This window comes from Lagenorhynchus albirostris, chromosome 20 (assembly GCF_949774975.1).
Source record: "Lagenorhynchus albirostris chromosome 20, mLagAlb1.1, whole genome shotgun sequence".
Lineage (NCBI taxonomy): Eukaryota > Metazoa > Chordata > Mammalia > Artiodactyla > Delphinidae > Lagenorhynchus > Lagenorhynchus albirostris.
The window spans coordinates 37,945,392-38,083,213 of NC_083114.1; the positions used below are offsets into that span (position 1 = coordinate 37,945,392).

The window sequence follows — 137,822 nt, forward strand, 5'->3', positions numbered from 1 at the left end:
AGAGCCCCTGTCATGGAGAGGAGGTAGAGACCAAGTTCCCTTTCTAGGTTGTCGGGTTTTCCTTTTATTTCTTTAAAACGACAACAATATAGCGCGTGGATTTTTTCGTCTTTTTTGTGTGTTTGTTTTGTTTTTTGGTGTTTTGTTTGTTTGTTTTTACCCCCTCTCCACCCCTGTTAAAAATAATGCATGTTCATTGTTGGGCAGTTAGAAAATACGAAAAGAATAAAGATCTGTCTCCTAAAGCAAAGGAAACAAAAAGCAGAAATAAACAAATGTGACCTAATGTAAAAGCTTTTGCACAGCAAAGGAAACCATCCACAAAACGAAAAGAGGACCTACTGAATGGGAGAAAATATTTGTAAATGATATGACTGATAAGGGGTTAATATCCAAAATAGGTAAACGGCTCATACAACTCAATTCAAAAACAAACAAGTGGATTTAAAAATGGGCAGAAGACCTGAATAGACATTTTTCCGAAGAAGACACACAGATGGCCAACAGAAACATGACAGATGCTCAGCAACACTGATCATCAGGGAAAATGCAAATCAAAACCACAATGAGAGATCACCTCACACCTGTCAGAATGGCTGTCACCAAAAAGAACACAAATAAATGTTGGCGAGGATGTGGAGAAAAGGGAACCCTATAGGGTTGGTAAGAATGTAAATTGGTGCAGCCACTGTGGAAAACAGTATGCAGGTTACTCAAAAAGCTAAAAATAGAACTACCATATGATCCAGCAATTCCACTCCTGAGTATATCCAAAGAAAACAAAAACACTAATTCTAAAGGGTACATGCTCCCCAATGTTCATAGCAGCACAATTTACAATAACCAAGACATGGAAGCAACCTAAACGTCTATCAACAGACGAATGGATAAAGAAGATGTGGTATATTTATATACACAATCGAATACTCTTCAGCCGTAAAAAAGAATGAAATTCTGCCATTTGCAACAACATGGATGGACCTAGAGGGTATTATGCTTAGTGCAATAAGTCAGATAGAGAAAGACAAATACTGTATATTATCATTTATATGTAGAATCTAAAAAATAAAACAAATGAATGAATATAACAAAACAGAAATAGACTCACAGATAGAGGGAAACAACAAACGGTTACCAGTGGGGAGAGGGAATTGGAGAAGGGCAAGATAGGGGTAGGGAACTAAGAGGTACAAACTACTATGTATAAAGTAAATAAGTTACGAGGATATATTGTGAAGCACAGGGAATACAGTGAATTTTTTTTTCATTTTCTTCTAGAAGCTTTATAGTTTTAGTATGTATATTTAAGTATATTATCCATCTTATATTAACATTTGAGTATTACATAAAATAGGAGTTGATTTTTTATGTATGGACAGCCAATTATTTTAGCAATATGTGTGGAAAAGACTTGAAATGAAAATCAATTGCCTATGGAAGTGTTGATTTATTTCTGGACTTTCTATTCAGTCCATTTATCCATTTATCTATCTTTATTCCTGCCAAATTGCCTTCATTTTATTTTATTTTTTTATTGGAGTATAGTTGCTTTAGAACGAATATTTTATAATAACTATAAATGGAGTATAATCTTTAAAAATTGACTCACTATGTTGTACACCTGAAACTTATATCATATTGTAAATCAACTACACCTCAATTTTTTAAAGTCCTAAAAAAATTGTTAAAAAATATAGCCCATAATCCCATATCCCAGGGACTGTCTTCCACTCATTAGCATTTTCTTCCCTAATGTTGCATGATCACACCGTATACATTGATGGTTTTGTATCCTACATCAGGACTACATTCCCATGTCATAGTCTTCAAAAATATGATTTTAAAAGTATATACGTAATATTCCATGGAAGAATAGAAGGTTTAGATTTATAACCTTTAAAACATATCATAATAACACAGAAATGAAAATTCTTGAAGCTTTATCCACATCTGATTTTTTAGGCTAAATTACTAAACATGGAATTATTAAATCTAACGCAGCAGGTTTCAAGTCTGGTCGCACATTCTGCTGCTCTGAGAAGTTTTACAAAAGACCAGAGCCAGAGTGGTCCAGGTGGGGTCTGAGCCTCACTATTTTCAAAATGCTTCACATGCAGGCCAGGTTGACAACCGCTGATTTAAGGGTAGGAATATTTTATCTCAGTTTAGTTTTGTTCTGAAAGTAACATATACTCTAGAAAAATATTCAAACTAAAGGAAGGTATAAAAGTTATAAGACACAATAAGCATCCTGCCCCCACATTCCCTCCCACTGCCAGGGGCTCCTCTATTAGCTGTTTGGTGCTAGTGGCCCTGCCTTTTTCAGTGTGTGTGTATGTATATAAATGCATGTATATGTTCAAACACGGAGATATGTTTATGACGGGCAATGGCATATCAGGCAAATAATAGCAAAATAATACATACTCATTACAAAAACAAATCAAGAAATACAGGAGTATATACTCCCAAAGAAGAAGATTCTGTACGGCTGACAACTTGAGCCCGTATCATTGAAGCTGAACCACAATTCCAACCACTATTGGAACTGCCTTTCAAATACTGAGGGTTTTATGAGAAGAATGAAATGGCGAGGAGCCACAAATGTTCTGGCAAGAGCAGCAAAGAGCAAACTGCACTAGTTCAGGCAAAAGATAACACTCACTTGGCTAGTGCTATAGACTGAATGTATCCTCCCAAAATTCATATGTTGAAACCTAAGCCCTAATGTGACAGTATTAGGGGGTGGAGCCTTTGGGAGGTGATTAGGTCATGAGGGTGGAGCCCTCATCAATGGCATTCGTACCCTTATAAAAGAGACCCCAGAGAGTTCCCTCACCCCTTCGGCCATGTGAGGACTCAGAATACAGCCATTTATGAATGGGCCGTCACCGGACACCGAATCTGCCAGCGCTTTGAACTTGGACTTCCCAGCCTCTAGAACTGTGAGAAATGAATTTCTGTTCATAAGCCACCCAGTCTGTGGCATTCTGCTATGGCAGCGCAAACAGTCTGAGACAGTTAGGCTGCTGGCGCTGGTGCTGGAGAGCTCTCTAGTCCACCAGCCCCACCCACATCTTGCTTCCCTCACCACCCCTGGACCCCATGGTCACTGACTGAACCAGCCTTGCTATAGAACCTCCCTGCTTGTATCTCTCTTCCTTCCTGCTGGCCTCCAACCTTGGATCCTCCCACAGTCAGTTCCCACACATACGGCCGGCTTCTGGGGCATATTGCCCAGCTATGGATGGACGAAGACTGTCAGAGATACATGGCCTTTAATATGAGATCACGTCAAAGTTCTTGGGGGAATTCCCTGGCGGTCCAGTGGTTAGGACTCTGTTTTCTCACTGCCAAGGGCCCAGGTTCAATCCCTGGTCAGGGAACTAAGATCCCACAGGCTGTGCAGTGCAGCCAAAAATAATAATAATAATAAAAAGCAAAGTTCTCAGCAATAGTTCAGAGTCTATTTGCATTTGAGCAACTGCCTCACCTGTTCTCCTCTGACTTCCAGACTCTCCTAACCAAAACACACTCGCCCAAATATCTAACTTCTGACAAACTTGATAATAATTTTTATTTCTTCAATATTAATCAAATAATAATGGTTTTTCTTTCTCTCTAGTGGATTTTGGTCATTTGTATTCTGAGAAAATTGCTCATTTAATCCACATTTCCAAATATATTAGTATGTAGTTGTATGTGTTATTTTCATTAACCCAGTAACTGTTATCATATCCTCTTCTTTTTTAAAAAAACATTTATTTAGTTATTTATTCATTTGGCTGTGTCGGGTCTTATTTGTGGCACACGGGATCTTTTGCTGCGGCGCACAGGCTTCTCTCTCTAGTTGCGGTGCATGGACTCTAGCGCACGCAGGCTTAGTTGCCCCACGGCATGTGGGATTTTAGTTCCCCGACCAGGGATCCAACCCACGTCCTCTACATTGGAAGGCAGATTCTTAACCACTGGACCACCAGGTAAGTCCCTCACATGCCCTTCTTAATTCTCAAATTTATTTCTGTCTGAAGGCTAAGATTTAAAAGACTGATAATACAAAGTACTGGAAAGGAAATAGAACAGTAGACCTCTCTTACTTTGCTGGTGGGAATGTAAATTGGTACAACCACTAGGGAAACTGTCAATATTAACTAAAGCTAAAAATGCATATATATACTCTAGGACCAACAATTCCACTCCTAGCCATAGTCCCAACAGAAATGAATGCATGTGTTCCCTAAAAGACATGTATAAGAATGTTCCTAACATTAATTATTCATTATTACCAAAATGGTGGATAAATTCCAGATGTCCATCAAGAGGGAAATGGATAAATAAATTGTGGTATGCCTATACAGTGGAAAACAAAGCAATAGAGCAATGAAAAAAGAATATATCACTACTTACAATAACATGAATGAATATCACAGACATAATATTGAGCAAAGGAAGCCATAGTATGTACTGAATGACATCATTTATGGAAAGTTCTATGGTGTTAAAAACCAATTGGTGATGACCTTTACAGAGAGAGGATTGGCTGAGAGGGATTCCAATGAAAATGTTCTAAGTTCACCAAGCTATACATTTAAAATCTGTGCACTTGACTGTGTGTATAACTGTACCTCAATACAAAGTAAAAAAGAAAAAGGAAAGAGTACTTCTGTTTTGCAATATTTTCCCCAAATGTGAATTTCCTCTTCCGGGAACTGTTCATTTCCTTCTTGTTTCACATTTTATTAATGGATACCATTTGCTTATTTTTAAAAGTTTATTATTTCTAGGGACTTCCCTGGTGGTCCAGTGATTAAGAGTCCACCTTCCAGGGGCTTTCCTGGTGGTACAGTGGTTAAGAATATGCCTGCCAGTGCAGGGAACACGGGTTCGAGCCCTGGTCTGGAAGATCTCACATGCCATGGAGCAATTAAGCCCGCGAGCCACAACTACTGAGCCCAAGTGCCACAACTACTGAAGCCCATACGCCTGGAGCCCGTGCTCCAAAAGAGAAGCCACTACAATGAGAAGCCTGCGCACCGCAATGAAGAGTAGCCCCTGCTCACCACAACTAGAGAAAGCCCACGCACAGTGACGAAGACCCAACGCAGCCAAAAATAAATAAATAAATTTATTAAAAAAAAAATCTGCCTTCCAATGCAAGGGACGCGGGGTTGACCCCTGGTCAGGGAACTAAGATCCCACATGCCGCGGGGCAACTAAGCCTGCATGCTCTAGAGCCTGCGTGCCACAACTGGAGAGAAGCCCGTGTGCTGCAATGAAGAGCCTGCGTGACCCAATGCAGCCAAATAAATAAATATTTTTTTAAAATAAAAAATAAAATGTTAATATTTCTAGAGTGAGCATAATTGAATAACACACATGCTATATGCCCAGAATTGTCATGGCTGGATTTTCCTAAGGTTTTATAAATCATTACTTGAGGATTGCTGTGAACCTCCCCTCTAAATTTTAAAAATGCAAGTAGTAATTCTATTATATTAATTTTAATTGTGGTAAAATGCACATAACATAAAATTTACCATCTTACCGTTTTTAAGTGTACAGTTCAGTGGCATTAAGTACATTCACATTGTTGTGCAACCATCACTACCATCCATTCTGAGAACTTTTTTCATCTTCCCAAACTAAAACTCTATACTCATTGATTAATAACTCCCCATTCTCCCCTTCCCTCAGCTCTTGACGATCACCATTCTACTTTCTGTCTCTATGAATCTGACAGTTCTAAGTACCTTACGTAAGTGGAATCATACACTATTTGTCCTTTTTGACTGGCCCATTTCACTTAGCATAATGTCCTCAAAGTTTATCCATGTTGTAGCATGTGTCAGAAGTTCTTTCCTTTTTAGGACTGAATAATATTCCATTTTGTGTATACATCGCGTTTTGTTTATCCATTCATCCATGAGTGGATGTTTAATTTGCTCCCACCTTTTTGGCTATTGTGAATAATGCTGCTCTGAACAAGTGTGTACAAATGTCTCTCTGCAATCTTTTTTTTTTTTAATTTATTTATTTTTGGCTGCGTTGGGTCTTCGTTGTTGCATGCGGGCTTTCTCTAGTTGCAGCGAGCAGGGGCTACTCTTTGTTGGGGTATGCAGGCTTCTCATTGTGCTGACTTCTCTTGTTGTGGAGCACGGGCTCTAGTCGTGCGGGCTTCAGTAGTTGTGGCACGTGGGCTCAGTAGTTGTGGCTCACGGGCTTAGTTGCTCCGTGGCATGTGGGATCTTCCCAGACCTGGGCTCGAACCCATGTCCCCTGCATTGGCAGGTGGATTCTTAACCACTGCGCCACCAGAGAAGTTCCTCTCTGAGATCTTGCTTTCACCTCTTTTGAGTATATATCCAGAAGTGGAATTGCTGGATCATATGGCAATTCTATTTTTAATTTTTGAGGAACTGCCATACTGGTTTCCCATAGTGGCTGCACCATTTTATATTCCCACCAATATTTCACAAGAGTTCCACTTTCTCCACATCCTCCCCAGCACTTGCTATTTTTTGTTTTATTCTGTTTTGGTTATAATAACCATTTTAACGGGTGTGAGGTCAGCAAACAGTAATATTTTTGAATCGGGTTAAATTTTGCCCATTGTGATTTGACAGGATTTTGAAGAGGTCAGTTGCTGCCTGAAATATGATGTGAATGTTACACGGGGAAAAGCATGTTTTCAGGCACTAGAGAATCATATTGTCAACACTAAAAGAAAAGAAAAATATTTTCTTACATATTTTTATATATAAGAAAAATATCAGGTGGAAGAGATGGAAGCCTTAATCATCTTAACTCCAAGCCTGGACCCAGCACAAATTCTTTGGCTCCTGCCTTGGGCAAAATCCAGAACCAGAAGAGTCAACAGATTCAGAGCTGAGAACACTGATGACTTAGGATAGCATCGCAAAACCCCAAGGGGTGAGAGGAGAAGTTATTTTTGTCTCAGGAGAAGGGAAGGCAGCAGAACACTTGAGATGACCCTGATCTGTCCAGGGTGCTGACAACTCAAAAGCCATCCTGCCAAACACGTTGGAAAGATTTGATGCTAATTATGAAATTAACTCCAGTGGCTTTATGGCTTCCAGTCTCAAGGAGGGTCCAGAATCCTCCCTCCCCCCCAGCCCTGGAGAAAATTAAGTCAGAGACATCGTGTCCTGAACCAAATAGACTAGAATCCCAAGGAGCCTTGAAAAGAGTTACAAAGCTCAAAAAGAAGTACAACTAAATAATACCTTGTTTAAGAATATATGGGGCTTCCCTGGTGGCGCAGTGGTTGAGGACCCGCCTGCCAATGCAGGGGACACGGGTTCGAGCCCTGGTCCGGGAGGATCCCACATGCCGCGGAGCAACTAAGCCCGTGCGCCGCAACTACCGAGCCTGTGCTCTAGAGCCCGTGAGCCACAGATACTGAAGCCCGCGTGCCTAGAGCCTGTACTCCACAACCACAGGAGCCACCGCAATGAGAGGCCCGCACACGGCAACGAAGAGTAGCCCCCGCTCAGCAGCGAGGACCCAGCACAGCCAAAAATAAATAAATAAATAAATTTATTAAAAAAGAATATATGAACATTGGATCATAATTTTTAAACAAAAGAGTAATAAAGTCACAACTCAGGATAATGGTAAACTCCGGGGGAGACTAAGGCAGCTGGGTAGGGAAGGAGGACACAGATAGAGGCAAAGTTATTGGTATTGTTTTCGTTCTTAATTTGAGTGTTTGATTCATAGGCATTTATTTTAATATTACACTTTAAGTCCTAGGTATAGGCCACATGTATTTTTTTACATGAACCAAAAATACAATATAAAAGATAATGAAGATTAAGAATATTCCTTAAAAGAATCTTGAAAAAAAGTTAAGCCTAGGGATGTGTTTACCAGGTGCTGAAAGAACTGGGCCACCCAAAGAAATGAAAGCTTTTGTTTTTTTCATTTCTGACATTGTTTGTTACTACTGAAAATATTTAAATTGTTAATTTTACACTTTTATATTGAAAATGTCATTATATAAAATTATGCAATATATTATAGACTAGTTTAGAAATATTGCTTTGTCACTCTCCCATTTTATGAAACTTTTTGATCCAAATTGCTCCTTTGATATCATTATACTTGTTTTCACTACTGGGACTGTTTGAGCACTTCCATCCAAGCTACTTGAGGATAAACAATTTTTGCATCACGTATGATGGTGTCCCTGGAAATGTTATCCCAAGATACCCATTCACTATTCGTGATCTTCACAACAGAACCACCTATTATATACATTTTAAATTTCTATTATGAAAGCATTACAAAACACAATGACCCCCATATTCCCATCCTCCAGAATTAGCAATTATCATACTTTTCCCACACTTGCCTAATCTATTCTTTCTGTTATTATTGTTTTAAACTCTGGACCTCACATATTTTTCAATCCTATAAATTTTAGTATACATCTCTGATATATGGATATTTTCTTCAAAACTCCATCCATTATCATGTCTTTAAAAAATAATCATTTTTTTGGTGTCATCTAACATCTAGTCCATTTTCAAATTTTCCAAGTGTTCCAAGAATGTTTTTTTAGAGCTGGTTTGAATCTGGATTCAGTCAAGGTCTACACACTGCACTTCATGATGTCTCTTAAATCTCTTATTTTTTTAAAGTTAATTAATTAATTTATTTTTGGCTGCACTGGGTCTTTGTTGCTGTGCACGGGCTTTCTCTAGTGTCCCCTGCACTGGCAAATGGATTCTTAACCACTGTGCCACCAGGGAAGTCCCTTAAAGCTCTTTTCATCTAGAGTGTCCACCCTCTTCTCACCCTTCTTCTACTACGATGTTGTTGAAGAAACCAGGCCAGTTTCCTTGTAGAATATCCCATATTCCAGATTTCTCTGTGTCTTTGGGATGGCATTTAACTTGTTCCTTTATCCTCTGCATTTCCTGTGAACACGAAGTTAGTTCTAAAGGCTTGATTCGATTCAGGTTTAACTTTTCTCTTGGATAAGAACATTTCAGAGGTGGTGCTAAGTTCTTCACGTCACATGTCCCCAGAAAGCACATAATGTCAGAGTGTCCCATTCTTAGTGATGCCAATATTGATCAGTAGGTAACAACTTGAAGCCTCCACTGTAAAGTTGTTCATCAACCTTTCATTTATTCCATGATTTTAAAAATAACGCCAACCTCTTAACATATAGAAAAATACAAACATACAGAGAGGAGAAAATAATCACTCATGTTCCTACCTCCAAAGGCAATGATAAATTCTGCTTTTTAGATCATTTCCTTCCATGTAATGCATTCATTTTTCCTCGCTGTGGTCATATTAGTGTACATTTTTATAATGTATTTTTATAATACCACTAAAGTACTTACAGGTGTTATTAAAACTTTATGACCATCAGTTTAGTTGCAGCAATGCACTAATTGTTGGTTGTTACTAAAACTTCTGAGCCAGTGTAGGGTAGGGCTGGCAAGCAATGGGAAAGAAGCTTGATTTCCTCCAAGGTGAGTGGGGCTGGTGGTGACATGCAGAACTCTGCTGTGTCGGGGAGAAGATTCTCTGCCCCAGGTCCCTCAGGCTTAGAAGCTTTACTCCCTGCTTTCACGCACTCATAGAGAGAGGTGCCCTTTGATTTTGACATCCTAATCTTAAAGTCGTATTCCATATAATAAAAGCACAAACAAGGAGCAGATATTTATTGCAGCATTGGTTTTGATAGCAAAAACCTTACCATCCCACATGGGAACAAATGAATTAAAACCCAACAAAATAGAAATTAAAAAGCTACTTTTCAGATGCATATGAAATGTTTTTTGGGTAAAGACTACAGATTGAACACATATACATACTTTTTCTCTCTGCCAGATCACCCAGTAAATGTATAAACTAGGTAACTAATAAAATCAAATAACATCATTTTAGCAATATTTAATTTCAGTGTAATCATACAGTAAAATTCACCCTTTTTAAAGTTCCATTTTTTAAATTTTCTATGCATTTTAATTTTTTCTATGCATTTTAACAAATGCATATCCCCCCAAATTTCTCTTGTGCCTTTGTGTTGTCAACTCCTTCCCACACCCCACCCCCTACAACCACTGATCTGTTTTCTGTCCCTGTAGTTTTGCCTATTCCACATGTCATATAAACGGCGTAATAGAATATATAGCCTTTTGAATCCGGCTTCTTTCACTTACCATAAGGCATTTGAGATTCACATAGTTGGGTGTATCAACAGTTCATTTCTTTGTATTGCTGACTCGTTTTCCATCGTATGGATGTATCATAGTTTATTCATTCACCAGTTGAAGGACATTTGTACTATTTCCAGTTCTTGGCAATTATGAATAAAGCCACTATAAATATCCATGTACAGATTTTTGTGTGAACTTAAGTGTTCTTTTCACTTGGATAGATATAGAGGGGTGGAATCGCTGAGTCTTATGTTCAGTGTATGTTTAACTTTATAAAAAATTGTTAAGCGTATCTTTAACTTTATGAGAGACTGCAAACTGTTTCCCAAAGTGGCTGTACCATTTTGCATTCCCACTGGGAATGGATGAAATCTTTATTGGCTCCACATTCTCGACACCGCTTGTATTATTAGGGATTTTTAAATTTGTTTTTTTGTTGTTGTTTTGAGCTACTTTATTTTATTTTATTTTATTTATCTTTGGCTGCCACACGGTTTGCGGGATCTTAGTTCCCCATCTAGGGCCACAGCAGTGAAAGCGCCAAGTCCTAACCACTGGACCGCCAGGGAATTCCCTGTTTTGAGCTATTTTAATAGATGTGTAGAGTTATCTCATTGTGGTTTTAATTTGCATTTCTCTGAAGAGTAATGATCTTAGCATCTTTTCATGTGCTTGTCCTTTGCTGAAGCATCTGTTTGAATCTTTTGCCCCTTTATCATTGAATTGTTTTCTTATTATTGTATTTTTAGAATTCTTTATATATTCTATGTCCAAGTCCTTAATCAGGTAAGTATTTTGCAAATATTTTCTCCCAGCCTGTGGCTTGTCTTTTTATTGTCTTAACAGTATCATTTGAAGAGCATAAGTTCTTAATTTTTTTTATAAGTTCTTAATTTTGATGAAGTCCAATTTTATCAATTTTTCTCTGCTTTTGGTATAGTATTTAGCAGATTTTTGCCTAACCTAATGTCAAAAATATTTTCTTCTGTATTTTCTAGAAGTTTTATAGTTTTACATTGAGGTCTGTGATCTATTTTGAGCTATTTTTTTTTTTTTTTAGTAAATTCTCTTTTAGAGTGATTAAAAATAAGAAAAAATAAACTTATTGTTACTTTAATTTTTACCATTTTTACCACTCTTCATTTCTTTAGTGGAGTCTGCTTATCACATTCATGGGTTATTTTTAAAAGATATTTATAGACATTAAAAGAAAAACATAGCAATTGAGGTAGGAGACAGTATCAACAAAATTTTGGAAACTGGAAACAAATGGTCAGTGATAATACCATGCAGCTAGCAGTGGGAAAAGCCCAGTAACAACCCTGATTTCTATGTAATTCCCTAAAGGCTCTTGGTATAGAAGTTACCAGGTACTTCTGGAAGTGGGGGAGAAGGTAAGTTTGGAAAAAGAAAAAGGAGGATTGTTTAAAACCCTGTTTAAGAAACATGTACGTCCTCTAATTTTCTCCATACTCAACACAGATGAACAATTTCCCCTTCCAATTCCCCAAAGAAGAATGGAGGTTTATTATGTGGAGAGATTAAAATAAATAGTCTCTGTGCTGTGAGGTGCCAGATGTAGCTGAGGGTGGGACTACTATTCAGAAAACAGGAGGATAGGGCTTCCCTGGTGGCGCAGTGGCTAAGAATCCGCCTGTCAATGCAGGGGACGCGGGTTCGAGCCCTGGTCCGGGAAGATCCCACATGCCGTGGAGCAACTAAGCCCGTGCGCCACAGCTACTGAGCCTGCGCTCTAGAGCCCGCGAGCCACAACTCCTGAAGCCCGCGCGCCTAGAGCCAGTGCTCTGCAACTAGAGAAGCCACCGCGATGAGAAGCCCTTGCACCGCAACGAAGAGCAGCCCCCGCTCGCCACAACTAGAGAAAGCCCGCGCGCAGCAATGAAGACCCAACGCAGCCAAAAATAAATAAATAAAATTAAAAAAAAAAAAAGAAAACAGGAGGATAAGTGATGTTTACATGTTAAATTTTGAGACTCCCTTCCCGAACCTCTCCTTCCACTCAGCCCCCAGACACTGGCCACGAGGTTTAAACTCCATAGGCAAGGGGTCCAAGCGGCCTCAAAGAATCCTACCAGCTCATGAGGAAAGATGCAAAAGGGGTCCCCTAAAAAGGTCCAGACAGATCACTACATGAGCCTTCTGTAGATAAAGCTCAGCTACTCCATTAACTCAGCTCCTCCAATAAGTGCTTAGTGTCCCATCCTCAAACATAAACAGACAAAAGGGTCACCTGCTCTCTGAGAGCCTGGTGACAAGGCTTTCCCAGGTGATAGCCCATCACCTAAGTGTGGGTTGTGAGCAGAAGCTTTCAGAAGAGGTTTCTTTTCTGGGGGGTGGGAATCGAACCCGGGCCCATGGCAGTGAAAGCAGAGTCCTAACCACTGGACTGCCAGGGAATTCCCAGAAGAGATTTCTTCATAGAAGAAAAAACTGACAAATCTAAAATAGATTTACTTCAAAGCACACCATCTCAAAACTTCCAAATACCAGGGACTCAGAAAAGATCCTACAAGTTTCCTGAGAAAGAAAAAAAAGTATCATATGAAAAATAACCAGAAAGGCTTTGAACCCCAAGAGTAACACCGGAAGTTAGAAGACAGTGAACCACTACTTCTCTGAGGGAAAGTTAATTCTTAGAATTTTGAACCCACAAAAACTACCAATTTAATGTGAATTGAAACAAGAAATTCAAGATGTACAAATTCTGAAAATATGTGCCATGTACCCCTTCTCAGGAAGCTACTAAAGGATATACTCTACCAAAATGAGGATGGAAACCAAGAAAGAAAAGACGTGGAACACAGGCATCAGGAATGCAACCCAAGAGAGAAGCAAAAGGATGACGATGGAGAGTGGTCAGCTCAGATTGGAGCAGGAGGGAAGATTCTGCTCGGGAAAGATTCTTCCATAAGATGAAAGGATCAAATACTTGATGTGACTGAAAATATTGAGAAGCGATTTGGACAATTGGTAAAAGGTTTGGGGTTGGAGTAGTGATATATTCATAGAAAAATAGGCAAACAATTACTAAGTTTGGAGGGGAAAAAGTTGTTCAGAAAAGGAAAAGAACTTATAGTGCTCTGTAAGTTTCAGTTATGGATAGAGTTTGACATGGTCCCAGTGATGTGAACATGGATCTAGCCAATCAGGTTTCAGCCATATTTATGATATAATTATGCTGAGAATATGTGGGGAAGTGAGCATATATGAGACAGGGGTTGGAGATGAGGAAGATAAATCCTTATTTTCCATCCTGGGAAGTAAATAGATAATGTGTCAAAATTGAAAAACAACTAAGTAGCTATATAAACATTTTGAGCTAAAAGAGTTGAAGGGAGTTGCCTCCAAGGAACAAAGAATGGGAGATGTGAGATGCTAAAGCTTTTCGTAACAAGGCTTCCAGAACAATTTAGTTCTTAAACTACTGTATGATAAAAAGATAGAAAGAAAGCTAAATTATAAAATTAAAAAACTAGTAGGGTGTATATTTATTGACCAGGAAGGATTTCTATTACTTACTCTTGAATAAGAAAAGCACATTTCAGAGTAATGTGAATAATACAATCCAATGTTCTTTTTTCAATGAAAAGAAAAAAATAATCAATGTGTGTGTGTACATATTTACATATTTATATAAGCATAAAGAATGGGGTGGGACTTCCCTGATCCCCATGCCATGGAGCAACTAAGCCCATTAGCCACAACTACTGAGCCCATGTGCCACAACGACTGAAGCCTGCGTGCCTAGAGACTGTGCTCCGCAACAAGAGAAGCCACCACAATGAGAAGCCTGCACACTGCAAAGAAGAGTAGCCCCCACTCGCCGCAACTAGAGAAAGCCCACGAGCAGCAATGAAGACCCAAAGCAGTCATAAATAAATAAATAAATAAATAAATAAAAAGAATGGTGTGTAGGGATACACACTAACATCTAAACAGTAGTTGTGTCAGAGGGATGGAATAGGGTGGGGAGAGAGAGAAATTATTATCATGGTCTTTATGTGTTCTGCATTGTTTGAATTATGAGTATAAATTACTTCTGTAATAAAACAATTAAGAGTGGCCTTTTCTTTGCTCCTTGACAATGTGATTCTTTTTTTAAAAAAATTAATCAGTTTATTTTTGGCTGCATTGGGTCTTCATTGCTGCACGTGGGCTTTTCTCTAGTTGCAGAGAACAGGGGTTACTCTTTGTCGCGCTGAGCGGGCTTCTCATTGCGGTGGCTTCTCTTGTTGCAGAGCACGGGCTCTCTGTGCCTGGGCTTCAGTAGTTGTGGCTCACGGGGTCTAGAGCGCAGGCTCAATAGTTGTGGCGCACGGGCTTAGTTGCTCCGCGTGCCACAACTTCCCGGACCAGGGCTCAAACCCGTGTCCACTGCATTGGCAGTTGGATTCTTAACCACTGCGCCATCAGGGAAGTCCGACAATGTGATTCTAAATGCTACTAGTTCTCTAGATTCCTGAAAGAATAAACATGAGACCATTTAAGAAAAAAAATTGAAAAATAGATGTTAAAATTAAGTAATTTTCATCAGCTATTAAAATACTTTCTAAATTAATTAGGTTAAATGTGTTACTTATGAATCATCAAATGGATTATGAAAAATAACACAGAGCAGAGGAGACTGGAGCACATGTAAGAATTTAGCCTGTGCCAAAGGCAGCATCATAAATCAATGGGAAAGAAAGAAAAAAAGAGTTTGACAAATAGTACTATGACAGTTGATAAACCATTTGGTCAAAAATAAAGTCAGATTTTTACCAAACACCATACACTAAAATAAACTGCAAATATGTTGTTAATATAAAAATAAAATTAAAGTATTTATGTTTATATATCTGTTCTTAAAGAGGTTTAGACAAAGATTTGCTTCCTTTTGTTACAGGAGTGATGCATTCTTAATGCAGAATAAATTTAAAAACTACAAGCATGTAAAATAAAAGGTAAAAGTGACTCCTCCTCCTATCCCCACCTCCCAAACTCCACTTTCCAAGGTCATCAGTCTTGTCACTTTGCAGTAAATGTGTTCAGGTGGGTTCTTTTTTTGAAATTTTTGTTGAGATAATTGTAGGTTCACTTTACAGTTAGAAGAAATAATAGAGATATCACAGACATTTTGTCCAGTTTCCCCCACTGGTAACATTTTGCAAAACTATAATGTAATATTTCAACCAAGATAGTAATATTGATACCATCCATACAATTTATTCAGAATTCCTTAGTTTTACTTGTTCTCATTTGTGTGTGTGTATGTTTAGTTCTATACCATTTTATCACCTATGTAGGATTGTGTATCCACCAATACAGTCAAGATGCTGAACAGTTCCAATATCGCAACAATTCTCTCCTGTTGCCCTTCTATAATCACACCTCCTTCCCTTCCATACGTTCTCCCCACCATTCCTAACCCGTGGCAACCACCAATCTGACTGCCATTTCCAAATTTTTGTCAGTTTTTAAAATGTTATATAAGTGTAATAATACAGTATACAACCTTTTGAGAAATGCTCTCTTTTGCTCAGCATAATTCCCTGGAGATTCATCCAAGTCGTTGTCTGTGGCAATAGTTCATTCATTTATATTGCTGAGAATTTTTCTATGGTATGTATGTACCACAATTGGTTTAACCATTCATCTGTAGAAGGACATCTGAGCCGATTCCAGTATTTGGCTTATACTCCAGTTATTTGTGTTATAAACAAAGTTGCTATGAACATCCACATGTTTGTGTGAACACATATTTTCACTTCTCTGGGATAAATGCCCAGGAGTATAATCGTTGAGTCCTATGTCAGCTGCATCCTCCAGGTGTTTTTGCACGTGCAAACTACACAGGTATATGTTTTAACAGATGCATAGTCATTAATCACCACAGCAGTGTAAGCTTCATCGTTTCAAAAAATCCCCGTGCTGCCCCTCTGAGGCCAACTCTCCTTTCACTCCTGCCAACCCTTGCCAATCCCTGGTCCGTTCTCCATCACCTAGTCCAGTATGCTGGGTATCTGTTTAGCTTTCCCCACTCTCTTGGTTTTAGAGTATTCTCAACATCACTGGACTCTGAAATGTCAACACAACATATATGTGGGTTGATCATTTTAATTCTTCCTGCACTACACTCAGTGGGCTCTCTCAAACTGAAGATGCATAAGAAATGCTATCATATTTCTTTATTGCTCCCCCCACACCCTTCCCTCTATTCTCTTCTTAGAGAACTTCTATTAGATGGATGTGGAAACTCTACATATAACTTAAGCTTTTCACTCACACTTTCCATCACTTTCATTCTTTGCACTGTATTGTGGGAGATTCTTCAGCTCAGTATTCCAGTTAACTAATCAGCTGTATCCATACTGTTATTCAACCATTTTCTGAAGTTTTTTCCCCCTGACAATCAAACATTTAATTTCCAGAGCTTCTGGCTGTGTGTGTGTGTGTATGTTATCCTGCCTCCTGTTTTCAGTCATTCACTGTAGTACAACAAACTACCCCAGAACTAAGTGCCTTGAAACAGCTGTTTGCTCATGATTCTGTCCTCTTGGCAGGGCTCGACGGGCGATTCTTCTATTGGTCTTGCAGGTGGTCCATACAGCTGCATTCAGTCGGGATGGCCAGGCCTCTCTTTCTCTATGCAGTCTAACTGCCTTTTGTTCAGTCTCTCGACTTCATCTCTCCAGCAGGGTAGCTGGACTTCTTAAACGGTGGCTCAGGGCTGCCAAGAGCACAAACGGGGAACATGCCGGGACTTCTTAAGGTTTAAACCCAGAGCTGGTACACTTCTGCCATGGCACACTGATTAAAGCAGGTCCCAGGCCAGCCAGAGCCAACGGGAGTGGGGACTATCAAGGACACGCACAGCAGGAGGCGTGGTTCTCTGGGGACTGTGCATGTGACAGACTGCCAGCCATCCCTCTGGAGATCCTAATTGTACCTCTTCACACGTCTCATTTTTCTCAGTTAACTCTTAGGATGTTAGACACAGTGTGCCACCAGGAAGGATGAGCTGGGTGTTTGTCTTCTGGGTGTGAGGACGTCTTGATCCTGCCTTTCCAGTCACCGGGCCCACACTTGTTTTTACCATCTCTGCAAGCATCACTCATGCCCGCTGCCCAGCTAGAGTGACTAAAGGGAGGTTAGGCGCTGCCCACTGCTCCAGAGGCAGCATCTAACCACTTCGATTCTGGTTCCAGGGCCGTCCTCCACCTAACACATGGTGTGATTTTCTTCCTTAGGAAGGCTGACCTGGACTGATCTCCATACTGAAGAAATTCTTCAGCATTTCCAGTTTGCTCACACTATTTCCCCCTCCCATCTTTTCTGTCCTTTTGTGGGACTTGGTGTGAAATGGGGTGTAGAGGTGTGCTCTATCTTGCAATGCAAATCCACTGCACGGATTTGCCATAATTCAGGTAACCATGTTCCTCCGCAAAGTCAGGGCACTAGGTAGTCCTGGGATAACGTGTTGCTCAGTCCTGGATATCTGGCGCCTCCTCCCCCCTCCACCCAGAGCTGACAGACATGTTAAAGAGGATGGTGGTACTGAATACACTATGAACTCTGGGGGCCAAGCAAGTGGTAAGTGCAGCTTTGGGCAACACCAGACTAGAGATCTCATCAGCCTGGGCTGTCTTTGGCTGTGCTGCCCACCACACGTTGGGCTCCAGGTCCAATTCCCTCTGGTGGTCAGGCAGGTGTCCCAAACGCTGGCTCCACCAAGTGTACTCTACTGACAAAATACAATATCATCTGTATGTCTAATAACCTATATCTGACCCCCTTCTCCAATTAAGGAGCCTCGGGCTGTGAGGGGCTCCGGATCCACCCACCTCAGACACAGGAGACACTCCAGGCTAAAAGGGGCCAGAAAGTCCTGGAAGGGCAGCAAATCCCTGGCTGACAAAGATGAGGGTTAAGGGGGCAGAAGTGGGCACCTGCCCCAGGCCTCACCTTCACCTTCACCTGTGGCACCGACACGGGGTGGCCGGGCCGGCAGGTGGCCCGGGTGCGTGGGGACACCCAGCTTCGCAGGAGACCCGGGGGTAGAGCCGAGCCGCGCCGCCCAGCTCGGCCGCTCGGATGCAGCTGGCCCGGTGACCGCGGGGCGGAGCCAGAGGACCGGAGACGCCCGAGCGCGGGGCCCGGGCCGGACGGGAGGGAGCGGCGCGCCGCGTCCTCGGTCGCCTCTGCGCTTCCCCCGGGGCTGCGGGGCTCGGGGCGCCGGGGAGGCGCGGGGTCCGCGGGGGCGGCCGGAGTCTCCGTGCCCTCCCTCCGCGCGCACGAACGCCGGTCCCCTCGCCCAACACGCGCACCGGGCGCTGCGGGACCCGGGACCAAGCCCCCGCCTGCGGCACTCCCCCTGCAGAGAGGGCAGGCCCGGGAGCCCAGTCCTGGCGACCTTCTACCCCTCAGAATTAGTGACCTAGGGGCTGGGGAGGCTTCAGGATGACAACGAAAAGGCACCTCCTGTCCTGTGAATTAAAGGACTGAGGGTCAAGAGATGGTTGGATTAAGAGAAGGGGAGTTTGAAGGAAAAGGTGTGTGTGGAGTGGGGCGGAACAAGCCAACTCAGACATCGTTTGATGGAGAGGTTGGAGGGTCCATGGACCCTTTCCAGGCTTAAATGCTCTTTCCATTCATTTAATTAAATCACTGTTTGTTTGTTTTTTCTTGCAGATAAAATGATGCGAATCTATTTGAGAAAATTTGAAAATTTACAATAAAATTAAGAAAATTATAAATTGCTAATCTTATCACCAGAGGCAATCATTTATATAACCAAACTGTATTGACATTTGTATCCTGCTTTTAAAATTTAACTTTATATCAAGAGCATTTTCCCATATCATCAAGTAATTTATAAAAGTGTGATTTTTTAAAAATTATTTATTTATTTATGGCTATGTTGGGTCTTCGTTTCTGTGCGAGGGCTTTCTCTAGTTGCGGCGAGCAGGGGCCACTCTTCATCGCGGTGTGCGGGCCTCTCACTGTCGCGGCCTCTCTTGCTGCGGAGCACAAGCTCCAGATGCGCAGGCTCAGTAGTTGTGGCTCACGGGCCCAGTTGCTGTGCGGCATGTGGGATCCTCCCGGACCAGGGCTTGAACCCGCGTCCCCTGCATTGGCAGGTGGACTCCCAACCACTGTGCCACCAGGGAAGCCCTAAAAGTGTGATTTTTGACGTATCATATTTTATTGGAAGAGTAGATGACAACTTATTTAGCCTGTTCTTTACTGATGAAAGATTAGGTTGTTAGTTGCTAAATATTCTCTAAATCATGATGCAGCAAACATCCTTACACATGAATGTGCACCAACATATGCTTATTCTTTTAGGATAAGAACTAAGTATCATTGAGTGAAATATTATGAATACTTTTTCTCAAAGTTATTTTAATTCTAAAAGAAGTACTTGTAAAATGTATAAGCAATCCTAAAGGGTACAAAAGAGAACATTGAAGATCTACCCTCACTCTTTGTCTAACTCCCCAGAGGTGACGTTGTTCACATTTTTGTAGTAAACATTCAAGATTCTCCCACGTGCATTGAAAGGTAAACATACCCTAAGGTACATATTTGTATAGATAGGGACACAGCACATCACACAACCAAAAATCAAAATTTATTTGATTTTTTAAATAAAATAAATCATTGTAAGAAAAATATACATTCATTGTGTAAGCAATAACAATCAAACAAATTAGGGAAAAAAGAACATAATTGTTATGATAATGATGAACCCCCTCAAGTCCCTGATTAAATTCTAATTCCAGGTACATAAGATAGAACAGCTGAGCACTTAATTAAGAGCAGACTGAGCTGAAACGTGCAGTCACTTGCCTATTTGCCTGCCCTGACTGAGTGGGGCCCTGTCCTAGGGGGGATGTCAACTCTGCCCTTAGATCTCAAGAGCAGGAGGGAGCCTATCTCATGGGACCCACCACTGTCAACATGCAGTGTGAAAACATCTCTACAAGCACCATCATAGGCATCATCTAACAGTCCCTTTAGTAACAGATGGAAAAACGTTCCAGAAAGGGAAGGGACACTCTGGGGAGGGGCTCAGGTACCTTACATGACTTTTTTTTTTGTTTTTCATGACTTTTTGTTTTTTTTTTTTTTTTTTTTTTTTTTTTTGCGTTATGTGGGCCTCTCACTGTCGTGGCCTCTCTCGTTACGGAGCACAGGCTCCGGACATGCTGGTTCAGCGGCCATGGCTTATGGGCCTAGCCGCTCTGCGGCATGTGGGATCTTCCTGGACCAGGGCACGAACCCGTGTCCCCTGCATCGGCAGGTGGACTCTCAACCACTGCGCCACCAGGGAAGCCCATGACTTTTTGTTTTTAATTCTTGTAACAGCCTACATGGTGAACACTTGCCCCATTTTACGGAAGACAAAAGTAGAAATCAAGACACCTGACTCCCGGGCCAATGTTCTTCCTGCACCCAGGACTACTTCATCTTTCTGTATTGTTATCTGTCTCGCCTCTTCACCAGAATACAAGCCCTGGGGGACAGGGCCCTGCCATCCCGGAGGCCACAGACCATGCTGTCCCAGCTGTGATTCCAAGTGACAGAAGTCTTATTGAACCTCTACCCTGAGCCAGGCCCAGGCCAGGGCACCTGGAACATGGTGGATAAGAATCCTCAATTCCTAAAGGATTCCTGGCCTGAAGGGCAGATTAGAGCTGACACAGGGCATGAGGCCCCAGGGGGCAGTAATGCTGAGACTGTGCTAGGCCAGGCTCTCAATCTTTCAAAGGCCTGTGGAAGGCTGCTGTCCTGAATACAGTGGGGGAGGGAGTGAGGATGGGCATTCCTTACACACACACACACACACACACACAGCCGCATCCGAAGCATGTCAGAAGCCCAGACTTGCCTGTCTGAAAGGGGACCACCTGAACCGACACCTGAAGCACAGAGGACTGGGTGGCCCTGGCTGACCCGCGGGCATCTGCTCTCATCCCCAGTCCTTGACACAGATCCTGGAGAATGGTTCAGGTTTGGATAGCCTGGGGGTTCCCTTCACTGGTGACCCACTGGTGCAGCCTTTCCCCAGGCGCTGCTAACATGACCTCTCGCTCGAACTACTGAGTCATCTTGAGTGACCTGTAAGCTTTCTTTTTATCCACACATACCAAGCCCTGTGGTTTCTCTGTTTGCTAGTCGGTTCCCGGGATTTCCTCAGCTCTGAGGGTTAGCGTAGGTAGGAGCCTCTTACTGCATGAGGAGGATGGAGGAAGCCTTTGGGCTCTCAGACTCCTAGGACAGGGTGTGAGGAGAGCAGTTCAGCCCAACGGAGCCGCTGGGTTCAGGGGTGACCAATCTGAGCAGGGAAGACCCCTCAGCTTACTTGACCTGCAAGTCTTTGCTCCAGGTCCCACCAAAGAGGCCAGTCCTTCCCCGGGCCCTTTGGGGCCCCATCTTCCCAGAATCTCAGACGGTAGTGGCACTGGGATGATAGCTTCCACTCAGTCTGCACCAGCCAGCTCTGGGGTCTCCCCTCCAGCACCCCAGCTTCAGGGGTCTGAGGGCCTCTCCTCCAGACCCTCACAGGGAGTCGCCAGGCTTTTATCATGTGACCACGAAGCAGACCTGGGGACAGTGGGAGGCAGGGACAGGCACTCATCTTCCACGACTCTACTTTCTTTCCTAATGTTATTTGATCAGTTGTTGTGGTTTTACAATAAATGTGCACTTTTCTTAAAATGGTTTATTGTATTTTCAAAAGGGGGTGAAAGTGTTGTGTGATCTGCTGGTCCCCCATCGCATACAAATGTACACCTTTAATTCACAGGACCTGAGGCGCCTTTTCGTTGTCATCCTGCAGCCTCCTCAGCCCCTAGGTCACTAATTCTGAGGGGTAGAAGGTCGCCAGGACTGGGCTTCCGGGCCTGCCCTGTCTGCAGGGGGAGCGCCGCAGGCGGCGGCGCGGTCCCGGGTCCCGCAGCGGCCGGTGCGCCTGTTGGGCGAGGGGACCGGCGTTCGTGCGCGTGGAGGGAGGGCACGGAGACTCCGGCCGCCCCCGCGGACCCCGCGCTTCCCCGGCGCCCCGAGCCCCGCAGCCCCGGGGGAAGCGCAGAGGCGACCGAGGACGCTCGGGTGTCTCCGGTTCTCGGGTTCCACCCCGCGGTCACCGGGCCCTCTGCACCCGAGCGGCCGGGCTGGGCGGCGCGGCTCTACCCCCGGGTCTCCTGCGAAGCTGGGTGTCCCCACGCACCCGGGCCACCTGCCGGCCCGGCCACCCCGTGTCGGTGCCACAGGTGAAGGTGAAGGTGAGGCCTGGGGCAGGTGCCCACTTCTGCCCCCTTAACCCTCATCTTTGTCAGCCAGGGATTTGCTGCCCTTCTAGGACTTTCTGGCCCCTTTTAGCCTGGAGTGTCTCCTGTGTCTGAGGTGGGTGGATCCGGAGCCCCTCACAGCCCGAGCCTCCTTAACTGGGGAGGGAGATCAGTCAGCTAACAGACACAGGCATGCCGTGTTCTGTCCCAGGCACTGATGGTGAGGGGCCCACAGAGTTGAGGGACCCTGTCTTTTGAGGGAGATCTCAGGTCGCTATCTGCTCTGTTCCAGCTGCAACTAAGCTGTTAAGTAATTTTAGGAGCTGTTTTTGGCAGTTGGCAGGACCCCCATCCCTCCCAGTCTTCAAACTCGGATCCCATCTCCTCCAGGAGCCAGTCAGCAGCCCCATTGCCTGAGCTGAGCCCCATTGCCTTAAGGGTGAGGAAACTGAGACTGAGGGAGGTGACAACAGTCGATGACAGTGCCAAGCATAGAACCCAGGTCTCCTATAGAGCCCAGTGCTGTTTCCTCTGCCCCTGACTCCCTCTGTTGTGAAGCGGGGAGGGGAGTGGGAGTGATTCTGCCCTGTCTGGGTCCCAGAGCGCGGCATCCCCACAGAGCTGACTGCAGGAAGGTGGCCCTGGGCCTGGATTGTGGGGAGGAAGGGAAAGGTGGAGAGGGACAGTCTGTGGGACTTCCCTTCCCTACTCTCCAGCTTCTCTACCTTTTACTAGAGAGACCCAAGAGCAGTGGTGTCCCATGCTGGTCCTTGAGTTCTCTGCTGAATCAGGCGCTGGGTGTAATCTCCCCACTTCAAACGTCAGCATCTCAGTAGGGCCAGGCCAAGGAGAGTCTCCGGTCTCACCACCTCACTCCGTCTCCATTTCCGGCTGTCTCTGGAAGACCAGAGATGAGGTCCAGAGCTGGACTCACACGACCCAGCCCAGACTCTGGTCAGGCTCGGGTAGCTGGGGGAGTGGGAGTGGTGGGTGAGGGGTCTGTGATGGCATGAGGGTAAGAACCATTTTGAGAGCCTGATGGGTGAGGTTAGTGGAGGGATCTGACTCCCGGGGGTGCGGTGGGGATGGGGATGACGGAACTAGCAAATCTAGGCATGGAAGCACCTGACACTCCTTTACCAAGCATCCAGACCTCAGGGTAGCAGGTTCAGGGACAGTGCTGAAGGGTGAGGATAGCTGGGTCTCTGAGGAGTAAGAGGTGGTGTGTATTGGGGTGCACACAGCCTGAGTTTGGAGATGATTTTGTATGAGTCATTTATCATCCCTGGACAGCACCTTCATCCAATATGGCCCATGGAGGCAGTAAGTCCCCTAAGGCTCTACGTAACGAAGTGGGCTCTTTCGGGAAATTGGGTGCCCTCTTGTGGATACTTGAGGAAATTCACTATATCTTTTCCATTCTCCAAGGAGTTCCATGACCATTTCCGCCCCTGCGCTCACAGACAACTGAGGGGTCTCTTCATGAAGGATGAAAAGTGTTCTGGGATCCTATGATTGAATTTCAAAAACATGAAACCCTAGTATAGTCTAAACAAGCATCTACATGGCGCTTACTCTGTGCTTTACAAATATCAACTCGTGTGTCCCTCACAGCTACTCATGAGGTTAGGATTATTATTCCTATTCTACAGATGAGGCACTTGTGGCACGGAGAAATTAGGTGACTTGCCCAAGGTCACACAGCCACTCTGGATCCCAGACCCTCCACCACACTGCCTCTCAATGGTGTGAGAAGCCTCGTACAGCAACACAGGCACAGCAGGAGGATGTGTGCGCTGCAATGGAGAGAATCTCCCCAGACCCCTTCCTCACTCCCCCAAAGCTCACCCCACACCTCCCAAAGATAAATCTGCCAAGTGCCCTGCCACATGGACAGAGGGCCAGGAGATTCCCGAGAACCTCCCTTCTCTGACCTTGTTGGTTCTAGGAGATGGACAGTGAGAGAGGAGGCGGGGCTACTCAAAGCTCTGCAAAACTCAGGGAGAGTCAGAGCTCTCTAAGGCAATATGGTCCCATTGCTAACTGAACCAGAAGCCAGAGCAGACACAGGCCAGTCAGACGGCATCCACACTGCCCTCCCACTCTCCACCCTCTTGGCATGGAGGGGGTCCTGGGGAGGGATCACAAGACTCACCTTTCTTCTGAAACCTGAAACCTGGAGGTGTGTGGGGTCAGAACTCCCTTTCTACCATTTAACAGAGAAGGAAATGAAGCCTCTTCCTAAGACCTCCACTCACTCACCACATGTTAGTTGACAGTGTGCTGTGGGTGTTGGGAGATGGGGACACAGAGGTGGATAAATAGCAGCTCTCTGCCCTTACGGAACTCTGTCTAGCAGAGGAAGGACAGATGAGTAGACGACAATTGCAATTCAGTGCGATGGGTGGACAACAGAGGCGACTGCTGCAGAAAAGAGGGCTGGACTCTGCTTGGGGGTGGTGCGGGGAAGGTTTTGAAGGAGGTGCCGCTTGAGACTGGCCTTGGCCGGTGAATTGGGATTCATGGGCAGGGCAGAGCATTCCAGGCTGAGGCTCAGGCAAAGATGCAGCAGTCAGGAACAACAGGGCAAGTGCAGGACTGCTGGCATTTATCTGGCTGGCACAAAGGCTGCCTGGGAGGAGGACGGGAGACTGGCCGGGGAGTTGCGGTCAGATTGCAAAGGGCTCACTTGCCAGGCTGGGGAGTTCAGAATTGACACCATAAGTGCAGACAGGGATGGTATCAACCTCTCCAAAGAGCATAGATTAGGAGGCATCCTGCCAGGCTCAGAGGGAGCACATGGGAGAGAGAGGCACTGTAGCTGGTCCACTTGGTTTATTAATGCTTTCCTTAAACTTTTATGGAGTTCTCTATTAGTCAGAACTCTTTCAGTTCAAGTGGTAGAAACCCACTCAAACCACCTTAAACAAAAAGGGAATTTGTTGGTTCACAGGACTGGGGGTGGTACTGTGAGCGCCTAAAGGAGAGAAGGAAGGGCAACGGGAGCCACTAGAGCTCCACGCCTGTCCGCGTCTCGTCTCCATCACTGCTTGGCTCTGCTCTGCAGAGAGACTCCTTTACGTGGAGGGACGGTGGTCACCTAGAGCCCCATGCCTGTGTCATCTCATCTAGCACTCCCAACATGAAGAGGACCTCCTTCCTGTGTCTGCATATTAATCCCAAGGAACGGTCTCATTGGTCCTGTTCGGTCAGCGATACCCGTTGGTCTAATCATTGTTGCTGAGACTGTGATTAACCCAGGCTGGGTCACGTGTTTGCCTCTTTAGAGGAGGCAGAAGTGAGGGAGTACGCCAACTCACAGCTCCTCAGGACCACGTGGAGTGGAGGGGATTCCCCAAAGAAAAGGGGGTTCAGTTATGAGGAGGTATGTACAAAATGAACTGGACAGCACAGGGGAAAAAAAAAAGAGGAAGCTTCCACTTTTCTGTGCCAAACCCTCTACTAGATGCTGGGGATTCAGAGATAAGATCCCATCTCTCCCATCAAATAGCTCCAGTCCAGATGAGGGGTCGGATGGTTAGAAATTATCACGATGATGAGGAGATACAGGGACTCTCCAGACACCTTGGGAACCCAAGAGAGAGGCACCCAACCCAGACTGAGGCAGAAAGAAACCAGGAAACACATTCCCCCAAAAGTTGCCCCTCAACTGAGTTATGAATGATGAACAAGAACTAGCCAAGGGGGGCTTCCCTGGTGGCTCAGTGGTTAAGAATCTGCCTGCCAATGCAGGGGATACGGGTTCGATCCCTGGTCTGGGAAGATCCCACATGCCTCAGAGCCGCTAAGCCCACGTGCCCTAGAGCCTGTACTCTGCAACAAGAGACGCCACCGCAAAGAGAAGCCCGCGCACCGCAGCCAAAAATAATTTAGAAAAAAAAGAAGTAGCCAAGGGAAGAAAGGAAGAAGGAAGTTCAAGGAGAGGAAGCAACATACAGGGATGTAGACCACTCCAAAATCGCAGGTTCCTGGCATGCACAGAGGGGAAAGTTGCTGGCAGTTCCTCAAGAGAGGGACGCAGAGGAATTGCAAACCGGGGTGAGAGGAACGGAAGAGGTCAGAGCGGCAATGAGGGGTCTGGGGGCCCGTGAGTCTGTCAGGTGGAGAGACCAGTAGATGAGTGCGTTGTTTTGGATCTAGAGATTGAGAAAAAACTTAAGCTGTGGATATAAATTTGGGATTCATCCCAGTGGGTGGTAGCAAAAGCCACAGGAGGATGCTGTCACTCAGGGAGAGTGAGAGGAAAGATGAGAGCACCCACACGTGCTGAGTGGCTGGACAGAGAGGACACAAGAAGGAAGGAGTCTGAGAAAAGGACGAACAGGTCAGCAGCACACGGTGAGAACATGATTTGTGCTCTCAGGTCCCAAGGCCTCTGCAGATGTAATTCTCTCCCATTTGAAACTTTCTCGGAGAAAGATCAGATTACCTACAAAGGAATGAAAATCAGATTGTCATCAGACATCTCATCGGCAACCCCTGATTCAAGAAGGTAGAGCAAAACCTGCAAAGGGAAGAGGGAGTGGCGAGACTGCTAGTTGTCCCCAGCGTCTGCTCCCTCATTCTTCCTTTGTAGTAGAACCTTTGGTGTTTAGCTGTGCACAGAGCCACCCAGAATCAAGGTTGTATTTCCAGCCTCCCTTGGAGCTGTGTGGCCATGCAAGTTCCAGCTGTCCCTTCCCCTTTGCACCTTCCTCCCTCCATAATGCTGCCTGGAAAGCTAATAAGAGGCCATCATCTTGGACTGTGATAACAAGGACCACATCTTACGTGTGGCAGAAAACAGGGAGGAGCCTAGTCCCCTGCCATCTTTTACATGAAAAAAATAAAAATAGACCGCAACTTGTTTGAGACACCGCTGTTTTGGGTCTCTTATTTACAGCTAAACCTGATTCATATTGATATTTAGGGGAAATTATACCCAGCCAACATATCAATCAAGTATGAGAATAAAACGAAGTCATTTTTATATAGGCAGCAACCCAAAGAGAAGTCAAGAAAGAGACGTTTAAATGGATTATTTAAAGCCCTAAAAGTAAGTAATAGAAGGAGTAAATAAATAGGTGACTGGCAGGGATTAGGGAAAGACAGGAAATGGTGAAAGCAAGCTAAATTCATCACCTTTCATTGCAGGGAGTCAGGAGATACTGTTTAAACTTGATGCATTAGGTACAGAGATATTAGCGTATTTTCTGGCATCATGGAAGTACTATCAGGAAGGTTAGAAGGAGAAATGGTTGAAGATGATTACTTCAGGGGAATGGGCCTCAGAATTGATGGAGGAAGCCTTTAATTTTTCACTTTTACTATGTACACTTTAGATGTACATAGGAAAACCTCTGAAGGATACAGACCTAACTCTTAACAGTGTAAACCTCAGGGAGTAGGAACTCCCAGAGGAGGAGGCTCTGGAGACAGATTAGTGTTTCACTTCATAACCTTCTATATTATTTGGTGTTATAAAAGTGAGCACGGGCTTCCCTGGTGGCGCAGTGGTTGAGAGTCCGCCTGCCGATTCAGGGGACACGGGTTTGTGCCCCGTTCCAGGAGGATCCCACATTCCGCGGAGCAGCTGGGCCCGTGAGCCATGGCCGCTGAGCCTGCGCGTCGGAGCCTGTGCTCCGCAACGGGAGAGGCCACAGCAGTGACAGGCCCGCGTATCGCCAAAAAAAAAAAAAAGTGAGCACTTATTATTTTCATAAAAAACTTTTACTGTATATATTTTTTAAAGAATAAGGGGGAATAACAGACAGTGGTCTACAGTCTGGAAAATACCACAGGCAGAAGGACGGGATCTGCAATGTCTCACTTCCCTGGCAGTGAAATCAGGTTTCTCTTAGCAAGTCTGATAGCCTCCGATTTTGCCCACTGCCTGGATTTATCTCGTCCACTGTCGTCCGTGGCCAGACCTGAGAGGAGTTTAGAGAGTATTCCCCTCTCGGGAGGTGTCCTGCTCAAATGCGCCACTTCCCGCTGGCATAATTAGAGTTGGAATTATCTCAGGGCTGAACAATCAGAAGCCCCTGTTTGCAAGGCTTGTGATTTCTCTAGTGACACAACTCCCTTAAATCCTAGTTGGCTGTCTGCCATTGCAGTTCCTAGGGATGCCACATGCAAGTAAGCAATGCCAGAAATCTTGCCCAGTCAGGAAACTCGATTCTGAGCCCACTTCTTGTGGTTTGTCTCTTAGCAACAGGCTTGGGGTTCTGACTATCCTTCTAGGCCTTAGGTTAAGATTCTTCCTTGGTATGTATATGGGCATCTGGGGTTCACAGACCAGCATCCTTTCTGTGACTGAGACTGAATTTCTTTTGGGGAACCAACTTTCATCCTCTCATTCTCAGCCAATAGATTTAATCTGGGGTTGTTTTCTACCCCGAAGTCCAGGGATGTGCCAATCAGTACGTCCCCATCTCCCTCACCAAAATGATGGTTGAGGGATGGGCACATGATCTATGGCAGCCCAATCAGAATTAATTACAGGACTTTAGCTGAAAATGCGGGGACACGGACTTGTTCTTTCTTGATGATCTTGATCTCGAACAAGGAGCTGCTGTCAGCCATGAAGACTGTTGGGACGATAAGGGGAGTTATCCAACACTGAAGAAGCAGAATAAAAAGATGAAAAAAAAAAACTAGGTTATGATTACAATGGATTGTTTCCTCTGGCTCCTCTTAACTTTAGCATAGAAAATAAAATGCAGCTTTTGCAATTACAGGTAACTCACAATTGTCTCTCAGTGGTCTTAGATAATTGGTCTTAGATCATTGGTTAGATCTTTATTAACAAAGCTAATTATCCAACCTCCTCTCATGGTCCAGCTTAAAGGAAAGATTTTTGTTATCTCGTAGCACCATATGAAGACCACAAGTAGTACATCACCTTCAATATCTTATAAAAATATGTAATATTTTTCTATGAAACCTCCAATAATTCCACCAGCATTGGGCACATAGTCTGAGCCCTAAAGTACAACAGGAAATGGTTAGATGAGCTAATCCATTTCCATGAGGATAATAAACTTGGAAAGAATGTCTTTATTACTGCTTCCCATACCACTTGGCCAGGTCCACGTTTTAAATTCTGTGACACACAACGCCCCACTTCTCGTACCAGATCTTCTTGGTCAAGATTCTTTTAGCTGCAAATAAAGCAACCTCACTCAAAGTAATTTAAAGAAGAGGGGGCTTTTTGGCTCACGGGATGGGAAAGGCAGGGGTATATTGAAAATAGGGACAAAATACTGCTTGCGCACTCACTCTCACTTTCTCTCAGTTGTCTTGCTTTCATATTCTGTTTCAGCTTAATTGTCTTCCAAGTTAGGGTGGGTTTCTGTAAGCAAATTAGAGAACATTGGCCACCAGTGGCATCCAGCATTGTACCTGACAACTCCATGACCAGAAAAGAAACAAACCTCCTGCCTGTCAACAACAACCATAAAAAATCCCAGGAAGCGTTTTGATTGGTTTATCTTGGGTCATGTGTACACCTATCATCCAGGAGCTTAAGATGCTGTGATTGACTTGTACTGGATTATATATGTACTCCTGCAACAGTTACCAGAAGAAATGGGGAAGGGGATGCTTAGAAGAGAAAAAAAAGCCACTGAAAAAATTTATGAAAAGACTGAGTAAAATGTCCAGGTACAAGATAAATATATAGAAAACAATGACTCTATATACATTCACAATTACCAGTTATAAAGTGCTAGTTAGTAATATCCCATTTACAATTTAAAAAAACCCTGTAACTGTAAGAATAAATCTAACGAAAAGTGTTCAGGGAAACTATGGATCTTCAATAAAGAGCATAAAATACAGCATGAATGAAAATAAAGAGATTTTGATCTTAGATGGAACAACTTAATATTCTAATACAGTGGATACCCTCTCCTCTATAAATTTAATATAATCCCAGTCAAAATTCTAGTGGGATTTTTAAAAAGGGAATTTGAAGTGCTAATCCTAAAGTTAACCTGGAGGGACTTTCCTAGTGGTCCAGTGGTTAAGAATCCACCTTCCAATGCAGGGGACATGGATTTCATCCCTGGTCAGGGAACTAAGATCCCACATGCTGCAGGGCACCTAAGCCTGCGTGCCAGAATTAGAGAGTCCACGTGCCACAACTAGAGAGCCCACACGCCACAACTAGAGAGACTGTGTGCCTCAACTACTGAGCCTGCATGCCCTGGAACCTGTGTGCCACAACTAGGGGGAAGCCCCCGTGACACAACAAGAGATCCCGCATGCCACAACTAAGAACCAGTGCAGCCAGATAAATAAATAAATAAATAATTTTAAAAAATAAAAATAGGGCTTCCCTGGTGGCACAGTGGTTACGAATCTGCCTGCCAATGCAGGGGACATGGGTTCGAGCCCTGGTCTGGGAAGATCCCACATACCACGGAACAACTAAGCTCATGCGTCACAACTACTGAGCCTGTGCTCTAGAGCCCGCGAGCCACAACTACTGAGCCCACATGCCACAACTACTGAAGCTCAAGTGCCACAAGTACTGAAGCCCATGTGCCAAGAACCCATGCTCCACAACAAGAGAAGGCACCACAATGGGAAGCCCGTGCACCACAACGAAGAGTAGCCCCAACTTGCCACAACTAGAGAAAGCCTGCATGCAGCAACGAAGACCCAACACAGCCAAAAATAAAATAAATAAATAAATATTTTAAAATAAATAAAATAAATAAATAAAAATAAGGTTAACCTGGAAGTGGATGAGTATAACCAAGACAACTTTTTAAAAAGAAAAATAATGAAGGAGGTGTTGCTACCAAATGTCAAAACATAATATAAAACTACAGTAATTAAAAGTGTATTCTTAAAAAAAAAAAAAAGTGTATTCTTGGGCTTCCCTGGTGGCGCAGTAGTTAAGAATCCACCTGCCAATGCAGGAGACACGGGTTCGAGCCCTGGTCCAGGAAGATCCCACATGCTGCAGAGCAACTAACCCTGTGCGCCACAGCTACTGAACCTGTGCTCTAGAGCCTGTGAGCCACAACTACCGAGCCCGTGTGCCACAACTACTGAGCTTGCATGCCGCAGCTACTGAAGCCCGTCGCCTAGAGCCTGTGCTTTGCAACAAGAGAAGCCACCGCAGCAAGAAGCACGAGCACTGCAACGAAGAGTAGCCCCCGCTCGCTGCAACTAGAGAAAGCCCACACACAGCAACGAAGACCAAACACAGCCAAAACTAAATAAATTTATATATATATTTTTAAAAAGTGTATTCTTGGGGACAGTTCAGTTTCCAGGTAGATGGAGTAGACATACTTTCCCCTATTCCTATTGCTAAGTACAACTAAAAGCCCTGAATCTTTTACATAAGACAACAAGAAAACTCTGAAAGATGGAGAGAGGGAGGTGGACTGGCATAGGGAACTTGTGACCTGAAAAATGACACAGAGGTGAGTTCTGTGGGTTTTCTTTTTGTCCCATATATCCCAGACTGGGTCTTGGAGAAGCCAGCAATCTGGAAACACCAACAGGCAAACAAACAAACCCTATGAAAGTCTACTCTCTCTAGCTAAAGGATCAGGAAAAGGGCAACTTAGCAATATAGAAAAATTTTGAACAATAGCCACTTTACTACAGCCAAACACTACCAAAAAAAAAATCCCCAAAAAAACAAAACAAAAGAACAACAAAAAAACTGACCTAATCCCCATACATGCCAGCGAAGACCAAGTGGGAGTCAAGATCCATGCTTGCCAGGCTGTAAGGAGGCAACTGACCCTTCCTCCCACAAACCCACTCAAGTGGTGTCAAGGAAAGGCTGAATAAGGAGTCAGGACTTTCATCACCACTGCGGGCAGTCTCCTCTCTGCAGTGTCCATAGAGATGAAGAATCTGGACTTCCACCTCCACTTGGCAGTAAGGAGGGGTGCCAACACTTTCATTGCCTGATCAGTGTCAGATGAAGTCAGCTAAAACAGGAGGTTTAAATAAGATCCAGAGTATTATAACACAATACTTGAAATGTACAGATTTCAGTAAAAAGTCACTTGTCATATCAAGAGCCAGAAGTTCTCAAACTGAATGAAAAAAGAAAATATATGCCAACACACATGACAGGTACGTTAACACTACGTGACAATGATGGCAAGGCAGCCATGATTTTTAAAATGCTTCAATAAAAACGCTTGAAACAAATTAAAAAAAAAAGGAAGCCTCATCAAAGAAATAGAGCTTCAGCAAAGAAACAGAAGACTTATAGAAGAACCAATAGAATGTTAAAATTGAGAAATGTAATAACAGAAATTTAAAAACTCAGTGGATGAGTTCAATTAGCAAAATGGAAGGGATAGAGGGAAAAAATCAGTGAACTAGAGGAATGAAAATTAGAAATTACCCAACTGTACAGCAGAGAGAAAACAAAAATGAACAGAGCCTCAGGGACTTCCTTAGTGTCTCAGTGGGTAAGACTCTGCGCTCCCAGTGCAGGGGGCCCAGGTTCGATCCCTGGTCAGGGAACTAGATCCCACATGCATGCCACAACTACGCATTCATATGCTGCAACTAAGGAACCCGCTTGCCGCAACTAAGACCCAGCACAACCAAATAAATAAATACATAAATTAATAAATATTAAAAAGTGAACAGAGGCTCAGGGACTAGTAAGACTATAACAAAATATCTCTAACACTCCTGTCATCAGAGTCTCAAAGAAAGGAGAAAGAAGGCAGGGTTAAAAAAGTACTCAAGGAAATGATGACGGGATTTCCCTGGTGGCACAGTGGTTAAGAATCCACCTGACAATGCAGGGGACACGGGTTCGAGCCCTGGTCCAAGAAGATCCCACATGCCACGGAGCAACTAAGCCTATGCGCCACAACTACTGAGCCTGCGCTCTAGAGCCCACGACCCACAACTACTGAGCCTGCATGCCACAACTACTGAAGCTCATGTGCCTAGAGCCCATGCTCTGCAACAAGAGAAGCCACTGCAATGAGAAGCCCGCTCACTGCAATGAAGTGTAGCCCCCACTCACCGCAACTAGAGAAAGCCTGTACACAGCAATGACGACCCAATGCAGCCCAAAATAAAAACAAACAAACAAATAAATAAATATTTTAAAAAAGAGCAATCAGATCCAGAAGGTGAGATACTCCTCTGCAGAGCAGCAGAGCAGCTGATCTGGCTTCTTAGAAAGTCAACAGCATGAAAGAAAAGGTGGGGGACTGTTCCATATTAAAATATGTTTAAGAGGAATAACAACCAAATGAAAGCTGTGGCCTTTGGGGGCTGTACAGACAAATCAATAGTGAATATATTTGGGGGACAGTTTTGTAAATGTGAATAAGGACTTAGCATGGGAACATATTAGGAACTGTTGATTTTTGTCAGTGTGATAATGGCGTTGCTGTTATGTAAGAACGTGTCCTTATTTTTTTAAATATTTATTTATTTATTTTGGCTGCACTGGGTCTTCATTGCGGCACGTGGGATCCTAGGCTGCGGCACGCAGACTTCTTGAGTTGAGGCAGGCAAGCGGGATCCCCAATCAGGGATCGAACCCAGGCCCCCTGCATTGGGAGCGCAGAGTCTTACCCACTGGACAACCAGGAAGTCCTGTAAGTGTCCTTATTTTTAAGAGATGCAGACTGAAATATCTGGAGATGAAATACCATAATGTTCATAATTTTAAATACATCTGGAAAGAAAAGATGAAACAATGTGGAAAAATATCAACAGTTGTTAAATCTGAGGCGTTTTTTGTATGTTTGAAATTTTTCATAAAATGTTTCAAACGAAGAAAGCTGTCACTGAATATAGCATCCAAGAACCCCCCTGGCCCTGGTGATGTTCAAGGGCCACCTTGGAGAATGCCCTCGATCCCTGCCAACCTGCTGTCAGTCCCAAAGGCTTGATTCCCATCTAGATGAATCTCACTGTCTTCTTTCTTTTGAAAAGGCAACCTGCTGTGCCTCTAAAGTCACAGCATCCATCAGAAATGTGTGCCCACTGCTGTTGCACTGACCTGCAGCGCTAGGTTTCTCTGGCTAATATTGAACATGAGAAGCAGGCAAGCCTTGGATATGACCCTCCACTTCAGCCTATGCTTGGGGTCCTCACCACCAAGCTGAAAGCTCTCACTCGCCTTTACTTCCATGATCAGGAATCGGCTATGAGCTAAGCTTCACAAGCTTTTGCTGCTCATGTGGAACCCATAGCTCAGTACTTCAGCAAGACCTAGGAAAGGGGGGGGTCTACCTTCTGAGGGATCAGAAAATAATTTCCACAGAGGTAAAATGAGGCTGTGGTCTCTGTTCCCTCATCCTAACCCACCCCCACACTTTTTCACCTTGTTTCCTAACCCTCTGATATTACTTTGGGATAAGCTGGGTACATATCCTCCCACTATTGGGACAGAATGTGAAACATCTTTTTCAACCTCTTACTCACAATGATAAAGATTTGCTGATTATGGCCAGGAAGGGATGCCTTAATCAATGTTCTCTTAGTAGTCTCAGACTCCTCCTCCAAACTAAAGGGAAATTGTTGTTAGCACAGGGATGTGGCTCAGAGGACAAAGAGATGAATTTCAATAGGACCTTAAGAGGAACTGGAACAAGGAAGTGCTTCTCACTGTCACTCTTGCTCTGGCTATCACTCACTCCCTCCTCTCTCATACTCTATTCCTATATCTCTTTGCACATCTTCTTCTGCTCCGGGATCCGCAAACTGCATTGTTTGTTTTCATATACTTGGCTGCCTTGTTGAACCACAGTTTGCACAATCTAAACTCAAGCAATACCCCAAAGTAACTAATAACTCTCAACCCCAATTCCTTCATGCATCAATACGTCTTCCAACCAGCTATGATGGGGTATGAGGCAGGGCAGAGTCACACTACATAAGCGTGGCCTTCAAGGGTCTTACCCCTGGAGGGAAGGGGGTGTCGTTAGAGTTTGCATGAAGGAGGAGTATGGTCCTAAGACACATATCTATTATTTTCCCCAAAACTGCTATTGTTCAATTATTCATTTAACTGATTTGTAGCTAATAATCCCAATTTGTAAGCTGCCTCACTCAACTCTCTTGCCATTTCAAGATCCAAAAGAAAATTCCAGGGAACTATTCAGCATGCTCAAGTAAGTAAAAGAAATCTATTAGGAAAGAATAGTTATCCAAGGATAAGTAGGCCAGGATGAAGGAGAGATAGATGGGATAAGACAAAATTAAAAAGGAAACTAAAATACAATATCAGAATTTAAACTCTCAGTGAAGCTCTAAAGAGCACAATTGAACTGTGGGAAAAATGAATCAGTGGGGCTTCCCTGGTGGCGCAGTGGTTGAGAGTCCGCCTACCGATGCAGGGGACACGGGTTCGTGCCCCGGTCCAGGAAGATCCCACATGCCGCGGAGCGGCTGTGCCCGTGAGCCATGGCTGCTGAGCCTGCGCATCTGGAGCCTGTGCTCCGCAATGGGAGAGGCCACAACAGTAAGAGGCCCGCGTACCACAAAAAAAAAAAAAAAAAAAAAGAAATCTTGTCATTTCTGACAACATGTATGGATCTAGAGGGTATTATGCAAAGTGAAATAAGTCAGACAGAGAAAGGCAAATACTGAATTATCTCACTCATATGTGGAAACTAAAAAACAAAACAAACAAAATAAAGCAAAGCAAAAACAGACTCAGATACAGAGAAAAAGCAGGTCGTTGCCAGAAGGGAGGAGGGTAGGGAGAAGAGAAACTCAGTGAAGGGGGTTAAGAGGTACAAATCTCCAATTATATAATAGACAAGTCATGGAGATGTAATATATGGCACAGGAATATGGTCAATAATATTGTAATAACTTTGGGGACAGACGATTACTAGATTTATTGTGGTGATCATTTCATAATGTATGCAAATGTTAAATCATTATGTAGTACACCTGAAACTAACATAATATTGTACAGCAACTGTATTTCAATTAAAATTGTATATTGGTTACAAAAATGATAATATAAGAATTTTCTTAATTATTTTTTATTTTTGGCTGTGTTGGGTCTTCGTTGCTGCATGCGGGCTTTCTCCAGTTGCTGCGAGCCGAGGATACTCTTCATTGCAGTGTGCGGGCTTCTCACTGCAGTGGCCTCTCTTGCTGCAGAGCACAGGCTCTAGGCGTGCGGGATTCAGTAGTTGTGGCACATGGGCTCAGTAGTTGTGGCTCGTGGGCTTTAGAGCACAGGTTCAGCACAGTTCACAGGCTTAGTTGCTCTGTGGCATGTGGGATCTTCCCGGACCAGGGCTCGAACCCATGTCCCCTGAATTGGAAGGTGGATTCTTAACCTCTGCACCACCAGGGAAGCCCAAGAAATTTCTTAATGTATAGAACCACAGAAGCAACAGAGGTAAAGGAAGCAGACAATAAACTTCAACAAATTTTTGGAATATAGAAAACAGATGAAGGAATAGTATCTGATTAAGCAGGATGGAGCAACAAACTAAAATGTAGCCACATCTGAAATGCCTGCAAACAGGATCAACAATAAGTGAACTGATTTACCAACCAATAACCCCTAAGAGGCTCACGACTTGGGAGTATCAGGCACAGTGGCAATTAAGGCATGGTACTGAAAATTGGTGGATGGGCTAAAAGACTGAAATCATGGGTATCAAGATGTCTACCACCACCTAAAAGAGCAGAGTGTTATTCTCTGAAGAAAGGGAGAACAGACATGGGACTTGGGGATACCAAAGTCAGTGGCTGAGAAGAGTGAGGCAAAGCTGAAAGCAGAAAATTTAATTGAAAGTTTATAAAAGAAAAAATGGGACCCCCCAATTTCTCTTCTTATATTCTACTCCTAGAATGCTGTCTACCAGGGAAAATTTGAAAGTCTCCTTAGGAGAACTGAATAGTATCTTAGGAGAAAAGACCTCTATACACTCCTCTCAGGTTTCATTGTGAGTTTCCCAACCTAATATACCAGCTCCCAGTGATGTGGCAGTAAATGTTTAACAACCAACAATTTGGGAGGAAGTGTATCCTTGCTTGTAGCATTTGCTGATTTCCCTGGTGTAAATATTCCCACGGACAATTTCAAGCTACAAACACGATGCCACTGAATGCAGAGTTGGGATATATGTGCCCATTCACCTTCTGCAAGCTGGTGTCAGCCAGCTCCAGCACATCATCGCCAGGTCCTCAACCTGACCATCCTTTGATATCACTTTGAAATGAAGCCCACTGGTTGATTAACCCCTCACCCGTGAACACACAAGAGCTTTTATGTAAGCTTTAGTGCCTTGTTCTTTTTTAAATTATTATTTTTATAGTGGTTTGTTCTCAAACATGAACAGTCAAGGATTACTAAATATTTGAGCAAAGCCTCCAGTATGAAAAAGAGTCTAAAATAAACAAGCAGGAAAAAGGAACTTTGAAAAAACAGATATATTGCAAGAAGCAAAATAAAAACTCCCTCTTCCAATTAATATATTTAGAGATATGAGAAGGTATTTCATCCATAAAAGAGGCACAGGGTGCTATAAAAACATTTGGAGGACAAGAAAGAGTTTGTAGAATTAAAAACAAGTTAGGAGAAATTTTACAGTCCATAACAGAAGCAGATGATAAAGACTAGAAACTCTCTTAAAGAGACTTCCCTGGCGGTTAAGACTCCATGTTCCCAATGCAGGGGGCCTGGGTTTGATTCCTGCTCAGGGAACTAGATCCCACATGCTGCAGCTAAGAGCCTGCATGCTGCAACTAAAAGATACCACATGCTATAACTGAAAGATCCCACATGCTGCAACTAAGATCCGGCACAGCCAAATAAATAAATAAATAATTTTTAAAAAGAACCTTAAAAGAAGAAAGAAACTCTTTTAAAATAATAAAAAGAAAAAGGATTAAAGTTAGGAAATAGGACTTCCCTGGTGGCGCAGTGGTTAAGAATCCGCCTGCCAACGCAGGGGACACAGATTCGAGCCCTGGTCCGGGAAGATCCCACATGCCTCGGAGCAACTCAGCCCGTGTGCCACAACTACTGAGCCTGCGCTCTAGAGCCCACGAGCCACAACTACTGAAACCCACGTGCCACAACTACTGAGGCCCACACGCCTAGAGCCTGTGCTCTGCAACAAGAGAAGCCACTGCAATGAGAGGCCCTCGCACTGCAACGAAGAGTAGCCCCCGCTCGCCGCAACTAGAGAAAGCCTGCACGCAGCAACGAAGACCCAACGCAGCCAAAAATAAATATAATAAATAAATAAATTTATTTTAAAAAATTGTTTTTAAAAGTTAGGAAATAAAGTTAGAGAATGACCTTGGACATCTACCACATGATTAAAAGAAGTTGAGAAATAAACAAAAAAGAATGGATAAAAGGAAAACTTTCTAAGACTAAAGAACATAGTCTCTGAATTGGTAGGTCTCATTGAGTGCCCCAGAATAATAAATAGACAAAAAAAAAAAAAGGCTTCCAACCAATGCATATAATCTAGAATGTTCAAAACACTGGGGATAAAGAGAGGATCCAAAAACCTAACACAAAGGATCATGAATCAAAATGGCATCAGACTTCTTAAGAGCAATACTGAAAACTAAAATACAATGGAAAAATACCTTGGAAATTTCAAGAGAAAATTATTCCGAACTGAGGCTTTTATACCCAGTCAAGCCATCAATCAGATGCCCAAGTGAAATAAAGACATTTTCAGACATGTTGAAAACTTAGTTTTACCTTCTGTGCACCATAAAACTCCTTCAGAAAAAAAAAAAAAAGTCCTTCAGTAAAATAAGAGAATAAACAAAGAAACAGAAAGATGTGATCCAGGAAACAGGAGATCCAACACAAGAGAGACATGAAAGTAATCCCCAGGCTGATGGTGAAGGAAAGATCCCAGGACAATGGCTAGGAAGCACATGCCACTCTTCCATTCAGAGAGGAAATAATTTCTCCTCCCCTTGTATATGGTTTGGCTTTGACCAATAGAATGTAGTGGGAGTGATGCTGTCCCAGTCCCAGGCCTGGCCGTTAGCGGTCTGGAAGCTTCTGTCTCACTCTTTTGAAGCCCTTAGCCAAGAAATCAAACTTTAGTGCTGGAAAAAAAGTCCAGCCACTACTTGGTGTTCCACATCTTTTGAATCAGAGGCAGCATCTGTGGAAGAAATTTTCCCCAAGTTAGTCTTATCGGACTTGTATGGGTTAAAAGTCAAACATGGCCTTACAGAAACTATCAAATGTGCAAGAAGGCAAACCCACTATGAGTGAGGACCAGAAGAAACAACATGTTTAGACAATACCCCTACCACCACCCCCACAAAGACAGCAGACGTTGGAAATGTCAAATACAAAATACAGAATGGTTGCATCTAGAATGTTTACAGAAACAAAGAATGCAAGTATAAGGGAAAACATACAATAAGAAATCATCAGGATTGTACAAATTGGAAAAAATAGAACTTATAAAAATGCAAAGCATAACCTTGAAATAAAACTTATTGGAGATATAAAATACTTATGAAAACTGTTTTGTAAACTGTGGAAAAAACCCTCAATGGATGGGCTAATCAATCAGCCTATTCGATACAGTTGAAAGTAGAATTTAACTAAAACATATATCCCAGGAATTTATCCAGAATGCAGCAAAGAAAGGCAAGGGGGAAAATATAATAGAGAGTTGTGAGACATGAATAATAATAGAATAACAATTTCTTACATCCATCTGATTGGAGTCCCAAAGGGTGAAATTAAAGAGAATGGAAAGAAGCAATATTTAAAAAAATAATTAACTAATATAATATTATAAATAACTATATTCAATTAAAAAAATAAAAGATAATTGACTGAGAATTTTCAGAACTGATGAAAACCATGAATACACAGATCCAGGAAGCACAGAATATCCCAAAATGAGCAAGAAAAATCAATTCATACCTTGTCACATCATAGTGAGTCTGTTGGACATCAAATATAAATAGAAGATCTGGAAAGCAGAAAGAAAAAGACAGAGGACCTACAAGAATGGCAATCAGGGTAGCAGCAGATTTCACAAACAACAACAGAAGCCAGTGGAATAACTTCTATAAAATGATAAGAAAAAAATTACTAAGCATTTAGAATTGTCTTCTCAGCAAATGTTATTCATTAATGAGGGAAAAAAAATAATATTTATAAGAAATAACACATGTGGAGTTTACAAAGAGATCCTCTCTAAAAGAACATATAAAGGATTTAGTTCAAGAAGTAGGAAAATGGGGACTTCCCTGGTGGTCCAGTGGTTAAGAATCTGCCTTCCAATGCAAGGACGCGGGCTCGATCCCTGGTCGGGGAACTAAGATCCCACATGCCACACGGCAACTAAGCCCGCTCACTCTAGAGCCCGTGCACTGCAGCTAGAGAGAAGCCAGCGTGCTGCAAAAGATTCCACATGCTGCAACTAAGACCCGATGCAGCCAAATAATAAAATAAAATAAAATACAAAATTTTAAAAAGAAATAGGAAAATGATCCCAGAAAAAAGTAGAAATGGAAAAAGGAAAAGTGAACAAAACGAATAGTAACAAAAGTAAGCCCAGGGCTTCCCTGGTGGCGCAGTGGTTGAGAGTCCGCCTGCCGATGCAGGGGACACGGGTTCATGCCCCGGTCCGGGAAGATCCCACATGCCGCGGAGCGGCTGGGCCCGTGAGCCATGGCCGCTGAGCCTGCACGTCCGGAGCCTGTGCTCCGCAACGGGAGACGCCACAACAGTGAGAGGCCCGTGTACCGCAAAAAAAAAAAAAAAAAAAAAAAGTAAGCCCAAACAAGTTCTGTCTCAGTAAAATAATACAGGAGTCTAATCTGTGGGATTAAAAAAAAAAAAACTAAAAAACCAGAGCTGAAATGTTCAAAATCAGTAAGTTGGGGGAAAGCAATAGTGAGTCAGGAGGGGTTAGAGCAGAGCTAAAGTGATCTAAAATTGTTCTACTGACCGGAATGGAGGGCAAAATATCATTCAACATTACAACGTTGTTAGGTTAAATGTGCATATAAACTGTATAGAGATACCACTAAAATAAGAGAAATAGGTTACAGAAATACCAAACCAGCATAAGGGGGAAAGTGGAATAAATGGGGGAAAATCATCCCTCCAAGGGCAAGAAACTAGCACTTGAAGTTCCGGCCCGTACAATACGATAAGAAGAAGGAAGAAGAAATTAGATGGAATCTTAAAAAAGGGGTACAAATGAACTTATTTACAAAACAAGCAGAGTCACAGATGTAGAAAACAAACTTTTGGTTACAGGGGATAAGGGTAGGAGAGGGATAAATTGGGAGATTGGGATTGACATATACATATTACTATATATAAAATTGATAACTAATAAGAACCTACTGCATAGCACAGGGAACTCTACTCAATACTCTGTAATGGGCTATATGGGAAAAGAATCTAAAAAAAGAGTGGATATATGTATATGTGTAACTGATTCACTTTGCTGTACATCTGAAACTAACACAACATTGTAAATCAACTATATTCCAATAAAAATTTAAAAAATAAAAAAGAGGAAATTAGAAGCATAATGATTCAAAAGGAGGAAATAAAACTCTCGTTATTTGAAATAACCTGATTGGCCATAGAGAAAGTAATGAATTTATAGCAAACCACTGAAAAATAGTAAGAGAATTTAGCAAGGTGGCTGGATCTTATGATTAGCATACAAAACTAATTGTAATTCTATATACTAGTAACAATTAGGAAATATATATTTTTAAAAGATACCTTTTATAGAGAAAAAAACTTAATACCTGGGCTTCCCTGGTGGCGCAGTGGTTGAGGGTCCGCCTGCCGATGCAGGGGACACGGGTTCGAGCCCTGGTCCAGGAAGACCCCACATGCCGTGGAGCAACTAAGCCTGTGCACCACAGCTACTGAGCCTGCACTCTAGAGCCCGCGAGCCACAACTACTGGGCCCGTGTGCCACAGCTACTGAAGCCCGAGTGCCTAGAGCCTGTGCTCCACAACAAGAGAAGCCATGACAATGAGAAGCCTGCGCACCCCAACAAAGAGTAGCCCCTGCTCACCGCAACTAGAGAAAGCCCACGTGCAGCAACAAAGACCCAACACAGCCAAAAATAAATAAATTAAATAAATTAAAAAACAATTTTTTTAAAGAAGAGTATTGTAATTACTCACAACAGTTCCCAAGAAAGGAAATAGGCTCAGTTTAATATCATTAACTCCAAGGAGTGACAGCCAAGGGGTGGGGCATGGGGAGGATTAATCTACATTCACAGAGTGAAATATGGCTGAACTCCTCTTGTCATTTTAAGAAGATGAGCTTCCAAATCCAAAGAGGATGCAACCAAATATGTATGTCTCCTTACCTTTTCCTTCTTCTGACTAGATGGTGATGAAAATTACCTCTGGGCAGAGGCCAGTAAAAGAGGGAATGTGAACTGTGAGACATTAGTGAAGTTTTCCAGGCTCTAAAAAGAATTGGAAGAACACCTATACAGCCTATAATGATGTTCCCACATTAGAATGGGGTATACTCTGGACTGGGGTGAGGCAAACATAGTAACTCCAACCTCTTAATGTTTCTCATAAGCTCCTTTTTTAAACTTAGAGTGCTCTTTCAGGAAATATCTCTTATCGTGAAGGAAGATTTGACTTCGGCCATTGTCCTCATTCACTTGAGATTCTTGGGGGTTTTGATGGTTTGGTGGGTTATTATTATTATTAACTTCTGTTAATGAAAATTCAATAGGTTTTATTAAGAAAAAGAATTTTCAGTATGATTCCAATATTATAAAAATGTTTCTGTCTCTCCAATCCATCTAAAGTTAATGGTAATTATTGACGGGTGGTAAGATTTAGGATAATTTATTGTTGTCTTTACAGTTTTCAGTTCTTTAAAAGAAGCATGTATCATTTTACAGATGCAATTCAGTATGTGTATAAGGAGAGAGAAAAACAGCGAGAGAATAATAATAATGACAATGATGATAGTTTACACTCTGAGTGCTTACTGTTTATCTGGCACTGTTCTAAACCCTTTACATGTACTAGGGTAAAATATATGAACTTGCCAATATTTGGCTGTTTTTGACCTACAAAAACAGCAATTTCATGTAGTCCTATTTACATTTACTCCTTTAATCCTTGAACAACCCTAAGATGAAGATGGAGGATCCAAAGCTGCTAGAAATGCAAAGAGAAATCAAGTGTCATTCTTCTCCTCAGACCCACCCGCCCCGATCCAGCCCCCATCCTCTGGTCTTGCCCTCACAGCCTGCTCTACAGGTCAGGGTATCCCAAGACACCTTAAGAAGTGGCATCAGCCATTAACCTGAGCACCAAAGGCAGGACACGCAGCATTGCTCTAACTCAGTTTATCCCCTGAATGAAGTCACCTCTGGTTTCTAGGAGGTACATGGTCTTCGGAACTTCAAGTTCTGTTCTAGAGCAGAGAGAACAGCTTTGGTGCACTTGCAGTTCCCGGTAGAGTCCCCGCCCATGTCCCCCACCCAGGCACTAAAGTAGGACACACTTGACAGTTTCGTGTTTATTTTCAGAAAGTGATGAAGACAAAAGCAATATATCCGGACACCACTCTCTGTACAATAAATAGCCTCCCCCGTTCCCAAAAAATAAAAAAGAAAAATGCACCCTCACCCCCACCCAAGACCTTGCTTCTTGAGTTGTGCTCAATCCCCCCCCCTTTCCAGCCCCTTCCTTGGGACCCCACTGCCTCTAAGAGGGTGCGGCCCAAGCCAGCTGCCCAGGGTCATTGGGTCCTCTCCCCTGACTGTGGCTGGCTGGCTGTTATAAAATTCATGTGTCTTTATTTCCAGATCAGGGATTAACACACACACACAAATGTTGAAAGTTATTCTGCAGAGGAAGAGATCTTAGTTTCCAGTCTGGCTGTCCCACCTGATCCTGACCCCCTACTCCCACCCCTACACCCCGCAGAAGGGAGGAAGCTCCTTTGTGTCCCAGACCTTCCATTGTCTGTTTTCTGTTCTCCACCTGGGAACCCACAACCAGAAGCAGCACCAGGTTAATGAGTGTAGTTGGGACAGAGGAAGGGGCAGAGAACACTCCTCGCAGGTTTCATTGTGGGCCAGGAGGCAGCAAGTGAACCCCAGAATCCTTCTTGGACCCCCTCTTCCTCAACCAGCTACAGAAGGAGATGGGACAGAGGGAGCTGGGGACGGCTCAGTCCTGGGTCTGTGGGCTACGTTAGTTGGTGTCACCAACCTGATGACACTCTTTCTGCTCCTTTCACCATGTCAACTGCTCAATTGGGAAAATAGTTATAAAACTGGCCTTCGGTTTCCTTATCAAAAGGAGAAGGGGCCCCCGCAGGGGAGGAGCTATCGCCACTAGAAGGATAGGGGGACACACGCCTCCTCTTAGAGTCTCCTTCACCCAGTCCTGAGTCGCTGGACTCTGGCCGGATGGGCGTGATCTCAGTCCACAAGGACGGGGAGCCCTGGTCTTCCGGCCCCCGCCCCTCTGAGGCTCCAGGGCCAGGTTCCATGGGCAGAGTTCGCGTGGAGCGGAACCAGCTGGTTGGGCCCATCTTGGGAGGGTACTGGGGGGTCACAGGCCAGCCAGCTCCAGGCGCCAGGACCTCCTGGCTTCGATAGTAGGACATAGCGGACCCAGAGGCGGAGGGCAGGAATGAAGGCTTCATGCTGACAGCTCGAAACTCGGCCTCGTAGCTGTGGTCCCGAGGGGCCCCCAGCCAGTAAGGCTGGGGAACCACATCCTTGGCCTGGCTGGGAAGGTTGGGGTAGAAACAGCTGGGAACGGGATACTGGTTGGGGAGCAGAGGAGAGTAGTGGTCTCCCCCAAGCAACTGACAGTTGGGTCCAGGTGGGGAGAGGACACTGGTGTCAACAGATGCATACATGCTAAAAAAAAAACAGGAAGCAAAAGACAGGGGTCACGAACGGAACCGGTCACTTAGGAGCCTGCCTGTCTCACGTCCCTCCCCAGACCCTCTTTCCTGACTTGCCTGCCACCCTCCAGTACCCAGCCCACACTTCCCCACCGAAGAGGCAGAGAGGGGACGTGCTGAGCACTCGTCTGGTCTCAGAGGGACAAGAGGAGGCCTCTGCAAACATGAGATGAACCCAGTGGCACTTACGACTCAAAGTTCTCCCGGAATCCTTTGGCAAAAGGGTTATTATCAATTTTCAGCTGAGTAATCTAGAGAGAAGTGAAACAGAGTCACCTGAGTCCTGAGTCTGAGGCCGGGGAACTTCCAAAATCGCTCCCAGGAAGACTGGGGGCTCCACTCTCCCCCTCGTCGTCCCCCCGCCCTGCCACAGGCTCAGCCCACCCTCGCCCAGGGAGCCCTCACCTCGGCGTTCTGGTAGGCGGTCACGGCGATGAACTGGGTTTCTTGGAAAGTAAAGATGTGTGTGTTGGAAGCGCCGCAGGCCGCCTCTGGCTCTCCATCACTGACCTCAACGATGTGCAGCCGGGGCTGGTACTTATGGAGGGACTGGAGCACGATCATCTGAGAGAGGGTAGGACGGCTGTGAGGGTGGGAAGAGGCAGTTCAAAGGAACCTTCTCCCAGCCCCACCTATGGCCAGCCCTACGGCCAAGCTAGAAAGGACCCTGAGGTCATCGTGCCCATTCCTCTGCCCTGCCACCACATAACTTCTCCCAGGCTTCCAACCCCAGTCCCTGGCCTCTTCAGGGCACTAATTCTATTCTCTTGCCCCTTTACCTATCCCCAGATGTCCACTGTGACCAAGGTATTAGCATAAACAGGGCTTTTCAGGGATAAGGGCACTTTTAATAGAATTGCTCAACTCAAAGAAACTTTGCATCCGTTCCCGGGGACCACCGGTACCAACTCTATACCCAATATGGTACACGAGTGATGGTAGCCCAGGATTCAGTGAAGAAACCCCCTGGCTGGTTTGGTCCGTGTTGGCCCAAATGTGACGCCTGTCTGCCCTGAGATTCAGCTTCCTCCCAAGGTGGGTGGAAAAGAACCAGAGTCAGAGAGGGAGAACAGTCGCTCTTCCAGAACAGAAGCAGCCTGCAGGACCCGCTGCGACCTCGGGGACAGGGAGGGGTGCGGGGCTATCCCATGGGGAGGAGTCCCACCTGGGTCACATTGTTGGAGGCCCCTTTGTTGTTCGTGAGCTTTAGTTTCCCAAATGAAACTTCCTGGCGCATCCAGTGGGCTCCAGTGTTGGGAGAATCTGGGTGGACGTACAGGCGGTTCCCTGTGGACAGTTAATCTCTTTGGCATGCAGCCCTTGGGACCAGACCCCTGGTGACGTGGGGCTTCTTTGCCTGTTCTGAGGGGAATGGCAAGAAGGATGCAGGGGGAGGACAGACGGGGCAGGACAGGGGGAGCTGTGGGCAGAGGACTGAGCCGAAGGCAGGCTAGAGCAAAGTAGAAGAGATGACAAACAGAACGGAAGTGAGAAGTGGGAGGGGATGGGGTTGGGTGGAGTGGGGTGGGGTGGGATGGGATGGGAGGGATGGAACAGAGAATGAAATCCTAGGAGTCGGGGCCAGGGGCTTGGGGGTTCCTCTTGGATCCACCAGGGGGCGCCCAGTATTAGACAAAAAGCATGCCCCCCAGTTCCCAAGGAGGCGCGTACCTGGCATGTTGCCCCCAGCCTTTCCACACGGCACCCACTTGCCGCTCTGATACCGCCAGTGATGCTGGTCCACCAAGACCACGTCCACAAATATCCGGTAATGGCTGGTGGGCTCCAGCCCAGCCACAGTAAATGAGAGGAATGGGAACATCCGCCTGGGGAGAACAGAGAGACCCATCAATACCCATCAGCCCCCAGCCCCCGGACAGCCGTGCCCTGCGCAAAGGCTGTCCGTCGCTGGTGTGCTGGAGCCGGCTCCCAGCCCTCACCAGAGCCAGCTGGAGAAGTCCAGGAAGTCTGCCAGCCAGTTGTTAAACAGCCACGATTAAAAATTAAATCACATAAATTTACAATTAAATATATTACATTACAAGCCAAGGTAATAAATACTCAAAAAAAATCACTTCTCAGTTCTTTTTACTACAGTTTACTATTATCTCTGCTCTTGAGATTGTTTACATCTATTGTACCTGTCCGGTGGAGATACCAGGTTATGTGCACTACCACACGTGTCTTCCCAACTCCGCATTCAGGGATATCACATGGGCAGCTTACGAGCAGCCATTATCAGGGTATTTACCACGGAAATCAGCAAACACTATGAATCGGGACTTTTAAAAATGTTTTTCTTTCAGAGGGTCAGTTGCTAGACATTAGCTGCAAGCCTTAGCGTGCTCCCTAGAGGGGGAGCAAAGCCACAAGCCAGCCCCACACAAGCAGTTCCTAGTAGGTCCTCATCTCTCAGTTCCCTGAACCCTGGTCTGGCCTTAGTCTGTCATCCATCCTCTCCATCATGGCTCTCACGGTGCTAACATGCACCTAGCTCCAGAGCACCCATCCACAGGCTCTCCCTGCCCCATCCTCCTGGGCCTGATGTCTGTAGCACAGCCTGCTCCAGGGTCTTCAGAGAAGTAACTGAAGTTCTAGCTGGAGCTTCCCATCCACCTGGAAGAGGGACTCTATTGAGCACCGTCCTCATGTTCAAAGTCCTGGTTCCCAGGAAAAGTGGAGGAAGTTGGATTTGGGATGCTGTGCTATTGTGCTGAGCAATAGATTCAGAGGAAGAAGCACTACCATACCACAATCATCTCCACCACCTCCACCATCACCACCACCACTAAAACCATCACCATTACTACAACCAACACCACGGCCATTACTGCCATCACTACAACCAACACCTCCACCATCACTACCCCCCCAACCACCACAACCACCACTCTCCCCATCACCACCATCACTACCCCCACCCCCTCCACCACCACTACAACCACCACCAGGCTATCACCACCACCACTACAACCAACACCTCCACCATCACTACCTGCTCACCACCACTACAACCACCACCAGCCCATCACCACCATCACTACAACCAGCACCTCCACCATCACTATCCCCACCACCACCACCACCACTACAACCACCACCAGCCCATCACCACCACCACTACAACCACCACCAGCCCATCACCACCACCACTACAACAAACACCTCCACCATCACCACCACCACTACAACAAACACCTCCACCATCACCACCACCACTACAACCAACACCTCCACCATCACCACCACCACTACAGCCAACACCTCCACCATCACTACCCCCTCACCACCACTACAACCACCACCAGCCCATCACCACCATCACTACAACCAGCACATCTATGGCTTAGTCTTTCTCTTCTAACCCAAGCAGGAAGAGCAGAGTTTCTAAGCTGGCAGAGTCAAATCCTCATCAGAATTACTTTTCATTCCCACACACTTCTCCCTTCCCCTACAAGAAGCCCTGCAGGTTGGGAAGAAAGGCACTGGTTCATGAGTGAGGAAACCTGGGGGAGGGAGAGTTCTAGGGGCCTAGGAGCACTTTTTTTTTTTTTTTTCGGTACGCGGGCCTCTCACTGTTGTGGCCTCTCCCGTTGTGGAGCACAGGCTCCGGACGCGCAGGCTCAGCGGCCATGGCTCACGGGCCCAGCCGCTCCGCGGCATGTGGGATCTTCCCGGACCAGGGCATGAACCCGTGTCCCCTGCATCAGCAGGCGGACTCTCAACCACTGCACCACCAGGGAAGCCCCCTTAGGAGCACTTTGGGGTGGATTCTAGTCCCCAGAGGGTCCCAGATCAACATCGCTAATAACCTTGGAAAGATCTCCCGGGAGGGTACTGTCACATTCCTGTCTTCCCCAGACTCTCCTGGGCTGAGAAAAAGAGACTTAGTGGCCCTATGGCCTTGGATAAGTTAATTCCCAAGCCAAACCTCACTTTCTTCACCCGTAAATGGAGATAATAACTCCTGTCCATCTTTCCTCTGAGAGCTGTTAAGGAGTTTGAAGGATGTGAAACTCAGCTCACCGTCTCTCCCATCCCACCTCCATCCCACCTTCTCCCAGGCCCAGAACTATCAAAGCCCTCTGGCCTGGCTGAAGAGCCCCCAAGCAAGAGTCCAGAGTTCCGGTCTGAGGCCCTCGGTCCCAGGAGCTCGGTATGCCAGTCAACTGCAGGAGTCAAAGGTTAGGGATGAGACTGAGCAATCTAGGGTGCGAGAATACTTTCAACCCGTTTCTACCACCAGCTCATTCTACAACAGTGGTCAGGTCATTCATGTGTCCTATATTGTAACCAGTTCCTATCTAAACATGTAGTAATAGAGAGAAGGGAACATATTAATTCAAGTGCCACTGCTTATGCAGCAGCCAGTTCACTGAACCAGTCCTTTGAGATATAAAATGTTATTTCCAATTTATACTTGAAGAAAATGACGCTCAGAGAGGTTTGGCGATGGCTCCACGGCGGGAGAGCAGAAATGGGGTCTCCTGATGGCAGAGCGCATGCTACCGTCTCCATCACCCCATCCTGCTTATCGCTGGTAGAGCGAAAGGCAGGAGACACAGGAAGACTGTGGGGAAGAGGGAGAGGAGAAGGGAGGTCTCAACTTCACCCTAAAAGTCTAGAATCACCACCAGCTGGGATCCCAAAATAGCCTCTGATTTACACGACACTTTGCTGGGAAGGAACCAGGAGTGAAGATGGGTCTGGTGCCAAACTGAGCCCCTAGGAAAGACCGCTCACCACTCACTCAGCCCTCAGAGGACAGGGTTCAAGACCCCAAGTTCCTCTGCTGCTTCTAAGGACCATCCAGAAATGATTCACAAAGTCCTCATATCCCGTCCCCATCCTGTACGCCTCTGACAGTGCTCCAACTCACCATCGTTAAGTACAAATTAAAACACGGTTTTTATCAGTCATGTTGGCAAAATGTTTCAAAATTGACAATAGCTAACGCTGATGAACCTGTGGGATAATGGGTCCTCTCGGCCACTATTGGTGGGGGTGTAAATCGGCACCACCTTTGAGGAGGGTATTCTGACAATGCCTTGTACCGATCCAAACGCAAAAAGTGCTCAGGCGTCAAGGGATCGCCTCTTCCCACCAACCCCGGACCCACTGAATAGATAGACAGCCACCAGCAAACGGCGGAAGAGAAAGCAAAGCCATTTTCACCTGCTCCAGAAGAAATAAAGCCAGTCAGCCCAAATTAAAGCAGGCTTAAAGCTAAAATAAAATAAAATAAAAAATCTAAAAAGTTCTTGGAGTTGGAAGGTAGAGAAGAGAAAACCAAAAGGGCTGAGGCCGGTGATCGAGGATGGTACGGGACTGAAATTGATTTATCAAGCCCTAATTTCGCACACACATACACAAATGCAAACTGAGCTGCTTAACAACAGAGTCATCTTAATTATAATAATCAACTAATTACACCCAGAAAAGTGGGGATTGCCGGCAATTACTGCACACCCACACACCCACACGCGAGACAGCCGCCTCTCTCTTCCTCTACTGAGAAAGTCTACCGTCGACTATCATACACCGGCCGACTTGGGCGCAGCACACAGACTGCCTCCCAGAAACGACACGAGGCCGGGCAACATGAGGGGGTCTATCAGGCCATGAACCTCCACAAACACACAAACTTGAACTCTCAGCCTTCCAGCTGGCCAGTCCATCTTCTTGTCCTCCGTTTCCCCTCCCAGCCCCATCTGAGCTGCCTGGATCAGTCTCTGGGCCCTGGAATCACCCCCTGCTCCCCAACCCATTCTTGCCCATGGAGGAGGGCATCACTGTGTGCACACTGAGGAATGGGTCTAGGGTGGGTGGAAGAGGGAGGATCTGGGAGGGAGTGAGTCAGCCCAAGGCGAAAGGCTACGGGGCTGTGGGTGGGCCTGGGCTGAAAGGATTTTTCAAAAAGGAAGAAAGCCGTGGGTGATGTGGTGGTGACTGGTGGGTCACTGGAAACCATGGAAGGACAGGCCAGCCCACCAAAGCAGGAGGACAGAATGGGAGCTGTTCTCTGAGCCCAAGTCTTCCTTTTCAGAAGCCAGTAGCAGAAGGAAATGGCCGCCGACTTCCCAGATCACTGGAGCCCAAGCTCACAGTCAGGGGTGCTGAATCGGGGGCGGTGTGTCCTCCGTCCTCTCCACCCCGCCATGGGGCCCCCAAGGCCTGATCCAAGAGGAGGCCTCAGAGGAAGTGGTGAGGGGCCGCCGCCCGCTTCCAACAGCCCCACAGCCCGCAGTGTCCGAAGCAGTCCATTAGGATGGATTGAAAGTGTGAGGATTGTAAAACATGCGTGTGTGCGCACACACAAAACAATCAGGGAAATCTGACGATATTTACGAGTTTCTTTTCAGGTTTGCTAATGGCATTGTGTTTATTTTTAAAAAGCCATTTTTAGAGGTGCACGGAGAACTACTTAAGGATAAAGTCATACAGTGTCTAGGATTTACTTACTAATTACTTACACTATCGCTAATATAGTTTCAGACCACAAGTTAAGTGAGCGAGGATAAAGCAGAAACAAGATTGGACCAGTACTGGCAACTATTGAAGCTGGATAACGGGTAGATGGAGATCCGTTACATGTTTCTCTTCACTTTTGTATATATTGGAATTTTTCATAATAAAGGAAATTAAGTGTGTGGATCTAAAAGAGAGACAACAAAACTTGTCCAGAGAGGATTATTCAGCAGGAAAATAAAGGAAAGAAGGAGGCTGTAGGCGTAAAGGAGGCAACCAGTACAGAAAGACGCATCCGCCTAAGACCCCCAGCTAGCCCTTCACCCCCAGAGCCCTGAGGTTCTGCTGAAGTTCCATCTACCTCATCCCTCAAGACTGGAGGGGCTGGGGCCTGGCTGCAAGGCTGTGGGGAGACCCCCACCAGGCCCCAGGGTGGGAAGGCTTCCTGACCACTCAACAGAGTTCAGGCCTGAGCCTGACTTCAGGTCTGCTGTGTAACCCAGTGAAAGCCACCAGCTCCCCTGGGCCTCAGTGCCCTCAGCTGTAAATGGGGAGGCCGCTTGGCCTACCTAGCACACAGTGAAATAATGGAAGTGAAAGCACTCTGAATGCATCAAGGCCTTCGGACAGTGTGGGTGGCTGTTTTTACTCCTGGTCGTGGGGCACCAGAGAAAGAAACCCAGGTACATAACTTCTGCATGCTGGTGCCAGGTCTGCTAGCGATGAGTGTGCTGTGTAACCTCAGAAAAGTCTCTTACTGTCTCTGGGTCCATTTCCCTCTCTGTCCAGGGAGAAGATGGGACAGGATCTTCTGGGTCTCCTCCAATTCAGACACGATAGCCTAGAAGCCTAGGCTATATGCCTGGGTGCACCCAGACAGGGACTAGGGCTGGGGGAGCAGAGAGCAATTATCAGAAGGCCTAGAAGATGAAGGCCGTGCCGTGAAAGAAAATGCCAACTTTCTCGGGTTCATCCCCGAGAAAGAGGAACAGTTCAGCAACTTGAAGCCAGTTGTGGTTGGTGGACAGGTCCCTCAGTCCCAAGCCACCCCATAGAAATCATCCATCCAGCAATGCCCAGATTGAATGCCAACCCTCAGGCCCAGCATGGCCTCTCCCTTCTCCCTCCCCAAGCCCAACCCTTGGTATCTGCTCTTCAACACCTCCCAGGTCCACTGATGACATAGCTCCTCCACACAGAGGCCCTCGCTGGTCCCCTGCCCATATGGGCCCCCACCGGGAAGGGTGGGTGCACACTCACACACCAGACACAGGCAGGGCCCACTCAGAGTGTTGCTTACTAAACAAATACCACACAAGTTGCAAGTTTCTCTTTCTTTCCCCTAGTAGGAGACTCTCTCCGGAAGCAGCACCCTTGGCCCCAAACCCTACCCCGCATGCACAGAGCTCAGGGGACCCTGAACCATGGAACCATGGGTTCCCCAGGATGGACTGGTGAGTATCTGGATAAGGGTGGGGCAGGCTTTCAGGGACAAGCCTTGAAGAGTACAGGGTGTGGGACTGGCTGCCAGCTGGGACCCATGGGTTAGCTTCACCTGCTCAGGCCCATGGACATCTGTGCCCTCGGGAAGGGGACTGTGTCTGGAAGGAATCTATGCCCCCTCCCACTTTACCACCCCCCCCCTCCCAACACATGCGCACACCAGACATATGATCTCAAAGTACTACCGGAAAGGAAACTTGGCGACCACTTCTCCATGTCACCAAATCCCAGTTTTACCACACACACACCCCCTCCCCCAGAGTTGACCTGTACACAACAGCAGCAAGGGGGCTGGGAGAGGTGGGCACAAGGTGCCCGGGAGATGAGGGCTGGATTGCTGTCCACCCCACTGTAAGACTCTGCCCTCCGCTCCGTTTCCCCGCACACGGGGGCTAAGAGGCGCCCTGCTCTGTCAGACCCACAGCACACACTCCCCCCGCGCCTCCCACCAGGCAGGGACCGCACCCCAATGCTGGGTGAAACCATAGGCACCCTCCCCCTAAACCAGGACGACGGCTCACGGCGCCCCTCTCCTCCATCTCCCTTTCGAGTTGTGCCTGTTGGTCCTGAGAGTAAACAACCCCCAGAACTTTCCTGTCCGAAACTCAACTCCTCTTTCCTCCCAAAGCCTGAGCCAAAACTGTGAGGGACACAGAGACACTAGCAAAGTCTAGACAGAAAAAAAAGAAAGAAAAGCGCGTCCCTGTCCGGGCCGGCGGGACCGAGGAGGCTCCCACAGCTCGGCGCTCCCGGCGCGCGCCTCACTTACCGCCCCTGCTTGGTGATGATCATCTCCGTCTGGTGCTGATTAAACTTGGACCACAACAGGTGGTTGTTGAGCGCGACTCTCAGCTTCCCAGATACCTCCAGCCCCGCCGGCAGCGCACAGTCCTCGCGCGGGCCCGGGTAGAGTGTGGCGCGCGGGTCCGGGGCGGTGTAGGCATCCCCCGGCTGGTAGCCCTCGGCGCCCGGCGTCGGCGGGAAGGGCTCGCCCGCCCCGGGGAAGCCGGTGGCCTGGTGTCGGGGCGGGTAGGCGTAGGCTCCGAGGAAGCGGCCCGGCGGGGCAGGCACCAGGGCGCCCCCGGCGTAGGGCGCCCCCAGGCTGGCGCCCACGCGACGGTCGGCCGCGTCCTGCGCGCCCGGCTCCGGGTAGAAGTAGCGGTTCTGCGAGTCGGCGCCTGGCGCCCGGCCCTCGTCGCTCGCCGGCATCGGGTCGGTGCCCGTCAGCATGTCTCGGCAGCTTGGCTCCAAGATGCCCATCCGGGGCGGGCTGGCACCTTCCCGCGGCCGTCGAGGACCGGCCCTTCTCTGCGCGGGGGCGGGCGCGGGGGGTCGGCTGGGCGGAGGCTGGCGGGGGTGGGGCGGGGGCGGGGGCCCCACCGGAGCCCGGGTTCGGACGCCTGGGTCCTGCGCCCGCGTTTGGCGGGCGCGCGGCAGCTCCCGGGCTCCGTCTTCAGCGGGCCGCTGTCACTAGCTTCGCGGCGCCTTTGCTGTGGCTTTATGAAGCTCTCTGGGCCTCCCACCCCCACCCCCACCCCCACACCTCGGCCCCGCCCCGCCTCACCCCGCCCCTCGTGGCTAATACTCGGCAAATTCTACGCGGTTGGTGAGGACTGCAGGGCCCCCAACCGTGTAGACCAGCGAGTCCCCGCGCGCTTTGTAGTTCGCATACTTTGCCTTCTGAGAGAGTCAACCCCTCCACCTGAAATGCAGACTGTTTCTCTTCTCTGGACCCTCTGGAAATTCCACCCATTCTTGAAGGCTCAGCTCAAAGGCCCCCTCCTACGGGAAGCCTTCGGTGATGGCCCAGATGGGCTTACTCGCAGGCTCCGAGCCGCTTCGCCCGTGGGCACGTGACGGATGTTCACTGATGCTCACTCTGTGCCCAGGCTCCGTGCTGAGTGGCCTTGTGTGAAGTGTTTGCATTCTTTCTCTTTGCCAGAGACCCAAGTGGACTGTGTCCAATGCATCTTGTTCCTTCAGCCCCAGGGCAGACCTGGGACCTGGTGGGCAGCAAGAAGAGTTCCTTCAAACGAATTGCATCGCAACAGCTGAGGGTTTGCAGGGTCCTGGGCTGGTCCAGGCCCACAAAAGCTCCACCACCGGGGCCTGGCAGCCATGCGCACTGGAAGTAGCACTGGGCTGCCAGTGCTCAGGGTCCCAGCACTGGCTCTTCCCCTCACTCAGGTATATGTGACCTGGGCAAGTCACTTCCCTTGCCTGAAAGTCAGCCTCAAGTGCCTCCAGTCCCCTAGGCTAGAGAAAACAAACTGATGTACTTTTCAGAGGGGCTATGAGCCTTACATGAGAGGGCACACCTGGGCAGCACTTCCCAGTCTATTGTTATACCTGGATGGAAAAGCCAGATTGAACAGATTCAGATTTGAACAGATTCAGAGCCGGCTGACAGGAAGGAAAACCACCACATGTTCTGAAGGGCCGCCTTGGTGATAGGACTACGGGAGCTTTTCTTTCTCTATTTTCCTTTTCTGCTGACTAATGTAGTTATATTCCTTCTATCATGAAAACAATCCTTTTCCCCCCAGGTTGAAAATATCATCATTGGGAGTTTTCCTGTGTATAAAGATAAAACATACTCATGTAGAAAATTTCAGCAGTAGAAAAAAGTAAAAATAGGACTGTATAAATCATGCCAAATTCTACCCCCCAGAGGCAAACAGGATTAAGATTTCGGTGAACACCCTTCCAGACATCACTCCTTGCACACACCCCCTCTGTCTTTTGCACATGCGCACACACACACACCATATATATATGTGTGCGTGTATATATATATATATATATATATAATTTTGTATAAACACCACACGTGCTGCTTTGTAATATATTTTTTTCACTCAACAAGATGTCGTGGAATTTTTTGCATGTCAATATATAGATAAATCTTTACATTTGTAAGAGTGTTTTGAGAAATACTTTAACATTTTCACCATGTTAAAAGTTAACCTCTTCTCTCCCCCCTTTCACCCCAGCCCTCCTCAATTCTCCCCTGGGGGCTGGCCCCATCTCTGCATCCTTGCCACAGTCCAACAGGGCTTCACCCTTAGGGGCCCATGGGGACTCTCTGCTCCCACCTAGAGCTGAACCGAGAGGCAGGTTGGCAGGTGAAGGCAAAGCTGGGCACCCCAGGAGGCGGGCACGACCCAGGGAGGGAGGAGAGAGAATCAGTGCATCCCCTGAGCACGGAGGCCAGCACACAACAGCACCAGAGCCGGGGACTGGCCTCCTCCTGGCCCTTTACCTGCCATTCCCCATTCTTACGGAAGGGGGATGTTTCTGCCTGCTCTTGCAACCGGGCAGCATTGCTTGAAAGAGAGGGTAACCTTGGGACCCTTGGCTACTTTTGGGGAAACGTGAAAGATTTTAGTAAGTCTTCCCTGAATGACTGATTTCCCCAGGAGACATGAGACTGTTGAATGCTGACATCTCTTTTGGGAGACATTTTCGCTAAGTGCTTGGCTCTGGAGGGCCGAGCGGAGCCTTGTTCCTCCCTCTATCTCCCCACTCCTCTTCTCCATGCTAATCCTCACGTCAAGGGATCCATCCCCCTACCTCTGAAGAGAAGGACCTGAGCTCCTACCCAGCTTTTGGGGCAGGAGGGATTATGAATCTTGGAATCAGGTGGACCTGGGGACTTGTCCCTGGGGGAAGAGGGTGGCTGGGGGCAGTCTTTCGTAACTTGATGGGCTGTTAGAGGGTCTTACAGCCTGGCTCATCAACCCCAGATTCCTCACCCACTCCCTCCAATTCCTTCCACCCAAAAAAGAGAGGACTTGTGAAAAGCGGGGGCTGAGTGGCCCTGGTGTCACCAGTGCCAGCCCTGCCCCTCTGCCAGCTTGGGTGAGAAGAAGAACTCTGGCAGTGACACCTCCTCCTCCTGTTGCCACCTCACCCTCTTCCCAGGCCCCAGGGCTGGAGAGGTGGGGAAGGTGGAGAAGGCTGTGACGAGGCCCCCTGGGATCCCCTCACTTCCCATCACTGCCCTTCCCCCCTACCTCATGGATCGACCCACTGAGCATCGAGAAAGCTGGCCCTGGTGAGGCAGAAGCAAAGATACGCAAGCTGTGTGTCCAGGATGGGAGAGACACCGATTTCAGCAGACCTCAAATATTACGAGACAGGCTGGATGGTAAATATGGGAAGACGAACGACTTACCAAACTCTCACATCCCATTCGTAGCAGAACCAGAGCTGCAATCCCGGTCTCTTGACTCCTGATCCAGCACTCTTCCCACAACAGTGTTTGCCTTCCCATTTTGAGGGAGAACAATCGTAATAAATGAAAAGTCATATGATCACATCAGAAAAGGTTTGGAAAACAGAAAAGAAAATTGCCCCCCTCCACCAGCCTGGACAGCGATTTTCTTCACCCTGTTGTCCTCTGCCTGTATCAAAGGCTTCTTTTCAAGCCATTTCTTATCAAGACTCAAATTGAGCTTGGCTCACCTGATGCCACACAGCACCTGCCACACCTGTGGGTCGCAGATGGTGCCAGGAAGCTGTTACAATGTGGATTCCTGGGATGGGCCTCTAGAGATTCTGATTCCCAGGCCTATGGCGGGTTCCCCCAGAATCTGTATGTTGAAGGACTCCAGGTGATTCTGGGCCCCACAGAGTCCATGTATCCCACTCTCAGGCCCCCTCCCACTTTGCTATTTCACCTCCAAGTTATGTCCCAGCCTGGGAGCCTGTGCCCTGACCCTGCTTGCTGTGTGCTCCTCGGCGCCTGGAAGACTGTGTAATGGCTGAGGACGGCCGCTACAGGCATTGAGAAGATTTTCTTATTGAAGCTCCAGGATCAGTCAATTCCTCACCCCAGAATCTAACAGTCACCTGGGTCCTCTCCTTAAAATGTGTGGGTGCTGAGCCCTCTTGGGACCCGGAAGGCTCTTTTTTTTAAAACGTATTTATTGGAGTATAATTGCTTTACAATGTTGTGTTAGTTTCTGATGTATAACAAAGTGAATCAGCTATATGTATACATATATCCCCATATCCATTCCCTCCCGCCCTCCCTATCCCACCCCTCTAGGTGGTCACAAAGCAATGAGCTGATCTCCCCGTGCTATGCAGCTGCTTCCCATTAGCTACTTATTTCAATCTTGAGAAAGAAAAATGGAGTTGGAGGAATCAGTCTCCCTGACTTCAGACTATACTACAAAGCTACAGTAATCAAGACAGTACGGTACTGGAAGGCTCTTGAATGGGCTTATACTGTAAGATGCAGGGAGGACTGAGCGGCCCGTGGAGGAGTTGGGGAGGGGTGGCTATTTGTGGAGACCCAGCACATAAAGACACCAGGGCCAAGGATTTCTGCCCTTCACCCTGCTGGGCACAGCCTGAGAGGCTGTGAGAGGGTAGATGAGTGAAGCGGTGGTGGCGTGTTGGGGATGAAGCAGGACAGGAAAGAGAGAGCACAGTGCGAGGGGCCTGGGCTGAGTTTCTGAATGATTCAGAGATGGAGAGGGACAGGCACCACGAAGTCAGAAACCCAGAGTGTGGCTCAGTGAGAAAATCTCAGGCCAGGAAAAGGGGGATGCAAGAAAGAAGAAAAGAGGGAGATGGGCCAGGGAGAGGTGGAGACACCTGTGGGGACTGGAGGCTGGGTCAGAGGGAAATGGGGTAACAAGCTTGGAACCCCAATTCCAACTGTCTGTGTGGCCTGTTCAAGTATCTTCACAGCTCTGGTTTCCTTGACAGTAAATGGTGCTAACAGACATTCTGCCAGGACAAGCCAGGTCTCAAGTGAGGTGTAAGGTAGTGTAAAGGCTGAGGGGGTCTGCCCCAAGGCAGGAACAGAGCAGAGGCACAGGCTATGCTGAGGTGCCTCCTCTTCCCCTCCTCCAAGCTGCCTGTGGCTTCCCCTTCCTCCCTCTGGCATCCATGTTCCCCACAAAGGGTCCTTCAAATCCAGACTCCAGACTCCACTAAGGGCCTCGGGCCCAAAGAGAACCTCTCTGTTTGTACGACCCCATCTCAGAAAGGACAGCCTTCCCCTCCTGACGCCCATACACCATTCCTGGGGCCTGGGATAGGCCAGACCCTGGGGACTCTGGGATCACAGAGATAAATTAGGCTCAGCCTCTGCGCTCAAAGAGCTCCTAGGGGGTCAGAGTTCTCCCCTCAGGGCACTTGTCCTTCAGATGCAGACTTGAAACACAGCAGCCTGTGCACCTACAACGAATGACACCCACGTGTACATAAGAGCCCACACACATGCGCGCGCGCGCGCACACACACACACACACACACACGGCCCACAGAGCGATGCTAGACAAATCCCTGTGATCCAGTTCTTGCAGCCACACCCCTTCTCTTGTCCCACGTGCAGCCTCCCTGAGCTCCTTGGGCATCTGCTCTGCTCACCCACACCCGCCCTGAACCCCCTCCGGTTCTGGGCCCAGACTGCCTGTCCTTCAGAGAGCGAGGCCGGAACCATTGGCTTAACAGCCAGAGAGGGCAGAAGGGGAGTGACAAGCACCTGTAGAAGCCCCTCCCCCCATGACAGCTGGAGGAGTTCCAAGTCCCCGGCACCCAGCACCAGGTGTTCAGTGTGGCCTCATCCCAAGGTCAAGGGCTCCGGGTTCTCACCCCCAGGCTGGTTCCCCTTCCCCACCCCCTACACCCTTCAAGGCTGGGCAGCCTTACCCTTTGGCTCCAGGCCATGCCTGGCTCCTGCATTTCAGTCCTCCCTCCATGGGCATCCTATCTCAATCAGCTTTTCTCTCTTTCTCTAACCACGGTCACCCCAGCCTCAGCTCTTCACACTAGACCCCCACCCCCCACCCCCCAAAACACACACACAGACACACACACACACACACACACACACACACACGTGCGCAGAGCACCCCACCCCCACTGTGTTCCCGGGCTAGGGTCCCTGCCCCCTCCTGAAGGGACCTTAAGATGTTGGGTACTTGAGCAACCTGTAGTCTTGGGGGTATGCCAGGCTATGGGTGGGCAAGCCTGAGCTCCAGGGAGGCCGAGGAGAGACTGTGTCCCTCCCCTTCCTGGGGAATCTCAGCAGACAGGCCCTTAATCTCAGGCAGGAAGCAGGGTCCGGTTACCAGGAGTGGGGGTGGGGGGAATACCCAGGGCTTTGGGTAAAGGGAGCGGGGGGTAGGGGGCAGGGAGGAAAAGAAGAGCTGAGTAGTGGGATGCAGGCCAAGGGTTGACCCCTCCACAGGCAGGCTCCTCTCTTCTCCCCATCCTGTGCTCTTGGAGACTGCACAACCCCCTGGCACAGTCAGGCTCCGCCAGGCCAGGCCACCATGGAAGGCCATTCCCCGGGGCCTCTGGGCACAGGGCAGCCAAACAGCCCCTGCCTGGTTCCCTCGCTCTCCAAGGCCCTCGCCTGGCTTCCTGTGAGCTGTATGTATCCGTTTGCCTCGTGACTCTGCCGGTCTCTTAGGGCTCTGAGTCTGTGTTTCTCTGCTGTGTTTGTCTGATTCTGTGTCTCTCAGGGTCCCCGGTGCTTCTGCCTGCCTGGCTGTGAGTATTCTTACACCCACCTCTATCTCTGGGATCTGTAAAATCTTAGCGCGCTTGTCCCGAGTGTAGGTTCCGTGTCAACCTCTCTGTGTCTGTCCATCTGCTTCTCTCTGGGGCTGAGTCTGCAAACGTCTCCATGTCTCTGTCGGTGCCTTGAGCTCTCTCTGGGTCTCAGTGTGCCTGCTGCATGTCTGTCTGTCTGCCTGTCTGTCTGGGACTGGGCCCCCATCTGTGAGTCTGCTCTGGGCCTGTCTCTGGCCTGAGGCCCTTTGGCTTGTGCATCTGGTTAACACTGTGGGGTGGGGACTAGATGGGGCAAACTTATGGAGTGGACCAGGGATGGACCAAAGAGGAAGGGACAAAGGGGACACAGGCGGTAGTGGGGGGGAGGAGATGAAGGGACAAATCCCATTCCTAAACGTTGCCTGAAGCAAGCTGGATAGCCCCAGAAAACCAGGATGAAGCTCTTCCAGGCCAGTGGGCAAGGGAGAGAGGGACATGGCAGGGAACACTTCTGGTCAGGGTCAAGGGTAGAGTTGCACAGAAACTGAAACAGACATCAAATGGGGAGGACCCAGAAGCAAATGGAAATACAGAAAGGGAGCTCTGGGTTCTGACCCTGGCTCCACCACTAGCCCCCCATGACCTTGGGCTAGGGGCTTTCCCTCACTGTGCCTCAGTTTTCCGCTCTGTAAAATGAAACAGTCAGTAGAGACCATCCTCTTGAATTCTGTGAGAGAGCCAAGGGGGCAGCAGACTTCCCTAAACCCAGGGCAGGAGACTGGTTGCCCTCTTCTGTCCCTTGAGAGGTATCCCAAGGTCCCTTCCAGTACCAACATCCTCTGTGTCTGTGATTCAGCTCCCAGCCGGCTTAGAGGGAAGAATGGGGGTTAGATAGCAGGAAGGACTTCCTGCCACACAGCAGGAGGAGGGTGAGGAGGCCCCAGATTCTCCTCCCAGCGGTCCTGGGGCACCTCCATTGGGGCTGGGGGTGTAGGCTCAGCAGCTGGGGAATTAGCCATCGCTCTCAGGCCCTGGGGGAGGGGCCGGCTGGACTGAGAAACCAACGCAAAGTGACAGGGGCAGTTTTGACACGCGGTGAAGCTGACGGGCCCAGGGGGCCAGGGCTTAGGTTTGGTGGGGGGGTGGGGATCCCATCAGATGATTAAAAAGTAGGTCAGAGGGAAGAAGCCGCAGCCGGCATGGGGTCCGTGGTGAGAACGCCATGTAGCTTCCCCAGGGCTGTGGGCCAAGATGGGGTGGGGGAGCTGTGCTAGGAGTGGGGACAGCGAGGCTGCAGGCCCAGAAGCTGGCCCTCTGTCTCCCTCATCCCTATCTCATGGGGCACTTTGGAATTCTACCTGCAGTCCCCCTTCTGGCCTTCCTGCTGTGCCATCTCCTCCTCAAGGGCAGGAAGATGCAGCTCTTCCTCTGTCCAGTCCTACCCCACCCACAATATACATACAAATCCTGTTCCAGAAACACCGGGACTACTGCCCGCCATGGAAACCCTTCTTACCTTCCACCTCAGGTCCCCCTGCTGCGAAGGCAGCTTGCCGACTTATCCTACATTTCTTGCCCGTCTGAACAAATTCACCTACCACTGTGTCCTCTTTGTCATCTTGCCAGCTCTGCATCCTGCTTGGGGTCCACTTTGGCCCTCCAGATCGTACTCAGGGCTTCCTTTTCCCTCCTTCCCTCCTTTTCCTCCCTCTCAACTCCATGAAAGGTAACAGTGGCCTGGGAATGGCATAAGGCAGAGAGCAAGGCGGAGTGACGTAGGAGACCCAGGAGCCTGGGGCAGGTTGGTCTCCTGGCACTTCATAGGTGGAGGCTAAGTGATCGCATCCGGATTGTACAGAACTCTGAGACACCTGGTAGTGTTCCCTCCGTTTAAGCAGTTTAGAGCCACCTCCCACCTCATCCACTTAAGGCTAAGAAGTTGTCTTCCCTCAGCCCTTCATACTACAGCTCAATCTCATTTCCTTTTCTGAGATCCCCCAAACCTATGGAGAGATTAACACCCCCAACTTGGGAGTGGAATGGAGGCCCAGGCCCTATACGCTGTGCTCCATTCCTCATGAATCCCAGGCACAGGCAGAAATCAGGCAGACAAGCAGCGTCTGGGCAGAGGGACAGAGCAGGCATTAGCAGTGCCATCTCCTGCTGAGTGGACACCTGGGTCCCAGCCACTGCAACGGAGGGCACCCAAGGCCAGGTAGGCGTGGAAATAGATTGGTTCGGTCTGACCTTGAGTTTAACCCCACTTACCATACCAGACACAGATCCGCTCTGACACACAAGTCTGAGATTTCCCTGGGAGCCTGTTGTCTGCTGCCCACCCCCATCAGTTACCCAGGAAGTGTCACAAGGCGACCTGCCAACCTCTTTCCACCAGAGCCACGGGCAGCTGGCAGCCCCTGGACCCTCATCTCCAGCCACAGGGGTCGTGAAGCTGGTGTGGCTGCCCATAGCCTCCCCACCTCATGCCTGCCTCTGTTTCTTTCCAATCACTGGCACCAGAACCTGACATGTTCTGTGGATTGGGGAGGGATGGCTATGGTTAGGCAAGTTCTTAGCAACTGGACCAGTGGCTGGGGATTGGGATACTGGGCCCAGGGTCTTCGCATTTCACAGATACACACATATGCACACTGACCTGGAATCACCACCCAAGGCTCAGGGCCCCAGGAGTGGGCTGTGTACCAGGGTTCTCAGGCTCCCACTACCGTGGACGTATTGCTGAGTTCAGTTTGTACTTTGTCTCATCCCTTGACTCCCAGTGAGTTTGGAAATTGGAAAAACCTGAGTTCTTCCTGGTGATCCTGCTGCTGCTTAAGGGCACAGAGGATGAGAAAAGAGAACACTCCCAGGCAATTCATACCCTTGATTTCATTAGGCTCCACAAGGCCGCAGGTCAGTGGGGCGGGGACCACTGTACCCGTTTTGCAGAGAAGGAAACTGAGGTATAGAGAAGTTAAGTACCTTGTCAAGCTGGTGACCCTGTACTGAACCCTTATGCTTGCACTGTGCCCTTCCCATGACCCTACCTGTAAAGAGGATACTATCCGTTCTTCATTTTACAGATGAGGAAACTGAATAAATAAAGCTCAGAGGGTGGCTTTATTTCCCCAGGCTCTCAGTTATTTTTATCCCCTATCCCTGTCTGCTCACTAAGTATCCTACCCACCCCAGTTCCGGCTCAGAGCCCTTCCCCTCCCCCTGGAGAAAGGCAAGACCTTAAGGCCTCCCCAGGTCACCCCTGGTGTGTGTCCCCTGTACTTTGGGAAGTCATTCCTAGTGTCCTTTTCTGTCTGACGACCCTGCAGAATTGAGCTCCATTACTCAGCAAAACCCATCCCACTTATGGGGCAAAACGCCGGGGTTGGGGGGGGAGCGGTGGCGGGGGAAGCAGGACTGAGGAACTAAAAGGGGCAGGGACTGGCTCAGACGCACAGCCCAGGCTGCACTGGGCATGGCGGCAGTGGAGGAAAACAGGTCCAGACAGAAGAACCCAGGAGTGCAGGAGTCCTGTTTCCAGGTGTAGGGGTGGGGGCAGAGGCATTCCTCACTTTTTTGAACTCCCCACCCCTGAAAACTGGGCCCACTGCCACACATCGGAGCGGTTTGGTGTTTCTGTGTGAGTGGGGAGGGGCTCGGCAGCTCTCAGAAATAGGAGGAGGACGCCACTGGGCATGCTCCCTGCCAGGCAGTGTTGCCTCCCTCTCTCTGCGCACTTCAAGGTTCATCACACCTTCGGCTCTGCCCTTCTGCTAACAGAACCTGCACTCGCTCCCCATCTTGCTTCTCACCTTGGGACCTGTGAGCCAGTGGCCAAGAGGGAACCAGCAGAGCCGGGGCCAGCTGCCCCACCCCTCTCCATGCCAACCCAACTGCCTGTGATTCTGGGGACCCCTGTATGCCCCTGCTGCAGCCTCAGTAGCTCTGGGACAGCAAGTGGGGCTTAAGAGCTCCTGTTCTTGTCTGGGAGGTAGGAAGGGGCTTTCTCTGACAGCTTATGTGGGGAAATCAAGGGCCCCATCCTCTGGCCCGAGACTCTTCTCAAGACTTAAACTCCCTGAAACATACCATCCTTCCTTAACAAACCCAGGGAAGACTTCCAAAAAGATCATCTGAGACACAGTCCTTTCCTTGCCTGGATTGTAAGTTCTTCCTCGAGCCTAACTGTGATCCCCTGCAGAGGGGTGGAAGGGGGCAGAGATGAATCGCAGTTTCTTATAAACCTGGTGGCTTCTTGTTCCCCGACGACAATACAGCGGACGAGCTCTGTGGTTCTGGCTCTGAGTCAGGCCCCGTCGCCCGGGCGTCCCCAGTGCCACCTTGCTCCGCCCCGCCTCAGACTGGAAAATCAGGCTCATGCCTCTGCCCGAGTCAGTGCTTCCCCTGCTTCCCCTCACGATCTCGCTTTCCCCTAAAGGGAGGTATTTCCTCGAAGCTGGGAAAAGTCAAGGGGGCAGAGACCTGGCCAATTACCGGGAGGCGGATAGTGGGCATGGGGCATGGGATGGGGGTGGGGCTACCCCGCCTTCCTGCCCCTCCCCTCCCCTCATTCAGCCCAGCTCCCCAGTCCTGCCCTTCTAGCTAATGTGTGCGCGAGTGCAGGAGCATTGTGTGTGTGTGTGTGTGTGTGTGTGTGTGTGCTTAACACACACGTACGGTTGGTATTAGGGGTGAGCCCCCTAACCCCCAAAGGTGAAAGTGGGGTGGAGGAGGGGAGATGTCATGCCTTTGGTGTGTCTATGAGTGTCACAGGTTTTCTCCCCACATACGTTATTCATATGTTCCTTGTGCATATGTATTCTCCATCCCTCCTGGAATGCTCCGTGTGTGCCCTACTGCTTGCAGCCTGCGGTATTCAACAGAGTCCCTCCCTCTCCTTAAGTGAGAAGCCCCGCCTTGGGCCTCCCCAAAGTTTGGGGAATTCAGGGATCAGTGAGGAGGTAGGCCCATCCCTTCACAGAAAAATGACCCTTCTTCCTCCAACCAGGGGACTCCCAACCCTCAGCTGGTCGGGGCAGGTCACAGATAGGTCAGGTAGACCCTCAACCTTCCCACCTGGTCAAAGGCTCAAAGAGATGTGAACCCCATGAACCCCACTCCCGGACCCTGGATGAGAGCAGGCGAGTGTGGGGAAATTGAATCCCGGGGAGGGGGCAGTTAGAAAAGCCTGAGTCGGCAATCTAGAACTCACGTGCGCCCACCCGCAGCCTGGGGGCGGGGCGGGGAGAACGAGGGAGTGAAACAGGAAGAGAGATGGAGAGACAGAGAACGAAAGCTGGAGAGAGAAACTGAGACGATGGACAGAAAGAGATCAGAGTCAGAAAGAGATTGAAGGGCAGAACTGGGAAGGGAGGGGGCCACTGGGAGCAGAACTGCGGCGGGCGGCGAGGGTGGGGGGGCGGGGGGCGCGGGCAGCAGGGGTCAAGGGAAGGGTTGCCTTTCCCCTTTCTTCACCAGCATCACAGATGCACAAGCGGTCAGCGCTGAGAGAATGCAAGTCTCTCAGGTCAAGAAGGGGAAATCGAGGCTTAGTGATAGAGTCACTTAAAAGGGAAAACCGAGCCAGGGAGAACCCACCCTCCTGCCTCCCAGACCGAGCTCGTTTTCAAAGCCCAGACGGGTTCGGAGGATCAGGCAGCCGGAGGATCAGGCTCAGCTGACACTTCCCACATTTTCTGTGGTGGGGCTTGGGGGTGGCAAGGGGGAAGGAGATTGGTCTTGACGTGTATTTGTATGGCAAGCGCACTTCCTCCTTTGAGATGTTACAGATCAATAAAAATAGCAAAACTTTCTAAAGGATGCTCTTACTCCACTTTACATAACATGACATTGAGAGGAGGGGATGCAGCCTTCTCCCTTGGCGCTGGCTACACTGATGCACAGGAAGGAGGAGATAGGAAAAGGGGCCAAGAGTGTTTCAATATCCAGAAGAAAGAAAGCAAGTGTCTCTTTCACCCATGCCACCTCCATCCCAAACTCAGGATCACCTCGATTGTCTCTTCCTGACTCTGGGAAGGATGGAGAGTTAGGCCCTGTCAAACCCCAGACTATCAAACTCTAGGTGACACTGACCGGGGGCTGGGCGTTCACAGTGCAGCCTGGCTTCTCCCATTTGCAGCACCCTGCCTGAAAGACCACCAGCACAATTTGGCCCAGAGAGGGGAGGGGACTGTCTCCAGGTCACGCAGCAATCTGGGAGGGAGGTGCCCGCTGAGGACACTGACCCCAGGCCCAGGCACCAGCTGGGCTGCCAAGCTGATACCCAGGCCCTGCCCGCGGGACCCACCATGCCCAGTCACGCCCTCTGCAGCAGCTCGGCTCCTGGCTCCCTTGAGGACTGGAATTGGAAGAGGCAGATTGAAAGGAGACTCGTTGGAGACCTAAGTGTCCTCATCCTTTCCCCCTCCCTCTCCAAGCTGTTGGGTGAGGTAGCCCAGGAATAATGTTACCCTCCACCTTGGTGACCTCCCAAACCCTTGGGCCCACAGACATGCTGCAATACAGTGCCTGCAGCCTTGCCATCTGGGAGCTCAGATTCCAGCAAAAGCCTCCAAAAGAAACCACTTTTCCATGTCTGCCTCTGATTCCTCTGAAAATTTGGGGGGCTAATAGGAGGGGCTTCCAACCCCCTTAGTCATCCTAGGAAGCCAAGCTGAAGAGCAGTGACTGATATTCACCCAACCACAAGCCAATTTTGTGGTTTCAGTTGTTTTCAGAAGGAGCAGCAATGCAGCAGCAGGAGGCTGTGGGCAGAGGAGTGGGCTGCCTCCTGGACCCCAGCCCCTGCCCGGGGCACTGATGGGGCAGAGTGAGGGCACTCAACTCTGCCCTGGCACGACTCAGCCCAAGCTCAGGAAGGCCCGGAACTGCCCCCACCTCACAGATTCACAGGGAAGAGTTTGTAACAACCAAGAACACCGCTCTCCCCCATCCTCTCCATGTCCCCCCAGCAACTTGACTGGTTAGGTTGGCTGCTTCCTGGATCCAGGGTGAACACTTTTCTTTTCCTTCCTTTTGGTTTCATTTTTTCCTTCCTTTCTTTCATTCCCTTTCCTTTTCCTTCCTTTCATTCTCTCTCCTTTCTTTTTCTTTCTTTCTTTCTTTTTTCCTCCCTTCCGTCCTTCTTCTCTTCCTTCTTCCCTCCCTCTCTCCTCTCTCTCCCTCCCCTCCCCTTTTCCTCTAATATGTGTGTGTGGCAGGAATAATTCAGGAGCCACAGCGAAGAGAACAGAGGCTGCTGGAAGGTCCTCCAGATGAAAGCGGGCCGTCAGGCCCCAGATCCAGACGCCCAGGCCTAGCCTCCAGCTCCTTCGGCTACGGCACTCACTGCCCCCAGTCCCCAAACCACATCTGTTCACTTCCCTCGTGAGCTGAGAAGGGATCTGGATTAGCGATAAGGGAGTCGGTTTTAGAAGAATCTCAGAAATATAGAATGCCAAAAGGTCAGCGCCGAGAGGGAAATTAAAACAACCCAGTCCAGTCCCTTCCCCTTTTTTTCTAATTGAGGAGCAGAATCTCTGAGACGTGATGCAACATTCTCAGAGCTTGGGTAGGACGAGAGGTCCTCACTCTCAGAACAGGCTCTGAGCACCTCCCGTCACTGCCCTACAAGGTGCAAATTTCTCCCCTTCTCAGCTTTTCATGTTGACCAGACTTCAGGTCCTAATGATCAGGGAGAAGAATCAGGAAACGAGGGGTGGGCCAGGCACAAGGGGGCAGATACAGAGCATCAGCAGCTGGGCACAGAGAGGTTTTGCATTTTTCTGAGAACATGCGGCATCTCCTTGTCCTCCTCCTCCTGGAAGCCTGCCTGAAGTAGCTTTGGGTCTGTCACCCTCCATACCTGGGACAGGAAGTGGGGTCTGGACAGGAGCGGGGTGTGTGGGGTGGAGAAGCTAGGGAAGGGGAGGCACCCCCATGGGGAAAAAGCTGCCTTAATGAGTCACTGCTGCCCAGGGGCAGCCCTCCTGGGGGCTGCCCGTCTGCGGTTAAGGTTTATCATGTGATTTCTACAAAGGATAGTGGAGTGGTGGGCTAGAGCTGGCTTACACCAGCTCGCAAGAGCTGACTATGTGTGTCTCTTCCCAATGCTCAGTGCTATCCTAGTGGCAGCTCAAATTGGAGAGCCCGTTGTTGAACATTTACCAGCACACCACTGGATAACGGGGTCAACTTCAAAGCCAGGAGCACATGCACGTGGGACTTCACGCATGTGTTGGTGTGCACTGTTCCTGGGGTCCACGTGGGGTCATGTGCGAATGAATGGCAGTGTGTGCCCATGTCCCTGAGGCACCTGGGACATACTGTGTGGCACTCTGCTCCTGGTTGTTTGAGACTGTGCGTGTGGGCCATGCGTGTTGGGAGGAGTGTGTCTCTGCAGGTGGGTGTCACTGGGAGCCTGGTAAGCGAGGAAGGTGTGTGTGTGTGTGTGTGTGTGTGTGTGTGTGTGTGTATACACACAACCGGGACTTTGGAAGGATGTGTGTGTGCTTTGTGCATCTGGGGCTATGTGTGACAGGATGAGTCTGGAGGACCACCGTGGGGAAAAGACCCACATGTGCTCACTGTGGGGGACTAGGGCCACGCCTGAGACCCGAGACACACAAATCCCTGAGCTCGGAGACCCCCGTGCCAAGTCCTGTTCAGTCCCTCCTCTGTCCTCAGGCTTAACCACCTGTCAGTCCAGGAGGGAGTGGGATGCCAGGGCAGGCAAGGGGCCCTCTGATCCCCCAGGTAAGTTCCTGTGTGTGCTGGGCCCACCATAAAGGTCAGCACCAGGGGGCACTGTCCTCTTCCCTGCCCCTCACCCATGCCTCTCTGGGTGACCTATCTCCTTCACACCATCCCATCCACAGATTGCTTTTGCTGTTGGGGGCTGGGGAATGGGAGAGTTCAGCTCCTGCAACACCCACAAGGCCATGGGCCCCAGGAAGGGGGAGGGATGTGATCATCATTCAATTGGCCCCATCCCCTTACTCACCGTGGGCTGAAAGCCTGGACTGGGCATCCTTCTGGAGCAGGGGGCCCTGGACGGAATAACACGGGCTCCTGCATTCCCCCTGCCCCTCTGCTGATCACCCCCCCAGCTCCTCTACCACAGGGAATTTGGCTCCAGTGCCCCCATTTCCCCTGCCAAGAAGTCCTGCAGGCCTCTTGCTCCAGGCACAGGGGAAGGAGCCCGTTCACTGTGGCTGCTTTCCCCTCCTCTCCTTCCCTCCCTGGTCTATAAGGGCCAGAAGAAGAAAAGCATGACGCTAGGACAGTGGGAAAGGCAATGAGGTGAGACAGGCTTTCTCACCTGTGGTCTTCTAACTCAGATCCCTCACCCATGTCTGGGGTGGGGACATATGTCTTCTGACACCGGCACCCACTCTCATCCTTCCTCCCTGGACCCTTCCGACCCCCGCTGCCTGCACTGGGTCATTCCGCTCATCTGTCTGCCTCTGGCCTGCACTGCCTCAATGGCAGCCCAAACGCCCAGCCTTAGAGAGAGGGAGGGATTCACTGTGGAAAATATGCAGGGAACCAGATCCCTCGGTTCATCTGGGAAATGTGTCCCAGCGTCTTCACAGGAAGTTCTGCCTAAAGTCTAACCTAACATTCCTTCTACTGCAGCCGTGCCCAGCACCTTCTTCCCATCTCAGCCAACCTTTGCTCCTTCAGATGAAGCTGAGCTCTCAGGCAGTGAACAGCCAAGCTCCAAAAACGAAAACAAAAGTCTCCCCTCGTCCCCAGCGCTCTCTACACACTCTGCCCGCCCCCTGCCCCAGCTACCACAGAAACCCGCAGGGCATTGGAGCCTTCATCCCAAAATGAGTCAGGGCCCCTCAGAAGGGTTGAGCTGGGGCACAGGAATTTCCCTTCATGCCAAGCAAGGCTCTACTTCACACTGACCTCTGTCCAGCCTCCTTGGCCCAAAGGGGCAAGATGGGCTTCCACCCGGAGGGGTTGGACCTCCTGTGGGTGAACCCAGCTGGCCCTGGAAGCAGCCTCTGCCCTGGTCTCTTTTAACACCAAATTCCCTCCCTGTTTGATGCCAGAGGGGGATCCATGCTGAGTGCCTAAGTATGGAGCTGGGGACAAGAAGTGCTCAGGCCCCCCAAGCCGTACTGGGTGCCTGTCTCACCCTGTGCCCCATGGTACCCTCCACCTTTTCATTCCAAGGCAGTCATGGAAATAGAAGCTTCTCCCTAGGTCTGAGGACCCAGGGGACCCTCAGGCGGGTGCCAAGAAGCCAGTTGCAAATCTCCAAGCTCTTTCTCCTCCTGCGCTCAAGAGAGCAAGATTTTCCCAATGAGGAGGGAAGTGCTGGGCGGGGGCGGGGTCTCAGGGCCAGTGAAGATGGCTGACCGGGGAGAGTGGAAGCAGAGGGGGGGGTCCCGCTGACCCTGTGGAAGCTGCCATACTCCCCCCACCCTGCCCCCTGCACTGCATATATTCTCTCCCTCCAAAATAGCATCTCTGGAGGGGAGTGGGGGAAGTTCTCAGCTCATCCTTCGCTCCTCCCCACAGCGTGTTCACAGCTCTCTCGGCTGTCTCTCACGACCTGGTTTCCCTGCCAGGTCCTTCTGCTCTGCCTCCACCCTCACCGTTGGCTCGTCCGGGTCCCAGGACCCTCCGGCAGAGGGTCCCATCTCCCTCTCCTCAGCCCATCACACTCGCCGCCTCCCGCCTCCAAGCCTTGGCTGCCACATCATTCCCTGCCCTCTTTGGGATAGAAGTAAATTCAGTGCATATAAATCGAGCACCAAATGTGTTGCTGGGGGTCGGTGCGGTAGTCCCTGGGGCAGAGGAAACATACGTCAGAATGGAACAGTCCTGGTCCTTTTCTCCAAGGATCTTACAGGGCAGAGACCTGACATCTAGCAATACCTCCGATGGACAGAGTCCTCTTCCAGTGGAGCTGGGAGTCCCCTCTCCCTCCCACCCCGCAGCCCTAGGGCCGGGGTCTCACACTGGACCCTGGTCCACCTCGCACCATTTCTAGAATCTACTCATAAGCTCCCCAGCTATTGTTTGGATTATTTCTCATGCAGAATGTTCTCTTGAGCAGCTCCCAGGTTGGCAGGGGCTGTTTGGGCCCTGCCCTGGGAAATGCCTAGTCTGAAGGGGGAGGCAGGAGGGTCTGGAGAGAACAACTCCCCAGCTGGGCAGAGCTGGGGTCAGCGAAGGTGTGAGGGGGGCTCCAAGGAGAGGGTTCCCAGAGGAAGGAAGGGTGGGTGGAATAGGCTCCCAGGAAGGAAAGGGGCAGGGCTGGGGGTTCTGGGGCCAAGGGAAGTGGGAGGCTGGGATGGGGTGTCTGGAGCAGCAGTAGGTGCATTTCCCTAACCAGGGGCCGGCTGTGGGGCTGCCCTCTTGCCCTCAGCACCGGGAGCTTGGAGGCAAGGAAAGAGAACCTCAGAGGCCCCCTCAGGGAATCACCTCCCCCTTTGTTATTTCGGGCTCCATTTTCTTGGTCCAGAAGGGTGTCAGCGGTAATGCAAATTAGGTGTTGGAGGTGCTGCCTACACCCATCCTGTCCCCCCTCCCAGCCTCTGCCCTCCCTCCCTGCAGGCCCGCACACACACAGCAGACTGGAACATCTGCGAGGCGCGCCTGGTGCCTTTGCCCTTGGCTGAGATGGCATGGAGGGTGGGCGACACTGCGGGTTCTCGGGGGGTCTCTGTCTCTGCCATGAGGACAGGGCAGCCACAAAGAGGGCCTTCGGCGATGCCCAGGCCTTCCCCCACCGCATCTCCCTTCTGCCCTCAGCCCTGCCAGGCCCCCCTGGGTCGTGAACATCTGCATAGACCATCAATGCCTCAAACCAGAGCCTCCCCTCCAGGCTGCCGATGGGAGGGACACAGCCTGGAGCCTTCTCCACAGCACCCCCTCCATCAGGTCCTCTTCAGATGTCAGTTAGATTTCAAAAGGCACTTAGGCCACTGCGGGGTACAGCTCCGAGTGGCAGGAATGTCTCTGGAGTGTGTCAACATAGAGAAATCAGAGGAAGGGCAGGAATGGGAGCAGGTGCTGCAGGATCTCACACCACTTCCCCCCATGTGTGGTCTCTGCCCAGACTCCTGGTTCCACCCCTTCCCAGGTAGGACTCCCTTGACCTGGACGGTTCATCCTTGTGTCTAACCTCCATTCTTCCTGCAAGTAGCCAAAGTGGCTCTGTTCGTGCCCTTGCTAAGGAAGAAATGTGACTGGGGGCGCAGTCCTGCTCCCCCGGCCCTATAAAGATATCACCGACTGAAACCCCACCCTCCCTGATCTTCATTAGTCCTAATCAGCGGGGTGTGGTGTTTCTCATTAACACGGCTGACTCACCCACACACCCTCCCGTTTGCTAGCTGTCAGCTTCCCACCCCTCCACTCCCCCCAGCGCGTGCGCGCACGCGCGCACACACACACACACACACACACACACACACACACACACACACACACACACACACACACACACACCACCACCACCACCATCACCATCACCACTACAGTTTCTGAAAGGAGCTCTTGCTCTCCTCAGCTGATTGCCTGGCACAGCCTCTACGGGGACCCAGGAGAGGGGCAGGGGTCGCCACGGCCTGGTAGCTCTGGCTGTGAAATCAGAGATGAGGCAGGGAGGCCTGAGGGGTAGCTGGTGGTTGAAGGAGAGACAGAGGGCAGTGGGGCCGGAGCTGGGATGTTGGGTGTTGGCCTTTCACCGGGCACTCGGGGATGAGCTCATGGACAGCTTGGTGTCTGTGAATCCCCCCACACCGCCAGCCGTCCAGCTCTGGGTCTGTGCTGATGACAGTGAATGGGTTCTTGGGTGTCTCCTCCAGCCTTAGCAGGATCTTCCCCCCACTTTGCTCCTGCGCAAGTTCTCCCGCCCTCCTCACCCTTCCAGGAGCTTAGAGATCCAGACCCCTCTGCCCCACGCTCTCTCAGGCCCTGGTGTTCCTGAATCACTCCCACAGAGTCCTTCCATCTGATCACAGCCCTGGTTGGGAAGAGGAGGATGAGTGTTGGCTGGGCTCCCCAGCCCCTCCTCCAGCCCCCCCACCCTGATGTCTTCTCTTCTGGGCAGGCATTAAGTTAAAGGCTGTGGTTCTGGAGGACCTGGGCTGCGGAAACACTAGCTTTTTCTCCCTTCCTCCCCTTCCCTCCCAGCTCCACCCAGCTTCCCACCTTACACCTGAGCCCTTTCCCGGGTCCCCAGAAATCAAGGAGACAAGCTGCCAGAATCTGCACCCTATGTTGCCATGCTCCCCTCACCCTGGTGACAGGGGAAATGTCCAGGTTGCAGGATACCTGGGTGCCCTCCCCCCTCAAACGCGCTCAAGGACCAGATGTGGTTACTCAGATCACGCCCCCTCCTGTAGCTCACTCCCAGGTCATCCTTTGCACTTTTTATCTATGGCTAGGATTTCTCTTGGCTTTGTGTCTCTTTACCATCCCTAATTTACTAATGCCCTTCTAGCAAATGCTTCCAGAGAGCCAAACAAACCCAGACCCAGAAACCTGGGTGCTACCTTCCTCCATGGGAATTCACGGAGGTGGGAAAAAACCAGGGGAACCCATGTGCCAGAGGTCCTGGAAGCTTCTTTCCCAGAGCTTGTGAGAAACCATGTCCCATAGGGATGTCTGTTCTCACCTTCCCTGGCACTCAGGACTCAGCTGCAGATGGAATCCAGGTTGGATAAACTTTTAGAGGCCAGCTATAGTTGCCAACTGCAACAGAAGAGCAGGGGAGACTGGGATATCTCCCCATGGGGGTCTGCACCTTGGCACTAAATGGAAAGGGATGTTAGCTGTGGGTCTGGAGCTGAGCCTTGGGCCTTCAATGAGCAACTGCCCCTGCCTTTTGTTTTTAAGTGAATCCTTGGCCAAAAGGGTCACGTGGAAATGAAAGGCAACCAGTGTTGATGAATAAGTAACTCAGGCCCTTTCTGCAGGCAAGAGGGCACAGCCCCAGCTGGGGCAGAAGTCATGGGTTCACGACCTGGCTCTGACCTCCCAGGCTATGGGACTTTTCAAGGCAGCTGCTGAGCCTGGAGCCCAGCCCCTCCCTGCTCTCTGACCCATAAGGACATAGATCCAAATGTTCCCTCCTCTTTGAGGCGCCAGTCTGGTTCACGGCACAAGAAATCATTTGATGAAAAAATCCTGCTACTGATAAATGAATCCCCAGGCTACAGAACCTCTACCTGCCAGACCTGCTGGAAGGGAAAATTCATGAGTCCCTGACATCTGCTCAGGGCTGGCCACAAAGACACCCTCTGCTGCTCCCTACCTGTTCCAAATAAAGTCCACGTCACAGGTCACCTGTAGCCACTCACATGCCTGCATCTCCAGAATCACCTTGGAACATGGGTGCCCCGTGCATCCCCTACTTGCCCAATGCCCATCCTCCCATGGTTGTGGTTACCTGAGACAGTTTCCAAGACCTTCCGCTACAAGGGTTTCCTCCCCACCACAGCCACAGAGGGAACAGATCAAGCGCAGATGGAACAGGTAAGTTTTATTTGGACTTCCAACTTGTTCAGAGAGCTCGGGGCCCCACTCCCCTCTCCAGTCCCCCTTCCCCATTCCCCCTCCCTAGGGGGACACTCAAGGTACAAGGCCATGTGTCTCTGGAGTCCTCAGCCCCTTCCCTGCCCCACACACCCCCTCACTCCCCTGCACTGAGGAGGGGGGGAGGGATGTGAGGAGGTGGGGGACCTGGAAGAGTTGGATCAGAAAGGTACATGCACTGACAGTGGCGTCCACTGCCCGCACCGGGCTGGGACCCGGGAGGGGCTTGCAGTGGAGGGGGGCGGACTCATCGTGGGGCGGCAGGCTCTTGCCACAGCAAGCTCCACACCTCAGCCCTGGGGACCCCCTGGCCTCCTGCTTACCCGTCCTTCTGAGGGTTCGACTCTGAGGTAGATTTCACAGAGGGAATGTGGGGCTCTGGGGTGTAGGAAGGGGGTTAGCTCTTTTGAAGTTGATCTCCACAGCACCCTGGGCCTATCCTCAGGTTCTGGATTGGGAGGCGGGGCTGATGACACCCACCCAGCTAACAGAGGCTGAGTCACACCCGGGCTCCAGGGCACCTGTGGTGTCGGGGCTTGAGTGGGGTCAGGGCGGAGGGAAGCATCTGCCTTAACAATCTGTGCCTCGGTGCTGGGGGCTCCAGGAGGAGGGCATAGGCCTGGGAGGCTGGTACAGATAGTTCCCTAGCCTGACGGTCATGGCGCCTCAGGGCAGCCTCTTTAGGCTGGATGCTCCCAGTCCTCCAGGGTCCTCCCTCTCCTCTCCAGGGTGGGCAGAGGGGGAGAACAGGGTTGGCCTGCAGGGAACGGCGAGTCCCGACCTGGCCATGGGATGGAGGAACTGGCGTCAGTGTGCAGGGGAGGCTCTGAGACCCCACAGGGAGGCATTCCCTGGACAGAGCACAGCCTGAGAAAGACGGACATCTGGGGAGGTGCTAGGGGAGCTCCTGGAGTCTTTTGATACCCTCCCCTCCCCCAGGCCCAAGCACTAGACACCTTCTTGGATCCAACCGTTTGAAAACAGAAAGGCAGAGGGAGAGGCTGGGTGGGATATGCCCCTTCCCACCCCAGCCCTGATCCCCACCTCCCCAGCAGAAGCCAGGGAGCTGGGGAGAGCCTCAGCTGACCTGGGAAAAGCCAGGGCTGAGTGGTGCCTGGACCAGGGAAGATGGTGCACACGTTGACTCGATAGCTAGTGGAGGTATCTGGGGGTCGCAAGGGGCAGGGGCCCCCTACGAGATTCATGCAGCATTCAAAGTGAGTGAGAGTTTGGGGGTGATGGGAGAAGGTGAAGAAACAGCCAGTGGGTGGGGGAGGCACCCTAGATCTTGCTGTTCTCCAGGTGAGAGTCAATGTGTTTGATGAGGGCATCATCGGGGTACCCGACAGGGAAACCCAGTTGGCAGAGGGGGCAGCTGCGGATATCAGAGCCCACTGTCTCCATCAGCAGCTGTGGGGAGAGAAGGGAGTCATTTATGGTCCACAATCCTCCCTCATGGTCCCCACATCCCAACCTGCCCTTCCCTGGGACCTGAGGCAGGGATGGCTGCAGCATGCAGAAGGCATCTGGGCACCCCTTCTCCTGTACCACCCCCTTCCTCCCCCTCCCTGGCCACCTTCTACCAGTTCATCACCCACTGCCCCGACCCCCGGGCATAGTGTCCCCAGGAGGTGTGAATGGGGAGATGGGTATGCTCAGCCCCCCCAAGGCATCTGCGGTAATGAGGGAAGCCAAGACCCAGATATGCCCTCAGACTGACTAAGACACAGCTCTCAGATAACTCAAAGCAGTGGATAATCCTAAACAATGTACAACCCCAAAATAATTTTCTGTCTGGCTTTGGAATATATTTTGGTCCTTTCAGGTGGCAAGAGTTGGCTCTGACATCCAGGAAACTCATTATTTCAGTGAAACGATACAGCCGTGAGATAGGGCTGTCTTCTAGGACAGACAGAAAGGGGCAGGGGCTCTGAGGCCTGATGGACAGAACTGGATGAGCAGGCCTGTCCCTGTCCGGAACCAAGACCCATGGCATCAGCATAGCCTCCGTCACCAAGTAACAGCAGATGTTTACTACTGAGCCAGGCACTGTGCAAGAGTGCTTTGGGCTCACTGCCTCCCTCTTAAGAACTCTCTAATGGAATTAGATAATAAATCATTGACCTCATTTTTGCAGATGAGAAAACTGAAGGCCAAGAAGATAAGTAACTTGCCGGAGGTCCCAAAGCTACTAAGTGGTGGAATCCAGAATCAAAGCCAGGACTGTCACTCTAAAGACCCGGGCCTTTAACCGTGAAACTGAACAAGTTTTAATGGTGCGGGCCCCAATTCATGCCAACAAAAGGCCACTGGAGAGAGAGGGGTTGCTGCGCCCCGGCAAGGGGGCGGTAACAAAGGAAGGGAGCCCCGCCCATCAATCAGGCGTGAAGCGGGCGGCGGGCCCCCACCCCGCGGCCCCCCACCCCCCGCCGGGTCTGAGGCACGTGCCCGCGCACGTGCCCACTCACGTTGATGGACGGCCAGGACTGCGCGTGCTCGGCGTGGGTGTAGGCGGTGGCGGCGGGCGACTCCGGGATGGGGAAGCCAGCGCAGAACGAGGCGCAGCGGATGGCGCCAGCCTCCGGGCTGGGCGGGCTGGGCGGGCTGGCGGGCACGGCCCACTCCTCCTCCTCCGACGGCTGCTTCTCGAAGCGCAGGCGGATGCCCTCGAAGGCGCGCCGTGGGCTGAGGGGCCGGCCGGGGCCGTAGAGCTCGCTGCCGTAGGCCCGCGGCTTGGGCAGCGTGGCCGCCTCGGCCTGCAGCCAGGGCGGGGAGGCGCCCGCGTAGCCCGCGCCCTCCGCCATCTCCGAGTAGCTGCGCCGGCCCTGGAAGCCGGCCTTCACGTGGTGGCTGGGCGGCTTGGCGTAGGCTCGCTCGGCCAGTGTCCTCTCCCCGGGCGGCGGGGGTGGTGGGGGCCGGGGCTGCGGGGCCGGGCAGGCGGGAGGCCCTGGGGAGCGGCACTGCGGGCTGGGGGACTGGCATGGCGGCGGCACCGGCGAGCGGCGCTGCGGGACGGGCGACGGGCAGGAGGGCGAGGCCGGCGAGCGGCGCTGCTGGGGCGAAGGGCAGGGGGGCCCGGGAGAGCGGCGCTGGGGGACGGGGGACTGGCACGGGGGGCAAGGGGGCGCCGCTCGGGCCGGCGGGGAGTGCGAGGGACACTGGGGGGCCGGGGAGTGGCGCTGCGACAGCGGCGAGTGCCTCTGGCCTAGAAGAGAAGGGGGACAGTGGTGGGGAGAGAAGACGTCAGAACTGGGGAAACAGGGCCTTGCCGGCGACCAGTGCCCACCCACTCTCCGAACGGGAGTGGAAAAGGCCTGGGCACGGGGGAAGGAAGTGAAGGGTGGTCCCCGGACGCAGGACGGTGGCCATAGCTATCCCCTCCTTCCGGGTCCAGCTCCAGGCCTCCCCTGCCCCATCTCACCGCCACTCCGAGCCTGCTCCTGCAGCAGAGTCCTCAGGATCCTCCCCTGCAGGGAACTCAACTCCCGAAGCCGGCCCAGCTCCTCTGTCAGCTCCGTGTAAGCCAGCGCCAAATTCACCCTGAAGGACACCCAGTCACCCAGGTCAAGGCTTGACCCCAGCCTGCCCTGACCCTGAGGTCAGAGGGCAGGGAGTGCGGGAGAGGAGAAGGGAAATGGGTTCACTGCCACAGCTGTGGAGAACTGTCTCTGCCCCAGCATCTGGCCCTCCCCTCCCAGGCCCTCTAGCCCCGCTGCAGAAATTCTCTTGGGCTTTGAGGGCCACCTCAAACGGAACTTCTTCCAGGGAGCCCTCCCCCTCCCCCGAGCCTTACCTTGGTTTAGGGCAGTGGTTCCCAGACTATGGGCTGGGGATAGAGAGCTCAGTGATTTCAAGGGATCCCTGAGATTGTGTATTCACTGAGCCTTGTCTGTGGCCTGAACACATCTCATACGGGTATGTGTGAATGTTTTTCTAATCTGTGCAGAAGCTGTGGTGACAAATAAAACACAGATTCATCAAAAAGCTGCACTGAATTTATAGTAGGTTTTGTCCCTGTGAATTTTCTCAAAGAGCTCATGGTAATAGTTTAAGTGCAATCTGTGTATTGGGGGCAGGGGCTGCCTGAGGAGTCCTCACCTTTGAAAGATCAGGGATCACTGCTGCACAGCCTATGAGAGCCCCATTCCATAAGTGAAGACATGGCCTTCTAGCTTGGCAGAGGTGCCAGCTGATAAACTTGAACCCAAGTCTGCCTATTTCCAGGTCCACTGCTCTTGCTTCCACCTCAAAGCTGCCTCTGAGCTCGATTCAGCCTTGCAACTCCCAGGATCATCAGGGAACCCTTTACATGGAGCTGTTGTGCACTGAACACCTCCAGGGGGCGCCACTCACATTAAGCACCTAACAAAAGTTGCCTTGTTCTGGAACTTCACTGGGAGTTCCTCAAAGTTGGGGTCTATATCACTGTATTCGTATTCCCAGCATCTTGTCCAGGGTCTGGTACCCAGGAGCTGTTCAGTAAGTGAATATTGAATTGAGCCTCTCTATCCATTTTTCTCTCTTCCCTTTTCTTCCTCGCACTTCATGCTCAGGCCTCCTGGGCACCCACCCTCATGGAGCTGGAACAGACTTAGCAAAGACTTCAACCACTTCCTTTTCTCTTCCTTTCTCTTTGGGTCCCTGTGACCCAGAATCACTGAAGGTTATCATTCTCAACACTGCCCCTCCCCTCTCTCCCACCCCAGCCTGCACACCTCCAGGGAGCCTGTCTTGATGTCACATGAGGCTCTGCCATGGCCTTGGGTCACTGCTTTCATCTCTGATCTGGGGTTGGACCAATCCTGGGAAGCAGGGGATTTTGTTTCCTCAGATCTTGCCTCCTCAATCCAGAAGGGACTCTGGAACTTTGTGGAAGTTGGAGCTGGAGGGAAGTGGCAGGCAGAGGCTTGGCCAGTCCAGAGGGATTTCCTTACAGGGGAGGCCCTATTGCCCCAGTAGCTGAAGGGCCCTGGGCAGCAAGGAGAGGAGGGTGGAGGCAGTTCTCCAGACCCTGAGGGCCCTGTCCTCATCCCATGGTAATGGACGTGTGAGAGAGGATGTACGTGAATGGGAGGGAATGAAGGGAGGTGTGAGACCACTGTGATGGGTGTGAGGAACAGGGTGAGAGAGTGTGTGTGTGTGACCCCGGAGAAAAGGAGGGGAAGTCATGAGGTTAGGGCTTCAGAGGGCAGGAAAAGCCGAGGTGCAGAGGGTAGATGATGACTGAACTCCCTCGCTCTCTACTCACTGGCGGGCTCTCTCGCGCCAATCCTGGGGCAGAGCTGGGTGGAAGGGGGAGCCCCTCCCACAACAAAGCTATTTTTAACCCATTTGGACCAAAGCCAAATTCTTGCAAACAGGCTGGGATTCTGGGGGACAAGCCCACTTCTAAAGGCGGGAGAGTGCCCTCTACCAGTCTGATGGTGGACAGGGATGGACAGGAGCAGAGAGGAGGGAGTCCTTTTGGGAGCCCTGGCCAAGGTGCTGCAGCCTCTATCCCACCACATCTCAGCCGTCGTGTGTCCTATGTTCCCCCACGCTCTTCTTCAGCATGGGTCTGTGGGGAGAAATGGCATTGCCTTCATCAGACTGGGAGGCCAGTCTGTGTCCCACATTAAATTGGGGACTTCCCAGCAGGAGGCTCCCCTCTTCAAACCGAGGGAATCTGAGGGCAGGAGCTGCGTCTCCCCCGCTCAGACTGGGGGCTTTTGGAGGACTGTGCTAGCCCCTCAGTGGTGGGGGCAGGAGGGAGCCCTGGGCAGGGCACTGATGGAACATCCTCTCTGACCGAGCAACCACAGTTTCTCTCCCTGTCCGCCTTCACTGCTGTATCTCAGGTGACAGATACAGGCTGTCGCCTTCACACCCTGCCTTAGCGATCTCACCTGCCACACTCAGTTGCCAAGCTCCATCTCTCCCCGCTTGCCTTCTTCCCCATATCAGGAGCTACCCCAGTTTCCACCGCCCAGCTCCTGGCACCCTCCTCGCAGCAAAACAGGGCAAGAGGAAATGGAACGGAGAAGGCCCTGGCCCAAAATGCCCAGCCCCTCTTCCAGCTCTGACCCTGTGTCCTCCTGGAGCTCCAGGCAGCCCTTGCAACGACCTCTGAGACCCCGGGCAAGGTGGGGGGACCTGACCTCCTGATGCCCCATGGCCCCGTGGGACCTCCCCCTTCATTGGGCGTCTCTCTCTCTTCCCACCTCAAGATGCTCAGGCCCAGGCTGCTAAATGCTCTAACAACCCGAATGACTCCCATTAGAAAACACTGCCAATTCAGTGGAAAAAAATCTCACTTCACAACACAACCAAGAGTCGCACACGTGCACCTGAATACACATTCCACTTCCTGGCTTCCTGGCCCACACCTGAGTGCTATTTTCCACCATCACAGCTGTCTGGGAAGGATGGGTCAGGTGAACGGCAGCAGATGGCTGCATTTGGGTGCTTCTTCATTGCTTAAATTATGGGGGAAAATCCTGTCTGAGTCTCTCAGAACTTGGGAAGGACTCAGGGAGAAAAGAGTCATAAATAATCTGTATGAGCCCTTATGGGCCAGGCATTGTGCTAAGAATTTAATCTTCACAACAACCCTACAGTGTGACCACTCTTATTATCTCCATCTGAACAGATGAGAAAACTAAAGCTTACAGAGGTTAAGTCACTTGACCAAAGCCATAAAGCCCAGTAATAGTGGAGTTGCTGGAATGGGAGCTCCCGTCTCCTGGACTCCAAAGTCGAGGCTACTGACCACTAAGCTATCTACTGCCTTCCAAAAGGATCAGGGAACGGGGGAAAGGAGAGGTGGGAAGGCAGCAGAGGGAAAGATGAGGAGGAGGAGGAAGAGGCTGGGGACCTGCAAAGTGGCCTGGGAGCCCTGAGCATCACCAGCCCTGCCCTGGGAGGGGAGAGGAAGGCGCTAGACACGTGTGGAAGTGGAAGGACAGAGTTTATATTAAGAGGCCGGGTCAAGGTCACAGAGCAGTGGTGGCACAGAGCAGGGATGCAAACAGGCTCTTGGCACCTCGGCCTGCTGCGCTGGCACCACAGTGCAAACGGCAGCGTTGGCAGGAAAGAGGGCTCCCACCACTGCAAACCTTTCCACCCTTTGTTGACTTATCCTTTCATTCATTCTTTCCACGAATAATTGAGGGGGCTCAAAAATTCATCTGGAAACAATCATCTTCACTGTTATTGACAAAGCAACTGAGATGAGAAAGGTTAGAGACCTAAGCGTCTGCCTCTGTAAAAGGCCTCTTTCTGCCCCAAACCAGCTGGGAGACACGTCTGAGTGCAGTGTCTTCCCCAGGGAGGTTCACTTGGGTGCCCTGTGCTGCGCTGCAGCCTCTGTGAGGATGCGGATTTGGATGCAGACGCAGATGCGGCAGGGTCGAAATTCAGACCAGCACTGGGTCATGGGATTAGAACTAGGGATGGATGGGCTCAAGGTCAGGATTAAGGCTGGGGTCGGGGTCAGATTAGTTCATTTTCAGTCAGGATTGTAGATGGAGCTGGGGGCAGGATGAGGGATAGGGTTACAGGGAGGGATGGGATCAGTATTAGGGATACGACCGGGGTAAGGATCAGAGCTGGTCATGTGGTCAGAATCCCTGGCTGACAGAATCAGCAGGAAAACAGAAATCCAGCATCCTCACCCCCTCCATCCTTGCCCATAGCTGCCCCCTGCTGCCCCCAGCCACCTCACCCCCGCGGGGGAATTGAGGGACCCAACTTTCCACCACCCACAGGCACACCCAGCATTAGTCTTCCCACCCGGCCCGACCCTCAGGGAGGGGACCACAGGCACCGGGCCGTGGAGGGACTTGAGGTTGTGGGCCGGGGGAGGAGGAAGTCGCATGCAACAACCCAGCGCTCCACCACTTCCTTTCAGGCGCCTTGAGCCCCTTCACTCTCCTCGGCCAGCTATGACTTGCGGTCCACAGAGCCCAGCTCTTCATGGCAGCCCCTGCCATGCTTCCAGCTCAGCCAGATGTTCTCTGTGTCTAGAAAGCCTCCTCAGATACAACCAAACCGAGAGGCTCACAGCAGGGCTAGGAACCAGGGTCCCCATTTCAGTTGGGGGGGCCCACACATCCCAGTTTGCCCAGGGCTGTCCTGGTTCACAGGAGTCACCTGGCATAATTATTAATAGGGCCCCCTTTCACTTTTAAAAATGATCAGGTTTAGTCAACAAATCATCTGGCTGCCCCTCATATAAGGGCCTCCTACTTGGATAAGAATGTGAACCAGAAAAACACCACAAGGTACCGTCACCCCATCTGCTCAGGACCTGTTTGGAATTTGCACTTAACTTCTCTGATTACTTCTTTGTAACCTTGGTTTGCTCAGCTGTAAAAAGGGACAATACTGTCACATTTTGGTGAGAGACAAATGAGATTTTGTAGGTAAACTGCCTCGCAGAGTGTCTGCTGTGGATGAAGACTCAGGGAAGCACCTAGGAGACGGGTGGAGAAAGGGGGAAACCAGTTTTGATCCTTTTCTAGAGATACCAGCTCAGTGAGTTTGGTTTGAATGAGGGGAGGACGTGGAGTTCCCCATCGAGGGAGAGAGCGTGGGTAAGAGCTGCTCTCTGCCTCCCTGGCAGGGAAAGGGTCAGAGACAGTTCAAAGCCCACCAACCCCTCAGACCACAATTAGGTGGGCGTGGTGGGCCCCTACTTCAGAACCCCTCCCCACCCTTGGGGAGCCCCGAGGCTGCAAGTGCTCAGGGCTTAATTCCTGTGGGCCGGGTACCCAGGCTGAAGGAAATTTGAAAGAAAGGAAGTAGGGAGGGTGAGAAGCATGAAGGGGGAGGCCCTGGGCCCGCTGGTTCTGGGGCATGAGACTAAGCTCAGGGTACACGGGGGTCTCCGACTTCCGTCCTGACTCCCCCCCACAACTCTGCCCTTGACCTCCGTGCAGAGTTTCCATCCTCTCTCTCCGAGTTCACACTTCTCCCCCACCACTAACCGCAGCCCACGCAGAGGCTTGTGGGTGGAGAGAGGGGTGGGGGGTGGGCGGAAAAGCGCCCAGGCTACAACACTGAGCCCCCCACGTTGGGGAGAAAGGCCTCTAGTCCCCCCCATCACTCATACTGAATCCCCATCTTCTCACAGGGTGCTCCCCTCATGGATGAACCCCCTCCCTCACTGGCCCTCATTCCCCTGACGGAGCCCCCTCAAGGAGCCCCCTCTCCACAATCTCCCTTCCACCCTCAGCGCTGGCCACACCCTCGGGAAGGCCGCACTCAGGACCTGTGACCCCGAGTGGGGCCCAGAGGGAAGGAGGCCGTGGGTTCTGCACCTCTCACTTGGCTGGGACCCTCCTGGGGTCCTCAGCTCCCTGCACATCCTCAGGAGCAGGTGGTCTCCACTCCTACCTCCTCCTTCATTATTGCCTTTGGCCCGCGAGTCACCCTCAGTGGCTCTTCCTCTGGGGCAATTTGTCCCCCTGGGCACCGACCACCAGATGCTGGGCTGACTGAACAGCAGGGAAATCTTGACCGGAGGTCAGACCTGGAGGGTGGCAGTCCGGTCTGGGCACCCATTTTCAGAGGAACATTGATGACCTGGACCTGTGAGCCAGGGGCTGGGATGGGAGGGACTGGAAGCCTTGTGGCTGGGGCTGCGTCCCAGGACTGCCCCCTCAGCACCTGGGGGACTCACTGAGGGGAATTAATAGAGGCGGTGGCAGTACAAGTGAGGGCGTGTGAACAGCCAGGACTCCCACGGTGAAACTGGCCACCTGGAGGCATCCACACGGAGACGGGGGAGCACCTCTCGGGGGTACACAGGGTTCCCACAGAGGACTCGGCTGGACTCAGGAAGCTCTGTGGCTCCCTCTTTAGCCTTCACACCTCCATCTGGATAACCCACCCCTGCAATCCTCTCCCAGGAAGGTCCACATATAAAATTCCCACTAGCCTGGAGGCTCAGGCAGAAGTAGAAAGAAAAGGAGGGGCTGGTGGGGGGAAAGGAACTAGAGTAGATGACTGAGGCCTCCTCAGGTGGGAGGACGGGGAGGGAGCACTCGGGAAGCGGCTTATTACCAAAAGGAGCTGAGTTTATAAGAAAATAAAACTACCGGGGGAGTGAGGACTTCCTCTGAGAATTAACTCTTGCCAAGCTGAGGCTATCCAGAGATGCTTGGCCTGAAAGGAAGTGTGAAGCTGGGCAGGCAGGGCCCAGCCGGCTCTACGGGTAGACGTCCAGGAGGCCCTGATGCAGAGCTCAAGCCATGGAGGCCTAGGGGAGGAGCTGGAGGTCACCTCAGGTAGGAGCAGCCCCGGAGCAGAGCCCAGCTCCCTCTGGCCAAAGGGACAGGGTCGGGGCGGGTGGGGGTGCCTTGGGGTGCGAAGGAAAAGCGGCTGTCCGGGCCAGAATTAGTGGCATAGACGATATGACCTCCAAAAGCATCTGCGGGAGGGGTTCTCTTCTACTCACTCGCTCACGTGGCCCCTTGGGACCCACCCCCCCTTCTCTGCCTCCCCCACATCACCTTCTGCCACTTCTCCCAGCAACGACGGACCTCTGAGGCCATGAGGGAAACCTGGGGCCAGATTAGGTGAAGTGGACAAAGCTAAGCCACTCGGCATCCCAAGAGGGGTCCCTGAGATTCGAAACCTGGCTGTTCGGACTCCAGCCAAAAAAAATCCTCTCTCTGGGTTCAACCAATTGAGGGAGGCTTCACTGCTGGTCTTCTAAGAGGGAGTTGGATTCAGTGAGCCATAAAGGGCCCCACGGTGTGACTTTAGGGGCAAGCTATGATTCTAGAACGTGTGTGTGTGTGTGTGTGTGTGTGTGTGTGTGTGTGTGTGTGTGTGTGTGTGTGTGTGTGTGTGTGTGTGTGTGTGCGCTTTCCGGGTCTGGGTACACAGGCTAGGATGGACCCTGAGCCCCAGCCACAAGCTAGGGTGGACCCTCTCTGCAGAGGCCTCTAACAGCTGAGGGGTCCCGCCCATCAGTCCCACACACTGGGTTCTCACTCCCCAGCTATCACAGCCCCACCCAGGCCCTCACCCCAGGGTGCAGAGGGAGGCGAGAGGTACCCCCAACCGGCCAGAAGCCAGGAGGAAGGTGAGGAGGGAGCCTGCTGGGAGGAGGACCGGGGGTCCTGGGGCTGGGTGTGTGGTGTGGTGGAGGGTTAGCTCCTGCCCTTGCTGGGCCTCAGTCTTCCCCTCTGATGAAAGTAGGGAGTCTGTGCCACACGTCTCATCTTAGGGGAGAAGGCTTAGGCGGAAGGAGGTTTGTGCTCTATTTCTCAGAAAGTGGGAGAGGACGAGTTCGGGTGCGGATGTGAAAGGCACCAGGCTCACTGCTGCCAGGCTGCGCTCACCCTCTCCCTGGCTGCCCAATGCTGCCCCGGAGGCCCCGCTACTAGGCTTCACCCTGACATAGCTCCCTCCCCACTTACTGCTGCCTCTCTTTAATGGCAGGATCCCCAAGGGACACCCCAGCATAATACGTTCTAATTCCCTGCATGCTGCTGTATGAACTCAAGGAAGTCCATCCTCTCCTAAGCCTCAGCTTTCTCTCTCCTGAGATAGGAGACGAGGCACCACAAACCCTAAAAGAGACCATCTCCTTCCTCCTTGTCAGGGAGGAGAGGGTTAACCCAAGCGGCTGGGCCTTGTTACTGGGATAGAAAATGGGCTCCAGAGAGGCCCCCAAACTCACCAGGGGACACTGAACATAGCAGCAAAGCTTCTGAGAAAGTCTCTCTCAACACCTGACACCTCAAGAAGACACAGGCCTGGGTGCCAGAGGAAAGCAAAGGGTACCTCCCAACACCTCCAGAAGCTCGCCTTCTTCCTGTGAAGGGCGCAGAGCCACACAAGCAACCCGACAGCGTGGAAGAGAGGTCCCCCAAACAATGTGCAGGGGGAGGAGAGAATCAAAGGGGGAACCTGGAAAATGCCATCCCCGGGGGTGCAGAGGTTAAGAGGAGGAGGATTACAGGAGACTTACTGATCATCCCCAACTCTTTTCACCCACGCCATGTCACGCTCTGACTGGTTGGAGGCCAGATCCTAAGGGAAAGATCGAGCAGTCAGACCCCAACCTCACCTTGCCTGAACTTCCCTTCTTTACCATTCCCAGGGCTGGTCTGTACTCAGTGAGGAAGTCCCAGATCTCTAAAGTCGTTTCCAGCAGCCCCCAGACCTTCCAGGAGCTCTGCAGGTGCCAGAGCAGGGACCCCAGGTCAGCGCCCCCCCCTCCGTTTTACCTGGGCCCGGGTCTCCTGCAGCTGCTTCAGCTCCCCCTGCAGCCGCTCACACTCAGCCTGGAGCTGCTCCTCCCGAAGCTGAGCCCCCCGGGCCTCTCCCTGGGCAGCCTCCAGAGCCTCTTCTAGCTGCCGCCGCTCCAGCTCGCTCATACTCGGCGTGGGGCCTGGCCAGCCTGCCGGTAGAGGAAAGGACAATGTCAGGCTGGAACCAGCTGCTGGACACCCTCCACCCACTCCCAGATCAATACAAAGTGAAACAGGTGAGAACTGCAGCGTGAAGGATCCAAGAGAGACATCCAGAGGGTAGATATCCCAGGAATGAGAGAGAGACCTCTACTGAGGGCAGAGGGGAACAGTGGGCTGAGCTGCTTTTTCTAATCTTTCTGGTGGCCAGGGGAGAAGTAAGACGGGCTCTGGAACGGTTTCCCCAGCCAGACTCAAGTCTGAAAGCATCCTCAGGGGCCTCTCCTAATCACAACGGAAGACAGGCGGAGGGGACTCTGGGTGGGGCCGCCCTCTGCTGGCACGTACAGGAATTGCATGGGAGAGCCTGGGAATGAAGGAGTTGGGGGGGATGCCAGTGGGAGAAACTGGGGTAATAGTTGATGAGGTGAGGGGACAGTTGGTAAGGAGGGATGAGGTGATTATGGGAGAAGTTTAAGACATTGTAACGGGGTGCTGACTATCAGTCTGAAACACTGGAGGTGTCCAATAGTGTTGAAATGGGGGGCTGGCTTGGGAACTTCAGAGTATGGAAATCAGGGGTGGCTGAGATCTCACCGTGACTCAAGCCAGATCCGCCTCTTAGTGCCAAGTAGTGCAGGTCCAGATCAGCACAGGGCGGGGCAGGGGCAGGTGGGGGGCTCAGGCTGGGGAAGGCTGCATCCCGGAGGCCTTGTTGCTGCCGCAGCTGCTGCTCCAAACCACAGATCTGCCGCAGGTGGGTCTCCACCAGGGCCCGCTATGGGGGGGAAACAAAGGGGTGAGGATCTGCATCAGGTCAGGGCACACCTGTGGGCCGCCCAAACCCAGAACTTCTCCATGTCTGGGTATCCATCACCCCCCTAAACTGAGCAGAGACCCCAGGTCACATATCCCAACTCCACTCTCCAAGTGGCCATGAGTCTCCTCTCCCAGCAACTGCAATGCAGATGTTTCTGGCTACTGCCCCTTGCAAGGTCAGAGTTAATGCCTCTTCCTTGTCACTAACATGCAGACACACTTATAAGAACACTCAGCCTCCTGTCCAGACACCACCACACCCTCAGGAGCATAATAATTTCCATTTTCATATGTCACTTAACCACTCTGGGCTTCACCTACCTCACCTATAACACGGAGCTAACCACACCTACCTCTTAAGTAAGTTTGTTACGAGGATTAGAATGAGTAAATATATCTAAAGAGATAAGAACGATGCCTGGCACAGTTAAGTGTCATTAAGTGTTTGTGATTGTTAAGTCAAAGCATTTTTTACACAAATGCCCAACAGCTCAGCAACGTTGTTATTATTTGCCCCACTTTTCACAGGCAGGACAGAGGCTAAGTGACTTGACCCAGCTCACAGCTAGGAGTCAGCAAGAGACCATGCCTCCTGATTCCAACACCTGCCCACCTGCTCACACGCATGGCTATACCCTGACTCAGAATCACACACAGGTCAAGGCCCATCCCAGCAGCCACGAACACTTTCAGTCACCTCTGCCCTCACCCACACAGCCTTCCAGCTCAGTGCTATAGGTGCAGGGTCAACACAGCGTGAGCACCAAACATACACACAGATTCACAGTGTTCTACAGGGCTACTCACAGTCACCTCCTGTCACTGCATGGCCAGGATGTACACAGAGTCACTCACAACCTGTATGATACACATAACCCCACTCACCAGGCCAAACGGGCACTCACTCACGGACAGACACGAACACGGTGGGGTGCATTCCACAAGCACACAGCCAAGGTCACACCCTCAAGCACCCAGGCTCCCTGGACCTCACCATCTCCCCCAGCTCCGTCTCCAGGTCACTCTTCTCCACGCAGAGCTTCTCGTAAGCCTGGATCATCTCCCCGAGCTGTTCTTCCTGCTCCTTATTCTTCTGCAACTGGACGGGGCCCGGAGGGGGTGGAGTGCAGCCAGAGTCAGGCCCATCTTGACTTGGGGGCAGAGCAGCACCCTGTGCCTCCCACCCCCACTCCCAGCACCCAGTGGAGGGGTAGGAGGAGCTGCAGCTGGTTCTAGGGAGGACCATGGCCATCTCTGATCAAGGAGATGGAAGGTCAGAGGCTGGGGAGGTTATCAGAAATGGACTGGAGCAAAGAGCTCAGGGAGGGCTCACCTCGTGCTGGAACTGGTTGAGCCGTTGCTGCAGGCTGACTTTCTCCACCTCCAGCAGGGAGCCATCCTTGATTTCATACAAAGAGAAGCCGTGCTCCTCTCCAAAGTCATTGATCAGTGGGTACTGCGGGTGGGGCAGGCCCTCAGAAGAGCTTCAGCCTTGCTGTGTCCCCATCCCACAACCTGCGTCAGAATCCTCGCCTCTCCCTCCCCACTCCAGTGGGATCTGTACATCCTGATTCCCATGGCCCTGTAGGCGTCTCCCACCAACCAGATCTTTTTTAGATCCAAGGTCCAGCATTCCAAAGTGGATCCCTCCTGATCCTTTCCTGATTGGTGCTGGGGTCTCCAGAGTTCCCATCCGCCCAGAGCAGCCACATCCCTCGTGAGGGATCCTCAAGTTCGCAAGCGTCTGTACCCTGACCCCTCTTTTGGATCCCTGGAATCTCTGCCGGATCCCCAGTTCCTGCCACCCAGCAGCCCCCTCCCGTCACACACACAGCCAGACCCCCGTCATCTCCAGGTTCTGACCTTAATCTCGTAGACTTTGAGGCGGCGGCGGAGGGTGGCATTCTCCCTCTCCAGGCCCCCCAGCCGCTCTTTGATGTCTCCGTAGGCCGTGATCAGGGCAAAGTGGGAGGCGGAGCACATGTCCCCCCCCAGCGAGGGGTCTCCAGGGGCATCCAGCCACACCTCACTGGGCCCCAGGGCCTCCTGGGTCAGGATGCTGATGTCATCCTCAAACATGGACTCCATGGCAAGGGCCTGGGCCACAGCCCGCCCTGGGCCTCCTGGGAGAGCAGGAGCAACGAACAACGGTGGAGAGGGTGGCCCAGAGCTTGTCCCTAATACCCCTTGTCCTGGCCTGAGGAGCCCTGCGGCCAGCTGGGATGCAGCCTGGTCCTGCCCCCGTGTCTCACAGCCCCCTCCCAGACCCATCTTCTCTTCTCTGCTGCCTTTGGGGGAAGGAGCTAGGACCAGACGGAGGTGGTGGGGGTGGGGGTGGGGGGGGTGGAGCAGTGACAAATAGGGACAAGTAAGCGAGGCCAGCAGCAGGGAAGGGCTCCTTCCGGAACCCAGGGAGAACTGTGGACAGGAGAGGGCTGCCTTCCCAGCACACAGGGCCCAGATGGGGACTGCCTTGACTCACTCCTCAGCCCCTTCTCCACCCCAGGCTTCACTTCCCCAAATACCTTTCTTCCAAGCTCTTCATGCCAGGCCTCTGGCACCCCTGGCTCCTCCCTAAGGAAGGCCCAGTGCTTCTGGGAGGGTCAGCCCCACCACTGTCAGAACATCCTCTGCTGGGCCCCTGCCCAACTCCCCGGCTTCCTCCTCTAGGATCCCAGAGCTCAGGAAAAGGAAGTGCTTCCCCCACTCACACCAGGCCGGGCGGCTGTGGCAACCCTCCAGGCCCTCCACACCCCTGACCCGGGACCCACAGGAGGTCATCGGCTGAGTGTCTGAGGGTACACAGTGGGGACGGGGGCTCTGGGAGAGGGCCCGGCGCAGGGCTGACAGAGAATTCTGAGCCTGGCCTGTGTGCCTGCACAGAGGGAAATGGGGAGCCCTGAGCGGGGGCAGGAATGACTCAGGGCTCCCGAAAGAGTAGGCGAGGGGGTGCGTGTGTACTTTTCCTGGCCCTGTTTATGAATGTGTGTCTGTGGTTGGCATGTGTGGGGGGAATGTGTGTGTCTGTGAATGAGTGTAGGTGTATCACAGTCAATGAGTGCCTTAGCGGGGCTGCGGGCGGGCGGGCGGGGGGGGGGGGGTCGGAGGGAGTGGGGAAGTGGCCAGGAGGCCCTGTGTGTTTGTGTGTGCACGCGTGCGTGAGCGTGTGTGAAGGGTGGGCACGTTCGGGGCCGTGTGTCACGTGAGGCACTATGGGAATGTCCGAGGTGTGTGCGCGCGCGCCAGAGCGTGTGTGCGCGTAGGAGAGGGGGCTCCCGAGGTGTGAGTTGAGGCAGTGGGGTCCGCGACATCCCAAAATCGGGCAGCAGGAGCCTGGGGTGAAGAGGGCCCAGGCCCAGGCCCCAACACTGCCCCGCCTTAAGTGCCAGGGAAACGCGTGTGACCGGGTCTGAGTAAGGAGTGTGTGCGCGCGTATTTGTACGGCTGGCCCCACCTTTAACCCTCTCCTCCCCAGGCCCATCCCCTCTCCCCAAACTCCGCTGTCCGCGCTCACCACACCCGCCCAGACCCCCGGCTGGCCGGCCACCTCGGGCCCAACTCCACTAGCCAGGGCTCTGGCCCCTTAGCGGCCGCGACCAGTGTTCGATTCCTCTGCATCCCCCCCCTCGGCCCAGCGACCCCGCGCGAGAGCGACAGCAGGCGGATGGGGAGGGGGTGCCTCCTCGGCCCCGGGCCCCTTCTGCGGTCCCTTTAAGAGCCGCCCTTTAAACCCCTTTAGCTCGGCGGACAGAAACTGTCGCCCCTCCCCTCTCAGGGGCCGAGACCAGGCAGCCCCCTCCCCCACAGCCGGCCGAGCCCCGGGGCCCCAGTCCGCCGTCGCCGGGCCGGGGAAGGGGCTCCGGATGCGGTGCGGCCTGAGGAGCGGCGGAGGAGGGGGAAAGGGGGAATGCGGACTGCCGACACCGGACCCTTCCCTCCCCGCCACCCTGGGCCAGCTGCGGGCCAACCTCCCGCCCCCTCCTCCGGTCCACCCCGCGACCCACAGGGGCCGGCCCTGGACGCCGTTCCCCTCCCCCCGCCCAGCCCAGCCGGGACTCACAGCTGCTGCGGGTTCCTGCTGGTAATCGCAGCTTACCCCCTCCGCCTGCTCCCTCCCCAGACCGGTGCCCCCACCCCCCTGGCACCGCGCTCTGCTCTCGCCCTGTCGCCGCCGGGTCTCTCCCCACCCCCCACCCCCTCCCCCCAACCCCCTCCCTCGCTCCCGCCCCGCTCCTCCTCCTCCGCCGCCGCCGCTGCCGCCGCCGCCGCCGCCTCCTCCTCTTCCTCCTCCTCCTCCCCCCGGCTGCTCCGGGTTTCTCCGGCTGGGAAGGCGCCCCGGACCCCGCCGCGGCCACCACCACGTGGCAAGGGGCGGCCGGCCCCAGGCGTGCGGCCCCGCCTGGCAGCGCGCCCGGCGCCCACCAGCTCCCTGCTGCGCGGCCCATGCTCCGCGCCCCCTCCCAGACGCCTCCCATCGCACTGTGGCTTGGCGGCGTGTGTGGGGGAGTTTGCGGACGGCGCCGGGGCGCAGGAGGTGCTTAGGAATTTGCTTTGGGGCTGTATGTTTTGGGGAAAGTGAGGTTCTTTATTTGGATTGTTTTGGTCTTTGATCTTTTGAGAAGGAAAATATTAGACCTACTCTTCATAGCTCTTGGGAGAGGGGGCATTGCAATGATAATGAATACAATGACCTTAGGGTCCAGTCGGAGAGATTAGAGTTAAATCAGTAACTTCTTTGGAAGTGAGAGTGAGCTAAGATCAAAGTTAATTAGGAAGGGGGACAGCTTTCCTCTCCCACACACAGCCCCCTCCCCCCAACACACAGACGCACCCACAGGCCAGCGAAGTGAACAAACAACAGATTTCACCCTTCCACAAAGATTATTTGAGCACCGGCCAAACTGCTGGGCAGGAGTCACAAGTTTTTGCCACTTTCCCACTGTGTGACCTTGGGCAAGTTACTTAACCTCTCTGAATTAAATTGGAGTTAATTCCTGACCTGGGCAACTGTAGGAGAGGAATGGGGACCAGAACTAAAGGTGCTCTGTGAATCCTCAGGGGGGTGTTAATAAGTCATTTTGGTTATTCCCTGATGGATTAAAAAACCATGGGCAGAGGCGTGGTCAACATTGATGCAGGTAGGGAATGATCAAGGGAAACTCTGGAGGACTCTGGCTAACCCCTAACAAGCCAACCCTGGAAAGAGAGTATAGGCTAAGGAGGGGGCTTTTGGTAGGATCAGAATTTAGCTTGAAGCCTCCCATCTGGAGAGAGGGTTCAGGCTGCTGGGAACCTGAGCCTATCTTTTTGGCTCCTGGAGGAGGTGGGTGGTGAATCTGGAAGGGGCAGGAGAAAAGGTTTCTTGCTTGCTGTGAGCTTTGAGAAGCAGCAGCAGCAGTTCCCATTTTGTCCCACTGTAGGGAGAAGATTGGGCTGGAGGGTGAGCTCCTCCTCCTAGGAGAGCCAGTGGGGGCTGTGTACTCTTTATTTTCAAAGAAAGGGATTCTCACTGGCTCCCTTCCTCCTCCTCCTCCTGCTGGGTTCCCTTCCAGTTGCTCCTGCTAGCCTTTTACGGTCCAGAACACTAGCTTTCTCTGAGCCATGTGGGACAACCCACCTGCCCTTTAGATATAAAGGCTACCCACAGGTGTCATCTCCCTTAAGGCTGCACAGGTTCTCTTCTAAAACCTAGAAGACCAGGCAAAAGATTGGAGGCTGGGCTTAAAGGTAGTGAGGCTGTCTCTGAGGCCTCAATGAGTGTGGATTTGGCCATCAACTGGCCTGAAACTGACTGGCAAGCCTTCCCTCACTGAAAAGGGTAATGGGTCCAGGTACCGTCTAAGCACACACTCTACAGGATGAGTTGTCAGGTCCTGATGCTGCTGGGCTGCTCAGGGTACAGGCCTGAGTCACCCAGCCGGGCACAGCCCAGTGGTTTATCTGGGATTCTAAGCAGTTGGTAGCAAAAGCCCAACAGAGATTATGCCTGGTTCAGGTGCCCCCAAAATACCTCCCTGGAATCTAGACCTGATCTCATTGCATTCTCCCTGTTTTCTGGTTCTGTTGCTCATATGGGACAGACAGTTCTGAGAACAGAAACTGTATCCCATCTGTCTTCATAGCCCTAGGTGCCCAGATAGTATCTGCTCACTATACACTTATTATTCAACAAAGATTTCTTGAACACCTATTATGTGCTGGATGCTGAGAATACAGTGATGAGCATGTCTCTGAAGGACAAACATGTATCTCCTGCCCTCTTGGAGCTTATGTTCTAGTAGAGGAGTCAGACAAAAAAAGAAAGATTAATAAATGAAACATAAATTGTGATAAAAAATAAAAAGACACAAGGGGCAACAATAGGGAAGAATTGGAGGGGGGTATCTGCTTTAGATAAAGTAGAGAAGTTCTCCCTGATGAGGTAAAGTTTAAGCTAAATCTTAAGGGGTAGGAAGGAGTGTTCCTGGTTGAATGAATAAGTGAATGAAGTTGTGTAACTTTGGATGAGTTACTCTCACCTCTGTAGGCCTGTTTCTTCATCTGAGAAAACTGGAGATTGGTCTGAATTCCTTCTAAGAACCCATGATATTATCAGGGCTCATCATGATAGAGACAGAAAAAGGTAAAACCCAGGGTCCTGGTGAAAGGGGAAGGGTGGTAGAGGGAAGTGAGAGGAGAAGAGGGAATGTGGTGGACAACTGGTGAGGCTCGAGTCGTGCGACATTTGTAAATGGCATTCACAGGTGCTGTGAGAGGACCTGTCTCCAGTAGTTACTGGTAGGAGAGACAGTGCAGAAGCAGGAGCCAAGTCACCCCTGCATGTTTCCTCCTTGGAAACCATCAGGGGGAGACTGTTTCCCACTCCCAGGACCCTTGCTTTGGAGAAACACTTTAACCTTCCTGTCCCATTCTTGCCTGAAAAGAGTAGGAAGAGGTGGCGTTATCAGCTGGCAAAAAATTGAATCAAAATAAAACGCAGATGACTCAGATAGAATCAGGCTGGCAGAAAAATTGATTAGACACATGTGACAATGCAGGATCCGGTTGCCACCTTAGCCCTTCAGTTCTAGATCCTAGAAAATTAGGGTTTGCTGCGGAACCATCCTGGGATTCCAACTGTAGCTGCTAGTCTTCCATCAAATCAGAGGTTTGGGCAGTGGTGGAAAGTCTCATTCCTTCCCCAGATCCTCCAATTTCTGTGGAGGTAATGCACATCCTCCAATCAAATTTCAAGGTTTGGGTGGAAAGTTTATAACTATTTGTGCTTCATATTCTCCACGACTGTGTTCATTTCTGCTGTCTCCCAAACAACTAAAAATTAGTCTACAGGCATCTTGTTTTATTGTGCTTCACTTTATTGCACTTCTCAGATACTGCATGGGTTTTGTTTTGTTTTTTAACATCTTTATTGGAGTATAATTGCTTTACAATGGTGTGTTAGTTTCTGCTGTATAACAAAGTGAATCAGTTATACATATACATATGTTCCCATCTCTTCCCTCTTGCGTCTCCCTCCCTCCCACCCTCCCTATCCCACCCCTCTAGGTGGTCACAAACCACCGAGCTGATCTCCCTGTGCTATGCGGCTGCTTCCCACTAGCTATCTATTTTACGTTTAGTAGTGTATATATGTCCATGCCACTCTCTCACTTTGTCACAGCTTACCCCTCCCCCTCCCCATATCCTCAAGTCTATGCTCTAGTAGGTCTGTGTCTTTATTCCTGTCTCACCCCTAGGTTTTTTACAAATGGCAATTTTGTGGCAACCCTACGTTGTGCAAGTCTATTGGGACCATTTTTCCAACAGCATTATTATTATTTTTTTAAATATTTATTTGGTTGCTCTGGGTCTTAGTTGTGGCACACGGAATCTTTAGCTGTGGCATGCAAACTCTTAGTTGCAGCATGTGGGATCTAGTTCCCTGACCAGGGATCGAATCTGGGCCCCCTGCATTGGGAGTGCAGAGTCTTAGCCACTGGACCACGAGAGAAGTCCCCCAACAGCATTATTTTTAAATTAAGGTATGTGCATTGTTTTTTCACACATACTGCTTTTGCACACTTAATAGACTATAGTAAATATCTTTTATTTATTTATTTTTTTTAATTTGGCCACGCCACGAGGCATGTAGGATCTTAGTTTCCTGACCAGGGATTGAACTTGCGGCCCCTGCGTTGGAAGCGCGGAGTCTTAACCACTGGACTGCCAGGGAAGTCCCTAAATATAACTTTTTCTGTGTACAGGGGAAACCAAAATATTGGCATGACTCACTTTATCGAGATATTCACTTTATTGTGGTGGTCTGCAACGGAACCTGCAGTATCTCTGAGGTAGGTATGCCTGTATTGAATTTTTTTTTAAATAAATTTATTTTTGGCTTCGTTGGGTCTTCATTCATTGCTGTGTGCGGGCTTTCTCTAGTTGCGTGAGCAGGGGCCTACTCTTCATTGCAGTGCGCGGGCTTCTTATTGCAGTGGCTTCTCTTGCTGTGGAGCACCGGCTCTAGTCGTGTGGGCTTCAGTAGTTGTGGCTCGCGAGCTCACTAGTTGTGGCACATGGATTCTAGAGCGCAGGCTCAGTAGTTGGGGCGCATGGGCTTAGTTGCTCCGAGGCATGTGGGATCTTCCCGGGTCAGGGCTTGAACCAGTGTCCCCTGCATTGGCAGGTGGATTCTTAACCACTGCGCCACCAGGGAAGCCCCAAAGCCATGTCTTAATTCTTTTCCTCAGGATGGTGATAGGCTGCCCCTCTGCATCCAGAGCTCAGGCTGGGCACCAAAGCCGAGACGTACTTTGCTTTCAAACAAGAAGGTATGTTTCACACACACAGCTAAGCTCAGGAACTTATGGCTTAGGAGCACCTGTGAGATGAAACAGTTCAGGCCTCCTACCCGCACTGCACTGCTCAGGGTCGGCTGACAGCGCAGGGGTAATTCAGACATGGAGCTTACTCAGCAGCCTGTGGCCTTTTGGGCCACTAGGCACCAACATCCACCCTGCCCCCCAGCCCTGGTTCCCAAAAGCTTCTAGCTCAGAGGGAAGATGAAGCAGAAGTGCAGGGAGATGATTCAAATCCCAGTTGGGAGGAAAGTTGGCTTTAGGGAAGTATGCCACCTCCCACCAATCCTTGAATTGAGTCTGATAGTTGACAAAGGTTAACAATGGACGTCACTATAGAATTACCGCAAAATGACTTTGCCATTTAATTCCAAAGCCCCTTCATCCAGGGCTCTCCCTGCTTGTTACCTGGAAGCTTGCTGGGAGCAGAGGCTCATCTGCTCATCCTCTAACCCTGCATAGCACACAGTCTGCAGCAGCCCAGCAGGACAAGCACAGCCTATGGAGTCGGGACTGCTTGGCTAGCCCACGTGACTTTGGCAAGATTCTTGCCCCTTCTGTGCTTCTCCTCCCTCATCTGTCAACTGGGACTAAAATGGTGCTCTTGTTAAAGGGTTGATGAGGGTTACTTTCATTATCCTATATAAGATGCTTATTACAAGCCTGGCATCTGGTAATGCATAAAATCAACACTGTACGTCTAATTATTGATTAATCCTATTCCCATTCCTCCAGTTAACCCAAGGTTAAGAGGCTAGCCTGAAGTCATCCAGCAAACGAGGGTAAGAGTTAGGTGCCCAAGTGTCTTGAGGCTCTGCCATTCCCAGGTTTCTGGATGTTCTGCCCCTCAAAGGCTAAGTGATGCCATTTCAGAAACTCCCTGAACTGTACTGACATGTCATTAGTTCAACAAATACTTACTGAGGGTCTACTGTGTGTCAGGCACTGCTCTAAGCTGGGGAAAGACAGTCAAGGTCACCAAATTTGGGAGCTTTCATTATAGTTGGGAAAACTGGCAATAAATAAGCAACAAATATACCTTTAGACAGTGTTGTGAAGGAAATGCATGGCACAGCATAAATATGTACAGCATGGATCCTTGTTTTGTATTACTAAGATACCGACAGCATCTGTCCAGGACAAATGTTGAGGAAAGCTTGGGTTTTGGTATGACAGAACTGGGTTTGAATTCGAGCTCCATGTGACCTTGGTCTGATAAATTAATCTTTCTGCTCCTCATTCCTATGTATTCCCCTATACAGAACTCTGTTAAGGTTGCTGTGGGAATTAAGATATAATAAACATAAAATCTTTTCAGTGTTTACTGTTTTTTCACATCAGACAGGTCAAGCTGGAATCCTTGATGAGGCCAGGTGGAACTGTAGCCTTGTACTGTATGTACTTTTTCAGTGTTTGTTGAGGAGGCGGGTATATGGGAACGGGGAATGACCTGGAGGGCTGCTGGAAAAAAAATTCTTAGGAGAAGCAGTTCTTCCTTACCATTTGATAATGAACCAATACCATTCTTTCCTCTAAGTATACCTTCAATGGAGAAATATTTAACGCAGTCTAGTCAAGAATTACAAGTTACCCTCTATAACCCAGTAATCTCCAAATCTGGGTACAGAAAGAAAATATTAGAACTCCTATTTATATTTATTTTTCATATAATTGCTTTTTAATTATCTATTTTTGTGCCTTGTTACACAATATATGGGTACAGTAGTACAGGTATATAATTTATCAACACATGGGGGTACGCATGATCAAAAATTCCTTACTGCAGGGGTGTGCAATTAGAAATGGTGAAAGGCCACATGGAGGCTAAGGTAGGAAAATGAAGGTCTGCCCTCATTTTACTTGCCCAACATAAACTAAGAAAGTGCATTTTTTCATAAAGTAGCCTGCAGGCATCTCGCTGCACTAATAAACAGCAGGGTGAAGGAAAGGACCCAGTTTCTTAATCTCAAGTCAGTGTTCTATCCTCTACAAGTCTCTAGGGGGGGAAAAGTGGAAGCAGAAATTAAATACACGCTGCAAACTAAGTAAAAATCCAACCTTTGGATAAGCCATTAAATAGACGAGATCATTAGCCTGCAAAATATGCACAAGACAGAGGACAATCTCCAGCAGCTTCAGATCTCTCTGGACAGGAAACCTCCTCCACGTAGTCATTTTTCACTACCTCATTTGTAGAAAACTTTCATTCATATCCCATTGTACTACGTAGAGCTAATTTTTAAAAGACAGATGTGTCCTTCCTCTCCCCAACTCACACATCTATCACCACACGCACCAGCTTCTTTCAAACAACTCATTTCACCTCCAAGGAGGTGACACCGTCTGGAACCAAAAATGAAGCGGCAAAATGTTGAAAATAAAAATAAAGCGGACTTTATTTAGAAGATAAAGGTGGTGTTATCAGTTTTGGTTAATAAAGTTGGGCTCAAGTGTTTTAACAGGTCTTTACTGCCATCACAGACTGGCATGCCAAGGGCATTCTGAATGCCAATTACAGACTGAAGTTGTTTCAAAATCCAAGATGCTGTCAAAATCTGATGATGGAGCTTGGATTTGGATGTTTTTCTTAAAGTTGGACTGACACATTTCTTATATATGAGTGACTAGATTACTTGGTTCTGAAAATGAAAACACTACACTGAGCAGTTCCCCTCCTCCACAAGTCCGTAAGGCAATGTTGCAGTTGCCTCTGACAGCCAAAATCTCAACATTTCAACAGGGGAGCTAAGAGGAACTGGGAAAATGAAAAGCAAAATTAATAAATGTAATTGTAATTGATATAGGCAGCTGCCACTTGTGGCAAACCAAAGCCTAGTCCGATGCCTATTTTCTTCACATTTGCACTGCCATCTTACCAGACGGTAACTACATTCTTGAAGGAATGTGCCAAGACTAGAGTGGGGAAGGCCCAGACAGTGAGTGGGCAGAATGCATTTTGCATCCATTTGCCTTAGGTGGTACAATTAAGGACAAATACCTAGTGGGAAGACCCACTAGCCAAAGGTAACTAGAAAAGAGGGTAATAAATGCATAACCAGTGCAGAGTAACTGCGAGGCACCAAGACCACAGTCCAACCAGCCCATTTTCCTCCTCTCCATCACTGAGTGGATCTGGGAGAAAGCATTAATAACAGCACTTGTCAACTGCTTCCCTGGAACAAAACATGACAAAACACACGGGTTTTGTTTTCATTACGGTTCTCGGTGTACTTTATTCTCCTGCTGTCTAGCTAAGCAGCCCACACAGGACAGAAATGGGTAGCACTGAGGAATGATCAGATTTTTTTTCTCCCCAATATTCCTGCCCCCTCCCTAAGCCCTGACCAACCCTTATCAGGAATGGTTAGTATATCACCCTTTCCCTCAAGAACAACTAAAATTTAAACAAGGCATTATAGGGCCAGGTCTCTTCAGAGGGCTCAGGAGCTGGTGTGAGCTCTTTATTCACAATGGAGTGTCTTTCCTTCAAACACCTGGATTTTTTTTTTTTGTACACTGGTTCATAGATCGGCACTTGACTTTGAACCTGGCACCAAAAGGCACAATATCTGATACCCTGTACAAGAGCTATTAGAGATGCTGCCGTATGGATGGGCAAAACTGAGCCAATCCCGCTTATGAATGGAAGGCTTGAACAGGGAGTTGGCAAAGAGAAACATGTAAGCCCATATTTTTTGCTAGAATGGAAATGAAAGTGGGAAATTAAGGTCTTTTTAATCCTCCAAATACCTGGAAGCAATTTAAAAATCTTTCTTGGTGCTTTTGAAAGCAGCATATTCAAAATGCCAGCAAAAACTCCTAATAACTGCAGAACCAAAAGGGGATCAAAGCTTACCAACATCCCTCCTTATTGCTGAAAAAGTCTAAAACCAAAATTCAGGGTGCCCTGTTTCCTTGTAAAAGGGAAAATAATTAAGTCTGATTTATCATCATAGCACATCACACTTTAAAAAAAATATTACAGCGTGTGACCAGGGGAATGTTTTGACACCATTTTATTAATCTTCAACTTCAGTGGAAAAATATAACCTTTTTCAAGTGCCATTTTCATCACAAGAGTTCTAGCATATATATATATGTGTATATATATATACACACATATATATTCCTTTGTTTTGATTACTTGGTTTTGAAGTGCAGCAAGAGACCAATACCGCATTATAATCAATCAAATAAAAGAGAACAGAAGGCCAAGCAGTTTCCAAATGGTTATTTTATCAGATTGTTTAAACATTAAATTTATCCTTGTTTGCAATCCAAAATAGTTACCTGAAATTTGCTGTTTGTGTTTACTTTTATGGTATGTTTGTTTTCTAAACTCTTTGGCACAATTTTCTGGGGGCGTTCAGACTGCCAAGATACATGTCAGGAGAGAACTTTTCTTTTGTGCTGCCAATTATGAGCATTTAAATTTTGGTTTGTTGGGTTGTGGCTTTCTTTTGTTTTCGAAGTCTGCATTCTTTATTTGTAACAACTGTATTTTTATTTTTTCTATATCCTCTAACTCCAGAGTTCCCCCCCCACCCCACTTCTACATTCACAGTTGAACCATATTATTAGGAAAGGCGCCTTGATGAAAAGATCAGGGTGGGAGCTCTGACCATTCGTCAGTGTTTTCCCTAGAATTAAAAAAAAAAAAAAAAAGAAAAAAACCCAAAAAACAAAACCTAAGAGCGTCTTTCCTTTTTTTCGTCTTATATCTCTTGTGCTGCATCAGTAGACAGAACTTCAGTTAGTTTCATGAAATGCAACATCCTAACCTCTTTTTTTCTGGGAAAAAGAAACTGCAATGACTTGAAGTTGAGAATGTGGATACCGCCTCACTCACACACACTCATTCTCAGACTGTAAAGAATCCCTCACCCTCCTTTCAGCCAGCACGCATACAGTACCAGTACCACGTGGCAAAGGTACACCAAAGGTGGGCTTGAGACCCAGGCTCCATCTTTCTCATCAGTAGCAAAGGCCAGGATGCCTTTTACAACAAAGCACCACAGCTGAACCCAGTCCCTCCTCCTCTCCCCCAAACTAGTCATTCCACTCGGCACCGGCCAAAAGACAGAAAAGCTAGTTCTAGCCTCTCCTGGGAAGAGAGAGCTTTCTTTTTTTTTTAAAGTAAATCCACCATTTTTCTCTTTTCCAAGATGGCCGACATTATGGTTTTCTACGAAGTCAGTGATTACTTAGCTCACTAGCAGCGCTGCTGTTGATGGCTGCAGCTGCTGCTGTGGCAGGATTTTCAATGTGGTGTGTTTTCAAGCCTCACTCACTCATCCTCTCATTCCCAAACATTCAGCATCCGTGCACACTCCTCACTTCCGGGTTTTTCAAAAGATTGGAGATTTCCAGTGGGGGTCTCAGGTTATCATCCCAATGGTAACAGATCTAAAAACAGATTGGAAAAAAGGTCAATTTTTGAAATCCCATATAGCCAGTAGAGCCAAACACCTCTCTGATTCCTACAATTAAGTGCTTATAGACCCGAATGGAATTTGTCAACTTTTCAATCATTAGCACTTATGAAGGGTAGGAAACTGAAAAGATAAAACTCAAAATAGCCAATTTTACTGAGATCTGTGGTGTAAGATAACTCACTAAGTGAGAGGAAAATAAATTAAAACTACATTTCAAAGCAGAGGTCAGACAACTCCGACTTTGGATATCTTCTGTAAAAGAAAGCAATGTCTCAAAGCACTGCAGTAAAGAAATAAAAGAACATGAGGAAAGAAATACAGAGTAGAAAGAGAATTTTGGGAAAATGCCATTATCGATGACTTTATTAAGGTCCAAAATGATTTGGGGACTTCAGTGAATTCTAGTTATGTAATTTCTGTTCTTTATCACCATGAGGAACCAAAAATGTGGCTCAAGGAAAGATTGGCTGCCTGACCCTTCCACTAGTACAAGGCTGAGGAACAAAGGCCTGGCTCAGAAGCACTATATGGGAAAGAGTACAAAACACCTAAAGAAAGCCCTTGTCAGAACAGTCTAAAGAAAATGTACCTCCTCCCCAAGAAAGAAGAAGAAAGAGGGCAGAGGAGACAAGCTCTTACCAAGCTTGGTTCTTCAGTTTCCTCAGTTCTTTTGTTGCCCATGTAGCAAGGGTTTTTGCTTTGTTAGTCTTCGATCTCCGTCCTTCAGTTAACAGTTCATGGATCATTGGCCTAGCTTCTACTAATTTCAGTACATCCTTCCCAAATGCTGTACACAAGTCCCTGTGCAAAGTAAACACACCTGAAAATGGGCTCCTGGCCCTACAACAAGATCTTGTTTAGAACCTTCCGAACCAGTGCTAAGCTAGCTATGGGTTTCTTGGTATTTACCTACTTTTTAAAGCTGGAAGAAAATTTAAAGATAAGTAAGTCTAACACTTGCCCTCAACAGATTAAAAAAATGAGGTCTAAAAAAGTAGAATAACTTACCCAAGGTTCCACAGCTAATTCATGGTAAAATGAGAACTAGACTCCAGGTCTTTGAGCTGCTCAAAACCAATGTTCTTTCTTCTAATGATACCTCAGAAACCCTCAGTAGAGGAGGCTAAACAGAGGCAATTTGTTGACCAACATCAGAATAGGGGATGGACATAGATCTGATGCTGCTTCTATAATCTCTGAGAGCTCACTTCATAAGAGTTTGGTGGGGAGAAATTAGAAATCTGGAGGGTCTGAAATGAGATTAGAGCTAAATTCTGGAATGAATTATTATCTGAGAACTCAAAACAGGACATGATGGGTTCTATTAAAGAAAGAAATCCCCTCTGTACCAAAAAGGTGGGTAATTGCCATCCAGGCTACTCTCAATATTCTTCACTACACGTCTTCTCATTTTCCGGACATATTCTATTCAGCTATCAGAAGCAGGGTATAACCTACCCGATCAGTCCAGCAGCACAAGCCACTACTCCATCTGTATGATCCTCATCTCCAGCAATGTGGTCAATGAAAGACAGAATAAATTCTACTCTGGGTTGTACCAGCATCACATCCGCTATAAAAGAAAGAGGTCTGATGAGGTTGTCCCACATTTGGCAGGACTATACCCTGTTTACACCCTGTTTCAAAATTCCCAAATACTCTACTCCCATCAGGCAGGTTTTGGGCTGGAGAACTAGTTGCATACAGTTATACCAAATTGTTCTTCCTCAGATTAAGATGTCATTCGTCAAGTCAACAGAAGAGGCAGATACTCCTATTCTTATAAGCAGATATATATATCTGTAGAAACACAAATGGAACCTTTCCTCTAAGCCTGTAATATCAAAGGAGTGAAGTACAAATATTTCCCCAATCAATAACAAAAACATCAGTTGTTAGAGGAAATCTAATGCCCCCAATCCTTCAATTCAGATGCATGGTGGGGGTTAGGGAACTCCCACTCAGTGTTGGCACATATGCAAACAGCAGCAACAGCCTTGCTGGATCCCATCCCTTGCAATGCTCAAGAAATGTGAAGCAAGGTAGCTGAAGAAGCAGGGATCAGAAGAGTCTGTATCCTCCCTCAAAGCTACTCCCTTCATTAGAGCACTGTTCCTCCTTCTCCTCTTCTTTTAAGCAATAGGTGTTAGTTTACAAGTAAACTACACAATGAACACACAGCCCATTTGGCTAAGTGCACACTGGACTAAGTCAACTGGGTTGTATACTCAACGGTGTACGTTCTCCTGGTCTCCCTTCAATCCCTGGACAATTCCAGTATAGGCTTCCAAGCAGCCTTCCCTTAGCTCATTCAGATAATCCACCATGTCATAGTCTGACTGTAAGAGAAAAAGAACAGAATCTCCATCATATCGATGGCCTTTAGTTGTATATTTGTCAAAAGTCCTGCTCCTCCAGTCAGGGCTGGACTTAAAGATAGCTTTAAACTTACCTTGTCCACCTGGGCTTGGGAGGCCTGCTGAAGAGTATTCAATACAACCTCTAGATATTTTTTAAACTCTCCACCAATAGCAAGGGCAATATCACCAAACACTGACAGAATCTGTGGCTTCACAGACCTGTGGACATTTTCATTCTGACAAGGAGAAAAAAAAAAATTTAGTTCTGTCCAAAGATTCAAAAAGCTTTTTAAAATAACCAACTACTGATATGTTTGGTATAGACCTTAAGGAACATACAAAAATTAGCAATGCTTACCTCTAGATAGATTATATATTTACTTTTCCTTTGTACTTTACTGGTCCCCACCTGCCCCACTCAAGTTCCATGCATTGACCATGCGTTCCTTTAATTAACTTCACATTCTTAGGTTAGAATCATCTTGCAAAAATGAACAATTCCCTTCATAAGCCCACAGCCAACATTCTGGGACATATACATTCCCTGTCACGGATCTTGATGTTTAACTATCTTTCTAACCAATGGTAAATTAGATTGTGTGTATAGACACTCACCCCCAAGTTCTCCAGTAAGAGCTGCATCACCTCATCACAGAAAGGTAAGATGTTGGATTGCAGGGCACGGCATAAGTCTCCCACTAAGCCCACAGCCGCCAAACAAACCTGCCAAGAATCAAGAAAATGACCTCTAGAACAGAAAAGGCTGCCTGCAGGGGTAAGGCATGATTTTTTACCTAGCTACTGGTCCTTTATCACTTGAACCTAGAGTCAAAGAAGAAAAGACCCTTCCTCTCTCACATTAGTTCATTTTTTAACAACCAATATGGCAGGAAGAGAACTAGGACTATCTAATCTATCATTAAGAAAGGACAGAAAAGACAATATTCACCAGGGATGGTGGTGGCAGAGGCGGATGGTTTACTGAAAACAAAACAAAACAAAACTCCTTCTTAGGGTGCTACTCTGATGTGTCTAATATCCTGTCCTTCACTGACTATTTCTAGTTCAGACACTCAGGGCAACAAAGTAGCTCAACCCTTGGGGTGATACACAGGGAAATACTACCTGGGCTACAGGATCCAGACTTTTGTACTACAATGACTACCAAGTATAAATGAGAATATAAATGTATTATTGTGAAGAGCACAGCTTACCTGGTACTCAGCATAATTTTTCAATCCAATGCCCAGGAAGGGTTTAAAGGCCTCCATGTATTTTAAGAATTCACCACCCAACACTGTAAAGAAACAAACTATTAGCACCACAGGATATCACAGAAGAGAACAAAAATAACCATCCTAGCTCTCCCAAAATGTATGCACTCCAGTCAAAAGTTAGGTAGAATGTGAGTTAATTACAGATTCTATCACAAAGACTTAGGGCTGCCTTGGACAAGCCAAATTCATAACTGCTAAAAGGGCCTAACTCTTATACCCTGGAGATAATGACAAATCTCCAAAGAGTGGGATTTCACTCTGGCTGAAACTACCAAGTGGTATGGCCCTCAAGGAATGCCAAGGTTAATTATGAATTGCCTGAGCTAGTGATATTGCCTCTTGTCCACCTCTTCATCTGATTATAACATGTCCTCTTTGGAAGCCAGCTATTTTTTTGGCCTCGCCGGGCAGCTTTTGGGATCTCAGTTCCAACCAGGGATTGAACCTGAGACCACCAGGGAACTCCTGGAAGCCAGCTTGGTCTCTAGCCAATTCCATCAAGGACTTACTTAATAAGCCAGTCAAGAAAAGCTGTCTGGGTTTCATATCCAAATCAGCCACTCCAGGAACCAAAATCAACTTCTGTGCCCTGCCAGGGTAATCACATGTTGCCAGACCAGTTGCACATAGGCTCCTTATGCTAGAAATGGGTCTGCCTTAATAATACACCTTACAGGGCTTCCCTGGTGGCGCAGTGGCTGGGAATCTGCCTGCCAGTGCGGGGGACATGGGTTTGGGCCCTGGTCCGGGAGGATCCCACATGCCGTGAAGTGGCTGGGCCCGTGAGCCACAGCTGCTGGGCCTACGCGCCTCACTGCAGAGCCCGTGCTCTGAAGCAGGAGAGGCCATTGCAGTGGGAAGCCCACGCCTTGGCGAGGACTGGCCCCCGCTTGCCGCAGCTGGGGAGGGGCCCACGTGCAACAACGAAGACCCAACGCAGCCAATAAAATAAATAAATAAATAAATAAATAATGCTTAAAAAAAAAAATACACCTTACAAACCACCACTGAAGAAGCACTCCAGGTTTCTGAAGTGCTCTTTAATGTGCTTTTAATGGCCTTTCAAGGAGCCTTAAGTCAGTTATGGCTTCCCCAAAGCAATTCTGCATAGTTAGACATGTAACACCCAGAAAATCAATTAATTCCTAGAACTTGATGTTTCATTCCATTCCATACCAGGCACCATATTGCGTCAACCTGAATCCAAAGCATTACAACCCAAACCAGAAGGCACCAAGTGCCAGGAAAGAAAATAGAAACCTTTACTTCCTCCATGCTTTACAGGAGCCAAACCTCAATAAAGCAAGTAGACTTTAGGGGAAAGAAGAACCTGATGAATTTGAGGTAGGTAACAGTTCCCTCCACCCCCAGAAAGGTTGCCAATCTGAGTTGCAAATTGGCTCCCCATTCACTTCAAGGAGAGTGGCAAGGCAGTTATACACAAATTTACACTTATGTTCAATCCAGCTCTGAACTGACTCAATACCCCAATAAGTGAGAAGACGGGACTATGCTTTTTTGCAGTCAAAAATTCTTCATGGCCATTGATACTCTTGCATTCTAAAGACATTCCCTGCCCAATTTTGGCTCACTGACCTTCCACCAGTGTGCTAACTGCCATTAGGGCATCCTCTTGCACTCCCCCAGACCCAGCTGTGCTTTGGAACATCCTTAACAGGGAAGCCATGACCACATCAGAGATCTGCAAAGCATCTTGATGTTGCACTTTCCGGAGAACATTCTGTGAAATGAAAAAGAGTTCAGAATCTGTTGATTCCAAACCCTTCAATCAGAACACCATACTTTTTTTTTTTAAATCAATTAAGTCCCTAGAATTCTTTTTTTTTTGGGGGGGGGGGGAAGGCTTTTTATGCTCAGAAGTTTTGACAGTGCAAATCATCTACAATGAAACATACATTTAAATATCTCATCTATTTCCCAATTCAGAACAAATACAAGATGATCTTCCATAGTGCAAAAAGTCATCTCCTCTGTGTTTTATTTAAGTCTGACAAATCCTTTCAGCAGGCTCCATAATCTAGTTGTACTGGAATGGCAGTTAAATTATTTCAGCTTTGAATAAGGACACGTCATATTAGAGTTCTTACTCATAAAACAAAAGAGCAACCCTTTCTATAGCCTAACCCATTTACAGATGATGGTCAAGAAACTGTCTTGATAAACTGAAACCCATCTGACTTTTCCCAATTCAATATTCGTCAAACCTCCCTCCCTACCCTTTAATTTGTTTCAACTAATGTTACTGGATCAGGAAAGACCTCTTAACAGTCATGTTTTAAAAAATAAAGTTTGGAGTAAAAAAGAGAACGGAGTCATAGGTAAGATGACCTAGTCAGCATCACTCAATTCTAAAACCTAGTACCCACCTAAGCACTAGACAAGTTCCAAGGTTTTCCTGTTCTTGGATAAAAAAGGGAATAGCTCCTCAGCCACGCCATGACTCCAGTCACGAGCAAGGAGTTAACAGTTTAATTTTCCCAGTCTCTCCTCAGAAAAAGTCTACTGTGAACACCAAATACTATAAATTATAATAAAGTTTCCAACAGCAATTGTTTCAAAAGATGATGGTTAAAAACACAAGGCTGTATTTTTAGCTCAGTGAACCATAGCTGGGAACCAAATCTGACTGGGCTACACTTGGACAACCCAATGAAAACCAGACTAAAAGTTGCTAATACAAAATAGCTGCACAGCTGGGAGGACCATCACAAATGGAGTAGTTTCCTTCCCTACACTGTACAAAAGACAAACCGCATTTTTACGGACAGACAAGAAAGGAAAATGGGAAATTACTCTCCTAATCCATCAGACTAAGGCCTTTTGAGAAGAGCTTCTGACCACCATCATCTATAACATCATCTTCAGAGTTCTGTGTGTACATGAACTTGTCATCCTGAGATATGATTCTCTTCCCTGGAGCTATTAAGTGATAAGGCACCATCATACCTGAAGAGTTGCGCAGAGTAAAGACTGAAGGTCATTGAACTGGATCCTATCCGATGTGCTCTGGATATGCGACTACAAGAAAAAGAAGATCATGTTCTGAATAAACACCTTCTGAAAGGGCTTTAAACTCCCTCAATGCTTCCATTTTTGCTGGGTTTGCCAGGACCACTAAATAATCTTTACTGGTGCTAATGCAGGAAAGTAAATAAGCTTATATACGTACATGGTGTTACACATGTATGAATAAACTGTAGCAAACAATACAATTTTAAGTTGCAACAATTTTTGTATAAGTCTTATATCTTTCTGAGAACATATATGCTTAAGCACTGAAAAAAAGAGAACAGTCTTGAAACTAGAGCTCTGTGTTAAGTACCACACCCTTCCCACCAGGAACCAGGAACGCCCTCAGTCTCACCTCCATCTGGAGCACCTGCTGTAGTCGTTCCATGATGACTAGAGTCGTTTTCTGAACTGCAGGGTAACAATCCTTGGCACTGTTTTTCACAATTTCCATCAGAGATTCATACGCAGAACTCCTCAGGTTGTTCTGGTGTCCATCAGGTCTGTAAGGAACAGACAGCAAAAATCGTAAAGCCTTAACGGAGAAAGGACAGAGAAGTCATTATAATATAGAAACTCTCTCACTGAAAATAACCCAGAAACCGATATGGCTGATCTGAGTTTGGCAAACACAATACAGCCTGGAACCAAATTTTCAATCTCTGAGCCAATGACTACGTTCAATATGGTTTCCAGACCTGTTTAAACTTTAGAATGGCCCTTTTGGAAATGGGCTAAAATTGTAGGAAAAATAGTTAAAAATGCTGAAGAACCCATGTGGATAATTGAAGAGGCTGCACAAGTAGCTATGAAAAAGACAACTTGGGAATTCCCTGGCGGTCCAGCGGTTAGGACTCCGTACTCTCACTGCCAAGGACCTGGGGTTCAACCCCTGGTTGGGGAACTAAGATCCCACAAGCCACGTGGTGTGGTCAGAAAAAAAAAAAAAAAAAGATATATCAATTGTCTTCATTCATCTGCGAGATGAAGAAATGAACTAGTTAAGCATGAAGAACTGATATCCAGCCCTCTTCCTAATGGTTTCTTTTGAGCATGGCTTTAGGTATAGCTTACACAAAATCACAATAATTAAAGGTTGTCCCCAACTTATAACCCCTTCAAACTACATTTCCAAAGGTCATTTATAAAACAACTGTATTTAATGCCAAGTTCCTCACCCAATATCATAAATGGTGTTTAGTAATCTGGTATGGCAACTAAATTCATAATGAGAGCTACTATTTCTCTTATACCATAATCAAATACTCCTATTAACTGTAGACACTGCAAAATGAAGGCACCTCTCTAGGTCAACTACTCTCTACCTGTAGAGAAATGAGATTATTTTCTGACCTTAGTTATAAACCGTACAATTCTAAGGTAGTCGAAAGTCTACATTTCTTTCCTCACTCTTATTTAAACAATCTAGAACAGGATTCTTTTAATTTCTCCTATTGCAATGTTTCTATGATTAGGTTAAACAGTCCCTACACAAGAGGCAAAAGGAGTTGGATGCAAAGACACCACTCATTTCACTCATTTCTGTGTAGTATCAGTTACCTGTCTGTGGTCTCCAAGAGCTTCTGAACTATGAGTTCAAAAGAAGAAGATAAGCAATAGGTAGCTGGTTCTTCCTGATCATCAGCTACATCTGCAGCTTCATAAGCAGCTTCAGCCAGACTGGAGAAAGCCTTAAACCCAGACAGAGTAAATATTAATTAAACTTCAAAAGAATCCCACTCCAGGATTACCTCATTTTCCCTTAAGATACCTTGGGCAGAGTTCCTTTCCAACTGATCTAAGAATAAACCAATGGCAGTGAATCCTCAATTCTTCCTATCCAGGTCATCTCAAGACAACTTAACATGTACAGCTACCCTTAAAATTAAATAAACGTATGTATGTACGTATGTTTCTTTATATTTTGTTTCTGCTGCCTAATAATCTACACACAACTCTAAGCAGCAGAGTATTTTCACCTACCACGAATGCCTGCCACTTCATTTCTTCTCTTTCCATTCACAGAAAGCCTCTTTGTCCCACTCCTTCCTTATTTTACCTTCCTCCCCCAAACCCCAAAGGTCCCTAACGAACTACATTCAGCCTATACTGACTCAACACTGAGCTGCCTACCTTCCTTCCCTCATACCCCCTTCTCAGCAATGGTTACTTTTCATGGCCAGCAACTCTCTACCTTAATCAAAATTTCTTGTCCCCAAGCAACTGAAGAAAAAAACCCAAGTCCAGATAGTTTTCCCGCTGGCTTAACATGACTCTTCTAAATGGCTCAGGAACCAGTCACCATGAGACAACAGTTCCCACTGGGTCATGCAGCTCACATCTCGCCCACATTTTAATTGAAGAAATTAGAAAGGAGATGCTATTCAGAAAAAGCCTTCTAGTGAGGTAGACCCATTTCTCTCCCACACCTCCTACTTCCTTGCCAATGGCTTGGCCAACCTCCTTATCTCACCAGGAAGAAAATCCCTCACCCAGCACACATTTGAAGCCACTCTGGGTTCAGCACTGAGGCCCTCAATCAGACACTGCAGCAGGGGAGTCAAGTAGACATCATTGATGGCAGCTTCGGGAAGCAGTTCACAGATTCTGCCCACAGTCCATGCAGTTGTGTCTCGAACAACTACACTGGGGTCTTTCATTAATTCTATTAAGGTGGGCATAGCCTGAAAATACAACAGTTATTGGCAAAGCAAAACAAAGATTAAAGTTCATGCTGACTGATACCTCAGAAGAGGAAATACTGATGTTTGGAATTTAACTCAAAGTATCAAGATGGTTTTGTCATTTTATAAGACATGCTTATCAAATATCCAACAATATAATAAAAGTAACTGGAAAAGTGAAAAAGTCCTCCTCTCTTCACCAAATCCCAATACACAGTTTTATTAAGAGTTTGGTATGAATACTTTCAGCAATCTTTATTGAATTACTCAGGCAGAGATCCCAGGATGAAGCTGTGATGGCATTTAGCTATTCCTGAACGGTTGAGGTCTATATACACTAAGCTCAATTAAAATGTACTCTTGGGCTTCCCTAGTGGTGCAGTGGTTGAGAATCCGCCTTCCAATGTAGGGGACACGGGTTCAGTCCCTGGTCTGGGAAGATCCCACATATCGCGGAACAACTAAGCCCGTGCGCCACAACTACTGAAGCCTGCGTGCCTAGATCCCATGCACCACAACAGGAGAAGCCACGGCAATGAGAAGCCCACGCACCACAACGAAGAGTAGCCCCTGCTCACCACAACTAGAGAAAGCCCACGTGTAGCAACGAAGACCCAATGCAGCCAAAAATAAATTTAAAAAAAATATGGAGAATTGTTTATGATATAGCATTTAGTGAAAAAAAAAGTTTTAAAACTGTACAGTAAAATCTCCATCCTGTTGCACATACATGCACACTGTTATCACTGGGCAATGAGATTAAAGGTAGCTTTTTCTTTTTGGCCTTTTTTGCATTTTTCAAGTCATATGATTTTTGTAATAAAAAAAGAAATATATTTTATGCCTCATTGACAGCGAATAGCTATCCACAAGTAATCTTTGTGGATAACTATTTACAGCTTTGTTTTTAAAATAAAGGCAAGGGCTTCCCTGGTGGCGCAGTGGTTGGGAGTCCGCCTGCCGATGCAGGGGACACGGGTTCATGCCCCGGTCCGAGAAGATCCCATGTGCCGCGGAGCGCTGGGCCCGTGAGCCATGGCCGCTGAGCCTGCGCGTCCGGAGCCTGTGCTCCGCAATGGGAGAGGCCACAACAGTGAGAGGCCGGCGTGCCGCAAAAAAATAAAAAAAACAAAGGCAAATCTTCAAGCAAAAAGTTTAAATAAACAATAAATATCCCACTTTCCACCCACAAACTCCCTCAGCTTCACCTGTATAACTAGTGGTTTGAGCTGATTGGGCTCTGGTCCTTCCAAGATACAGCCGAAAGCCATCACTGCTGCATCCCGGTACCGCCAATCAGGGTTCTTGATGTGTTCCTTGATGAAGGGGAGGACATGCGGGACAATGTCATCTTCACAGCAGGTGGCCAGGAGCATGAGGCACACCCCAGCTGCTTTGCAGGGGTTCCAGTCGTCGTCATCATCATTTTCATCCTAGTGAAAGAATGTGGCATTAATTAAGTTTTTGTTCAAAGAATCACTTTAACTCAAAAGGTCCTCTGACTACTCTCAAATATCATTACAACTTAAGTTTTGGGGAAGTAAATAAAATATAAAACCTTCATATCTTTATCCCTTCCGCAAAGATTCATCACAGCACAGCCTTTGTTAAACAAGATGTAGATAGAGGGAAGATACTTCTTAGCACTATACAATGAGATGAACAAATTCCAACTACATGCAATAAGGATGAATCTTGAACACATAAAGTAAAAAGCAGGGCAAAAGAATATATGCTACTTGATTCTAGTTATATAAAGTTCAAAATCAGTCAAAATCTATGCAGTTAAAGGTGAGGGAGGAGTTAATGACCAGGAAGAAGACACTGGGGGGATGGGGGTGGGGAGTGTGGTTCTGGTGTGCTAGTAATTATTATTTCAATAAAAAGTTAAAAAACATTCCATTCAGATCTCCCTTGAAACTAGAATTCAAGGTATATCCTTCTTATTGTGGCTGTTCACACCAGAGTAATTTAAGGTAGGCTGCTTATGCAACTTCAGAAAATTATATACCTAAAGAATGATTTGTTCCCAAAATGAGAAAAGCACAACAAAAATATACAAAAGTGAAAATACTAAGGTCAAAGATAGAAAAACAACAACTGTAAAACTAAAAGATGAGATGAAAATTTAAGGGAACACCCAGTCCATTTCAAACTAAGTGTATCTCTATTTATCTTTCAAGATCGCTCTATTAAGAGTCATGTACTTCCCTAAAAACAAATTACATTCCTGTGTACGAAGAAATTTTGCAGTGCTCAAAGTTACAGCGTTGTTCCCTCAAAGCACTGCCAGCTCTTTGATAATATTTCACATGCACCAGAAGAGATGAGGTGACAGAAAGAATCTTTCCAAACACCATACCAAGAAAAACTGTGATGCATGAAGCTGAAAGGGAACAATGGCAACCAAGATACACTTCTTATAAGATAATTTCTCTACTTACTCATTAAACCCACATCCCTCATGAAGTCTTGCTACAGTTATTTTGTCAGGCTGATCAAAAACTACTCAGAGCCTAGAGGATCTTACTGATCCAGCTCAGCTCTTCCCGAGGCATCTATAACAGAACATCAACTAGTTCAAGAGTTGCTGAGTTCCTTTGTGGCAACTGTTCCACAGCAAACCAACCGTTAACAAGGCTTCACAGCTCACCTGGCTAGATTTGGAAGGTAACTCACCTGTTTAGTTAGTGTCTGTGTGAGGATTGGAACCAGGTATTGTAGTGCTCCCTTGGCATAAAACTTGCTGGTGTGCTCAGGGGGCCGTCCTTGTTCTGCTGCCTGAGGAGAAACATAAAGCAAATTCTGGACAGCAGCAAACAAGCTATGATACTAAAGGCATACAGTGAGAGCTGCCCACAGGTCTGTACAGAAATACATGGAGCACATGGTAACATGCAGTGTGTGTGCTCTTTGGAGGCGCTCATTTTTGGGCTACTTCAATGAGATTCTTTTAGGCCATACATATAATCTACCTTAAAGGACCAAGGCAACCTTAAGAATTATATTCTTTATTCACTAAGTGACCTCTGGATGAAGAGATGTATGAAGCTTACATAAAGATGCCAAAGATTGTGCTTTTTGTAGGACATAAAGACAATCAAGGTTGGAAACAAAGCTTGAATTCGAATTTGCGAGTGCAGAATTAACCCCTTTCTCCGTATCTAATTCCTTCAACAGAGTTAGTAAGCTATCAATTATACATCCCATGCTTGCATTAGGCCTTCCAAAAGAAAATAATTCAGCATCAGATGTCACCTGGTTAAAATGCGACTTCCTGCTGCCCCCTTGTGTTCACAGTACTAGTATTTTCAACAAATCCTGACTGGTAAAAACAGGAGATGCTTCATTCCTGATCTGTCTCCCTCATGAGGGCCTCTGGCTAGCAGAAAACCCCAAATCTCTACAAATGGAGATACCCTCTAAGCCCGGTCATAATAAAGCTCTCCCAGAGGAAAAATAATATCCACAAAAGAGGTAAGTCCCAAAGCCCAGTCAGAATGACAGCTCTCCCACCACATGGACTCTCCCAGGCTCACCTCTGAAGCTTCAATGGCCAAGTCCATTTCCTCATCACAGACATTGGACCAGAATTCTATCCCTTGTAGGGCCACCTCATCAATATCACTTTTCATTGCTTCAATTGTGATCTTAAGAGAGAAAAACACAACACCCCAGGTCCCAAATAAGTGCTGGTTCAAGTTCGACCCCTCCTATAATCACAAATACTCAAGTTTCAAAAATGTATATTTATGAAAGCTAGGTCTGAAATGAAACGTAGGAAAAAGAGATTTTTAAAATATACTCTTCTTATTAGTACAAAGGTAGCACAAGTTTTCTTGGCACACTGCTGATGAACTTAAATCTAATACGCAGACTCAGGGAATTTCCTTGATTTCACAACATTAAATAATTACAGAACTGACGAAACATCAACTAAGAATAATGGACTTTTGCAATCAGCTCTATGCTCAACTACATAAAATAAAAATACTTACTGCAAAAAGAGCAGGACCCATATATGTCTCCATGTACTGATAATATAAGGACATTATCTTCACCAGATTCTGTAAGGCAGCCACTCGTACCTTTTGCAAACATCAGATTAAACAGTTTACTATTTAGTTTAATAACAATGCAATCTGACAAAGGGAAATAACCACTTCACTCAAATGGGTTAATAATCTATAGTGTCAATTGAAGTGTATTTCTTTTCCTTCTTTTTTACTTTAAAGATATCTGTGGAACCCCTGGCAGGACTAAACTCACTAACGCCCTCAGACTGGATGTTACTCCCACCGGCTTCAAGGGTCAAGGTTTAGGTTACTGCAATAGGAAAGCTGTTTCAACGGCTACAATGGAAAACAATCGCTTGAACAACCTACAGCAATTAAATAGCAAGGCTGGGCTTCCCTGGTGGCGCAGCGGTTGAGAGTCCGCCTGCCGCCGCAGGGGACGTGGGTTCGTGCCCCAGTCTGGGAAGATCCCACATGCCACGGAGCGGCTGGGCCCGTGAGCCATGGCTGCTGAGCCTGCGCGTCCGGAGCCTGTGCTCCGCAGTGGGAGAGGCCACAACAGTGAGAGGCCCGCGTAGCAGAAAAAAAAAAAAAAAAAACAGCAAGGCTGATCAAAAACCATTTCTCCCTTAAATCTTTTTTAAGAAGGTGACAACTTCCATCATGTTAGCTTTCCAAGGACTATTCTTCCCTCTTCTCCAATTCAGTGAAGAAAAATTCTTATTTAATAACAGTATTAGTCAAACCTATTTCTGAAGTCACCAGATTCCAACATTTCAAACTACTATGCTAGAGTTAGCATTTCCTAGGAAAGACAGAAGACAAATTTTTCACATGACCTCTCACTTACCCTTGTATCTGGACACTGTGTGGCTTCACAGACCACCTGCATAATAAAGTGCCTTTCAGACTGCAAAAGAATAAAAATAAAGAAAATGAGAAGAGTATAAACCACATATATGAAGATTACTAGACTATCCCTTCAAAGAAAACTCTCACTCCCTCAGGGACCCACACAACCGTGGACCAATCAAGCAGGTTTTCCCGACACAGTAATGGGACTATGAAGGCTCTACAGAGTTTGCCCCCAGTGTCTACTATATGACCTGCCCTCTAAGGAGGTCCTGAATCTTTTAATCCCCCAAATGACCTTCACTAACAAGACTTGAGGAAGGAAGCAGACAGGAAAATGTAGGTCACAGGATTGAAATAAAGATGGCTAAAACAAAACAAAAAACCCCCCTACAATTAGGAAAACCCCCTTCCTTGTATTTAAAATTTAAGAGAGGGACTTCCCTGGTGGTCCAGTGGCTAAGACTCCGTGCTCCCAATGCAGGGGGCCCAGCTTCAATCCCTGGTCAGGGAACTAGATCACGCATGCCGCAAGTAATATCCCACATGCCGCAAGTAATATCCCACATGCCGCAACTAAGACCCGATGCAACCAAATAAATAAATAAATATTTTTTAAAAATTAAAAATAAAAAAAAATAAAATTTAAGGGAATTCAAACAAACCCAGATCAAATGTGGTAAGATACAGAAGACTAATGAACTACATTTTCCAAGCAATTAGAATTGCAGTTTGCTTTTGTTTCTTAGACCTCCCTACTTTGTCCACTCTAAGGCCAAGAAAAGGCAAAAAGCCCAACTAAAGCATCAACAAACGTGCAAAAATGCTTTCAGACTATATCACCCAGCAATCGACTTCTGGGTATATATCCAAAAGAACTGAAAACGACTTCTCAAAGATATATTTGTACACCCATGTATACAGCAACACTATTAACAACAGTCACAAGGTGGAAGGAAGCAAAACAAATGCCCATCAACCAACGAATATAATGGAATTATTATTCAGCCTTAAAAAGAGAATTCTGACACATGCTATAACATGCATGAACCCAAGACATTATGCTAAGTGAAATAAGCCAGTCACAAAAAGAAAATTCAAATACTGCATGATTCTACTAACATAAACTGTCTAGAATAAACAAACTCATAGAATCAGAAAGTATAAAGGTGGTTGCCAGGGATTGTAAAGGGGAAAATGGCGAGTTAATATAATTTCAGTTTTGCAAGATGAAAAAGTTCTGGAGATTGGTTGCAAAACAATGTGCATATACTTAACACTACTGAGCTTTACACTTAAAAATGGTTAAGATGGCAAACTTCATTTTATTGTACATTTTAACACAACTACAAATAAATAATAGGGGGAAATACTTTCAGGCAAAATAAACTTTATTTATTAATTTTCAAAAGCACTTTCCTAAGGAAGTATGAAACAGCCCAATTTGCATATTTTAAAAAAATCCCAAAGCATACTCACACTTTGGACTGCAAAAGGGAAAACCTAAACCTAGAAACATTTTAGGTCACATTATTCCCAAAAGCCTGATGAGAAATGGCAAACACCTACTCCATGGTCGTTTCACACAACACAAATCTTAACTAGATGGGAAATAAATGCTTCTAAAGAAGATGGTACCTTCTAAGTCATAAACTTAAAACAAAACAAAACAAAACTTTCATTTAACTCTCACACCTCACCCTCTGAACCTACACCTTTTAATCAAGAGACACTTACCTCTTTGTCAAAGTTTGCTTTGGTGAACTCCAGTGAGTTCAGGAGTGCATTAGTAGCCGCTAGCTTCACATTATTACTAGGCTCTTCTTTCCTCATCCCCTGGATTATGGCAGTCAGAATCTCATTGGATTTATCCTGTAGCTGCTCTGGGTCCTGAAACAGCAGAGAAGTGCAGTGAATATAATAATTGAGCTCATGACTAATCAGCAGTCCTTTCAACTGTAAAATCTATTTGAGAGAGTATCATGAGACTTTCCTGATCTTTTCCCACACATTTCCATTTAGGGACAAACCACCTGCAAAATATCCCAGGGTCTGGTAGTCCAAAATTGAACTGAAACAAGTTAAACTCATCAACTTCATCTCTGCTTCTTAGCATAATGACTCTGGGCATGAAGTAATGCTGGCTTTTTTTTTCCCCTTCTGTGCAAATGGAGATGGCAGTCTGGTGTTTTTTTCCAGGCCATCTGTACCAACTGAAGTAAAGCTTCAGAACATCTGAGGACCAAGGATCAACACCTGGGCACATCTATGGAGTCTAAGTCCAGGTCAAGTGCTGTGGACTTCTTTGCTTCATCAAATCTGTATATCAAAACAGACACCAAGAGTAGTAACCTCAGCAGCAACAACAGTCCTAGGAGGGCTGCATTTAACATACTGTGTTGTGGCTCCAGTGGTTAAACCACTACAGCAAAAGCTGGCAAACTGTTTCTGTAAAATAGTAACTGAAAAAGTAACACAGCATCCTTGGTACATTGAGGATCTTCAGAAAGCCATCAGATCAAGGAGAGGAGAGAATATCTATGCCCCTCCATACAGGGATTTCCATCTTGAGTTTGTAAACCTTAAGTCTCTTTCCTTTAGGGCATGCTTAGCAATATGAGGATAAATTAACTATCTAAATATAGAAGTCTAAAATAACAAATAAAGCAGCCCTACTTTCAAAACACTCTGCAATAGCTTGGTTTTCTTCATGATGATAAAGAATAATTCTAATACCATGCATGTTACAACTAGATGGAATCAGAGGTATATAAGTTAGATACAGCACTTACTATATCTTGGCAAATGTAACCAATAGCTTCCAATGTCGACTCTTTCATGTGCTCTGTGCTGTTGGGGTTTGTGACATTGGCCACCAGCTGAGGAATGAGTTCTGGCCATTGGTTCACTGGGATCTCTGCACAAGCAATACCAGCCACACACTGCGAGGCAGAACTAGGCCGGTAAGTTTCTGTGCCCAAAGTCTGCAAAACCTGTACGCAGGTACACACACAAAAAGACAAAAGAGATCAATTTTAATACTACTTGAATATATTTTGCCTACCAGCATACCTCTTACATCAGTCTCTGAATTTTCTATAATACAGAAAAGTAGGAAAAGGCATATACAGTATAGGCCACCTGTTGGGAAAACAGCCAGCCTCAATACCAACAGCAGCACAATCAACACTGCCCCAGAGGCTAGAAATGAAACCAATTATCTCCTACTTCCAAATGGAATCTCCAAAGCCAGATACCTCACCTCAGTGTTCAACACAAGGTGAGAAAGTAGCAAAGGCATAGGTACAGATAAAGAATAAAGCCACAACTGACCCTGGGTTAATCATTACCATGATCAGCTAATTCTGTCAATGAACTCACTAAGAATCACCAGTCCACTCAAAAGGCAAACAGTTAACTGTTCCTGGCATGAACTCAGGACAAAGAGTAGCTGCCAGATATTCAGGCCAGCTCTGCTGACTAGGTCAGGTCACTTAGTATCCTGCTTTGTAGCTAATAATAATGAAATCCCCATCCTTCCCCCTTATACGGTATATCATCAGCCCTGCCCACTCCCAACAGCTCTACCCAATAACAGTTCTGATTGATTCTAAATGAAGGTTTTGCTCCCTAGGGCTACCAGAGCTAGACTGGACTTTAAGAAAGACTGTTATGGGGAAGGGGGCAGGGAGCAGGGATGAGATGAATTGTCCAAAAGGGCAGGGGTTGAACAGGTATTAATCCAAGTCTGACTAAGAAATCCAGGGTGCCTTTATACTGTATTGCACCATCTCCTAGTACATACGTGAATCCCATTCTATCTTTAGCTTTTCTCCTTTAAATTGCTTCTAGAAGACCATTAATTAATATTACTTGAGGTGATTTAGAGACTACAAATGTCTAAATCCTGACTACTGAAAGTTATTTTTTTAAAACTAGGGGTGACCCTAATGATAATAGTCAATTATCAGAAATAAGAGGAGTAAGAAATTAGCTCTCAACTGTGTCCAGACCCACATTTTAAAAAATAACCACCAGCACTGAAAAAGTATTACCAGATGTGCTATGAAAGGGAAAAAAACCCAAGCTAACTGCTATTTTTTTCATGCATGAAAGCTCAATAATGTCTATACAAATTCTTACTCAAAAATTTTAAATTTGGTGTTAAGATTGATGTGCCCCCCTCCAAAGTCAACTACAGTTCCAATCATGTCTTCTCTCATTTACTATTGTATAATTTGAGGAAAATGAGAAATTGAATGAATACAGTTAAGTACCAAGATTTCTAGTGATTATGGGACTTCCCTGGTGGTCCAGTGGTTAAGACTCCACCCTTCCACTGCAGGGGCATGGGTTCAATCCCTGGGTGGGGAACTAAGATGCCGCATGCCACACAGCGAGGCCAAAATACAAAAACAAACAAACAACAACAAAAGATTTCCAGCGATTAATGGAATAAACTTCATTTATATCAAATTACTGAAAGAAGGATTAAAATGTTATTATATAAGGAAACCCAATGTGGACAGAAATAGCTCTACATATTCCAAAGAAGATTCAAAATAAGTTGGCTTTTGTAACCTAGTTTCCTGTCATGAGTTCCTCCATGCAAGAGTGAAGAGGGAAGGAGGTACATAATTAGAAAGAGAAGTTACTGCCGTAAAGAGCACTAATTTACCTAATGCTGACACCCAGAACCAGGAAACAGAAGATTGATGTGCAGAACCACGACTAGCACAAGTACAGACGCAGAAATCCCCCCACTGGTTTCTCCTCAAATACCAAGGACCAACTGATGACTGCACAGATGTTTGACTTACTACTCTCTGTGCCTTATCCATGTAACACAGGCCACTAAAGAACCCAATTAAAAAAAAAAAAGCATATACGTCCATATATTCTGAGTTCTTTGCTGTAGCAAGAATTATGGATTTCTAATTCACCAAGCAAATCACAAGAACTCCATAACGCAGCGTAACAAGTGACATTCAATTTTCCTCAAAAAAATAAATAAAAACTAAAAATCCATCAGCTCACTTTTTAAACACCTTGACAAAAAGCCAGATATCTCTAGAAGTTTCTCATTATTTGCTAAGTAGATAAAATCATGATTAATGTCATAATCTTATTTCACAAACTCTTTGGGCTTGAAAGCCCAGGAGATCATTTAATTCCCCTTCTGACTCCACACAGTGCCATGCCTAAATCACCAAACAATGGAACTATCTACAGCAGAAGTTCTGCAAGAGCTAAGTGTTAGTTAACTAAGCTCTAAATCACTTGGATAAAGACAGTTTGAGAAAGAAGACTTGTATCAAATACATTTTTTACCTTCAAGTTAAGTTTAGATCCCAGACATCTATTGCACTGTCAGCTCCTTCCCATGTAGATGACCAAAGAACTGACACTCCCCAGGCTAGTGTGACCAAAAGGAGATGAAAGCTACTTACATAATTTTTGACTTCCCGTCGAGCATTAGCATCAATAGCAAGCCACCTCTGCTGGTACTGTGTCTTGATATCTGGATCTTTAGATGTCAAAGAATTCTTGATTTGTAGACCAGCTGCAACTCTGGCAACCTGACTGTTTCCTGGATTTGCCAGCACTCTGGACAGTTCCACAAGGAAAGTGGGCTGTTAAGATGTGAATGAATAATACCTCTTAGGAATTTTACCAATTGAGAATAGCACCAAAAAACAGGGGAAAACCTAAAATTTTTAGGACATATAATATTTCAGAAAATGCCAAAATATCTACTTCAAGATTCCTATAAAAATGTTATTTGGTACATGAGGAAGTCATCCATCTTCTCACACAGACTCAGCATTTAACAAGGAGTTACAGATTTTCCTATCAACATCAACTAAGAGTGCCCAAATCTTCACATCAGATCCCCCAGAATTAAAGTAAGCTTGACAATCTGGTAGAGGATTCTTCTTCATACCTAGAACAAAACCCGGTACTCAGTAATTTGTATTTGTTAAATGAATATGTTATGACAGGGTAGAAAGTAAAATTGTTACTTTTAAAATTTAGATTAAAAAAAATCTTGGTCCAAAAAGAATGACACCCAGGGTGGCTTTTGATCTCATGGAAGCAGGTTATAAGAGAGGGAAGTACTTCTAAATGTAAAACATAGACTTAGGAGGCTAGTGTTCTCTAGTTTAGTTTTCAGTGTTTCAGCAAAATAACAGTGAAAAAAGATTTATAAGGGAAAAGTGATAACAAATATTTAGAAATAGGGGGCAACTGAAAAGATAAAAATGTCAAGGAAAATGACTTCTTGTTTAATAGGCAAGAGTTAACACACTAAAAGTCTGCTATTAACAATTCCTTGAGTTGTTCCTATTCTTGAGTTGTTTAAACATTACTGTAGATTCTTGAAAAGTATACTCAATCTTTTGTACTCAATCTGCTCAGGTCCCCAATTTGGTTTAAAAATTTTAACACACACTAGTCTTCCCTGCAAGAAGCTCTCTCCAATGGAAAAGCTAACAGGAAAAACTAAAAGCAGATAGTTTACCACTAACAAGTCCTCCAACCACAGTGGGAAATAATTCTTAAAGGTTTTATTAATTATATACCACTAAAGAATGTTAGGAATGTTGGGAATAAGATAAAATGTTAGGAATAAGAGAGAAGGCTCCTTGCAAATTTAGCAAAAGAAGAAAAGAGGAATATATACCAAATGGAAATATTATCAGTCTATACTAGTGGATAAAAATCTTTTCTATGGAAAATTAAGGATAAAAAGATTAGTAGTAAAAACTAACACATGGAAAGGCAAAAAAAACCCACAAAAAACACGAAAACTCCACAAAACACAAAAAACCCAAAAACCATTCAAAGGCAGTTTGTATAAAATAAAAATACACCTTGTCACTTTTTTTTCTTGCGTTATTTTGCCTAAGTAACACAAAAGAACACATCTGGTTACAGTGAACTATTACCTTTAAAAGATGTCTAGTATCATTCACCCTTCTCTCTGCTCCCCATCCCCCCAACAGGAGGGAATCCAAAGAGGAACATTACTGGCACATAGGTTGTTTCAACCAATACATCTCACAATTTTATACAGAGATCCAGTCTTTAGGGGACTTAACATTCATTTGTTCTGTACCCTTTAAATTTGAAAATATGAAAAACGAGGAACTTTCCTCTGGAAACAGGCCCGATCTCAAGGATGAGCCTCAGCCTGTTATCTGGGTGCAGATTTAGTCTCTACTGATTCGGGGGTACGTGGGGGGGAAATACAAAAACCCGGGTGAGAAATACCCAGTCAAAAAAGGGAGAAACACTGCCGGAAATGGGTTAAGAGGCATTCGGGTGCAGGCCTGGCCATGAGCACAGACCAAGGGAGACTGGAAACGGTAGAGCTCTGGGAAGTAGGCGAACAATCACAGGGGCCACGGGACAGGAAGGAGAAGCCGGCCCCGGTACGAACAAGGCGGGCGGCAGGGTTCGTAGCTTCCACATGGCCCCTAGGCCCGGCTCCCCCACCCCCACCCTTGCTGAACACGCAGCGCCGCGCAACCTAACCTCCCCTCCCTCCCTCTTTCTCCCTCCTGCTGCACCGCCGCCCTCAGGCTGCACGCCGATTGGGTGGCAGTCACCCCGGCGCGCCGCGCCATTGGCCAGATGCCGGGCCCGGGGCGGGACACACCCACCGGCTTCCCGATGGCGGGGTTAGGTTGGACGGGGGGGGAGGGGGACGGGATGGGGCGGGGTGGGTTCCCGAGGCCTGGGCCTCCGGGAGGGCGGGAAGGCCCGCATGCAGGGGATGGGGAGACGGCGGGATGGGGGACGGCGGGGTGGCACGCACCAGGTTCTCCACGGCCGCACGCTCCAGGAACTTCTGCGCCGCTTCCAGTTCCAGCCGATCTGTGGGGGGAAGGAAAGTGGGAAAGGGGCCAGGGTCAGAGGGGCCAGGGCTTCCCCTCCCCCCACCCAATCACCTCAGTTCGACCCCCGGCCCCCGCGTCCTACCGGGAGACACGGTCTTCTCGAGGATGGTGATAAGCTCCATGGCGGAGGTGGTGGCGGCGACTCCTCTTAGGACGACGGCCCGGCCTCTCGGGCGGCGGCTCTAACTGGGGATGGGGGTTGGGGGTCGGGTGGGTAGGGAGGGTGGGGTGGGGGGCGGGGGTCACCACAAGCCCATTCACCGGCTCCCTCTTGGTAGTCGCTCCAGCTCCCCTTCCTTCCTCCTTTCCGTCTTTCCTCCCTCCTAATTTGCTACTGGCGGCGGCGGCAGCTGCTCCTCTGACGGCGGGGGAGGGACCCCGGGGGCAGCTCAGAGCGCGGCTGGTGCTCGGGTGGCGGAGGGAGAAAGAAGGGAAGGGAGGCTGTGAGTTAACGGCGGCTCGCAGGGAGGGAGAGAGGGGGAGGGAGGAAGGCGGAGGGATATTCGGGCCGGACCTCTCCGCGGCGGCACCGCGCTACATGTCGATTGGCTGCCGCTGTGGCCACGCGGAATCCCCAATTGGCCCGGCGGTCAGCGTTGAAGGGCCGCCCTGCGCCCATTCGCTCGCTGGTTTCAAGGCCCGGGGTTGGCTGGGCGGGCAGCGGGATGGGGGCGCGGATTGGCCGAGGGGCGGGAGATTGGGGTGAGGCCGGCCAGAGCCTGCCGCTGATTGGATTGGCCTGGTAAAGGCCGTGAGCTGAGGCCGTCTGAGCGCTGGGAGGAGGGTGGACAGAAGGTAAGACTCCGGGCCTGCTTGATTGGCTGAGATACTAGACGTTGATAGGATAGGGCACCCTAAAAAACTGGGGAGAGGAGTTTGGGGTCGGGGCCTCGGAAAGGCGGGAGGTGCCCCACCGCTTTAGAAGCCCGGCGCAGTGCACGACGGGACGCCCCCGGGAAGGGGCGGAGCCGTGTCCGGGCTGCGGTTGGGAAAGCGCAGTCACTCCGAGGGGCGTGTTGAAGAGGGTTTCGCGGGCTCGAGCGGGGGAGGGGGGGACCGTTAAAACCCTGCCCCGCGCCGACAGGAAGCTGCTTTAATGGCTAGGCCTACCTGGTACCAGGTTTTCGGCTGGGAAGGACCTTGAAGACCATGCGGTTCAACTTCCAATTTGCAGATGTGGAAACTGAAGCCGAGAGAGGGTATGCACCTTGTCCAAGGTTACTCAGCCGGTTAGTGGCCTTACTGGGACTGGACTCAAGCGCTCCTGACTGCTCTTGGCCTTACACGCATCTCCTCCAAGGAGGTGAATGCTAATACAGTTACTTTAGACCTATTTATAATTTGAGGCCTGTGCTGTTATAAGGTCTAACTTATGTGGTTTGGACAGTTGGATTTCTCTTACACTCCCATTCATAGCTATTAGGTACTTGAAAGAATAGAAATGTTTCATCTTGCGAACGTGGCACTTTTATAAAGGCGCAACCGTGAACCAGAAAGAATGTGTGTACAGGCATAAAGAATCGTGGTTCTTAGCCTTTTTAGTTGTAAGCCCTCAAAGAAACTAATGAAAGATTTTCTTAGCAAAATGAACATAAAGAAAATGTGCGTACAGTTTCTTGACTTCCCCTTACATTGGTACAGGGGCTCCAGGTGAAGAATTTCCAGAATTGTTACATTTTCACCATATTGATCTAGGGTTAATTGGATGCAGCTAGCTTACAGAGCTCTTTGCCATATAGCTTCAGCTTGTGGAAAAATTGCCCTACTCTAGCCATACTGGGAAAACCTAAGAGCAACTCTGTCCTTGTTGAGAAGTTCCAACCAAGAGTTAGGAAGTTTCCTGGTGGTCTAGTGGTTAGGATTCCGTGCTTTCACTGCCGTGGCCTGGGTTCAACCCCTGGCTGGGGAACTGATATTCCATAAGCCACGCAGCGCACACACAAAAAAAGAATTAGGAAAGGTTGGCCAGCTACCTTTATTCCTTAAAGGAAGACGAGATCTTTCTCTGCCAGAAATATCTGGAGTTCTAAAGCTGGAAGTGTGGGGACACCGTTCCTTACCCATCCTGTGACTATTTGATTTCCTGTGGCTTAGCAGTCCTTTTAATCTCAGCCTTTTGCTTCATCTATCAGCTGATGAAGAACTGCCCTGTGTGTGTAACTTTATTAGGAATCAATGAAGATTGGGATGACATCCATCAAAATCTTTGTATTGTCTTTATGAGTATTACCCATACTACAAATGATCCGCAGTTCTGTTTCACTCCAAGCCAAGTTTCTCCTGTCCTTTTATCAGCTCAACATCAGTCATGATACTACCAGTGAGGGGAAATGGATTTTTAAAGTAGCTGGAATAAAATGCTGGGAAGATAAATGTTTTGCAGCAAAGTTCCAGTCAAACATAAGGTCCTTACCACAGCCAACTGAAATGATTTTTTAGTTGAGCTAAGATAGGTGCTTTGTAGTCCCTATCAAAAACAGCCAACACTGTCATGCATTCAGCAGATGCTACTGGGCGCGATAATGTGAGTGCTTAGCACTCAGATTCCAGAAACTGACTGCCTGAGTTCATAACCCAACTCTGTCACTTCTAAGCTTGTGTGATTTTCTTTGCTTTATGTAAAGTGGGGCTAATAATTGTACCTGCCTCATACACAACTTTTAGGAGGTCTTAGTGAGTTGACACATGTTAAGAGCTAACACTGCCTGGCATCTTGTATATGTTGTATATACATTGGCTATTATCTATTTAGCATGTATTTTGAGCGAAGCGAGTGGTTCTTGGCCCTTGGCCTATTAGGGAAGAAAGACTTTAATCAATTAATCTCACAAACAGATGTAAAGTTGTAAAAGTGAGAGATACCAAAGAATGACCCAGCCAGGAGGCTCAGGGAAAGCGTACTTGAGAAAGGAAGAGTTAATTCAGGTGGAGAAGGGAAGAACAAACATGTGCAAAGGCCCTGTGGTGGGAGGGAGCTCAGAGATTATAAGAAACTGCAAGAAAGCCGGCACACCCAAAATACAGGGAACAAGGGATTGAGGCAAAGCTAGAGTGTTGAGTAAGGGAAAGACCATGTGAGAGCCTCACATGCCAATGGTTTTGTCTATATCCTAAGACCAGAGGGCAGCTACTCAAAGGTTTTTAAAAGGTCTTTGGTTGCAATGTGAAGATTAAGACTGGAAAGAGAGGAGCAGATGCAAGGAAACCAGTTAGGAGACCATTGCAATAATCCAGATATGAGCTGATACTTGTAGAAAGGAGAAAGGTAGAAGGAATAGTGGAAATAGAGATAGGTATTGAACTTGGTAATTGATTGGAAGGAGAAGGAGGTGTCACTGGTGCCTGCTAGATTTCCGGATGGTGATGCCATTTGCAGTGTTTCCCAAGTAGGAGGAATTGGAGGCCATGTGGTTTAGTGAATGTGGAGAGGTACACAGGGGCTTCAGGTTGTATTTCTTGAGCTGTGTATGGAGTCCATGGGTTTTAATATGCTATTCTCTATAACAGGAATATTCATGTCCAATGAACAAATTCTGAAATTAAAGAGAGAAAGTGGATTTCAGTCTTACTCTGCCACTTCTTGCTGTCTGATCCTGAGCAAGTTACTTAACGTCTTAGTCTTGTGAAATGGGAGAATCTCTGTCATACCATTGGGTGATCTGAGCATGAATGGGAGTTGGGAAAGTGCTCGGTGCAAGTGTCTTATGACGGGAGTTGTTCACCAGTATCTGTTAAACAATGAATTGGTGAATGGATGAGATCAGATGGCATTCTCCAGCTCAGTCCCCCCACTAACCCATGGTGCTTATGTGTGAGGAGACTGTCTGCGAGAGGAGAAGCAATCACTCTATGACCTGATGCCTTTTCCTCCTGAGCAAAGCTGGCTGACCTCAGAGGGGTACATGCAACTCGTCCTTATGTCCCGTGAGAAGTGATGGTCTAGCTTTGTAAAACTTAACTTCACCGTCTTTTCCAGTGTTATCCACACTAGGGCCCATGTGTACCATTGGTCCAATCAAGCCGGTCATATAATTTCATCCTGCATAAGTGCTCAGCACTATCCTAGGCCTGTCCCCTGCCTAGGTTCCCTCCTCATCTCTCCCAGTCTTCAGGTCATGCACAAATTTGTTTCTTTGTTCATTCATTCAACTACATGAATTTATTAGATGTACCCCCCACCTCCCAGGTTATGTCAGGTATAACATGGGGATGTGATAAAGTCCATAAGAAAGTTTCAAACCAAATGCTGTCATGGAGCTAAAATATCAGAGGAGGAGGAGAGATTTTTTTCCTGACTTGTGAGAGTACTTAGTAGACAAGGGGGTTTTGAGCTGAACCTTGAAGGACTGGAGAACTTTGTAAATATAGAGTTTGCAATGAAGCCTTCTACAACTAAGGTAGTGCACATTTATATCTTCACTTACTAACAGTGTGATACTGGGAATGCTTATTTGATATCTTTGTGTCTCAGTTTCCTCATCTGTAAAATGGAGATAATAGTTTTAGCCAGGGTTGGCTTATAGGTGTGAGACCTATACAGTCACACAGGTGCTTAGAAATGCTGGCCCCTCACTTGGTTTAATGCTCTGCTGTCACCATGTTGAAATTCTTAATAATTTTTGAACAAAGGGCCCTGCAAATTGTGTCCTGATCTTGCCTTGTAGGATTATTGCAAAGTCCTAAGAAGTTAATACATGTAAATTTCTTAGAACAGTGAGGGCCTGGCATATGATGGGGGTTCAGTAAGTGCTAGCTGTTATTATTGTTATTATCCTCTGAACTCTTACTACAGTGTAGCTCACAATATACCTCATAGTTTATTTAGCATTTAAATAACCAACAGATATTTTTGAGTGCCTGTTCTATAAAGGCACTGGATGGGTCACAAAGATGAATAGGACAGTACTTCCTCCCCTAGTTGGTGGAATAAAGCATGTATTTTAAGCATACTAATTAGTAATAAATAATAAAATATGTCATATGATGAGTATAGAAATTTTTAAAAATAGATTTTTGGGCTCCACCTTCAGAGAATCTTAGTAGCTCTGGTGTGGGGCTTCAGAATCAGTCCCCCAGGTGATTTTATTTATTTATTTATTTAAGGGTTTGTTTGGTTTTTTTTTGATGTGGACCATTTTTAAAGTCTTTATTGAATTTGTTACAATATTGCTTCTGTTTTATGTTTTGGGTTTTTGGTCACAAGGCACGTGGGATCTTAGCTCTCCGACCAGGGATCAAACCCACACCCCCTGCACTGGAAGGTGAAGTCTTAACCACTGGACCGCCAGGGAAGTCCCTCTGCCAGGTGATTTTAATGAACAGGCAAGTTTTAAACCATGGGCATTAACTCCAGGGAGGTCATGTGGAATAGAGGCAAAAAGCTTGGCATTAGAGTTGGTCAGGCTGGGGTTCAAGTTCTGCCATCTACTAGCTCTGTTACTTTGCATAAGTTACTTAGCTTCTCAGTTTCCTCATTTGTAAACATTAAAACCATACTTTAAAGATTAAATTTTAAGATGGTTGAAAAGCTGAGCACATAGTGGACACTTAATTATGGGTTTTTTCTCTAGAAGGGGGAGATGGTATCCCAGGAAGGGGCAGTCAAAGAGGGCTTCCTGGAGGAGAGGATAATCCACCCCCATACAACCAGTATGGTTTGGATGGGGAGAAAATCCTCTGATTACACACTCTAGCAACAGCCAAGATATTAGGTGAATATTAGAGGAATGCTAAGTCACAAAATAATTGATGGGATTTAGCGGCTGATTAGAGACAAAGGAGAGAGAAGAATGAAAGGTGAGTCCTAGGTCTCCAGCCTTGAGTATTTTTGAGAGTAATCATTTTAAAAACAAGATCATGTGTCGGAGATCATGAGTTGGTGCAGGAAGGTGGGGTAGAGGTTAGGGGAGGGGTCGTGTGTATCCAGTTTTAGAAACGTTTAGTCTTTCATGTCATAAGGGGACAATCAAGGGAAACTGTACTTTTTTTTTTTTTTTTGGCTGGGCCGTCCAGCTTAACGGATCTTAGTTCCCTGACCAGGGATTGAACCCGGGCCCCCGGCAGTGGAAGCTCTGGGTCCTAACCAGTGGACCACCAGGGAATTCCGAGAAACTGTACATTCTTGATTGGGATTTGGGAGAAAGGCTGGTGCTTGGGAAAGAAGAAGTTAGAAGTCAATAGATCAGAAACAGTCACTGAGCTCCCAAGGATAAATTATGTCTTAACATTCTATAAAGAGAGAAAGAAAAGGAAAAGATTTTGGAACTGGAAATGGGGTTACAAACTAGTAGGCACTAAAAGTGAGAGGGAAAAAAGAAGGAAGAGCAGAGGTAGAAAAAGAAGTGGGAGAGTGGACTGTTCATAGCTATGGTGGTCTGAATAATGTTCCCCAAAAGATGTCCATGTGCTAATCCCTGGAACCCAAGAATATGTTACTTTACCTGGCAAAAGGGACTTTGCAGCTGTGGTTAAATTAAGGATTTTGCGATGGGGAGATTATCCTGGATTGTCTGGGTGGACCCAGTGTAGTCACAAAGGTCCTTAGAAGGAGACAGGAGGATAAGAGTCAGAAAAGGAGATGTGATGACAAGAGGTAAAAGCCTGAGTGATGTGGAGCCATGAGCCAGGGAATGTTGGCAGCCTCTGGAAGCTGGAAGAGGCAAGGAACAGATTCTGCCTTAGGGCTTCCAGAAGGAACACAGTTCTGCTGACCCATTTTAGACTTCTTTCAGAACTGTAAGAGAATAAATTTGTGTTGCTCAAAGCACTAAGATTGTAGTAATTTGTTACAGTAGTGACAGGAAACTACTGCAGTGGTTAACAACTGAAAACAATCCAAATACCTAACAGTGATGGATTGGTTAAATAAGTTACAATACATTAGTATGATGGACTACTATAATTGTAGTTAGCCATTAAAAATTATGCAGTAGGGCTTCCCTGGTGGCGCAGTGGTTGAGAGTCCGCCTGCCGATGCAGGGGACATGGGTTCGTGCCCGGGTCTGGGAAGATCCCACATGCCGCGGAGCGGCTAGCTAGGCCCGTGAGCCATGGCCGCTGAGCCTGTATGTCCGGAGCCTGTGCTCCACGGCAGGAGAGGCCACAGCAGTGAGAGGCCCGCGTACTGCAAAAAAAAAATTATGCTGTAGAAGATAATTTAATCGTGTGGGAGATGTTCATAGTAGATTGCGAAGTACAGAAAATAAGTTAAAATATTGTAGGTATTTATGTGGAAAATTCATCAAGAGGTACACCTAAGAGTTATGCATTTTTTGCACTGACTGTATGGTATACCTCAAAAAGTTTTGCAGATTGCACATAGATGTCCTGTTTGGTTCAAAGAAGGGAAGCATGTATTATACCTGTGTATTCATGAATAGGGAAAAGACTGGGAATGTATAAACCAAATGTTAATAATGGCTGTCTCTGGGTGGTAGGATTACAGATGATTTTTATATTATTATTATTATTTTTTTTTTGCTGTATGCGGGCCTCTCGCTGCCGCGGCCCGTCCTGTTGCGGAGCACAGGCTCCGGACGCGCAGGCCCAGCGGCCACGGCTCACGGGCCCAGCTGCTCCACGGCACGTGGGATCTCCCTGGACCGGGGCACGAACCCGCACCCCCCGCACCGGCAGGCGGACCCCCAACCACTGCGCCACCAGGGAAGCCCTATATTCATTTTTTATTCTTCTCTGTGTGTTCCAAGTTTTCTTCAGCGAACAAGTATTACTTTTTTGATCAAAAAATATATTTAAAAAATTAGTTTTTAAAAATCAAGGGAAAGGAGTAGGGAGAAAGTCTGGAGAATGATTTGCAAGCTCAAGGGCAAGGGCCCTGCAGCACCTGGCACAACCAAGCCTCTATAAACTATTATCTGAAAATAGGTGATTTTATTTTGGCTGGGGTACCGGGGGCATGCTGCATGGTATGTGGGATCTTAGTTACCCGACACGGGATCGAATCCTTGCCCCCTGCATTGGAAGCGCGGAGTCTTAACCACCGGACTGCCAGGGAAGTCCCAATAGGTGGTTTTTTAAAACATTGTATCCCCCCCACCCCAAAGCAGAAAGGGACTCAGTACTGGGGACATAGAGAGAAGGAAGAAGAAGAAGAAAAAAGGCAAGAATATAGAGATAAAAGCTTCCTGGATCCTGAGTTAGGAGGGCCTCCAAGAGATGTGAAGGAAGTGGAGCAGATTGTCTAGTCTTACCCCGGCCCGGTTCTGTGTTTGTCACAGTCTGGAGACAGACCAAACACCCTCAGCCGTTTTCTCCTTTCATTTATTCAATCCTCCTTTATTTTCTTCCTTTGTTCTTTTTCTAATTATCAAAGTAATACATGCTTCTCACTGGAGAAGTTTGAAAAGCATGAAGAGTTAAGCAGAAATCACCTGTAATCCCAAATTATATCCACCACTGAAATATTGGCATACTTCTCAACGTAGTTCAATTTTAAATGAAAATTGAAATATTATTATGTAACATTTTTGTCACCCCCCCCCAAAAAAAATGTACTTTCAAGAATTTTAAATTGGTTCAACTCATTGTCAGGTTGTGTTAAAAATTAGTATGGGGGCTTCCCTGGTGGCGCAGTGGTTGAGAGTCCGCCTGCCGATGCAGGGGACATGGGTTCGTGCCCCGGTCTGGGAAGATCCCACATGCCGCGGAGCGGCTAGGCCCGTGAGCCATGGCCGCTGAGCCTGCGTGTCCATAGCCTGTGCTCCGCAACAGGAGAGGCCACAACAGTGAGAGGCCCGCGTACCACAAAAAAAAAAAAAAAATTTTTTTTAGAACCAGTTTACCAGTACCACAGCTTATGCCCCTTTGCAGTCAACCCTCCATCTTACAACTACAGTCTGCTTTCTGCCATCTTTCTTTTGCATTTTTAAAGGATTCTAGGGACTTCCCTGGTGGTCCAGTAGTTAAGACTCCATGCTTCCAACGCAGGGGGCACAAGTTTGATCCCTGGTCAGGGAACTAAGATCCCACATGCCGCTCGGCGTGGCCAAAAAATTAAAAAAAAAAAGAATTCTATAAATAAATCATGCAGCATATACTCTTTTGTGCCTAGCTTCTTTTGCTCAGTGTTTTTTTTTTTTTTTTGAGATTCATCAGCATTGTTGCACATAGCAATAGTTCATTCCTTTTTGTTGTATTCCATTGTATGGATATACAACTTGGCCACAGCCTTTATTTTGGTTTCCACAGGAAGGAACAGGTGAAGCTGGGTAAGCAGGCTTAGGATTGGCTAGTTTAATAATTTCAGTGGACATTGGGGCACAGGGACTATCTCTAGTTGTCTGGTATCTGGCCCTGGGGTGATGAGGGCAGAGGAATAGTGACTCTAATTGTGAGAGCCTGATAAAGTAGGTGGTTGGAGTAAGGGTTTTGGATCGGTTGTTTATATATAAAAGGTGCACTGGCAGGAGAATGGTTTACTATCTCTAAGAATTGGCTAGTGTTGGGAGGGCCAGTCTGTCCAGGGCTAGCAAAGCCCCAAGATGTCAAATACAGAAAGTTTTTTAAAACACGATTAATACACCTTGTTGAAAGGTTAATCTAGGGACTTCCCTGGTGGCGCAGTGGTTAAGAATCCACCAATGCAGAGGACACAGGTTCGAGCCCTGGTCCAGGAAGATCCCACATGCCGCAGAGCAATTAAGCCCATGCAACACAACTACTGAGGCCGCGTGCCACAACTACTGAAGCCCGCATACCTAGAGCCGGTGCTCCACAACAAGAGAAGCCACCGCAATGAGAAGCCCGTGCACCACAACAAAGAGTAGCCCCTGCTCGCCACAACTAGAGAAAGCCCACGTGCATAAATGAAGACCCAGTGTAGCCAGAAATAAATAAATTTATTTAAAAAAAAAAAGAAAGAAAGAAAGGTTAATCTAATCTAGAAAGAATCTGAACTCTGGGATGCTAAGCATAGCTGAAACAAGCCTACATAACAGATGGTGCGACCTGGCCCCCTTGTCACACTTGGCCCTAAGATTCTCCTAGCCAGGATATTACCCTACAGTCAGTAGATTGGAGGATCCTTTGGGAAAACTGACCAGCTCAAGAAGAAATACCTATAGACACTGTATTAGTCTCCTAGGGCTGTTATAACAAATTACCAAAATCTTGGTAGCTTAAAACAAAATAAATTTATTCTCTCTCAGTTCTGGAAGTCAAAAGTCTGAAATCAATCAAGTCTGAAAACATGTCAGCAGGGCCGCGTCCCCTCTGGAGGCTCTAGGGAGCATTTCTTTGCCTTTTCCAGCTTCTGGTGGCTCCAGGTGTTCCTTGGCATGTAGCAGCATCACTCCAATCTGCCTCCATCTTCACATAACTTTCTCCTCTTCTCTCTGTCTCTCCTCTGTGTTATCTCTTATAGACACTTGTTATTGGGTTTGGGGCCCACCCAGATAATCCAGGGTGGTCTTATCTCAAAATCCTTAACTTAGTTACATTTGCAAAGACCCTTTTTCCAAATAAGGTCACATTCACAGATTATGGGGATTAGGATGTGGATATATCTTTTGGGGGGGACGCTATTCAACCCACTAAGAGCTGAGAGTCCCAAGTGAAAGTCAACTCACTATAGTAATGCCCAACTGCAAAGCCCTGTCTCAGAACACAGAGCTTCCAGAAAACTTTAGTGCCTCAGTCTTAAACATGAATGGACTGTCAGAGATTACCAGGTAGTTGAAGAAAATCTCTAACATGAAAGACAAAGACCAAACAAACAAACAAGAACAAAGGAACTTAGAGGATACAGAAACAGCACAGAGACCAGAACAAAACAAAGTATAACTTAAAAAGATGATAGGGGACTTCCCTGGTGGTCCAGTGGCTAAGACTCTGAGCTCCCAATGCAGGGGGCCCGGGTTCAATCCCTGGTCAGGGAACTAGATCCCACATGCATGCCACAACTAAGAGTTTGCATGCTGCAACTAAGACCCGGTGCAGCCAAAAATAAATATTAAAAAAAAAAAAAAAGGTACTTCCCTGGTGGTCCAGTGGCTAAGACTCCACATTCCCAATGCAGGGGGCCCGGGTTCGATCCCTGGTCGGGGAACTAAGATCCCAGATACCGCAACTTAGCCCACACACCATAATGAAAAGCCCATGTGCCACAGCGAAGACCCAGCACAGCCAAAGTAAATAAATAAAAATAAATTTATAAAAGGATGATAAATATTCTTAGATATGGAGATGTTACATCCAAGAAATAAGAACAGAAGGGTATGTATATTAAAAGAATGAAACAGATCTTAATATGATAACCAATAACTTCAATCAAAGGGTTGGAAGATAAAGTTGAGAAAATATCCTGTTTTTAAAAAAAACGCTGGGGAATTCCCTGGCGGTCCAGTGGTTAGGACTGCACTTTCACTGCCAAGGGCCTGGGTTCGATCCCTCGTTGGGAAACTAAGATTCCACAGGCTGCGCAGCCTGGCCCTCCCCCAAAAAATAACCTGGAAAATTGGCATGAAAAGATTTTTAAAAGCTAGAAGTAGCCCAGGAGGATTAACATTCAACTAAGAGGAGTTACAGAGAAATAGAGAAAAGTGGAGGGAAAGCAGCATTGAAGGAATAATTCAAGAAATCAAGTCAAAACTAAATGGCCTACATCTCCAGAATGAGAAGCCCACTGAGTGCCCAACATAATGGACGGGAAAAAAATCAGAAATTTCAGGTCATTGAGTAAATAGAGGAAGGTTACTAAAAAATTCTGAGAGAAAAAGTTAACGTTCAAAGGAACAGCCGTCAGAATGGTACCATGCTTCCCATCAGCCATGCTGGAAGATGGTGGAGGAATGCTTTCGAATTATTTATGACCTCTAACTTTATGAATTAGCCAAATTGTGAATTCAGTAAAGTAAGCATATTTTCAGATGCGTGAAATCTTAAAAAATTTTACTTCCTACCCATGTGCCCTTTCTTAGGAAACGTCTGGAGGATGTGGTACACCAAAACAAGAATAAATCAAGAAACAGGAAGACGTGATCCTGGAAACAGGATATTCAACAGAGGTGAGAAATGAAGAGAATCTTCAAGATGATGAAAGGAAATCCCAGGGTGACATAACCTGGCTGCAGGCCTTTGAGAGTGATCAGGACTGGGGCAGGAGGACAGAAGGGACGTCTCCAAGAAATCAGATGGAATGAATAGAGGAAAAATTTACACTTCTGGTGATGGTGGAGAATAAATTCATTATAGGGACGTGGAAAACTAAGCCAAAAAAAAAATTTTTGTTTTGAATTAATGATTAACTTCAGGAAAAAAATGTTTTAAAAAACTGAGAAAGAAACAAAGCTTAATCATAGTAGACTAGCTTGGCTGTGGATAATAGTTATGGAGGCGTAATTGTGTCAACAGAGTATGGATGTTGATCTCCACCAACCCCAGCACTTGTGGGCTTTCCTTTGTAGACTGCATTCCAGCCAGCAGGAGTGCTCTTTGTTCCAACTACCCAGGGCTTCTTTTCTTTAAATGGGAGTTAAGTTAATTAAATTCAATTAGTAAATTAATATATTAATAGAGTAAATTAATTGTTGAATTAAAATATCAGTAAAAAATGAGTCTAAGCAATACACACACACATTTTTTTTTCTTTTTTAGACTAAACACCTTGAAAAGATTATCAAGCTTTAAACTTGTGTTCTAACTAATTTGAGACTTTTGATTTACCCAAACAACATGTAGTGTATACCCAGCCTTCATCCCATTAAATAGGGAAGTTAAGTGC

The 137,822-nt window shown here is 48.0% G+C and overlaps 3 protein-coding genes and 1 long non-coding RNA gene across 8 annotated transcripts; 1 reads left to right on the top strand and 3 right to left on the bottom strand.

The window, feature by feature from the left end:
* Nucleotides 1–44,499: 44,499 nt before the first annotated feature.
* TBX21 (T-box transcription factor 21) lies at nucleotides 44,500–54,648 on the bottom strand. Its single transcript, XM_060134454.1, has 6 exons — nucleotides 54,158–54,648; nucleotides 47,089–47,243; nucleotides 46,583–46,704; nucleotides 45,823–45,981; nucleotides 45,607–45,668; nucleotides 44,500–45,370 (listed from the first exon to the last, which is right to left on the bottom strand). Exons 1-6 carry the CDS (start codon nucleotides 54,646–54,648, stop codon nucleotides 44,752–44,754), a joined length of 1,608 nt encoding a protein of 535 aa, XP_059990437.1. The 3' UTR covers nucleotides 44,500–44,751.
* Nucleotides 54,649–75,413: 20,765 nt separating this feature from the next.
* On the bottom strand, nucleotides 75,414–92,855 carry TBKBP1 (TBK1 binding protein 1). 5 transcript variants are annotated; one of them, XM_060133214.1, is made up of 10 exons: nucleotides 92,749–92,855; nucleotides 90,552–90,811; nucleotides 90,022–90,144; nucleotides 89,683–89,787; nucleotides 88,467–88,647; nucleotides 87,687–87,859; nucleotides 87,428–87,489; nucleotides 78,887–79,005; nucleotides 77,934–78,670; nucleotides 75,414–76,875 (listed from the first exon to the last, which is right to left on the bottom strand). In XM_060133214.1, the coding sequence occupies exons 2-10, from the start codon at nucleotides 90,774–90,776 to the stop codon at nucleotides 76,747–76,749; spliced, it is 1,854 nt and encodes a 617-aa protein (XP_059989197.1). In that variant the 5' UTR covers nucleotides 90,777–90,811; nucleotides 92,749–92,855; the 3' UTR covers nucleotides 75,414–76,746. The 5 variants fall into 5 exon arrangements, with proteins under 5 accessions (XP_059989197.1, XP_059989198.1, XP_059989196.1 ...); XM_060133215.1 differs by lacking the exon at nucleotides 92,749–92,855 and adding an exon at nucleotides 91,449–92,638; XM_060133213.1 differs by lacking the exon at nucleotides 92,749–92,855 and adding an exon at nucleotides 91,214–92,638.
* Nucleotides 92,856–99,899: 7,044 nt separating this feature from the next.
* Nucleotides 99,900–125,295, bottom strand: KPNB1 (karyopherin subunit beta 1). The gene is made up of 22 exons (XM_060132923.1): nucleotides 125,166–125,295; nucleotides 125,002–125,060; nucleotides 122,630–122,812; nucleotides 119,972–120,172; nucleotides 118,917–119,069; nucleotides 117,178–117,237; nucleotides 116,310–116,399; nucleotides 115,851–115,961; nucleotides 114,991–115,092; nucleotides 113,520–113,744; nucleotides 112,120–112,311; nucleotides 111,188–111,318; nucleotides 109,983–110,130; nucleotides 109,565–109,636; nucleotides 108,194–108,338; nucleotides 106,535–106,617; nucleotides 105,936–106,043; nucleotides 105,413–105,556; nucleotides 105,194–105,299; nucleotides 104,419–104,533; nucleotides 103,600–103,761; nucleotides 99,900–102,931 (listed from the first exon to the last, which is right to left on the bottom strand). Coding segments are annotated over exons 1-22 (2,631 nt in total). The 5' UTR covers nucleotides 125,206–125,295; the 3' UTR covers nucleotides 99,900–102,930.
* Nucleotides 125,296–125,918: 623 nt separating this feature from the next.
* On the top strand, nucleotides 125,919–137,305 carry LOC132511331 (uncharacterized). Its single transcript, XR_009537592.1, has 2 exons — nucleotides 125,919–126,282; nucleotides 137,020–137,305. It is a non-coding gene; the product is annotated as an uncharacterized LOC132511331 (long non-coding RNA).
* The last annotated feature ends 517 nt before the right edge of the window (nucleotides 137,306–137,822 follow it).

Coding starts and splice junctions, on each gene's coding strand:
- TBX21 (XM_060134454.1), bottom strand. CDS start 54,648: ATGGGCATCTTGGAGCCAAGCTGCCGAGACATGCTGACGGGCACCGAC. Junction 45,669..45,822: donor CCGCCTACCAGAACGCCGAG/GTGAGGGCTCCC, acceptor ACTTCTCTCTAG/ATTACTCAGCTGAAAATTGA. Junction 45,371..45,606: donor TTCCGGGAGAACTTTGAGTC/GTAAGTGCCACT, acceptor TTTTTTTTTTAG/CATGTATGCATCTGTTGACA.
- TBKBP1 (XM_060133211.1), bottom strand. CDS start 90,959: ATGGGTCTGGGAGGGGGCTGTGAGACACGGGGGCAGGACCAGGCTGCA. Junction 89,788..90,021: donor TCAACCAGTTCCAGCACGAG/GTGAGCCCTCCC, acceptor GGCCCCGTCCAG/TTGCAGAAGAATAAGGAGCA. Junction 78,671..78,886: donor GGAGCAGGCTCGGAGTGGCG/GTGAGATGGGGC, acceptor CTTCTCTTCTAG/GCCAGAGGCACTCGCCGCTG.
- KPNB1 (XM_060132923.1), bottom strand. CDS start 125,205: ATGGAGCTTATCACCATCCTCGAGAAGACCGTGTCTCCCG. Junction 105,557..105,935: donor TCTTACTGGAGAACTTGGGG/GTGAGTGTCTAT, acceptor TCTCCTTGTCAG/AATGAAAATGTCCACAGGTC. Junction 104,534..105,193: donor AGACCAGGAGAACGTACACC/GTTGAGTATACA, acceptor TTTCTTTTATAG/CGGATGTGATGCTGGTACAA.